Source organism: Pyrus communis, chromosome 7 (assembly GCF_963583255.1).
Source record: "Pyrus communis chromosome 7, drPyrComm1.1, whole genome shotgun sequence".
Classification (NCBI taxonomy): Eukaryota; Viridiplantae; Streptophyta; class Magnoliopsida; order Rosales; family Rosaceae; genus Pyrus; species Pyrus communis.
The window spans coordinates 2,139,307-2,265,536 of NC_084809.1; the positions used below are offsets into that span (position 1 = coordinate 2,139,307).

A 126,230-nucleotide genomic window follows, 5' to 3' on the forward strand; every position below is an offset into this window, starting at 1 on the left:
TATTATTGGATAAATGACTCCACGTAACGGTGAACACGTTTCATATAAGTTTTTCTCCTGTTTCTCTGTTACGTGAGGAGTAAGTATGATAGAGGATATCCTCAATTACACTCAAATGTTTTCTTGACTTTGGAAACTTAGCTTGCTAAATTCTCTTAATATATGTTCAATATGAGTGTTGTCAAATATATTCTGGACAATTTCTCGACTTTAGATTTAACCATGCAAGTTTTTTTATATTTGGTTTTTAAGACATTCTTACACGTAATCAAATATGTTCATCACTCCATCTCACCCGTTACATAATTTAAAGTAATGAATGAGATTGTGTGACAAAGTATTCTGTTAAACGAAAAAAAATTCTCTTAATTTTGGCGCTGGATTAAATTCCAGCCTGCCAAAACAAAAGTCATTACTTTTGGGATTATCAAGGTCGATCTTCTCCTTGCTTGTATGAAAATGGAAGAAAATTATCTCTACTAGTTAATAAAACTCTCTTTGTCAATTAAGAAAAGGTGAAAAGACAAATTAGCATTTTATCACATAAAAAAAATAATGGATAATAATGTAATTTCACTTGTTCAAACATTACTGTTTTTTATTGAAACCTCATTTACAGGTGATGTTAAAATATCTCAAATATTAAAAAAAAACAAAAAAACAAAAAACCTCTGACTCCTCCCACATTCTCTCTCTCTCTCTCTCTCCTTCTGATTTTCTAAAAAAATATGTCCATACACACAAAGTGGGTAGGCAAATACTAGTTTGATTTAAGTTAATTAAAGCTTAGGTTAGGCGAAATTCTAGAGAAGTAGTAAGGAAAGGCACATGCCTTTTTACACGAATCGGAAGTTGGAACTCGGAAAAGCGGGCCTTGCCGCGTAAAGGAGGGGCAACGAAATTATAAAACGTGAAGGTCGAAAAAGCACGCCTGTTTGCTTCATCATAAAAAAAACGACCCCACATCGCACCGTAATATACATCACCACCACCGCCATCATCACCGCCGCCAGCGGCAGCAGCTGTCAGCACCAGAGAATCATTCTTTTGGTTCTTTTGGGTTCCTGCGTTTTTTCAAATTTTCATAGAAAGAAGAGATTTCAATCTACAGGTCCACAAGAATCTCTGGTCCAATCAATATTCAGTCTTGATATTGTCGCGTGTTTTTAAAAGTACATTCAAACACAAGTGTGGGCGTTAATATGGTCCAACCAACCAAACCGCTCAATCTGAACCTGATTTGGTCTGGACATAAAAAAAAATAAAAAAAAACATGAACCATCTAAAACCAAACCGGGCTGAAATGCAAAAATCAGCTCGTTAAGCTGTGGGCAGACATTTGGTAGCGAATTGCATCGGTTTTTAGATTGAACCCTCTGCGGACCAAAACAGAAGAAAAAAGAATCAAGTAAACAAGAAATGGCCCAAACTTTCAAAAACTAGACACTGAAGTGGTTATCATTCTAAACTGCTCTAATTTTCCGAGGGGATTGAATCGGATGCAAGCAGGCGGACACACTATCTTTACCCAAACTGATCTAACTCACATGATGACTTGTTCGAGCAGCTTCCTGTGCTACGAGAATGAGATCCAAAAGATTCTAAGCGTCAGCTTGCAATATGCTTACTGAAAATCACAGACGATAAATGTTTGGAGGCATCTTGGAAGAAGTTTTGAGAGGAATTGGATTTGTAAAAATAGTATTGAAAAACTGAGAATTAACGGACATTACTGCAGATTTTATAAATCTCTCTTGCCCCCTCTCTCTCTTTCCCTCTTTCTCCCCTGATGCTATGCAGCCAATTGTCTGTCAAATTTTTGTCAAAAAACATCCTTCGAAAACTACCTCTGATCGTGGTTCTTAATCCCATCTCTTCCCAGACAATGATATGAGCTGCCAACAAATGAAAGATTAAGAGAGATCAATGACCCCGTAGCAGTAATTTAACAAGCATATAGATTATAGAGTGTAGTCCCCAAAAATAAAGATTTCACAGACAAACCACATATCAAAGCATAAATAAGTTTGGAGGCAACAGCAGCTAAGTTCCCGTATTCAGCTAAGTTCTCGCCCTGGGGATTAAAGCTCTACAATATACTTCAGGTCATTTCAACCAAAGATCCCGAGTTTCAATGGAACATTACAATATCCAATTGTATTTGTTTTGCTCTCTGAAATTTAACAAATATGCGTGAATTGTAACACATTTCATGATTCATGGTTGCCTAATTGACCTACTTTCCTCCCCAACCTAAGTAAACTTTTCCCAAACACAGTGCACAGTGACCTTAGCCCTTGGTGTGCTAATACAATTCACGGATGTGAAAAATAAGGTCAAGTTATCTCAGTTTTCAATTCAAATTTGGAATGAAGAAAAGGATTGTTGGCAACCAACCTGTCGAGCAACCTGAGCCAGTCGCCGGCTGTCCCTGGATAATTCATCTGTCGTTTGTGGCTGTTGTGCAACACATTCTTTCTCTTCCATCCTCCTCTTAGCAGTGATCTCTTCACCAGGGTTCCTTGAGGAATTCTTGCGCTTCCTCTGGAAAGTGTACTTGAGAAGTCTGCTGTTGTCCACATGACTAGGAGATCCATTTGATTGTTCTGATGCTCTCACGTCTTTTAATTCAGAACTCATCAATAATGCACTTGCATCTTTTAATTCAGATTTCATCGATGATGCATTCACATGTTCTAGTTCAGAATTCATCAATGACACTTTGACAGTTTTTAACTCGGAGTTCATTAGTGATACATCAACAGAACAAAGGTCGAGTTCAGAACTCGGGGCCTCTGAATTCTCAATACCATCACTTTCCGTCATCAACACAGGCACATCTATCAACTCCATGTCCTTGTCTGCTGCATCCTGGACAGTTCCAGATTTATTCATCCCCTTCATGCTCACCGTGACACTAGCTGACCCTGATATAGGATCCACATCATTTCTCATTAATCTCAACCCAGGATCCAGACGGGGCAATGGCTTCATCTTAGCCGCATTTTCAGTTGTGATTGGTTGATCTTCCCAAGATTTCACACCACCATAAAGTAAATACGCAAAAGTCCTGCAGCGGGACAGAACAGAAGATGGCTGATCAGTAGTCGTGAGTGAGGTTGTAATGTCATCCTTACTTTTCATTTTCCTTTTTCTTTTTCCCTTCGGAATATTCTTAACTCTGTCCATGAAATAGCAGCTACTATGCTGCAAACTTTCTTCCAACCCACTGGAAGTTCCTTTCATGTCTACATTCTTGGTCTCGATAGAGGGCAGGATGCAAGCTTCTTTTTGAGAACTATCATTTCCATTGACTGAATATACTCTACAACGAGAAGGAACAGAGGTTTGTTGGTGAGATTTCATGAGCTCACTAGGACGATATCGGCCCGAGGTTTTGGCTTTCCCAAATCCAGTCTGCCTTCTTCGTAATGTGTGCACTTTGGCATTCCTTTTGGTCTCTTCCAAAGATGGGCCATTAACTACTTCCACACTGTTGTCGCTAAAAGAGGGTGAATCACACTTTTCTTCCTCCTTGTCATTTGCTTTGATGACCAACTCATTCTTCTCATGGCAAATGCTATTGTCTACATATCCAGAAGGCAGCGGTTTATCATCAAGTAAGTTTCTTTCAAAAGCACGAATTCTCTGTGTGCATCCATTTCTGAGCAGCTCAGGCTCCTTGGGTCTCATGATTATTGAGGCAAGGTCAGAGTCAGGTGCAAAAAATTTATCCAAATCAGAAACACTTCGTTTCATTTCATTACAGCACTTATGCTCAATACCTCTATTTACTTCGATGTTCTTCAGGCCAGAAGTTGGAATAGTTTCATGTTCTGAAGCTAAAGAAGATAGTATGATGGGCTCAGGTATCGGATTGTAGGAAAATGATGCATCTTCAATCGTCATTTGTTCGTCCAAAGGCTTCACTTGGTTGTTATTTACCCTCTCCAATTCACTCCATACTTGTTTCAACTCTGATCTCAGATCAGTTATGATATCCTCCGCCTCTTGGAGCTGCGCTTCAAGCTCTTCAATCTTTCTTTGTTGGCTCAAAGAAGTTATCTCCGCTTCACTTGTCTGCGTCAATTGAAATGTCCACTAAGTAAGAGTACTTATAGTAAATACAATGAGTGAGTGATCAGTATAAATTCCATAAGATATACATAAAACTCTTGCATCACTCAATTTGCACGTGGGTATATTACATTGAGAATCTATAGAACCTTCAAGCAATACCAGACGACGCAAGTATAAACGACCAAACATCACAAGGAGTAAACCCTGCAAATTTAGACAAGGCATAATGGATGCATCACAGGAGTTTCAAAATGTGTAGATTGATTAAACATCAACAAAGAGCTTACTCCTAAACGACGACGTTGACAGTCGAACAAGTAGTTAGCACTTGGGAAATGCTATCTAGCTTTTTGGAAAATTTAATTGCTTGAACAGAAGATGCAAAGGGATTTCTTGCTTTTTGAAACGTGAAGCTTCTTCAAAGTTAAAAATACCCGAAAAAGGCTTTTTCATAGCAACGAATTGCAATTACTCTCAAATCAAAACACTCACGTTCCATGCAAATTAGATTACAAAGATTCTTCAATTGCTACCTTCCATCTCGTCAAAGTTCAGTATACCTAAAGATTAACAAAGAGCCTTCACTTTTGGAAATAGAAAACTGCTTTTACAGCACACAAAAAGACACCCAATTTCGAAATAAATGTTCACCAAAATTTCGATGTCTACACACCCAATTCGAAAGTGAAGCATCATCTAAGTTCAATAGAACAGAAAATGGCTTCTTTCGCGAAAACGAATCGCAATTACAACCTCCAGAATTCCAACACATTCACATTCCATCGAAACAAAATCACAAAGATTCAAGATTGATGATTCCATTTGGTTTTGACAAATAAAAAAAAACCCCTCTTTCCAACCAAGAACAGGAATCCGATCATCAAAACTAGTAAAAAAAAAAAAACTTTAAACTTCAAGGATGCAAAATTCAGAAGGGAAAAAAAAAAGAATAAAAAGAAAGAAGCAAACCTTGGAATCGAGCATTTGCTTTAAGCGGCAAAGCAAGCGAAGCGCCTCGTCTTTCGTAAATTGCAGATCGTGCTGGTACCGGAGAGCCTTGCGCTCCGATGCCATTACTCTCGCCGCCGCCTCTTTCGCCGTGTTCAGAATTATCTCCGCGTACGCCTTCTTCAGAGCCTCCATTTTCTGCATCATCATCATCATCACCCACAAACCAAAGTAAATCAGCACCGGATTTTACAATATAAGATGAAAATATTTGAAATTTGAGGTGGCGATGGCGGCGGCGCCGCCAGTAGTGGTGGAAGGTGGTTGGGAATTTCACCTGCGCCTCGTCGTCCATTTTCTCTTGGGGGCCAACTAACTAGTGAGAGTAGTGAAAGAGTAGGCGAGAGAGAGAGAGAGAGAGAGAGAGAGAGAGAAGGAGGGAGGTTTTCGGTTGTTACTTGTTAAGCTGTGCCTGTATTGCGTGTGCCCCTGTCAGTTAGGTCTTGGGGGTTAGTTTGGTCATTTCACCCGTTTAGGCGCGCGAGGAGGGAAAATTGTGGGGCCCACTGATGGCATAAAGCTGTTTCCGACAGTTTAATACGACGCGGGTCGCGGTTCTTCTGTAAACGCGCGGTCAAGGTCACGTCTCCGCTGGAGTGTTACTGGGCTTCTATTGGGCCTCGTTTTTGTTATTTATTGGGCTTGATGTCAAAGTATATTTTGCGCCAGGAAAGGTTCAACTCGCATTCATACGATAGGAGTCGGTTAGATATCGCCAAATTTGTTTTCGAGATCTTCGATCGAAAGAGTGTGAAATTATGAATTAGGATTATCTTACTTTAAATGTTTTTATTTCTTGAATGTTAAAAGTTAATAAAGAAATGTAAGCGCACGTATTAGTTTCGGCCAATAAAATCTTCTTCTTTTTTCCGAATATTGACACCGAGATTGAGAGTAAGTCAATTTCTTCTTATGTCGGTGATATTTTCACGATATTGTCAATATTACATAATAATTTCAATAGCTTGATATTAGTTTTTGTTTTACAAGATAATTTGGTAGAGTAATTCAATTTGTATGGATAAGAATGCAAAGGGCTAACACATTATCGATGTATACATATATGATATCAACGGTAAACGAAATAAGAATAAAATAAATGCAAGTAGTTATAATATGAAACAAATTTGACTGAAAAAAAGCACATGAAACAAAAATAAAGATATGACCAAAATAGAAGGGAAACAAATTTGACAAATGGAGCGATACTAAGATAAATTCCATCCTATCAATGAAAAAAAATTTCAATGCGTCGAGAACACGGCCTAAGACACTGAATGTCATTTGACTGAAAAAAAACACATGAAACAAAAATAAAGATATGACCAAAATAGAAGGGAAACAAATTTGACAAATGGAGAGATACTAAGATAAATTCCATCCTATCAATGAAAAAAAAATCTAAATGCATCGAGAACACGGCCTAAGACACTGAATGTCATAATATAAATTTTTTTTAAGTGTCATTCTAAACAATGTCCAAAGTATGTGCTCATATTCCGAACACATTAAAAAATAGGGAACTTTAACTAAATGTTTTCGGTACTGTTTATTTTAATGATAAACCATATTTTTACACTAAAAACTCAATCTTGATACCATTCACTTTACCCTTTATTTTATCCTTACCGTTAAAACTCAAAATTTTTAAACTTTTTTATTAGTTTTCTTGAAAAATATCTCTCAATCTACAAGCTAGTGGCAGTCAAAGTCAATGATGCATATTCCCAAACCCTGATTGGCTGGGCACTAAAGGACAAATCAATACAGAAGAATAAACACACACATTAATTAGAAACTAATTGGAAGTTAGTTAAATAATTGAAAGAAGTATCATATTCGGTTCATTATGTAGTTTAGTAGGCAGCCCCTTTTGATCAAATAATCCCTCAATTAAAGTTAATTAAATTAAACACCTGCCAACTAAACCAAGATTAAAACTTTATCAGAATTTTCAACACTCAATTTTCAGTCACACATTTCGCAGAGATTCGTCCAATTCAACCCTAAATTTTCCATGCCACTATTTACCTGGAATGTAGTGGTAAATTGGTAATTTCCGACTTTCAGACAGGGCGCAGAGAAGTCAATGGCCCTCGCTTTCTCTACAAGCCTACCTTCTTCTTCCCCACAGATTACGCGCAAATTTGACTAAAAAGTCCGGACCTTTGAGCATTTCAGACCTCAAGGAGCAGAACCCACAATCTGTTACCTGCTGAATTGGCCGGATATGGATTCCCGTACAGCCAGGATTTGGATTCCGGTGTTGTTTTTGAGCTGTGTGAGCACCCATTTCTGCTCTTACGCCGCCGTGGTCGAAGACGACTTGAGGTGCCTTCTTGGGCTGAAGCAGTCGCTGCATGATCCGCTCGAGAAGCTGGCGTCTTGGGATTTCGGGAACACCACCGTAGGAGTCGTCTGCAAGTTCGTCGGCGTCACCTGCTGGAACGATAAGGAGAATCGGATCGTCAAACTGGAGCTCCGAGAGATGGAGCTCACCGGCGCGGTTCCCAAGGAGATAGAGTACTGCGGCAGCCTCACGAGTCTGGATCTCGGCAGCAACGATATTTCCGGGTCGATTCCGCCGGATATTTGCGATTGGTTGCCCTTTTTGGTGACCCTGGATTTGTCCGGGAACGACTTCTCCGGCCCGATCCCGCCGGGCCTCCAGCACTGTAAGTATCTGAACAATCTGATCCTTTCAGATAATAGGCTTACGGGTCCGATTCCCTATGAATTCTCTAGCTTGGGTAGGCTTAAGAGGTTTTCGGTGGCGAATAATAAGTTGAAGGGAGCTATCCCCTCGTTTCTCGACGATTTTGATAAGGCGGATTTTGCCGGGAACAGCGGGCTTTGCGGCGGGCCTCTCGGGTCCAAGTGTGGTGGCTTGAGCAAAAAGAGTCTTGCTATTATAATTGCTGCCGGAGTTTTTGGCGCGGCTGCGTCTTTGCTGGCGGCTTTGGGGCTGTGGTGGTGGTACCATTTGAGGCTGAGTAAGCAGCGGAGGACGGGAGGCTTTGGTGTTGCGAGGGAAGATTGGGCTGAAAAGTTGAGGGCTCATAGGCTTACTCAAGTTTCCTTGTTTCAGAAGCCACTTGTGAAGGTTAAGTTGGCGGACTTGATGGCGGCTACCAATAATTTTAGCCCCGAAAATGAGATCATTTCGACTAGGACGGGGACTACTTACAAGGCCCTGCTGCCTGATGGGTCGGCGCTGGCCATTAAGCGGCTTAGTGCTTGTAAGCTCGCTGAGAAGCAGTTCCGGTTGGAGATGAACCGGTTAGGACAGCTTAGGCATCCGAATTTGACCCCCCTTTTGGGTTTCTGCATTGTGGAGGAGGAAAAGCTTTTGGTGTATAAGTACTTGTCGAGTGGGACTTTGCATTCGTTGTTGCACGGAAGTGGTGAGGGATTGGATTGGCCGACTAGGTTTAGGATCGGTTTGGGTGCTGCCAGGGGACTTGCTTGGCTTCACCACGGTTGCCAACCTCCGATTATGCATCAGAACATATGCTCCAATGTGATCCTCCTCGACGAGGATTTTGATGCTAGGATAATGGATTTTGGATTGGCAACGCTCACGGCTTCTGATCCTAAGGAGAGCAGTTTCGTCAACGGAGACTTGGGAGAGCTCGGTTATGTAGCTCCAGAGTATCCGAGTACTCTGGTTGCTTCACTGAAGGGGGACGTTTATGGACTTGGAATTGTGCTTCTGGAGCTGGCGACCGGGCAAAAGCCTCTCGAAGTCAGCACGGCTGATGAAGGTTATAAGGGCAATGTTGTGGATTGGGTGAATCATCTATATAATTCTGGTCGAACCAAGGATGCCATCGATAAAGCTCTCATCGGAAAAGGGCATGACGAGGAAATTTTGCAGTTTCTGAAGATTGCTAGTAGTTGTGTGATTTCTCGGCCTAAGGACAGGTGGTCTATGTACCAGGTTTACCATGCATTGAAGAGTATGAGCAAAGAACACAGTTTCAGGGAACAAGACGACGAGTTTCCATTGCTCTTTCGCAAGCCAGATACTGAATAAGGATTCAGCGTAAACTCGAATCAAAGAGGAGAGAGATGACAAATGGTTACAGAATTCCGTATTGAGGTAAGTTTTATTATAAGGTTCATATATGTAAATGGTACTATGGTACGATGTGATCTCTATTTCAATTAGCCGGTTTTTCCCTATTTTTTAGTTAGCTGTATAATACAATAAACATCCTAAGGTCCTGCATCCCACGAAACTATTTGTTATAAATCCAGTGATGTTTGCAATATGCTTTCCAGTTTTTCGCCATAGAAAGTTGGAATTAAAGATCGAAAAATGGAAGTTCCAGTGTAATATATTATATGCAAACAGTTAAATCCTTGCATTTTATCTGCTCAATCTGTTTCTTTTACTGCTTGACACAACGAAAATATTTCAGAACGTCTAAGTTTATCTGAATCGTGCTGGACTCGATAGACTACTGTGACCTTCACATTCTCGTTGTTCAGATTTAAACAAGATTTTGCGTCGCGTGCTGATTCTACTGTGTTCAACTTCTTACGACCTCCTTTGCATATTAACTGTGTTCATGATTTAAACAAGATTTTGTTTTCACTCTTAAAGACTGTTGATGATCAATTTATGTATTCGCAAAAAGAGTTGCGGATAGCTTGGAGGCCTGAACTACAACTCATAGAACTGATGCCGACCTGGGTGCTAGGCTAGAACCAAAGAAACAGTGCAGCTGGACCCATTCGATACAGACCGAGCCTCTTGTTTAGACATGCTCATTAGGAGCTGGATTCAGTGATGAAAATATCCGAAGTGGTAACGCATTACCAATTGGTATCCACTTCCGAGTTCTTATACATCACTTTAAATGCCAACTGGTACAGGAGCAACATGGGGTTTGTAGATTGATGGTTTCCGTACAATTATTTAGGTAGATCAGCATCGAGCAGGAGAAGAACCCGGCTGTACATGTTGCACACAACCGGGATATGCTAGTTCTTTCTTGTTAAGCAGCGATAGAAACTCGTAGAAAAATCGTTCATGCCCCCGAACTTACAAGGTTAGAAATAGAGGTGTTAAGTGTAGTTATACAACAGCTGGAATCACAAAACACAGTGGGAAAGAAATAGTCTGAGGCACTGAATACAGTAGTCTAATCCGATCCTTTCATACCACTAAGAATTTAAATTGTGTGCGGCAGGCAGTCCAAGTCTAATCCGTAGACTTAGGCCACTGCTACTATCACCACATTCAGCACGGCACCACCTTGATTTCAACTTTCATCATTGACAAATGGTAGCATGAGATGAGTTGGGCCATTATACTTTCTAATTGACCAATGCCATCACTACTAATTCTCGAGTGCTTGGCTAGATGTGAGTAACTGGTCGATCGACACTATATAACCGAACGACCAACCCTCACATCCAGCAACAATCCTGCAAGATTTGTCATGCATAGTGCCATTACCACTTTTGTGTATGTTTATTACAAGTACGGTTATTTAGCCGTACAAAACTGATTATATTAACGATTCTTTAATACAGGTGGATCTTACTTGCAATAGTAAATGCCCCCACCTCTATATTTGAAAGAGTGCAAACAATGTCGTTAGTTTTGTCTGTCTAAGTAGTGTTAATTTGAGTGGAATAGTTTGAGGGGAAAAAATCTTCTTTTTACTGCCTTGATTCTTTAAAGCAAAGCAAAGGGAAGGGAACGGGCACTGCACGGGAGGGGAATCTGTGTCCCATGCAACAAGCAAAAGAGACTTTGGACCCAGTCTTCCTTCTCCCTCTCTCTAATCAATCAAAATCAAACGACAAAAGGAAGCAAAAGTTAAAGCAAAATTCCACATTTTTTAGCTCCTTCGTTTTCACTTTTGCAATTCAAATCCTCTTTGGATCTCGCAGTCCGGAACCAACGAACAGAGTAATCGAGACCGTTTTTAATAGACAGAGATTCGAACTCTTGGTTTGTATGAGGTGACAAGTGGAATAGACTAATAGCCAGGAGGATCCTTGTCAGATCCTCTTTGTGAGGATCCTAAGAATCCTCCAATCACAATCATTCATCGTATATTTTGCGATCAGAAATCAATGTAAATTTTTATTTAAAATTGAATATAAACAATACCTAATATAAGATAAACGGATGTAATTGAAAGATTCTCAGATACCTTACAAAAAAAATCCGGTAAGGATCCTCTCTCCTCTGGAACCATAGGATTTGAACAAGTGACGTGGATTACACGACCCGTCGGCTCTAGCTACGAGATCCCCAGAGGTAGTCGATTATTCACTTTGCATATTCATCATCTCTTAACTTTGAATTCAACTCGATGCGTTTCTTTCTACTTTCTCTTTTTTCCCTTTTCTTTTTTAAATCATTTTTTTTTTTAATTTTCATTGGTGGGTTATGCTTTATGTTCTACCCACCTTTTTTGGATACAATCGAAGCTAAAGGAGGGGATTCGATTCGAAGCCCAAATATCAGATGCACCGATAAATATCAGATGCACCGATAAACGCTCTTAAATAAGTTAGGCCCCATGCGTTCAACTTTTTTCTTTTTAAACATGAATTTGGAAAAATTAAAATTAAAATTAAAATGAAACGGCAACATTATCACAAACACTATTCAAGGATTCTTACCTTTATTGAGAGGGAACTGCTTTACTTGGGAAACACAAACAACAAAAGCCACTTGAAGAAAGAGGAGAGAGGGGAATGATGAATGAGTCATACAAGTTACAAGCCCACTCCTCTCCAATACTCCAATACGTACAGTGCCAGATCACATGATGAGTGAGATATTCACGAGTGACATCAACATATATTGTACGGAGGACCGACAGGCTAACTCTCACATCGTGTGGAACCAGAATAGGATTTTCCTCGGGCTGTGTTCCAATTTTCTTATAGTATATCTACTTGGTCTGTTTTTTTCAATACAAAAGCAAAATCCACTCCGTAAACTTGTCTCCAAAACATTTTAAGCAAATACCATCGAGATACATTTCAAAAGTTGTTCCTATCTTTCTCAAGATTCTTGAACGTGTATAGTTTGTTTGAGATAAAGCTTTGGCTTCTTTCCATGCCCACGAACAACTTTACCGTGAGTCTGCAACAATGCTCGGAACTTGGAAATCGATCAAACTAGTGAGCTTAAGCTCATTCTTCTCCGAAAAAAATCTAGTAACTAATCACTCCACAAGTCCTAATTCCTACGGGCGGGGAAAATGATAACTAACTGAAGGGTAAAAAATGCAGAATGCAGATATATAATTAACTTATTGTACATGCCTGCTGCCAAGTTCTGATGCTTCAAAACTCCGCACGTCTAGGCTCGCGTAGGTGGTTGTCTAGTCTTCACTACTCTCCTGTATACACAAAAAAGAAAGCACTAAAAAGATGAGGCAAGCAAATGGTATGGAAATTGGGAAAACATGCCGATTATGAAGAGTTTAATACTATGCCAATGCGCTCGGTTTTGCACCAAGCCTTCCTAAGATTAAAATTAATACCCCAATTTTAATCTCGAATTCATATGGGGCAAAAAGAGTAGATCGACACTGTAAATATATTAACAAAACTATCAAAAGAAAAAGGAGAAGCTAGTTCTTTATGTTCCCTCCCACAACAAAAAGTTGTCAAGTTCTTTCTCCAAGGCCTTTATACGCGTTCCTTATAAAAATAAGAGAAAGCTTGGTATATAAAGAAGCTTTAAATAAAGAGGGAGACAATCCTCAATTTCCATATAAAATATACCAACAAACAAAGAAAGAAACAGGGATGCATTTCTTTTTACAACACCAACCCCCCCCGCCCCCCCCCCCCCCCCCCCCCCCCCTCTCCCCAAAACCAAAAATAAAAAAAAACCAATATTTCAGGATGATACCAAAGCCAGTGAGCCACTTGTAGGTAAAGAAAGTTCACGGTCGCGTCTCCGAAAACCCAGAGACCGAATATATGAAATGAAATTTATGGAAACAATATATTCTCTTTCCAATTACTGTGATTTGGCTTTTCTCTATATTGGTTTTCTTTCTTTTGGATCTTTCTGTAGGAAAGGACTTACCTACACCCAGGGATGCCATTTTAGCGTCCCAGACCAATGATACAATGCCACGAGTTTTAAATTCCTCACATTGCGTTGTATTATTGATCTGGGGTGTAGGGAAGTCTCTCTCTTCTGTCTCAGTATGCATGTCCCCTCCCTCATAATTAAGCAGCTTTTAAGTATGCAACAGTAAATTATAGTGCTACGGAGAAATATACTAGTAAAATTTGATAAAGGAAAATATAAGTACCTGTTATGAATGGGATCGGGTCCATTTGGCACTCTTCTTTTGCTCACGTAAATAAAGGTGGAATCCCAGACAACAGCATGCTTCTCTCTTCCAACCAACTTCCAATGCTTGAAGATTTCGGTGGATGAAACTGTAACAGCTGGTTTTTCGGCACTGCGGTTTACAAGAATTCCAGCAAGGAAAAACCAGAAGACACCCAAAAGCAGAAGAGCTCCAAACATAGCTCTTAAAACCTTCCTGCCACTTGCCATGTATATATCTCTCCTCAGCCCCCTCCGGCTTTAAGTTTTACCTACTGGCTTTTCCACCAAGCCTAATGGCCGGTCATTTGAAACCAAGATAAAGAATGTACCCAAAGACCAATGCTTGTGGCGAGAGTACAAAGATGAACTCTCAGAAAAGCAAGCACAAACAGAAAACAGAGAGAGAGAGAGAGAGAGAGAGAGAGAGCAAAAAGAAGAACAGAATTGAACAAATGATTAGGTGATCTTTACCTTGGCGGGTAGAGTTGTTGGTTCTATTTAAAGGCTCATACAGGAAGGTGCTCTATGAGAGGTATTTCTGTGAGTGAGAGAGAGAGAGAGAGAGAGAATAAATGGATAATAATAAACAGAAAAGTTCATTATTCCTTTTCTGTGTTGAACGGGTCCATTTATGCCCTCTTTCTCTGCTTTGGTTTGTGTATTTTCATGCAGCTAATAGGGGACCTCACTGTCCTCCTAATCCTTGCGTACTCCCAAGTTTCTAAAAGACATAGAGCCTGGAGCTACCCTATCATATAACATTCGGGACTGAGGAAGTTGGAACCCCCTCTTTACTTGTTTGTTTGTTCCCCTCCCTACCGGAAAATTCTAGGATTCAATTGCTGGACCACGTAACCTGTCCGACCCTCCCCACAACAGAGCGGGACCCCCTGTATTTGGTCCCACGCAACCCACGCTGGTTATACACCTTTGAGTCAGCTACCCTATACACTAGCTTCCCACGAGCTCCTCCCTCCCCACCTATGATGAATACTTGGCTCCAGAGAACAAGCTACCCCCTGATTTCTGAACTGAATTAAACTAAACCCTAACGCCCTCATCCACATTATATAAACGACTTCACCCAAACAACAGAAACTAAATGATATTTATAATAATAATAATACTAATAAACAGAAATGCGTCAGGCTAAAACTTTGGCTACGGTTGAGAGTTTCCTTGCTTCGTAAGGATCTCAACATATGCTTGTCTGTAATAAAGTAGAAATAATTAACAATAAAAAGTAAGGTCATATGCTACTTTTCATTCAAATAAAGACAATAGCAAATTGGATTGGCACTAAGTTTCAGATCAATGTATTCTGGACTTGATAATGTACCAGTCTTAGTCGACTAGACAATTTTCCAAATATGCCCTCAAAATGAGGTGAAATCTCCAAACAGGTTTTAAAAGTCCCACCAAAAAGAAGCTAAATGCTTTAGAACTATCAATTAAGCCATCAAGTATGCAATTACTTTAATGCAATCGATTCATTAGAGGACTATAAGGTATATCTGTCCCCTAATCAGTTGCAACACTACTCGACATCAGTCGGTCACATGAATATATGATAAACGATGTATCACAAAAGTGTACGCTACTTACTCCTTAAGCGTCTTCAAGTAAGGATGATCTCGTAACAGTTTGAACTAGTTTCATTCAAATGCATGTGGATGTGCAAAATTTGAAAGCTTATAGAGGAATAAGAGTTGAATAAAGAGATGTGAGCACATAATTAATCTACTAAGTTCAGTAACAAAGATACAAACTGGAGAGGCAAACACAAGTACATCTCTAAAATCTACTTTCTTATTAATCATAACACCAGAAGGGTATAATAGGGGATTACCCATCAGACTCGTCAATGTCGGCAACAACCATAGCATTATAAGAAATACAACCAGAGAGTGACAGTTAAAGGACGTGCCATTGCAATCCAAGTGGGGACCAGACACAAATCCTTAAACATAACACTAAGTGTCACAAATAATCGAGGAATCAGAAACATCGAAACCTGAAAAAAACCTGGTGGTGTTTTTACGAAATCTGACGATTATACCATATATGATTGAACAAATATCCATGGTCACTACTTACAGAAACTGATGTGTACTAAAGCTTGGCAGCTTGCCCGACAGACGATATAAATTTAGTGACAGATAAAGAAATGCTACCAGTAATGTTACCTATCTAATAGTATTTAATTATTAGCTTTAACTACTTTATGTTCAAAGTTCTCCATGTTACTTTCAAGGCTAGAGATATGTATTACATCAACAAATTCTTAATCCATGGCTCCATTGAAAGAACTATGGTTCAAACCAACATGTGGGGGCAACTCTTTCAATCATATGAGATATACGGTCCACCAAAAGGTCCCAACTCTTTCTTCATAAATAAGTACATGTGGAGACTATAGTTTATTAATTAACTGGGTTCCAACAACAACAATTTACCTTTTTGGGTCCCAACTTCCACTTAGCCCAATTAGTTTCTCACAGTTCTGAAGAGAGAAGGGAGAGGGGAAGTGGGGCAAACATTAGCTATGAAATATCATCAGTTCAACGAAATGCAGATAGCTCCTGATATGAAGCAGCAATGCAGATGCTATTCAAAATTTCAAACCACATCTAAATCATTCACAAAAAAGTTAATCAACTTTCAGATGTTGTGAGATGCCCACTTAATGCTAACTGCCCTTTCCACAACAAAGATTGGAGTATAAGTAGCAAAACCTGGAACATGAAACATATAATCACCAATCACAAACCTGAAAGAACTCAATTCTCTTGCCAGAAAGTAAAAGGAAAAAAAGAATACTGAACTTGACTTGAATTTTAGACATTTATCTACCCGATTCTACAAATATATCCAGTCAGAAAATGTTTGTTCTTTGTGATGCACCATATGCGAGCGAGTGTGAGTGAGCTAATCAATTTGACATACAAATGAGATTAACAAGTCACAATGAATCCAAACATCAAGCCCTCATCCCACAATGAAGACATGAACCTAGTTCAAAGTTAGTATTTCTGTCCAAAATGAGTGTACCCTACATGTCTGATACAACGCCTTACTGATTTCTACTAGTTTTCCCCCTCCCTATGCAATGTCTTTGTGCTTTCAAACTTGCAATTACAAAACTCAAAGTATTTATTAACGCCCACCATTCATCATTTGATCAAAATTCACCTCTCTTTATGAAATTTGTACTTTTACATACAGTCACCTCTATTAGGTGAACATATATTGTGCTTTCAAGGGCCCAGTTTGATTCTCTGATACTAAAACCAACAGAATCAAGTCAAAAGTATTTCCTTTACCTTAGATCTTAGAAGCATAAAACATTTAGTGGGGTCAACCAATTTGATACTAGATGCTATGCGCTCTTCTATACCTCCGTTACCGGCCTTGAATGGAGTAAGACCACACACCAATATGAATAAGATAATGCCACCATCACATCAGCCAAAAAAAAAAATAAAGGAAACCAATTTTTGAAGAATTTCTAAAGGAACTGTTATGCTACAAATCAACTACATTTTGGGAATGATAAGAGAAGACGATAGTATAGGTAGATCAAGAGTTAGGCTATGAAGCACTTGTATACATAAATCTTGCGATCAAAATGAAAAGAATTTTCATATAGTTATAAAACAAAATTTATAACTATAGCATTGGAAGATCAGGACATGACTATGTAGCACATATATATCCTGCATACATAAGAAAAGACTTCACAAATATGGCAGGTATTGATATGGACCAATTTTGGTGCCATTATTTCATGCAAAACCAAATGATAAGCTGGTCATAAGACCTAATAATTTGAGCAACTCAGATATTGGGAGTTGATAAATACTTAAGGAATAACTCTACCTACACAGTTAACTTTCCAATAAAAGAAATATATATACAAAGTTAGTTGCAGATTTCTTACATTCTTGACAAAACTCAGCTTTAACATAATAAAGTTTAACTCAATTTCAACAGTAGTTGATCATCCAGGAAACTATAATTTATCACCGAAGTCTTTGACCTGCAATATATAGGTCCAAAAATCAGAGAGATGTAACAATATGGACATATACATAATAGTAACATATATGGGACCATGTGGAAAACACAACTCATATATACTGCCCATGAAACAGCAACTTACAATGCAAGTTCATTAAAGCTGATGCAGCATGACTCAAAGTTACAAGCTCACCTTCTCGACATGGCATTAGAGAATGTGCAATTGCATCATCTGAAAAATCATCACAGTTTCAGATTTCAGTTTCCATGATCCCCCTCCCATAGATAGACTTCCTTCAAATTTCTACTGCTGCTCCTCGAAGTGACTTTTCTTTCTTCTTCTTCTTCTGGGCCCACTTGGGTCCATAAATAGCCAAGTGTGTCCTGCCAAACCGTCGATCAGTTATCTGCAGTTTCATATGAAACCATTAGCAATTAAACCCATCCCAAACATTCTACAGTTATAAGGTCCGGATAGCTATCACTATCTCACATTTCATAATGCTTTATCCATTGTAAAACTGCTGATAGTTTACATTACCTTCACAAGGCATCCACATGAATCCAGCATGTCAGTCCTTAGTGGGTACTCAACTACCTAGACCATGAATTTGGAAGATTAGTGAAGAACTGGCAAAAATATAAGCAATAACAGAAATAGAAAATCACAACTTACTATAAAGGTATCTTCTCCAACTAGATCTGAACTTGATATTTGATCCATCAGTACTGCATAGTCAACTTCCATATACGGTGGGGTAACGCTAATGTAATCAAATGGTTCTTTACCTGCAGGAAATTGATTTTATTTTGTAATGACTGGATACAAAAGGAGAATGAAAGATGGTATATATGTTGTAAGAAATATGACGATAACGAATCTAAGATTATAACAATGTTTGTGCACAATGAGGTCTCTTCTAATCAGCACTTAAACCTTTGTCTATGGTTACCACACACACACACACACAGAGCAAGATAGAAGGAGAGATTATTAGCACATACCTGCAAGTTTCTGTGCACGTTCCATGAATTTTTCAACACGAACAGTATGTATAACTGACATATTAAGAAACCCAGTCCATTCCAAATTTGGACGTAAAACATCTGAAACGACCCATGGATCCATCTCAACAAAATGTACCTGGAATTTGTAATTGTCGAAAGTGGGAAATTCATCAAGATGTAAGTTCTTGACCCAAAGACACAAAAGATATAATATGCTACGAAGTACAACAAAAACAGAAAATAAATGCATTGCAAAAGAAAAAAATTCATAGGAAAATCCACATTCAAACCCCAACTTCACCTAAAATTAGAAGACTGCCTTAGACTGTCGTAGGTCCAGATATGAATTGAGAACTCACTAAAGTACATACATAAGTCTATTGTATTAAACATTGAACAATTTTGTAGTACCAAGAGATATGAACTAATTTATGAATGGTACCTCGGAGCATCCTCGGCTAATAGCTTCAATTCCAACTGATCCAGTACCACTGTACAAGTCTAACCAACGGCCAGGCCTCAAAGATGCAGGACAACCACCAGCAGCCTAAGATTTGCAGCACAAATATTAATTTACAAGCACAAATGTTGAATACAAGCACATATGTCGTAGGCACAACACTTACTTACCTGCAGGATATCAAAGGCTGCACCTTTCACAACCTCCATCATCGGGCGCACATCCATACCTTTTGGACTTAGCAACTTCATTCTCCGCGCCTTTCCTCCAAGCACCTACATTGGCCGAAAACATTAGCCGCAATTTTAGACTGAAGAAATATTACTGTAATTGGTATTTCACTATTTCCAACTGCCAAACATGTTATTGTATACCTCCGTTTCGCTAATCAACAAGTAGCAGCTAAATGTGTTCTTAACTTGCATTAAATTAAGAAGGAAAGACACAAAATTTGGAGAAATTGAATACAGTAAGCAACTTATGGGTTGTTCGAGCGGCCTTAGGCTCCTTTGGTGTAATTTCAACGCCCCGTCCAGACTCTTTCAGCTTTTTCTTCCTCTTTCCCTAACGTTCCAATTCCCAAACGTAAATAAACATATATACATACATATATATATATATATATATATATATCACCAATCATAATCAAACAGATTAAAGGAAGAGAGAGAGAGAGAGAGAGGGTACGTTTGGAGAGGGCTCAGGAGATAAGGCTTCGTCGGGGTTGAAACCGTACTGCTCCATCAACACTCTCTTGGCCTCACTCCACGACTCTTTCTCCGACTCTGCAACCATCAACACAAAAAAAAAAAAAAAAAAAAAAAAAAAAAAAAACCTTCAAATGTCTAATAAAAACGACGAAATTTCAATCGAATGAACCGAGTCGTATAAAAACGACGAGGTTTACTGGAAGCGAGGACGACGGCAGGTGATTGCCGTCGATTGTTGCAGAAATTGATGCGAGGAAGAGTGGAAGAAGGTGAGACAAATTCCGTAGCTGTTATCTTCATTCGGAATGGAGAGAGGATCGGAGAAGATGAAACCGCCATTGCCGCCCGGAGCTCAGAGCTCCAACTCAAGCTGTAGACTGTAGAGTGAAAGCTTCTCACTTTGTTATCTTTTTCTTTCTATTGGGCTGAATACGAGCTGGGCCTATATATGTGGGCTTTTATTATCGAATCATTACAAATCAGAAAAAGGGTAGATGGGCCTACAATTTTGGTCGGCTAGCCCAACAACCAGACCCTTCCTCGAACCCGGTGCCTTGTTAACGCGTCCACACGTGTGCGAATCTATCCACCAATAACGTCACCAAACGGGATCTCGCAAACTGAGACACGTCACTATACACTAACACATAGAACACGTGGTGTCCAGCCATCACAATCACGATCACCCCGCCACGCGGCATTCCCTCAGCCGTCGATTTCATGCGTGTGAAGACCGCTTCACAGAAACTGGAAAACAATTTCATTGCGTTATAAATATCGATAGTACATCGCGTCATCGCGTGTTTTTATTAGAATAATAATTAATTTTATTTTTGAAATTATTAACATTTTAACTCGGCTGTATAATGACACGTCCGTATAGCGGTGACACTGAAAAATCACTAAACAGGACTCGCCCACCAACTCTGCCCAGTTCCGAAGCCGCAAGCGAGAGAGAAAGAGGCGTCGAATCTTGATTAATTAATTAATTAGTTAAGTATTTAATTTTTAATTAATCGATCGATCAGAGAGTGGAGGAGCAGTAGCCGAAGCACAAGCTGCCCAATCCGATTGGAGAGCGAGGGAATTTAGTTTTGGGGAAATGGGGGCTTGTGCTTCGAGGCCGAAGGGCTGCAGTTTCGGATTCAAGAAGAAGAAGAAGAATGACGGCGGCGCCCGCCGCCGGAGGCGAGTCATTCCCCGGCGCGTTTCGTCGGCCTCCGATCGCTCTCACTCCGTTCCTACACTCCAAGGTTTTTAATTTACTCTTTTGATTCGTTGGGTTTTCTTTTTTCTTTTTATTTTATTTAATTGGACGAGTTCTGACCGGCAGGAAGTATGGATGCATCGTTTTTTGATGCGAATTCGGCGATCGAGTCGGAGCGAGATGACGAATTTTACAGTGTTCATGATGGTATTTTCATTTCTCAATTTTCAGTAATTTTTTTTTCCGATTTTTTTAAATAATTGGGTAGGAATTTGGCCTGGATTTTGTAGTTAAAGCGAGTTTGTGCAAGAGTAGTTGTAGGAAGTGAATGGTGGAGTTGAAAAGTGGGTTGCTTTGTATTGGTTTGCAGATGTGATGTCATTAAACGAGTCGGAAAGTGCATCCACATTGAGTGTGTCCTCACCGAGAGGTCTTTCTCGGCTGGCACTGAAACCGCCGCCGTTGCATTCCACCTCCGCTGTGTCTGCGGAGGTGACCGTGGATGAAAGTGGCGGAGGGGACAAGATGCAGGGACTGGATCATTGTGGGATTCTTCAAAATTCTTGCTTGCCTTGTCTTCCTTCCACTTCCAATAGCCCGTTGGGCGACAAAAGAATAACCCCGGCCGCGCCAAGTTTGAGGAGGAAAGTCCTTTCCTTTAAATGGAGGGAAGGGCATTCTGCTAGTGCTGCAGCTGCAGCTGATTCCACCCCCACATTACGTGAGTTTTGACCGTATACTTGCCGTTTTGTTAGTATTGTGATGTTAAATCGTGCTACTTAACAATGTGGACTGGCAGCTGATCATAATCTTCTATGTTTATGTTAGTTTCCCCCAGATCGCTTGCGAAAAGACCACCAGCCGGTTCTACAATTCCGTACTGTCCCGTTGAGAAGAGAATTCCAGATTGTTGGTCACCTCTCGAGCCAAACACATTCAAAGTCCGGGGTAAAAATTATCTTAGGTGAGAGCTTAGTACTTTTGATAGAATTGATCGATTTCTTTTTTCTTGGAACAATCTGTCTGATTTGTGTGTGTATCAACTCTTCATTTGCTTGACAGGGATAAAAAGAAAGAAATTGCTCCAAGTTGCGCTGCATTTTATCCTTTTGCCGCTGATATTTTCTTATCTCAGAAAAAGATTGATCACATTGCTCGTTTTGTGGAACTTCCAGTTGTGAGTACCACCGGAGACGTCCCTTCTATTCTTGTTGTAAATGTTCAGGTGCCTATTCTTCAAAAATTATCCTGAACTTTGTACCTCTTATTTTGTTTCGCTTTAGATAATAATAATGTTCCATGCTAAACCTGTTGGTATTTTCATAATCTGTTCGTCCTCTAGGTTTGGAAATCCTTTTTTTCTTATGCTAAACAGTCTTCGTAATTTTTCCCTAATTCTATGTGAATCTTCTATGCTACAGATACCACTTTATCCAGCCAATTTTTTTCAAGGCGATAGTGATGGAGAAGGAATGAACTTGGTTATGTACTATAAGATTTCTGAAACTTATTCCAAAGAGCTTCCCCCTCATTTCCGAGAAAGTATCACTGTAAGCTGCATGAAACTCTAGATGTGTCCGGTTCCTGATTATCGCATAGTAGACTCAAGACTCGCTCATCGTGTTGATTTAGTATGTATAGCTTATTAATTATTTTGTGTCCTTGGTTAATTCCGTGACAGAGACTAATCAATGACGAAGTGGAGAGAGTTAGAGGATTCCCTGTCGATACAATTGCACCCTTCAGGGAAAGATTGAAAATTTTGGGCCGAGTGGCAAATTTGGAGGATCTTCATTTAAGCACAGCCGAGAAGAAGCTAATGAATGCTTACAATGAAAAACCTGTTCTTTCACGTCCTCAACATGAATTTTACTTGGTAATATTTTTGGTTTCGATTCTCCACCTACATAATTATCGGAAAACACACCATATATCCCCATTTAACTTTTCTTTCCCGTCAATCATACTCATACAGGGAGAAAACTACTTCGAGATCGATTTGGATATGCACAGATTCAGCTACATCTCTAGAAAAGGTATTGAAGCGTTTCACGAAAGAATGAAGCTGTCAGTATTGGATTTTGGTCTCACAATTCAGGTAAACAATATATTTCGTTAATCTGAGCATGGCGTATTTACCTCATACTTAAGATCGACGCCTAATCTGTGCTATGCATTGTGATTTTCAAATAGGGGAACAAGCCAGAAGACTTGCCTGAACATTTGTTATGCAGCATACGGTTGAACAAAGTTGACTACAATAATAAATCATTACCAGGAGTTTTGAATCAAAAGTCTCTGTAATCCCAACACGATTCGAGTTCCTCAAATTAATAAATAACTGAAAAACAAGTTCTACGATAAAATCTGTATTCATACTTCCGTGTCCAGTATGCTTTCGGTTTCTGTTTGCAGCTTCTTGGCAGCAAGGGGTTTGGCTATAGATCGGAGCAAGAGCCAGAATCTTCTCCTCTCCTCCTCCTCCTGCTGCTGCATCTACGGGTCTCATTCCCTCCCCTCCATTTAAATCCACTGATTGTATCTGGAAGCTGCTGCTTTTATCTGCACGCTGATGATCGATAATTTCATCTTTCCAGATGTGCAAGGTAAGAAAGTAAGAAATAAAGATTTTCATTCATAATTACCGCCGCGAGGCACTTATAAAACGAGGTTCCAACTAGGCTGCAGGAGGCCTCATACATCGCCCGAAAACAGTAGAAAACGAACATTTATGAACACTTTGAGCAGGCTTAGAACGTAAAGATGAATCTGGTGGGGAATGTGAATCAGCATCCTTTCTTTCTCGAGACCCTTCGTCTGGATTTGGATGTTCTTCCCCGTCACTTTTGTTAATCGAAACTGTGACCTTCAGAGTCGGCTTTTTCTCGACAACTTGAATCTTATCCTCCCAAATGAGGCCGGAGGAGCCCTGCCGTCGAAATGACATCGACGATCTCCGCAACGCAGTCATTGATCGATACTCTCGGCCTCTTCCCTTCCTCGGTCAATGGTCTTGTTTGGTCTCTTCCTTTACTTGGAGGATGATATTAATAGGCTTTCCTTTTTCAACTAACAAAACAGTTTCTTGTTTTGAGTTTGTGGCCACTTACTCATAATTATAGCCACAATATATTCTAGATGCAATTACATTACTATGCATTGTACCCACATTCCAGTACCACACAATAATTTCTGAACGAGTAAATAAAAAGTTGTTCATTTTGCGACTATCATCTTTCTTTAGTTTTGGTAACTTGTGAGTCCATGTTATAATATGAGTGAACAACGAGTTTATATCTTAGATTATAATATTAACAATAATCCACCCATATTAAAACTACGTGATGTTAATCTAGTACTATATAATAATCTCTCGTTCAGCGTCTCGATGGAGTTTGATTCTGTAATTGCTCTATAGTTGATATCACATGGTGCAATTGATAATATCTTATTGGTGAATTGGTTCAAGCTTGTCGTGTGATGTTACTGTGTGACCGGAAATGTAATGCACGACATATCGATTGTGAGATGAATTTTGCTGATGATCAATTGGCCAATTTGAGTCTCGCTCATCCTTTGGGTCCGGTCTATTTTGAGTAAGCTCTATCTTCTTGTAAGTAGTTATTATTGTCTTACATTTTTTAGATCTCTTGACCTCGCGACGTTATTTTGTTATTTCTCTTTTGTGTAACCAAACCTCAACCTTAAATAATTTGATATTGATTATTGTGGGCTCATCCTTGGTGGTAAGTGAAAACAGATGCAGAAGTTATGGAAGGGTATAAACCATATAGGATTAATTGGATATGAAAATTAAAGCTTTCATTATGTAGTTAACGGAACATATTAAAGCTAAGACAAGAAATTAACTACATTAATGCATATGTGAGTTATTGCCAGTATAATGGTAGTATGTTCGCCCGTTGCATCCAAGTTCGAATCCTCTTTTTCTAAATTATAATAGTTTATAGGATATCCTCATATCAAAAATAGTCTAACTAATTAATAATCGAAAGAAGCATCCAAAAGTTGAGGAAAAGCTGCCTGCATCTCACTGTCTTGATCCAAGATAGTCTCCACAAACGAACACATGGAAGTCGAAGAAGTTTGGTGATCAGGCAAGCCATAGCTCCTTTGACCTACAAAATCACATCCCTCAATTGCGTCGGAGCTGCCTTGCACTCCAAGTGTAGGGTTTTCAGAAGATGACATCACCACCCCATGCAAATCTTGTTCTTGCTTCAAATGATCAGCTGATGTAAAAGGATCGTGCAGAAGATACTCCCTCCGATTAAACGAAGAAGAGGACAGCGTAATCTGAGCCTCGTGTGATTCCCGGCACGTGTAAGTTGGTTGCGAAATTAATTGATGATCTGTGGCACGAGGAGAGGATGATGAGGAGCAAGATGAGGTTACTTCATTTAAAATGTGTGGCTGCTCAATTTGCATTCTCTCTTGAAACCGATGAGCCAAAAAGCCAAGTGTGCTAGCAGAGGAATTGTACTCTGATCCTTGTCCATTAATATTAGGGTTCATGATCACATTGGTGTATGCGGTTCCTGTGATGCAGGAAGAGTTTAATTCGGGTGCGAATGCGCTTTTCGATTGGTTGAAGAAGGACGAGAACGGATGATTCACGGCGGTGCTTGGGAGGCCGCTGATGTTTCCGCAGTCGGAGAGGATCTGAGAGTAGGGTTTGTGGGTGACAGGGTCAATTCCCATCTTGGAACGCTTCTTTTTGAGCTTGGTGTTCCAGTAGTTTTTGACATCATTGTCTGTCCTTCCTTAGTAGTCGTTTTGCAATGAGAGACAACCTGCACTACATAAGCATGGAGAGAGAGAGAGAGAGAGATAGAGTCGTTGTACTTGCACTTCTAACAGAATTAACACAGGCTGTTAAACAGTTAGTTATATATACATGTATATATATAGGGTTAGGATCCGGGAACACGCTTTTGACACACGGCTTTTTAGGGTCATTTTGTAATGTCTTTTAACGATCCAAATTATCTATCTTTTAGGTCTTCCCTCAAAGATCATGTTTACCATAAATCACCCAAATCCAAAACCACATGACCGTTGGATTAAATTTAGTGACGTAGAACTGTATTCGTCAATTTTCTTCACTACAAATGAATGTCTTAATGGTTTTGGATTCATCTAATTTTTTGTTTTGATGCAAGTGATGGTGAGACGGGGTAATGTACCTATGATTTCGAGTGCACAGAGAATAATGATCATATATAATCACTTGAGCTACAAGTCCTTTATTCCTAAAAGAATTCGTTAAAACCAAAATATCACACCAACCAAGTGAGGGGAAAATTGTACTGCTTGACTCCTTACTTAAACTACAAATCACAATATGACGTCTAGCTACAAATCACAGTATGACGTCTACAATACTATTAACTCATTAAAAACACAGAATTTCTTTTACTTGTACATTAAAAATTTTAATTTGTTGTTTTTATTGGGAAATTCACTAATTTTCTAGATCCTTTATTTACTTCTTCTCATGTTAATCTGGGTTATTTTCTTGGTTTTTATATACTTAAAGATATAATCTTGGTTATTTATGTTATATTTTACCAGTTACGTTCACATGAAAGGAGAGAAGTAAAAGAAAAATTACTCCACCTGCTTCTTATGGCCTTGTGCAGGTCAATGATGTGCTCTTCCTCTTGAGGAGTGAAGTTGTCATGCTTGAGGTCAGGCCTCGGGTAATTAGTCCACCTAAGCCTGCAACTCTTCCCACATCTGTTGAGTCCTGCAGACAAACTCATCATGCAAACACGTAAGTTTTAAGCGTTGGAAGAACTAACGAAATAGTTATCAAACAGACGCTATATAAACAATTAACGAACATAACCATAAAAATCGAACCTGTCTTTTTAGGAACCAACGTCCAATTTCCGACTCCATGTTTCGATACATATGCAAGAATTTTTGCATCCTCCGCTGCAGTCCAGAGGCCTCGCTTCACGTTCGATTTATCGCAGCAAGGCGGCCCTCCCATTTAGAGAGAGAGAGAGAGAGAGAATAATTATGTAATGGTGATGCAAGTTCCAAGCTTTGCAAGTGCAATTTAAAAAGAGGAAAGAAATTAGCAAAGAGAAGAAGGCAAGGAATGCATGCTAATAGGCTCTCAATTAATCAGAATTGCATCAACATTTTCATCTCTTAGAAGAGAAATTTTTTAGTATGCTAAGAATATGGTCTGGTACATGAAGTGTCATATTACAATTGGTTGAATTCTTTATTTCAAGTTTCCAACCAATTATATTATTACACTTGGTATACCGAACAGTATTTCCAGCACATTGAAAAATCTCTTTTTGAAAATGGTTTAACATCACATCACAAACCAACCTATGCGCTCTCTCTCTCTCTCTCTCTCTCTCTCTCTCTCTCTCACCCAGCTGGTTCAAATTGTATGAATTATTTGGTTAAAGGCACAAGCAGAATAAATAACAATGAAACAACTAGAGGGAACAAGTTGAAAGTTAGCAATTCAGAATTAAACAGTTGGACATAAGCTTTTACAGCTCGTGATGCTTCAACGGATAAGGGATAACCGTTGAAGACTCCCAAAATGCCCTTAACGTAAAAGATGAACAGTACCATGAGTATTTCGTTAAGACTTCCAAATTAAAATTTTCATCTTTGTAATAGTAAACTGCGCAACAAATGAATAATGTTCTAAAGTTTCGATCTGGGCACAGCAGCTCCGAACATATATCTCACTATGGCAGAGCTCAATGTTATGTACACCTAAGCATTTAACCACGCTCTGTAAATATTGACCTCCCCTAGGACGAACACGCCTCGCAACTCTTCCTGCAATATCCAGGAAGGCCCTGTGTGCCTATCATATAAGTCGGGTTCTTTTGACATTCACCGGCTTTAGCCCACAGGGGGCAGTTATCATTCTCGTCTGAACAACCCTTGCCAGTTGCAGACTTTAATAGCGACTTCTCGAAAGATCTCACATGAATCCACTTGGTTGCAGACCATTTCTCGCCCTCAATGACAGGGCAACTCCCGTGCAAGCTGTTTGGATCGATGGTTGCATTGGGATGGAGACTGAAGAACATCAGGGCATCACCCTTGTACGGTTTCACTGTAAGGATACATAGACATAGTAAATAAGTGGCTACAACACAGATAGAACAGTATAACAGCACATATGATGCGTATAGATTTCAAAATATAATTCACCACCCCCTCCCGCACTGTACATGGGACATGAAATGGTTAAATTGTAAGTATCGACATACCCCCATACCCACTTGTGAATCAGTTAAAAGAGAATTAAGCAGAAAATTTTAAATACATTTAGTTTACATGACCATATCATAATGTGATTACCTGAATAGCTGTCTCTAGCACAATCAGAAGCGTCATCATCCTTAATTTGAGACAGTTTCCCCTGTCAACGCATAAGAAGAAGAATGAAATTCAAGAGGTAAGGAAGGAGAAAGGAAAGGAGGGCAAACTAATTCAGTCTTGCAAGTAACCAATTACCTCCGAATTAGGAAAGACTGTTTCCCCACCCTTTTCAACATTAGAGAGATACATCAATACGGTGGCAATACGGTGGCCACCCAATTGTTGGTTAGCCTTGTCATGAAAATAATCAAAATGCGGTTCGTACTTTTGACCGTGTTCATAGTGCAGTATCTGAATGGACTCCCCATTTTCTGATTAGAAAAGAAAAGGAAGTTCAATAAAGATGAAATATGGCACTTTCTTAATAGTCCAATAAACTGTAAATCAAAGGCGCACGAGAAATTTACCAACTGGAAGAAAGGTCCATGCAGCAATCCTGGCTTCAATGTTAGCAACTACTTCATCCTAAGGTGAAACATAGAACACCAAGTAAACCGTCTGAATTCAAAAGTCAGAGAGAGCGAGACACTATAGTAACGGAACATGGTTTGCATTTTCTAATAAATGCAAAAAAAACCCATCCCAGTGGCTACGTTTACCACATAAGCTTTTGCACATGATGGGATTATCATCTAACGTAGAAGCGTAATGGGTTTGAATCTCAGGGCATGGTAAGACAGGATTAATACTTGACAGCTAAACAAAAATAGAAACTTCTCTTCTTCCGAACACAAATATACGAAGGTTTGGATCAATGATCACATTCAGACTTTTTTGATATGAAAAGTCTACAGCTTAAGTTTATTTAAATAAGATGCAAGAAGATGATCGTGTTAACGCATACACTTGCTCTGAGTTCAATTGTCTATCAACGACCGAGCAAAAAAACATAACTATTAACCCAATGAATGTTAGACGTTTCAGTTCTAATTCCACAAATTGGACAACACCAAACGCAAGTTAACCATTCCGCTGAACAAGTAGGTTCAAAACTGCGTGGAGGAACTCGTACGAGTTGAAACTACTGTTTACAGTATAGATCAATACGTAACATGGTATGTAGACGAACATTCAAAGGTACATTGAATTATAAAGAGTGAAGGAAAATAGAAACACACCACATTAGACCGAAACCATTGCGGCATTAATGAAGTAATTCAAAATCATTCGACGAAGTAAAATGACTAATTCAAGAAAGCAGAGAGATTGACAAAAAAACAGAGGACTTCACAAACCTGAGCTTTCAGAAGGAACATTCCGGAGCTCGTCCGGACTTCACTCTCTATACTCTTACCAGACTCGTTATCGGCCACCATAGACTTTTCTAGCTTATCCTTCGCCTACTCCGCGAAATTCACACAAACCAAAATTCAAATTATAACCAAATTAATACTGATTAGAGACTCTAATTAGTGAATTCTAGATGGACTAAAAACACAAAATTCAATGAAAATATAGGAAACAAAATCATTTACTATTTCAATTAGATGATCACATTCCTCCTCAGAAAGAAAACCCTTATACAAAAACGCCCTGCAGATTGTCGATCACACGAAAAATTAAGGGAAAAAAAATAATAAAATTAATGAAACAATAATAAAAAGATAAATTCAGCAGAAATTATTAGAAATGCAATTGAGAGAAAAATAAAAAACCCACCTTGGACTCCATGAGAGCTGACTGACACGAGTCGGATCGAAGGTAGCAGACGAAGCTCCCCTTCTCAATCTGATCACCGATCCCTCCCTGAAAATTCACACAATTTCCAAACAAAAATTAATTCAACGAAACTACGAAAATGTACACCAAAAAATACGTAGAGAGAGAGAGGGATAGGAATACGTTTTCTTCTCGTCGAGCGATCCCGGGACGCGGGTTCTGGAATGGGCGAGGTGAGGGAAAATGCAGAGGAAACAGAGAGAAAGTGCGAGAGAATATCCACGATCCATGAGAAAATCTAGGGTTTTGGTAAAGTTCTGTAAGAAATGTTACAGAATCGGAGGGAGACGAAGATGGAAGACTTTGTCCCTTCGTTGGGGTTTTATGCTGAAAATGTACTAAATTGGTGGGTTGTTTGGCAAATTAAATAGTTTTCTTGCAAAAAGTTAATTAATTAATTCGATTTTTTAGCTTTTTCTTCAGTTGGGACAAATAAAATGGGCGCCCACTGCACCGTTTTGGTCCGGTTTTGTTTCTGTTGTCTGCAGTCAAAGCCCCCAATTGTTATTTTCTGGAAGGTTCCGTGAGTTTGAGGTAATGTAGGGTTGTACAAAGTCAAAAGGCTAGTCCAAAGAAAGAAAAACAAATAAAGGGTCTCTAGATAAATTTCGTAGAATTGTTTGATTGGATAGCTCTCACATATAGTAGATCAGTGCAATGTTGGATCAATCCCATGTTTTGCAGCAATGTTGCACCGTCTTACTTATTAGGGTCTGAAACTTATCATGACACCAAGGTATAGGTTGTCCGCTTTAATGCTGTCTGTTTTCGGGTTCGTAACTAGTTGATTCGGCAGGTTAGTTTATTCATGTTCTTTATTAGATTTGAATTTTCATGGCCATCGTCCTGCTGTTTAATCGACCAACACTCTTTATAAGTTATGAGTTAGGCGTAGTTAGGCACTACAACTAAGTCAACTTCTCATTCATCCCAAACTCTTAATTATACTTAAAAAAAAATGACCCACGCGGAACTCTCGATTCTGTTGGTCGTATGTAATATCCAAATATTATGCAGCCCTCATCTTGGGTCTCAACGGCAATTTTATAACAAATATCTGGGCTTGCATTGTGCAACACAATGTTAAATATTGGGCCTAGAAATATTGTGGGAATTCCAACTCCCAGGGACATATTTTGCTCCTACCCAACCTCTTTATTGTTGGCCAGTTTATATTGACTGTCGGCCACACTTTTAACTTACGTATGTTTCGAAGATTAAAAAAAAATATTCTTATCGTATATTTGTACAATTATTTTTATTATATTTTTCATAAAGATGAGATTTTATGTATTGGTGGACTCTATTTTTATTAGAGATATAATACAAATGATGGTACAAATATGTAGTAAGTGTAGCATTACTCTTTAAAGATTGATTAATTTCCTGAGACTATTTTGTCTGAACTTGATGAGTTTTTAAGCACATTCTAAAAGGAGATGTCAAATATAAAACATCAAATTTAAATTTATAGGCTTATATGGCAATTTGGTATCTGCAAAACTTCTTACTCCATCGATATATTAGAATGTTTCATTTTATATTATTTTCCTTATTTATTAAAGAAAGTGGAAAGTAATAATTTCAAAGAAACGAAAAAGGTTGTATTTATTGTGGACCCTATCTTAATCAAATTAAAAATGTGTAGGAGCACCAACTTCAATTTAAGTCAGCATTTGGCTCATCAGTTGGACTGTTGGAGTCACTTTTGCTATTAAAAATATTTGTTTTTGTCCAACTGACATTTTTTTACATCTCCTTAATTTGGAGATTCTCTAGGTTCTGGCTCTAGGTTTTTTATCAGTTAACCTTTAAATGTGTTCCTAACTAACGCGATATAAAAAAACTCTTTGGTTTTAATCAGCATTTGAATTTGTGATATCTTTTTGACAAACTATGATAAAGTTCACAAACAAATGCAATAGCGACATTTGTATTGTCTTGCACGAAACCTCTAAATCAAGGCGAAAATACCAATCAAAGGAAAAATATTATTTAATGGGGCAATTAGCCTTTGGCTAATCAAAATTAACTCCCAATTGAAAACCTCTAAATCTAGGTGAAAGTACCAAACCAAAGAAAAAAATACATTTAAACTGCTACAATATATTAATTAATTAATTGCCAGGCATGAGAAATTTTTTAGTGTGCCAAGACCACGATTCGATACACTTAATGTCATAATCTGACTGTGTTTTTGGCACGCAGAAAAATATGTCACCATGCATTACCATGCATACGTTGTTATCCAATATGCATGTGATTATCTGAGATTAACTTTATGAGAAGGAACAAAAACAGAACACACACGCTAATTTATATATAATTTCTGTTTTAATTAATCACGTTATGGCTAGCAGCCCATAATTTTCTCGGCTGCAGCCGCGCGCTTAGACTTTTCCTCGACGATGCCGTCATTCCCCGCCAAAGCCCGGTACTTGTCCTTCCGCGTGAAGGTGGTGCACTCATACGACAGGCTCGCCGCGATGTTCCTCTGTATGTAATTCGCCACGTCGTGGCTCGACTTTCCGGCTCCACAAGTCAGCTCGTACGGCAGCTTGTTTAAAAACGTGACTTCGTACGCCGGGCTAGGGTTCATGAAGAAGTAGAACGGGTCCATCCCCTTCCACCCTCGGGCCGTCGTCCCGTGGAACATGCTCATGCGGTTCGACATGGCTATGGGGATGAGCTCGTTGGTCAGCTCTGCAAACAGGGCCGAGAATCGGAGCAAAAATGGTTCTCGGCACGTTGTTCCCTCGGGGCATATGACGAGGTCGCCTTGTTCTAAGAGGTCTTTAATCTGGTTCGCGTCCTTGACCCGGTTCCGTGTGAGTCGGACGGTTTTAATTGGCGAGATGAGTTCGGAGAGGCGGGAGAGAGAGTAGGTCACGGCCGGGATGGGCCGGCCCAGAGCGAGTGAGAGAAAAATCGGGTCGAGGAGAGTGCGGTGTGAGCAAATGAAAAGGACTCCGGTGCGGCCCGTTGATTTCTTGGCGGGAGGCGGTGGGGTTCCTTTGATGTACACCCGTACGCCCAACGCCCAAAACGCGTAGTATACGACGGGCATAGGAAGCAGTGAGCCAGCTGCTATTCTCAAGCAAGCTAAAGGAAAACCGACCGGGATCCAAAGAATTATGAGCAAAGCCAAAAGCGGCGATGGCTTCTGAACCAGCCTTCCGTCGTGAAATACTATCGGTTTTGGCAACTTGTCGAGGCTCACTGCCTCGACTTCCGGCGTAGCAGGAACTACATAGCTTTCCTTGCATAACTTCATGAATGGGTAGTCCGTTTCACGATCGCCAAGCCCGACATCAGGAGCTGATGAAGGCTCAGTGCCGAACGCTTTGTTAAGTGCGTTGGCCTTGCCTCCGTCGACCAGAACCCCAGGACTGAGGACCCAACCTGTGGCTCTGCTTTTGTAGGTGGCGATCTCAGTCCCAAGAACCATGTCAGCGCCCAAAAACTCCTTCAAAAACGGCTCCACCATTATCCTCGGGTTTGCTGTCAGAACGCACCGTTTCCCACACGAAGAAAAGACTCTCCACGTCTCGGGGTGCAAGTCGGCAGAATAGAACTTGGGGAGGATCGCACGCGCCACAGATTCTATGTCGGAGACTCTCATGCCGGCGAAAGTGGCGAAAACCATGACACGAATGCCGGCTAACTCCGAGACAAAGTAGTACAGCAGACCAATGAGTGGAGACGCCAGTAGTAAAAACAGAAGCCTTAGTATGCCGCCAGCCTCGAAGGCGACGAGGGCAAAGTAAGGGAAGGAGCTCCGTCCTCTTAGCAAAGTGCCGTCCATGTCCGCCACGACGGTGTGTTTTTCACGACCGATTGAAGGGCAGCGGTAGATTGCCGGGAAGGTAGGAAGAGAACCTTCCTTCATACCGGTGGCCATGGAGGGGATCGAAAGCTTTGTAAATTATACCAACTTGGCTATGGCAAAATTGTTGGTACTAATATTTTTTATTCCTAGTGTTAATTTGTTATTAGCACCTGCCTAATAGGGTTTGTTTGTGGATATATATATATATAGAGAGAGAGAGAGAGAGATAGGGTGGTTGCTTGAATGTTTTGGCTGATGTGACAAATGACAGTGTCGCTGAGAGTTCCTCAGACAAAGGGAGAATGGTGACACCATCATTGGACTCATCACCCATTTGTCTTTGTGTTAGTTGCTTTGTGTATTAGGCTTAAATGCTTAATAATGAACGAGAGAAAGAAAGATGCTAATTATTGTATTAGGGCTTAATATTATGGGCCAAATTACGGGCTTCGAGACGTTACATTATCACGTTGCATTACTTAATACTAACATGTTTATATTATAACATGAATTAGGTATAATATTAATAAAAAAATATAAATGCAGTATCATCGTGTTATCATATATATGAACAGACTATATCACGTCGGAATTTGATTTACTACCAAAATGAATTGATTTTCTAGTCATGATATTGAGTTGCTAGCCATACATGACTTAAATGACGTAGACGTTGATCTTTATTACATTTTTTTATGTTTTTATTGCGTTGTGACGAAAGAACTTGAAAATTTAAAACGAGCAACTTCTTACGTCCCGCCGATGGGCTGTCGTGTCGTGGCTTCGTACATGTACCTATATTCACACGATCATGGAAAGTTGTTGCAAGATATTTGTTTTCCTCGGCCCACCGGTCGCCCAATAACCATAACCTAAATCATTGACTTTTCAAACCTGTCACTGATAATGTGGGGGTAGGAAGTGTTGGGAGTAGTTGGGAGTTACATGACTTGTAACACATTAGCTAGAGGTTGACCCTGTGGGGCCGAATATTAGACTCTTATTTCATACTGTTAGGTTTGAGTTTGATTTATAATGCTAGTGAATCATACACGACGGTAATTAGAAGAGATTAAAATGTCTTTGTAAGTTTTTTCGGCTCCTTTAAAGATAGACTATCATAACTTCTCCACTAACTGATCCTTTAAAAATAGAATTGTGTAATGGTTCTTTAGAACGTGTTTAATATAAAATGGATAGTATGAAAATTATATCCAAAATTTATGGTGTAAGACTATTGTCCCTGTTGTGTCTCGAAATATTGCCTTAATGAATAAAGTCTTTATCTTCAACTTACTACTTTCATATTCAAACTCTTTCTTTTCTTTTTCTTTTTTTTAAATTTAAATTAGAATAATAAGATCGCTTTATTCTAATAGAAAGTTATATTTTTAGGTTTCACTAATATTTAAATACTTCATCTTATTATATTTTTTTAACATAAAAGGTATCCCGCTGCACATTGAAGCCAGATTAAATCCTCCTCCCCATACAGTCTAACTCACATGAGGCGACAATGTGTTTCAGCCCCCGAAATGAAACAGTACGCCAAAATAAAGTCGGTAATCCCAAAAAATGCACTAATAAGAGTTCAAACTCAAATTAAAGATTCCAAATCTTTGATCGTTTTTCACTAGACCAACTCTTTAAGATTATCCTATCAAATATTGTTGGTGGGAAAGAAGACTGAAAATAATGATTTGTTGTGTTAAGTTGGAGTAGAGTATGAGCAAAGGCTAATAAATGTAATTCGTGAAGAATTGAGCTCATGGATTGGGTGGTTTGGTTCGTTTCAATACCGCCGACTAGTCTAACTTTGAATGATGACCGTAAAATGTTGTATGACTTTCAAACATGTCATTTGATGATACAGAGGAGAGGTGAAGGTTACATAACTGCTTTTCTTGTTTGTTTATGGGAAAGATAGAGGAAAGAGGGGAGTTTACTAATTAATTAAGCTATAATTGTAAGTTTCGTGCGAAGATAATTGAACTTAAAATTATAGTAAAAGTGATACTTTTAGGGTATATAGATTTTCACCCACCATTTTTAGACTCTTGCCTAATTTTTGTAATGGTCATTGAAGTGAATAAATAAAACAAAAACAATGAAAAGATCAATGAGAGGTATAAAAGAAAAAGGAAAATAATGTGTGTTTATCATTTCTTGATTTTTATTACATTATAAAGATTTTTGTTATTCATAAACAAAGATGCAACGACATTCAATATGTAATGTTTATACATGCTGTGTTGCTTGTGTGTATTGCGCGTTAGTGGGAGATTACCAAAAGTTTAGAAGAAGAGAGGCTACCCTGTCTTAGGGTCAAGGTATATCACAAGCCTCTTTGTGGGCTACAGAGGGGGGCTCAATCCTTTTTTTATTGTTTTTACAGAAAACCCACCAAGTGAGATTGCTTGTAGCGAGACTCGAACCTATATCTTAGTTTATTAAAAAGAACGATTTTTACCAACTCAATTAACTCTTATTGCCAAGAAAATAGAAATTCAAAGTAACAACTGAGCCTTGTATATTTAATTGGGCTTCAAAGGAGACGTGAGGCCACAACCAAGAATGCTAAAGGGGTAAAAGTACATGTTGTTGGTAAATCATTGAGCTGAATTTGGATTGGTTTATCGCAACATTGTTCGGATACTTTTGGTGAGGATTATGAGATCTGTAAATTATGTCTGTTTATTATACATTGTGCGGTCAGTTTTTGTTAAGTACTGTTTGGGTTTAATTTTACATAAAAATATTTAAAATAATTTATAACCGCACGATGTACGATGAACGGACATGATTGATGGATTCTCAGAATCCTCCCAAAGAGGACCCGGATTCCTCCTTTTGCATTCACGTTTTAATTTTCGCTCTTGTATATAAAAATCAGAGTAATTAAAGATATACATCGTATTGTAAAATAAAACTTTGTATACACATTTCTTCGTTTTTTTTTTGGTAAACGATAAATTTTACTACGCTAGAGATGAAACCCAACCAAGCCCCAGAAAAAAAACAAAAAAAAAAAGAATAAAAGAAAAAGTAGACTTCGTCGTCCTTAATCAAACATCACAAAGATCAAATCCGCAGCCATTCCCTCCCACAGGCAACAATGCTGAGATCGACACATAAAAAGAAGGTGGTGGTGTGAACACCCGAGCTAAAACTCTATACACTTTCTGATAAAGCCGTGAAACACGGAGGAACGAAATGGTTGCAGATCAAAGCAATTGAGAAATCAAGAGTGAAAATGGTTTGACTAGAGGCATGGAGGTGGAAATACAGCGGGTAAAAAGAAGAAAGGCGATATCAGAAATGAAAACATTTCTTCATATTTTAGTGAGTATCCATTTTCACTATTTTTATTTTTTTGTAAAATCATTTTCACTATTTAGGAAAAGGACACTGATAAAGTATAATCTTGAAGAAAGGCTGGCTGCACTGGAAAAAAAAAAAAAAAAAAAAAAAAAAAGCAAAGAAGCACATGGAACAATTCAATAAAAAGCAGAATCCAACACTGATAAAAGCAGATTATATAAGAACAAAAGAGATCAAAGTGCCAGGGAGACAAAATCACGGTTCTTTTTTCCTCCCTTTTTTTGTGTTGTCTCGTTCTTAATCTTCTTTTCGAAAAGTGCATTTCCAGCCAAAGTTTCAGACATTTTACATGTCAATTCAGATTCCAGCACCAGTAGATGGAAAGAAACTTACAAGTGAACGAGAATATTCAGTAGGGCTGCCGCACTAAGGCCGTACGTACAAAAGGTAAGGTTCAAGAACAATGGGTGCGACAAAATACATGGGGACGGCTGGTTTTGTGTGAGGGCGAACGAGGCAAATAGTATGTGCCCGATGTTTTTCTCCACCACCAATAGAGTGAGAGAAACTTAATCACCTACAAATGAGATATAAATGTAACTGTAACAGTATTCTAAACCAATATAGAGTGTCATGTTTTAACTTTTTCATATGTTAATGCTTGATCCGCTTCATACGCCGCTATCGTGGCACAATTATGCTTTTTAGCATAACCCTCCCTATGCAAGGGGTTGAATGAAACAATTACGTGAAGAAAATATTTCATTGAGAACATGAATAATGTCACAAGAAAAATGCTACATTCCTTTTTTCTCATCCCATCAAAATTCATCAGAAAAATTCAAAATCTAAGTATGGACCCGACGATCGATTCGATTCGGTAGCCACCTTGTTGTTTTGAGGCACCGCGGACTTGGATGTGTGACTTAGGGTCGCAAGATCAAACGGTTTTGGAATCTCCGGTGGGCGAGTGCCGCGGATGAGAGCCCAATTTACGCTTGCAAAGAAGGGGTGCTGTTTAATTTCTGTGGCACCACGTTTAAATCCCAGTCTCTTTTGAGGGTTCTTCACAAGTAAGCCCCGGATCAAATCCTTTGCAGCGAAACTAACGTTGGATCCATCCGGAAACTTGAGAGACTGACCGACCACGTTGAACAATGTCTCCCGGTTTCCATTCCCTTTGAATGGCGTCTTCCCATGCAGCAGCTCGTACAAGAAGATACCGAAAGTCCACCAATCAACCGCGCTACCATGACCGTCACCTCTGATTATTTCTGGAGCTAAATACTCGTGTGTCCCAACGAATGACATAGAGCGCGCACTCGTTGGCTCAGCAATAAGTACAGGCAACGAATCCGAATTTCCAAAACCTACTCTTTCGGTTTTCTCCTTGGTTGATTTGGAGCTAAGAAACCGAGGCTTAAAGCAAGAGGGTTGCAAACAAGCCGGCTGAACACAAACCGGCAATTTGCACGAGGGATCAATGCATGCTGGCTGAATGCAGTATGCAGATATTCTGCAAGATGGATCGTCGCTGGACTGAACGAGAGTCGGACTCACGTAACATCTCAATGATAAATCGAAGTCGGAAAGCATGATATGGCCGTCCTCCCTCACTAGTACGTTTTCGGGTTTTAAGTCCCTGTACACCACGCCCATCATGTGGAGATACTCGAGGGCAAGAAGCACTTCTGAAGCATAAAACCTGCAAAACAAAATGCAATTTGATTTGATCAAATGTTTTTACTGTTTGATCGAGAAGTTAGCACCAAAATTAACCGAAATTGGTTATCAAATCATTGGTGGTGGTAGATAATCTTTCAAGCATTACACTGAAAGAGATTTACATAAACCGGATATTTCACTATAAATGTAACCAATACACACTAACATGTAAGAACATTAAAACACATGACATTGGTCACGGCTACGTGGCTATCGAGCCAACGGTTTCGGGATCTAGGTCCAAGCACATAAAAGGGTGTTGTGGCTATGAACATAAAAAAGATTTTTGAAAAGTGAAACAACTCGTAAGCTTGCTATACCCATAAAAGCTTCAAAAGTCAATGAATTTCTAAACATTTTGATTGCAAAACCATTTGGAAGGACAGAGCTTTTTCCCAGTGTCAAGAGTACAAGAGTTAAACTAAAAATAAATCACTTTTAAGTATAATAGTTTTTTTTGTCTGAAAAGGGACTAACGGTGGTTTCGCTACCGTAGTCTATCTTTTCCAAGGTCAAAAGGCTCTTAGAGACTAGCATTCCAGCCTTCTACTAACCTGACCACCAAGCTTCTTTCTTCTGATCATCATCGTGACAATCACACATAAATGGAATTGAATTCAGAACATGTTGAGTGGAGTATTGGTTTGAAATTAGTCCTCAACATCTAGGCCAACACATGGTTAGTTTGATATTGATGTGCTGAGAAAATAACCACTTTATTTGTTGCGTAGGATTGAAAATATTTTTGGTCTAAATCATGTTAATAAATTAGCTGTGAAAAAAAAAACCAGTTAAGCCTAATCAAAATTTAAAATTTTTTATTTTAATCACAAAAAAATTAAAATACCAAACAGGCGTTAAGAATTTTTCATTTACAAGACGATATTATAAACCATTATAATTTACAGAAAAAATAAACGTGTAACGACGAAAACACTGTCTTGACCAAAAAATTACAACGTCCTTAATATCATCAGACCTACATAATATGTTGCAAATTATGGGACAACAAGATAAACACACACCGAGAGAACGTACAAGGACAAAAGGGTAAATATCAACAGCAATCGACACTAACCTCGCTGCTTGTTCTGTAAAATGCTTCCCGGGCTGGCGCTGCCGCAGCGTATGCAGATCGCCGCCGCAGCAAAACTCCATTAACAAGCAAGAAAACTTCTCTGTCTCGAAATTCGAATAGAGGGTCGGAAGAAACGGGTGGTCCAGCAACCCCAATATGTCTCTTTCCGTCTGAGCTCTGATCAGCTTCTTCCTTCCCGCCAACATTCCTCTGTCCATTACTTTCATGGCGAAGAAGCAACCCATCCCTCTCAGCTCCGCCAAGTAGACGCTTCCGATGTCGCCGCAGCCGAGCTTCTTCAGCAGGTGGAAATGGCCGAGTCCCAAGTCTCCGTCTTTGGATTTCACTGATTGTATCGCGTCCCACCGCGCGTCGTTGCCTTTGTGCGGCTTCGACGGGCAGAAACTCCGGAAGCTGCTCTCGTTCGGGTCGGACCGGTTGGAATTTCCCAAGTGGGTTAAGCTGCTTTTGTAACTTTCGTCTTCGCAATCGGCATTTTCGGCGTTCTTGTTTGCTTCCGGAGTGCCATTACTACTGACCTTGGTGCTGTCGGACCCAGAAACGGTGCTACTACACATGCTGATGCTGAAGCTGTTTTTGAAGCTGAGATCTTGGAGGCTGCTGACGACGGATTCGCCGTCGTGGGATTCGGCGGAATGGGGCGGTTTGTCCATGGTTGAGACGTTGCGGATGAGGTGTTCGATGAAATGGCAGAGAGAAAAAACTGGGGTTAAAAATGGGGGTTGGTGGTGGGGTGGGGGATGGATGGGGGTGTGACCGAGGTGGTCAAAGGGAGGACGAGAGAGATGCGGGCGCGAAGAAGGGAGCTGAGCGTAGGGACCCAAAAGAGAGTGTATAAAAACGGTATTCAAATTTGAAATCAGAGTGTGAGTGTGGGAAGAACGGGGTGAGATAACCAATGTCCATTTTCTTACTCTCTGCCCCAGACAATGTTACAGCTTAGAGACAAAACACAACACAGAGGGAGAGAGAGAGAGGGAGAGAGAAGGAAACAGAGAATCCCTGTTTACGAGGACGACAAAAGCCTCTCAGATTTTTCTAATGAAACCAAAAGTGCAAATGTATATTTTACACCTCCTCAGCCAATACCGTTATGGCCTTCCCCCTCTGGTTTGAGTGTACGGTGCCATGTGATAAACCCACATCAGGTCTCAAGTTTGGGTCGGTAGGGTGTTCGTGATTAACTTGAAATATCGTCGTGGTGACATTCTGGTGTATAGAAATTTATCTCGTGTCGGATTATGAACAGTTTCAGTGTACTGTATCCAGAATTGAGTAGATGGTGAATAGCAGATTTGCAAAGTGCAATTGATGCAGAGGATGCAGTGTGGATACCATTGGATATTCTTGACAGCTAAATGTGGCAGGAGAAGGAGAAGGTAAGGTAAACCACCCTGGACAATAATGACTTTTCCATGTATGTGAAAAGATTTTACTAAAAAGAGGCAATTTTTTATTTTTTAAATTTGTAAAACACATTTGCAGAGACCAGAATAAGAAAGGAACTCATTATTTATTAATTTGTTCTAAAAAGGGCAAGAAATATCACCATTGTTATAACAAATAGGGTGGTGTTATTCACACACTCATTTTTACCTCTTACACACCACTCTTAATTTTCGGCTACGAATCAAATGAATTGATCGAAGAATGAAGATTAGCAAGAAATATGTAAGAAGTAAAAATAAGTGTGTAAATAGCACTACTATAACAAATATTATTTGGACTTTGGAAAGAATAAACAATGCACAAAAACTGAGAGGGTCAGGTCAGAATCCTGGGGTTGAATTTCTTGGTTACCACATTAATTGCACTGATGATTATCTGAGAGTTTTTGTATTATTTCAATTTTGAAAAGAAAATAAGTTTATATTTCACAAATCAGTCATCATCATTGTGCAACTGTTGTAAAGCTTTTGCCTTTCTCCTTTCTAAATAAAGCAAAGAAACTAAAGTGAAATTGGGTGTATATTTTTTTTTATCTATCTTTCTTTTTATGTGTCGTATCACATAAATAGAGATATAGGAAGAACAAAGACAAAGTGATATACATTGGGGTGTATATTTTTTTGTGCCTATCTTGCTCCTCATGTGCCGTATCACATGAAGAGAGATATAGGAGGAACAGAGACAATGTGATATACACTTGATTGTACCTAGAAATTTTTGCTTTGAAATGAAAGAACTTATGGTGCAACGGATGTATATCATCGTATGACTATCTCTTTCATTTGATGATAAACACAAAATATACAACTGGATTCACCGAATAATTTACCCTTTCAAAGAGTGACCTTAAAGTTGGCACTACTGACAATTACCGCTCATCCGATGTTTTACATGTGACCTATATTTGGTGATTTTTCTCTGCAAAAGTAATTAGGCATCGTATTGATTCTCATCATTTGTCAACAGAGGTCAATGTCCAAATGACAATTTAAGAACGTTGCTTAAAGGGCAACATTACTATAATCTTGTATTAATTATCTACAAAGATTGTCCCACATCAAACCTTGAAGTGCAATCCAAGAAGAAGCACCATTTAACTTTACCTATATATGTAGCTCCTAAGCAACATTGCATTCCACCTGAATATATGCATCCAAACCATGAAGTCGCCTGACTTTGTTGCTGCTTTCTTTCTGTTCCTAGTGTGGACTTTCATCTTTTTTGGTAATTTCATAGAAACAAACATGTTCGTTTAACAGTTTTGTTTGTCAGGGTAGTGATTTTCACACTCCCGTTTCTCTCGTTATGTACTCCTCCCTAAGGGAAACAATGTTGGTGGGGGGGGGGGGGGATGGAATGCGAAAATCGGTTTCCTTTGTTAAAGTAGATTCATATTTTTCAGTGTCTAAACTGTTCTTGAACTTTATTGTTACTAGTTTTGAATCAATATGTTATATTGCAGGTCATGGAACGGCACAGACAGTTGCGTTTTACATACACAACAAGTGCCCCTTCAACATATGGCCAGCAACTGCCCCCAACGCCGGAAAGGCCGTGATAGCTGATGGTGGCTTCTACCTCCCCGCTGGCAAGACTCAGCGCGTTACTGCCCCGTGGTCATGGAGCGGTCGGATTTGGGCCCGAACAGGATGCGACTTTGCTTCCAAGGGGAAGCCTGCTTGCGAAACAGGAGATTGTGACGGACGATTAGCATGCAATGGGCTAATAGGCAATCCACCAGTGACACTAGTGCAAGTTTCGGTTCAAGGCGACAAAGGCAAGCTGAATTTCTACGATGTGAGCGCGGTTGATGGATACAATCTTCCGGTCACAGTCTTATCAAACCCACTAAAATCCAATTGCACCATCGGAGGGTGTTTGAAAGATTTGAAAACTCGGTGCCCCAAAGAGCTTAAGGTTTTAAACAAGAAAGGGGAAGTTGTGGCGTGCAAAAGCGCCTGCTTGGCGTTTAATACGGATGCGTATTGTTGCCGGAAAGAGTATGGAACCCCAGAAAAATGCAAGCCGAGTGTGTACTCAAAGTTATTCAAAGATGCTTGCCCTTCGTATTACAGCTATGCTTATGATACACCACCTCCATTGGTGATCTGCAAGGCAAGTAAGTATGTGATCACATTTTGTCCTGCAGGGTGGGGTGCTGCTGGGTATACCTCCATGTAGGTTAAAGACTAGTTTGCCCCATGTTGTGGTACTTTGAAATTTGGGTGTAAAGGCTAATGTACAATTGATAATCAACACCACAAATAATGTCGTTGGAGATTTAACTGTTACATTTATTTTCGTTGGACGCTCAATTTCTCCAAATTTTAAAGGGAAAAGATCTAGGAGTAGTTTGACAACCGTCCGAACTGTTCAACTTGGTCAACCCAAACCAATTTGAGCAATTTGATTCAAATTTTACATTAAAGCAATGAAATCTTATACGAACAAACTACTCAAAATTGACTATTTGGAACTGGCTTAAACCGCACTAGACTGTCAATTTTACTTTTATTATTTTCTTAACGCTGACATTGGGTCGGTGTGGAAATTCTTCCTCACCCTTTTTTCTCACAAGCTTAATTAGTTAAATCTCAACCATTCCCGCTTAAAAAAAAGTATGAATGAGCAAGGCTCTGAGTCAATATGGGATTTGAGGGGGTTTAACCGAACCAAACCGGATTGCTCCCGGCCCACCTCTAGGTTAAACTAGCCCAAAAGATAAGTTTTTGGGTTTCATTTGTGGACCTTATACTATGTAGTATAGAGACAGGCCGTTACATTATGAATAATACGTATTAAGTGAATACAAGGCCCATTTATGTCTCACGGCCCATATCAAAATTTAGGGTTTTTACATCTCAGCCGTCACCTTATAAATATTCTCTCCTGGAGTTTCAAACCGTCGTCTTCTTCCTCTTCTTATCACTCTAGGGTTTCTCTTCAACCTCTGGGCGCGCACACACGCACACACACTCCCTCCGCCGCCCCCAACCCTTCCTCCGCCGCTCCATCTCTTTACGTCCCGATTTTAGTTTTGTGATGTGGAAATTACGAATCAGGTGATGAAGAAAATACTGCAACAATATGATGGATACGCTCCATTTTCCATGATTCCTAGTATTTAAGTCTCTGATGATTTCTTTCCACTCTTCCATTTTTTTTATTTCATGAATTTCACAAATTTAAAACCTAATTATTTTGCAAAATTAATTTTTCAATTGTGATATGATGAGGAACTTATTGGTCCGTGTTTCTGATTTAACCGTGACCGACAACCCTTAACCATCTCTGATCGCTCTTCCAATTTTACCAATTTCAATTTGTCGTTAAAAATATCCGAAAGTTTTCCAATGTTCTTCATTTTTTTTTAAATTTTATTTTCTGCTGTGATGATTTCTGAATTAATTCACATGTCAGACTTCAGAGATTTGTTTTTTCTTTTATTTTTTTTAAATCAATGAGAATGAAAATTGAAATTATCTGGGCAGATCGGATTCACAAAAAAAAATTGTTAATTTTTGTTTTTTGCATTTGTGTTGTGAATTTTTAAATCATAATTTGTATGTATAAATATAAAATTATCGATGATGACAAAATCGAAGGCTTGTTTCTCAAGAACATTCGCAGTGGCCGCCTAAGAGCTTTCGCCTTTCGCCGGGCTTGAGAGCTTATGCTGCTTTTATCCTTCCTTGGATGTCTGAGATTTACTTCCTTGCCATTTGTTTTTATTCTGTTTGATAACGATTTCGTTTTCGTTTTTTATCGTGCCAAATTTGTGAATTTTGACGTTGGCGTTTGCCGTCGGACTTATCATATTCTCCCAATTTCTCTTAGGCAATGCCCTTTTAACATTATAGCCTTATAAGAAATTATATTTTAATAAACAATATTAAGGTATATTTTATATCATTTTCACCAAAAGATCATAGGTCAAATGATTACATATAATCATTTGATAAAAAAAACATCTCCACCGAGGAGTCAAAGGATCAAATGCCAAATATAATTTATTATTTTAATTAAATTAATATGATTAATTAAATTAAATTATTATATTAAAATAAGATTTTTAAACATATTTTGAGTGCTGTTTATTGCCAAATGAATAAGCTTTTGGATTTCTTTTTATATAACCTCAATAATATTTTTGATAGGATTTTGAATGACACGTGTTGCTAACTTAAATAACTCTCCAGATTTTTTATCTTTATGTAATTTTAATAATTTTTCGAATAGAATTTTAAGTGACGTGTTGCTAAAGTGAGTAACTCTCTAGATTTCTTATCATTATTAAGCTTAATAATTTTTCCGATAGGATTTCGAGTGCCATGTGTTGAGATGTAATTGGTTGTGCAAATTTTAGATAAGATTCTTATCTACGTGGCACTTATTATCTTCAACTTTCAATGTTGTAGGAATGATGTAATGTATTTATAGGAAAAAATTAGAAATTTTCTTTTTAAATTTGTTCAAAAAAAATACTTCAAATTCCAACTGTAACATGATGGCAGCATGACGTTAGCTAGCCATTTGCATTCAAATGGACTGAGCTGGAGGGCTGACAAAATGTCAATCTTGACATTCTGGAGCTAGAGGGCTAGTTGGCTGGCTGGAAATGGCTAGCACACTGGCCTGATTTGGGAGTTTAGGCCGGATGGGGCCCATAAGCCCTTAGTTGTAGACGATTTTCGTGTCATTTCAAGCTATTTTTAACTCTATAACTTTTTGGTCAGGTCGGTTGGAGATGACCTTATAAATACATTTGGGTAATGCACAAATTTCTCTCATGAATATATTTGACAAAATTAAGAATATTAAATTCGTATCAAAATTTTTTAAAACAAAATATATAAAAGGAATTGTTATTGGCACTTCAAAAATCTCATTCTACACTTTCTATATTTGGAATGAAAAATACATTTGTGAGAAGTGTAGAATAAGATTTTTGAAGTGTCAATAATATTTTCCTATATAAAATATACTAATATAAAAACAAAAATGCCACGGTTCTTTAACAATTTAATATCTTAGTTTAAAAATAAAAATGATATGAAATATATTTTAAAAAAAATTGAGTGTTGAAGTGTGTTGTGGAGAACGGAGAATAATTTATATTGTGTTGGTCATGCCGACGTATACTGATCGGTGACAGATACTAATAGAAAACGTCAATTTGATTCGTGTGAACCAGTGAAGGTGAATCGGCAAAGAAAAAGAATAGTGGCGTGGCTCACGAGATTGCGTCGTGTGATTTTACGGAGATGTGTGATGTTGTATGGATCGATAGGCCCCTATCTTTGTTGGTCTTTGTGTTGAATAATGACGGACTTCCTTGTCCTCATTAAGTTGGGCGTGGTAGTGCTAGGGGTGACGCCTCTACTAGGTGGAGGGGTCCTTGTGTTTTATCCCTTGTCACTACTTGTTTATTGTATTGGTGCTTGCCTCTTTGTAGGCCTTTTATGAAATGGGTTTTGGGCGTTCAAAAAAAGAAAAAGAATAGTGGAGGTGATTGATGTGACAATCCAAATTTCTAATTATTACACACTCACAAATTTTTTGATATTCTATGTTTACTATTAATTAGCATGTAAAATTTTAATAATTATATTGGTCCATTTTGATTGAGGTAAATTAATAAAGTGTTTATATAAAATTATATTATTTTTAAAGATGTGTGTTTAATTGAGATTTTGAAGAATTTTGATGAATTAAAATTTATGAATTTTAAAGTAAGATGGAAAAGATAGTTAACCAATTTAATTTTTGACAGCTTGTTCTAAAAGGTAATGAAATAGGAAAAGGCATCCTTTCTAGATTCTTTCTTCTTAATCCACCAAATCAGTGGATCCATACTGTTGAAATTTGATCCAAACAAACAGGTGCCTACTTTAAAAGTTATAATAACTTTAGCTTTTAGATCAAATTTCAATGGTATGAATCTATTGATTTGGTGGATTAGGAGGAAGGGATCTAAAAATTATCCCTTTTCATGAAATAGCTTTGTAAGCTAAATTAGGGATGCCGTTACCAATTGGTAGGGCAGGTGAGATTCCTCATGTTAGGTGGGAATTAAAAAGAACAATGAATGAAATTGTTCTGTGTGGAAGTACTTGTTTAGAATATTTTTAAAATGATTGAAAATAATTTTTTGTAAAAATGTGTTTGGAGTTAATTTTTGATAAAAACGTGAGTAAATCATTCTCTCATGAAGCATTTCAAGTATTTTGGGAATAAAAAAAACATTTTGTCTAACAACATTTTCAATAATTTTAAAAGCACTTCCAAACAAATGCTTGTTTAGAGTATTTTTAAAATGACTGAAAATAATTTGTTGTAAAATATTTTTGGAATTAATTCTTGATAAAAACACAAGTAAATCATTCTTCCCGAAAGCACTTCAAGTGCTTTGAGAATCAAAAAACATTTTGTCTAACAATATTTTTTTCAATAATTTTACAAGTACCTCCAAACAAGTAATCATCAAATGCTCCTCACGCTCAAAGACCTAAAACAATTCCTTGAAAATTGAGAAGTAAATGTTATCGTATACAAAAATATTTCAGTAACCAAACTAATTTTACTTCAATTCATGATCGTAAGTAAATAATTTAACGAGAAAACCGCTTTCTATTTCATATTGACATCAATTTCCTCATGACCTATGTTAAAGCGATACTCCACGTGTTAACAAATATTTTTTTTTCTTGGTGTTTCTTTATATTGTTGTAAAATTGACGGTGCGTGCAGCGGAATAAATAAACAAGACATAAAATTTACAAAGTTCCTCTATAATCAGTGTGACTGTAGTACGTCCTCAGGACAGTAGTGATGCTTTTATTATAATCTAAAATAATAAGATTACAAATATAACTCTATCTATTCTCTTCTCTCTTTTTCCTCTCTCTGCCATGAGCCTTCCGGCTTCTCTCTTCCATTTCTTCTATATATTTATTCTCTTCGTATCTCCTTTGATTTATAGGCAATGCAGGAGCACCAAAAGCAAACAGTGGCAGCTTCTAGTGGAAGGACATGTAAAGTGGGATGAGTGGGATGTAATGGGTTGGCCTTCCCCGAATGACTCATAATATTATAACATATATATATATATATATATATTTTTATAACATATGAAGTATTCGCTTAAATATCAATACTTAAAAAGAAAATATCTTATAGTCTCGGTCATTTCAATTCCATGTATGTGAACGTACACAATATTTTGCATTGGTCAAACTTGGTAGGCGTGGAAAAAGCTAAATTCAGATAAATCAAAGGTGGCCAAATGGAAGCTGCCAGGAAATTGAGTTGATCAGAGCGTTTAGTTAGCTGGTCACACTTCTCTCTAGACAGTCCTCTGTCTTGATCACCAAGCCAAACTTCCTCATCGTCTTCTCTATATAACTTCGCCTTCATTATCAAACCTTTATCAAAGAGATTTACAGTGTGACTGTCGTATCGTTTCGTGATTTCTTCTTGAGAATACTGCTACTGTCGGACTGTCACTTGATTTCTCCTTCACCGATGTTGAAAATGGGGGATATGTGGGGGCAGCTCGGCTCGGTGATGGCGAGCATGATGTTTGCTTATGCCATGTTCAAGCAATTCTTCCCAGACAATCTCGGCGATATCCTTGAAAAATACGGTCAGAAATTAGTAGCCTATGTCTACCCCTACATCCAAATCACCTTCGACGAATACGACAGCGACTTTTACCGGCGGAGCGAGGTCTACTCCGCCATCCAGAACTACCTCAGCACGAAATCCTCGACGCTGGCGAAGCGCCTCAAGGCTCATGAGGTTAAAGGAAGCAAGGCTTTGGTTCTAGGCATGGACGACAACGAGGAGGTCACCGACGAGTTCGAGGGTGTCAAGCTCTGGTGGGCGTCCAAGAAGAGCACGACGAAAAAGGCATCCTTTTCGTTCTTTCCCGATTACGATGAGAGGAAGATGTACAAGCTGACGTTCCACCGCCGGCATAGGGACGTTATCATGGGGTCGTATCTTGACCATGTGAGGCAGGAGGGGAAGGCGATCGCGGTTAAGAACAGGCAGCGGAAGCTCTACATTAACAACACCGGAAAGGGCACCAAATGGAGCCATGTGGTGTTTGAGCATCCGGCGACATTTGAGACATTGGCGATGGATCCGAAGGAGAAACAGTCGATAATTAACGATCTTTTGAAGTTCGGAAAGGGGAAGGACTACTATAAGAAAATCGGGAAGGCTTGGAAGAGGGGTTACCTCCTTTACGGGCCACCGGGGACAGGGAAGTCCACCATGATCTCCGCCATATCGAACTTAATGAATTATGATGTCTATGATCTAGAGCTGACCGCGGTTAAGGACAACACCGAGCTGAGAAAGCTGCTGATTGACATATCCGGTAAGGCGATTATTGTGATTGAGGACATTGATTGCTCGCTTGATCTTACCGGGCAGCGAAAGAAGAAGAAAGTAGAGGAGGCCAAAGATGGTGATGAAAAGGATCAAATTCTGAAAAAGCCGGAAGAAGAAGAGAACACAACTAGCAAGGTGACTCTTTCGGGGCTGCTGAATTTTATCGATGGCATTTGGTCTGCGTGTGGAGGGGAGAGACTGATCGTGTTTACGACTAATTATGTGGATAAACTTGATCCTGCTCTGATTAGAAGAGGAAGGATGGACAAGCACATAAAACTGTCCTACTGCTGCTACGAGGCGTTCAAAGTTCTTGCTAGGAATTATTTGGATTTGGAAACGCACGAGTTGTTTGGAACCATTGAGCGCTTGTTGGGAGAGACCGACATGACACCTGCCGATGTTGCGGAGAATTTGATGCCAAAATCTGATGTGGAGGATGCTGAGTCGTGTTTGAAGAACTTGATTGAAGCGCTCGAGGCTGCTAAGGAAGCGGCGAGAGTGAAGGCGGAGGAGGTAGCAAAACAGAAGGCGGAGGAAGAAGCGAAACAGAAGGCGGAGGAAGAAGCGAAACAGAAGGCGGAGGAAGAAGGGAAATTGAAGGCGGAGGAAGAAGAAAAGGACAAGAAAGATGAATCTACCAAAGAGGAAGTGAAATGTAATGGAACATTAGCTGAAAAGGTCGAGGAAAATGGTGTCACCCCATTAATAATCTAATCTAAACAAAAAGATTAGTAATTTGAAGTTTTTTTAATGTTTTCTATTAATTCATCATTACTTATTAAGGTTTCTTAGAAGTTCTAAGACTGTACTTATCATTTATATTTTCAATTGACGAAGTTTCATCAATTAGAGTAAGTAAATCATTATGATTAAGACAATAAAATCGGACAATTGTTCAAAAAACACAAGTATTTACGTGGTTTGGCCAAATTAATTGGAGGCTCGGATGTCAAGAGCTTGACATTCTTCATCCCCTTGTGAAGGTGAAAGAATGAAAAGTATGGAGTGACTTGCAGTGTTATTAGTCACTTACCTAATTTTTTGTTTTCCATGCACCGTGGACCAACCTGTCAAACAGAGTCAACAGTGGAACAGCAGCTCCCATCTGAAATTTCTTAAAACTAGTCTTTAAAATTAAAGAAAAAGAGATTCGAACTCGACATAATAAAACACATCTGCTCTAAGTACTTATTCACCAGCCAAAGGAATGAACCAATGCCACCTTTTTATTTTTTCCACCATTCATTAGTCATGACAAAAAAAAAAAAAACCTAAACCTTCAAAAGGTTCCGAACAAAAATATGCATCCACTCTAAGTAGTCACTATTTTGTATTACCGTTCAACTTTACAGCGCAACGGAATAGACGACGGGCGGTGACCGTTTGCGTATTCACCGGCCAACGGATGAACCAAAACCCAGGGACTTAGCGAGCCACAGGACTGGCTGTGCTACAGCCCGTCCGACATTTTTTTCTTCTTCTAATATCAATTATTGGGTGGAAAAAACGAAGGATATATGATCCCACTTGTTGGGTTTTGTTGTCTTCAGTAGCTCTTGCTTTTGTTAATTTATATGTCTTTTATTGTCCTTCGTTGTTTAGGTTAGTTTTATTCTCTTCTTGAATCATACATGGTTAATTACTCTTGTCACTTGATTAACAAGTTTTGGTTAATTACCTTTGACTATTAGGATTAAGCTTTGGTAATATGTTATTTAGTAATATGGTCTTGACTGTCTAGTAGTATTCCTTTTCACAAGTTGGAAGTCTTAGGCTCAAACTTTTAAACGACAAATTAGTTACCACTTTATTATGACTGGACCATTGTATGAACTAGGGCTAGTTTGAGCTTTGGTAAACTTTATTTTTAAAAGTCTTTTCAGTATGGAAAGGAGTGTAAAAGTGATTGGTAAAACTTTTGTGTAAAAATGATATAATTGTATACAATGACAAAAATGGACATGATTGTGTGAGCAATGACCATAAGAATAGTAGCAAGGGCAATAGTTGTGATGGTGATGGTGGTGGTGGTGGTGGTAATAAATGGGTGTGGTTGTTGAGCTGCAGAGGTCACACTGGTGGTAGTGGTGACAACAACATTATTAACAACGATGATTGTGTTTATGATGGTGGCGGTGGCTTCAACGATAGTAACAGGATGTAAATGCATGCATTTTCCCTTTGCGAACTGTTATTGGCACTCCAAAAATCTCATTTTACACTCCTCATAAGTGTATTTTTCTTTCCAAATATAAAAAATTAAGAATATAAAATGAGATTTTTGAAATATCAATAACAATTCCCTGAGAAACAATTTTTCCAGCACACACGCCTTTGAATTTCTTATTGCGTCCTCTTCTTTTCCACCATTAAAAATGACTTTCTTTTTTTAATTTAAAAAAAAAATCACCTCGTATAACGGAGTTTCTCTTAAAAACAGAAAAATAAGCCAAAAAATAACTGTCCTTTGTCAAAAATGGCGGCTACCTTCGGAAGATCGCAGCAAACTTCCTCATTTTTTTCCCTTTTAGTCACTGTGTTATCGTAAACAACTAAAACTTGGCTTCCAAGAAAAGAACAAATCCTCCACTCCATATAAAACCATGTCTTTCATTGAGCAGAAACAAAATTAAATCGCTAACATTATATTTGGCTGAAGAAATTTAAAATTATTAAGAAATTTTAAAATGACGGAAATTGGAATGACGAGATTTTATTTCCTGGTATTTGTGAATTTTCTTGTTTAGTTAACTTAGAAGAACAATGGAATTGAATACGGAATATGTTATTTTTAAACTCTTAATCATAGAAATTAGGAAATGACACCTATTTACATAGAATTTAGGGGGATGTATTCAATTGAGAATTTGAGAGACTTTAATAGATTTATAAATCCATGGATTTATATAGAGTTTAATTGATTTGAAGATATTCCATATAAAATTTTGATTAAATTCCCTCAAAATCTCATGGGAAGATGTGAGATTTGTGGATGCTTAAAATACACTATGAAATCTCTCAAATTCCCTCTAATTTCTCAACTTTCTCAAATTCTTTAAAATCAATTTCTAATTGAATACACTTGCAATGTTATAAACTTCTTTAAAATCCTAATTGAATACACCCGAATTTCTAAGGATTTTAATAAACAATTTTAAAATTCTAATTGAATACACCTTGAATTTCAGAGAATCACTTAAAATCCTAATTGAATACCTCTAGATTCATTAAAAGAATTAAAATCCCTCAAAATCCCAATTGAATACACCCCCCTTAAACTTGGGAATTGGAGGTTCCAAATTCTAAATTTTTTTTCCACATGGAATTTCTAAATTTCCATATTTATAAATCCAAACAAGAGAATTGGTGCATATCAATTTATAAATTCCAAATTTATTTTCCTCATTCAAACATAGTGTAAACCTTCAAGAGATTCCGTAAACCCTTCGGCCAGAAACGAAGATGATAGGGGGAATGTGGCCTCAAATGGGCTCGGTGATAGCGAGTGGTGTTCGTTGTCACCATATTTCAACGATACCTTCCCCGCGAACTTCGGTACCATGTCGAAGGATACACTAAAAAATTAGTGGCCTTTGTCTACCCTTACATACAAATTGTTGATAATTGAAATAGAAAATGAACGAAGTTACCCGAAAAATGTAGAAGTCATGAGTGGTGAATGATTTTTGGGATGAGTTGCGGACTAAGTCGCTTTCTTTAAGACGTTTCGCGGCTCTGCCCAAAGTGTGCAAGCAGTTCACAAACATCACATCGTCCCCAGGATAAAACAGCCCAGAACCTTTTTCTTCTAATAAATTTCTTCATTGCACAGTAGAAAAACCTTCGAACTGACACCCTCTCAATATGTTGCTTTTTAAATCAATATTTGTAAAACTTTTTAAATCAATATATATATATATATATATATATATATATATATATATATATATAAGTAGACGTTGTGGGGTGTACGAACGTAAGAAATGAAGGGAGTTAATGGGGATTTATGGGGTGCATAATTGTCTGCAATCAAATGCAAAACCGTAGGGAATCAAATGCCGAAGAAAACAAAACGGACAAAATCAAAACATCCAAATCACAACGGAATAAAAATTATGTAAATAGACTTGATCTTCTTCTCTATTCAGAGAAGGAATCCCATCTTTTCAAACTTAAAAGAGATAAATTCTTATCTAATTGAAAAGTCAATGACATGTTTCAAACTTAAAAGGCTAACTCCTTATCTCATTGAAAAGCTAAAATCAATTGGCTGTTATGCATAGAATAATGATAATAAAACAAAATATTATGTATATAATATTGATAATAAAACAAAACATAAATATATAAACATATATATTATTAAATAAAAACATATTTACTCCAACACAAATCACCTTTGATGAATTCACCAATGATTTTCGCAACCAAAGCGAAATCTATTCCGCCATCCAGAGCTACCTCAGCACAAAATCTTCCACTCGGGCTAAGCGTTTAAAAGCTCATGATGTCAAGGACAGCAAAGTCTCTAGTCCTTGGCATGGACGACAATGAAGAAGTAACTGATGAATTTCAAGGCAACGAAAGCTCTACGTTAACAATCCTGCACATAATTGGTATTCCTACAGGGGGACAAAGTGGAGTCCTGCAGTGTTTGAGCACCCGGCAACATTTGAAACCCTAGCAATGGAACCAGAAAAGGAGGAAATCATCAATGACCTACCAAGTTCAGGGAGGGAAAGGAGTACTATGCGAAAATCGGGAAGGCTTGGAAGCGGGGTTATCTCCTTTACGGGCCACCAGGCACTGGAAAGTCTACCATGATTGCTGCCATGTCTAATGTAATGAATTATGATGTCTATGTGTTGAATATTTTAAAAATAATATATATATATATATATATATATATATATGGGGCTGTTTGACGGGAAGTTGGGTCATTGACCCAACAATTATATCTTGAGTTAACGACGGTGAAGGACAACACTGCGCGGAGGAAGCTACTGATTGACACACCAAGTAAGTCTATAATTGTGATTGCGGACTTTGATTGCTCGCTTGATCTTACCGGACAGCCAAAGAAGAAGAAGAAGAAGGACAAGGGTGAGGGGGACATGGAAGTAAAGGATTCAGTTCGAAAATGATGGAAGATGAAGAAAACACACCGAGCAAGGTGACCCTTTCAGGGCTGCTAAACTTTATCGATGGGATTTGGTCAGCTTGTGGAGGGGAAAGTCTGGTCATGTTTACGACTAATTATGTGGACAAACTTGATCCTGCGCTCATTAGAAGAGGAAGGATGGACAAGCACATAGAGTTGTCCTATTGCTGCCTCGAAGCATTCAAAGTGCTTGCTACAATTATTTGGATTTGGATTCACACGAGTTGTTTGAAACGATTGCACGTTTGTTGGGCGAAACCAATGTAACTCCTGCTGATGTTGCCGAGAACTTGATGCCTAAGTCTATTATACAGGATGCTGAGTCTTGTTTGAAGAACTTGATCGAAGCACTTGAGGCTGCAAAGGAGGAGGCAAGAGTGAAGGCCGAGGAAGAAGCGAAATTAAGGGCAGAAGAAGCAGAAAAATTCAAGGCAGAAAAAGAAAAGGAGAAAGACCAGTCTGCTAAAGTTGAAGAGAAATGTAATGGAACATAAGTTGCAACGCGAAGAAAACAAAGTGCTTGAATGTGTACGAAATATAGTGAAATGTTGTGCTTGTACAGCCTGATCAGTGTGTGGTTTTACTTAATGTGTAATAAGAATTATTTTATGGTGTTGTAATAAATCATGTATGGCACATAAGCGTTTTCGATCATCAAGGACATATGTAACTTGTGCTGCAACGAAATCGTTCAGAAAAAGCTTTTTATGAAGAACAATTGATCTCTACAATAAAATGTGTGTGTATATATACATATATGTCAATTAGAAAGCTCTGCGATGAGCCAAAGAAAATTTTGCACACCAGTTTCTACAGGCAGGAATTCATCACCGGAAGAAAGCATGAGTCCAAATGGTAGACTAAAGCGCCGGCCTATACGTAAAATACTAAAAAAATGAAAAGAAGAGTGAGGAAAAGGCCACGAAACAAGTCAGGTTCACCATCCATGACGCACATTGACACCATTCGGTTATAATGTAAGTTAATATAATGAATCAATGATATCATATTCGCCAACAAAATAGGTGCATGGTTTTCCTACCAAACATTCTAGTTCAGATTAACTTTGGGACCATACTAAGACGCATTTTCTTTGCCACGAGCTACAATTCAAACTGAGAGGAAAGTACCATGTGACGTTGAACTGAAAGGTGATGATGACATCATTGTTATTGACGTCATGGAACTAATAATAATTTCCATTGGCTTGTTAACCTATGGAGCAAGTAAACGAGTCCACGACTCTTCCACACTAACACACACACACCCCAACTTCTTTGCATTGAGACAATTCCACCAGTCAATGTTTGGACCATAATGTTAAATTATATTCACACAGAATAATCAATGCCGACTCACCGCAAAACCCCTTTTCCATTAAATATATTTTAATTAATCTCATGGATTATGATGTCTATGATCTTGAGTGAACACACTGAGCTGAGGAAGCTACTGATTGACTCGCCGAGTAAGTGTATAATTGTGATTGAGGACATTGATTGCTCTTTTGATCTTACCGAACAGAGAAAGAAGAAGAAGGAGAAGGACGAGGAGGACAATGAAGAAAATGATCCAGTTCCGAAAAAGAAGGAAGATGAAAAAAAACAGACCGAGCAAGGTGACTCTTTCGGGGCTGCTACACTTTATCGATGGGATTTGGCCAGCTTGTGGAGGGGAGAGACTGTTCGTGCTTACAACTATATATGTGGACACAACAGGGCACAAAAAATTCTCGTATCAAATATTCAGCGAGTTCTTGAAAACCTTCACATGTATCCTTTCTATGCTCGTGCTGCGTCAATTGGTATCAGCATGCCCTATTTTAATGGCAATCAATCGTGAAAGAAGTAAAACCCTAAACGACTTTCTTTGTAAATGAGTACCAAATATTGAAGGGAACACATTATTATAGGATTCGCCCATGGCCAACTTCATCAATTTTTCATGGAGGATATTCCTTATTTCGAAAATTATGAGTGTATTAAGATAATATTTCTCCTATAGATTGAAGATGTTGAGTTGTTCTTTAAAATTATGGATTAGGAATATTGCTAACATATCATGGAAAAAGTATAAAGAAAGCTCGTCAACAGGGCAAATCAGAAGTCAACACAGGGAGGAAGACGAAACGAACGACTATTGGTGGAAAAATTGCTTCCTTATGATTACGATTTGTATTTATCAAGGAAATATCCAAATCGCAAACAAGCTAAGCCAATTGTCGAAGCAAAGAAAGGGGCAGAATATCGAATGAAGGTGATTGGAGAGCAGAATGATGAGATCGTATTTGAGTAGTCGACAACGAATTCTGACACAGAAGTTGAATCGCCAATTCAAACTGATCTCGTGATTGAAGAGGAATCCATAATAAAAGAAGACAATCAAGTTAGCATCCATGACCGACAAGGTATTGATAAAACTCAAACTATTGTGGTTGATAAAGTTGTATGGTTTTAGAAGATAAGCCATTATCAAACACGAACATGAACTACTAAACATGTGAACCCAAACAAGAAGATGAGTCAACTACATATCAAATCTTATTACGGAATCGACTACATGTTAGAGACTATATATGATTATCTAGCTTCATGATCCGTAGTATCAGAGTCAATTTTTAGGACGAACTAGAGGTTGAGTTCCATTCAAGTGGAGGATGCTAATGTAGGTGAAGATATGGGTTAATACCGGTGAAGAAAAATAAAGAAAATAAAATGTTTCAAATTATGGAAAAGAAGAATTAAGGTTAGGATATATATATTTTTCAATTGATATAGCGACATATATGGTAGCAAGAAATATTCAGATGTCAGGAATTGGTGTATAATATGTCTTTTTGTAGAGAATCGCGAGCAAAAGAAGACTCATGAATATGTTATGAGCCTGTCATGTTTAAGGCCAAAAACGATAGTTTCAGCCTCCAAAACAACGTTTTAATGTTTGTAAAAAAGTTAAACTTTTGATTTTCCATCCAATTAATGTCTTTTATATTTCATAAGACCCCTTGAACTTCCCGAGGGTCAAATTAAATTTATTTAAGCCTTATGGATTCTGTTGTAATGGAACATTCAAGAATTAATAAAAATAAAAAATAAAAATAAAAACCCTTTGAGATTTTATCTCTAAACTAGTTGATTCCAGCCTTCCGGATCTTGGGTTTACGTTTGTATCCATTTACTACACTCGTGCCGCATTAGAGTTAGCCTTGAATTTGTGGGAAGGAGAGTGTATGTAGAAATTAGGTTCTCATCCTTCGTTTTATTACTCCATTGATTAAAATCTACTTCTTTTCAAATTTTTATCAAGGTTTTTAGGTATTAATAACATCATTAATTATTTTAATAATAATTTTGTTTTAATTTCTAAATATATTCATTTTATGTTAAAAATGTTACAATTAGTACATTTATATTTATGACTAAATTTTTTATCATATATTTTTAGTTTTAGTTTGTACCCATTTTTAATTTGTAATTTTTTTTTTTAATTTGTACCAATTTTCTTTTCAATTTTAATTTGTACCCATATATTAAATTCTTTTTGTGTCCATATTTTTTAAAGTTTATTTGTATTTGTACCCATATATATGTTTTTATTTGTACTTTTTATTTTGCTAAATGTACCCATGCTAATTATATGTACCCATTCATGTAAAACTTTTTAATCTTAAAATGTACTCATTCTTAAATATACCAATTTGTTATATGTAAAATGTACCATTTTTTTAATATAAAATCTATTCAATTTTTTTCTAATTCATTTTTAAACTTATATGGGTACATTCTTTTTTCTTTGATTTTAAAGTGTATCCATGTCAAGTTTAATCGAAGAAATTTACTAATGTTATTAAGCCTAATATATATATATATATATATTTTTTTGTGATTTTGAAGAATGTACCCATGTTTTGATACAATAATTTTTTTGGTTAATTTTGATGGATGTACCCATGTTTATATACATACACACACACATTAGTATATTTATATTTTAATATTTTAATATTTTTAATCCCACAAATTATGGTTTTTTTTAATTTAAAATCTCATTTATATAAACAACTAAAATTTCTAATATTTAATTTAAAAATATAGTAACGTACATAAAAATAAATTATTATATTAATTTCAGGGATCTCGATTAAAAATTAAAAATCAACAGGATTTCAATAAAAAAAATATTCATAGCTAAGGACCGCATCCAAAGTCTCCATTTTCCTAATGTGTAGTAAGAATCATTTTGTGTAGCACGTAAGCCTTTTCGATCATAAGGAAATAAGGAACCTGCTAAAAAGGTGAAAATAAGAGCCGCAAGGAAATCGCTCAGAAGAAATTTGTGAAGGAAGTTTCGAAGAAGCATCGTAATTAATAAACAAGTCCGGTACTTCCAACTGGAATTGCGTCATGAAAAATAAAAAAAACAATCGATTGGAAACCCGTCGCGATCTGCCATAGAAGAACTGGAGGACTACATTAATTTCCAGCCGCAACTGAAATACTTAAAAATACAGAAAAAGAACTGCCATGGAACAAGTCGGAACCTTCCTTGACACACTGACATCGGTCGGGATAATGTTTTATACTCTCCATCAAGGTTATTTATAGTAAAGCTGGTAGCCTGTCACCTTCGTTCTTGCGCCAGCACAGTTTTGTTATGGAGATGTGAGCATATTTTCGTAGTAAGAATACTGTGTTAAATTTTTAAGAAAGAAGTCGGGGAATTTATGAAGAAGCTCTTCAGGAAATAGTGTTTCTGATTCCTATATATACTGTATTGCCAGTAAGTTTCAACCTTAGTGTTAACTAGAGTAGCAAATCTTGACTACAACAAGAAATCTATGTAATTAATAGAAGAGGTATTAGTTGATTTTTTTTCCCGAACTTGTAAGGAGCTGTCAATTTTCTCCTTACCTTTAATTCTAACTGATTACCCTCCTGAGCTTTTATAATTGGGCAATAATAAAACTAAAGTCCAAGGGGAAATTAATTAATTATAAAATTCAGAAACGAATCTGCTAAAATTAAAATTCAGAAGAGAAATTGGTCAATTATAAAAGTTTTGGAGGTAACTGACTAAAATTAAAATTCAGAAAAATTTAACTCCTTACAAATTTGAGAAGTCGACAAATACCTCTTAATAGAATAGTTGTAAGCATTAAATGTAGATAAATTTGCTGCTCTTGTTAACGCATTAAAAAAGAAAAAAAAAAGAAAAACCCTGGCGCTGCCTGTAAATATATAATGGAGGACTTGAAGCCAAGAGAGAAGCAAGAAAAGAGTGAAAAGGAGGTTAATTAGCACCCATAAACAGCAATTAGCGAAACAATGTCTTCGTCTGCGTGGGCTATCTTAAGAGAATTCTGCTTTGCCTACGGTTTTCTAAGACACGTTGATATGCTCTTTCCAGTAGTACTCGGTTCCATTTACTATCCTTACATCCAAATCAAATTCAGTGAATATTCTGGAGAACATAACCTCATGCGCAGTGAAGCCTTCTCCGCTATTGAGAACTACCTGAGGTCCAAAGCTTCCGATGAAGCAAATCAGCTGCGTGGTTGCGTGACAAACAACCAGTCCCTTGTGCTTAGCATGGATGCAAATGAAAAGGTTGCTGACGAGTTTGAAGGAGCCAAAGTATGGTGGGCTTTCGGGAAAACCATTGTTATGCAAAGGAGTTCGTCGCACCATCCAGTTCCTTATGAGAGATGGTACTACAAGCTCACTTTTCATAAGACGCAGAGGGATCTCATTATCGGGCGTTATATCGAACATGTCATGAAAGAGGGCAATGCAATTAAGTTGAGAAACCGGGAAAGGAAGCTTTATACCAACAATGGGGTACGTTGGAGCCATGTTGTGTTTGAGCACCCTGCGACATTTCAGACACTAGCCATGGATCCGGTGAAGAAGCAGGAGATTATGGACGATTTAATGACATTCAGCAAAGCGGAAGAGTTTTACAAAAGCATTGGGAGGGCATGGAAGCGAGGGTACCTCCTTTATGGCCCCCCGGGAACTGGGAAGTCAACTATGATTGCCGCCATGGCGAATCATTTGGGCTACAATATTTACGATCTTGAGTTGACTTCAGTGAAGAACAACACCGAGCTGAGGAAGCTACTGCTTGAAACATCGAACAAGTCTCTTATTGTGATTGAAGACATTGATTGTTCGCTTGATCTCACTGGGCAAAGGATTAAGAAGAATGATAAAGCCAAAGAGGACAAAGATAAAGGTCATGGAAAGGAAAACGGAGGACAGGAAAAGGAAGCAAATATACTGAGCCAGGTTACTCTTTCAGGGCTTCTGAACTTCATTGACGGGCTCTGGTCAGCCTGTAAAGGAGAGAGGCTGATAGTATTCACCACCAACCATGTGGAGAAACTCGACGCTGCACTCACTCGAAAAGGACGGTTGGACAAGCACATAGAACTATCATACTGCACCTTTGAAGCATTCAAGGTGCTCGCTAGAAACTACCTTAAACTTGAATCCCACCATTTGTTCCCCACGATTTGCGAGTTGCTGGGGAAAACTAATGTGGTTCCAGCTGATGTCGCAGAGCATTTGATGCCCAAGACACTTTCTCAAAGCGCTGACATCTGCCTGCAGAACCTGGTCCAAGCTCTCAAAAAGGAGAAAGAGAACGGAAAGTTAATAGCCGAGGAAGAAAGGAAATACGGTAAATACGGAGCAATCAGCTGGAAGTGCATGACAAGCACACAAGATCATTTGATAGAAGATAAAAAGAGAGCCAAAAATTAGGATTTAAGAATCAGATCCTCTGATGCTATGTTTGTTTATGTAAGTGTGATGTTTGTGTACTATATTTTCCACCTTATATAATTTCCTCATCATCTTTTATATACAAGCGGTATGAGGATGTGAGGGAACCTAACTCTCAGAATCCCGAGTTCAATGAGCGAATGCTCGTAGCAGACCGAGCTACAAAGTTTACAAACCCTTTTTCTTGTATATGTTCTACCCTTTGTTAGTGTGTAATGAGAATCATTTAATGGAGTTGTAAAACATTTTGTGTAGCCACATAAGCGTCTTCAAGTATATGGTTTGCAGCCACTTTTTTTTTTTCTTTATCTTTTTCTCTTTTATCTACAATATAAGTACAAAAGAGTCAAAGGCGAGGCACAAAAAACTTGTGGGCAGCAAAGCAAAACAAGTTAATCTACAAAAACTCTTGTTGCTGTGAAGAACAAGGTGAAAGTAAGTAATAGTGTCTCTAATTATTGAGATTTTCTTACTGCAATACATTCCTGAATTACTTTCAGATCAAAGTATACAGTGAAAATAGGTCTCTCGTTTGAAAGTGGCCTTTCTTACTTATTTACCAATAACAGGAACTGAGAGAATGAGTTGGAGTTATTTTAGATACGGGAGAGTTAAAAGAATGAAGCGTCATTTAATTAAGAAAAGTAATTGGAAAAATGGGTAATTCAGGGGGTTAACAGATTATTTGCTGGTGCCATATCAAGAAAGTTTATATTTTAGGCTTTTCAAGTTGTTCGGATGAATGTTACTTTCATTTGGCGTGTCAATTTTGGGTCTGTAAGATATGAATTTGAAGAAAACGATGAGATCTACAAGACTCGTTGACGCCCAACGAGCCTAGCCGAAATTTAGGCTAATTGTGTCGTATAATGTGTTTAATTCGGGTTTCAATATTTTCGAAATTTTTTATTTGTTATTTGTTTAATTTATTTTTTATTTGGAGCTAGGGTTTGTTAAGACTATTTAAACAACAATTAGGGTTGTATTTTAGGATCTTTCATTCAATAAAATTCAGAAATTAAACCAGAGTTCACTTTCAATATTTGGTATTCTAGAATTCTATCCAAAGGTGACCATTCGTGATACCAAACCTGTAACTTCCGCTGTGTCACACAGTTTGATATGCATGTAATTTATTTATTTATTATTATTATTTTTTGCATTTTTTAATTAGATATTTATGCACTTGTCGCAATATGTGATTTACAAGAGGGTGCTCTTAACTATAATTGAAACTGAAAGTGAAGCAGAAAGAATGCGTACGATGGGTGTGGGCTTAAACTAGGCTCAGATATCGCCGGTGTGATGTGCGTGTGCGCCCTATTTCAAGAATTTATTTTATTTTTTTGAGAAATTTTGGCGGTATGAAGAAATTTATTGATATGAAAAAAAAAAATGTTAAACCTAGTCAGGAGAAGACATAAACCTTACCCCTCATAAAGCAAGAAAAATAAAATACAAGAAAAGTGGGGTAGGGGCATACAAGAAAAGCTTATAATTTTATCAATTAACAACAAATTGTCTGCAATTTCCATCAGATTTGGTCAATATAACTAGAAATGTGATTAGTTTCCTTGTTTTTCTTTGGCTTGCATGTATGTTGCTGTTAACTGATTGTCAACAGCAAACGAACATAACTGATTAGTTTCCTTGTTTACGGTTAGTTGTGGACTGCTTGCCCGTATTTGTAAAATACAGAACCATGCAAAAAAAGCGGAGTTTAAATGGCGACTCCAGCAGACATAATTTGAAGAAAACAGTCAGCCTGGGGGTGGGGTGGGGGTTTTTCAACCTTATTTCTTCCATTGTACACCCTGATGAATGTGGCTGTTATCTTAATAATGTAATAAGAACTTGGGTGGAAAGAGTTCATGACTACCGTAAACCCTAATACATCGTCAATCTCACACATGTTCTTGTATTGAAGGTTCAAAATACAAAACAAGGGGAAGACGTACCAATTAACGAACCTCGTAAGAAAGGATTAGAAGGTGCACAGATAGGCCTACTCGAAGTAAGTATATCAATAATTACAGGCCCTTTAAGGGAAGAGATTCTCATTTTGTTTAAAGAATGAGGATTAGTTGTGAGACCCACACCACATCGAGCTTCAATGATTTGAACTGTCGATTTTATAAGTCTCGATTCTTTGATGCATTCTTGCAAAAATTCAATTCAATCCAAAATCATTTGCCTATTTAATTGTCATGATGAAATTCCAATATTTCTTAGATCATAGTGTTCGTCAAATTTTTTGAACTCAAATTAGATGCTTCAGATATTTCCTATTTGGCTAATATTTTTACAAAAATGATCTATGGGGTGCAACTTGAAAAATAGGAGGTTTGAATTGTTGAAGTTCGACGTGGTGTGAGCCGTACCACTAAATTACTAATCCCCAATTTTTTTTCAAAAAATAGGAATATCTTCCCTTAAAGATTATGTTTAACATAGTTACTAATTGATATTTCCGTACTCGTCTAGTTATGGAACGAACATCCATCTAATATATCGCATCAGTTATGTGTGGATATCATAATCGCCAACAAAATAAGTACATGGTTTTCCTACCAAACATTTCAGTTCATGATTTATTTTGGGACCATACTAATTGGCATTTCCTTTGCCACTAAGTGCAATTCAAACCGAGAGGATATTACCATGTGATGTTGAACTGTTGAACTAAAAGATTATGATGACATCATTGTTATATGAAGTCAGGGAACTAATAATAATTTCCATTTTATAAAAAACAAAAAAAACTCCATTTTTTTAAAGATAATATTTTCCATTGGTCCACCTTAAGCTAACCTACGGAGCAAGGTAAACGATTCCACGACTCTTCCACGCAGACACACACACCCCAACTTATTTGCATTGAGACAAATCCACAGGTCAATTTTTGGACCTTAACGTTTATTGTATTCGCACAGAATAATCAACGCCGACTCACCCCAAAAACCCCTTTTCCATTTAACATATTTTAATTAATCACCACAAAATTATACAAATTTTAACATTTTCAGCAAGATCACGCAGAAGAAACCCAAGAACAAGCAAAAAGTTTTAAACTTTGAACCCCAAATCATGGTTCCGGCAACCATTTTCGCTCTCCTCGGATCCACGGTCGGCGGGTTAATGTTCGTGTGGGCAATATTCTAGCAGTTCTTTGGGAGGTTAATATGACTTTACTTACCTGAAGTTGGGTATCCATAACCCATATATAAAAGAAACTTTACTCACGCATGGAAAGACACGGCGGTTATATCCCAAATCTATCACAAAGTTAAAGTGTGATTGTCTTTGGGTACCGCCAATGTGGTCCTAGTTCTTCCCCCCTAATAACCAGCTAGCATATATATTTACCTATAATTGTGTCAAGGTTTGAGCAAGGCAATTGTTGGGCATGTCAGCCTCATGTTTAGGAAAAATCTATTAGGTTGTACATCCATTGTTTGAGAGATATCCAATCCAAAAGGAATATATATCTGTCTTGAACCATGAATATACAATCGGGCATAACTAAGATTCTAATAATCCCCTCTATTCACACAAATTTAACTAGCATGTGGTGGACACTCAGTTATTAGGGAAAAAGTGCAAATTTGAACCAGAAAGTAATCCAAAAGAAGCACAAAGCTTCGACACAAAGCACAAGCAACAACATAAGATTCCAGTAGGCCGCTTTTTCTACAGTATATTATATTCAGGATACTACAAATGAATTTTGCACTGCATGATGATCCTGCTAGGAACTTACAGCGTGTTCATGCTTTCCCGGCATTGGACAAAAAACTGATCGAAAATGTATAAAGTTAGAAAGAAATATTCCCCACATGTCATGGTTCAGTATATATTACATAAATTATACGTATGTACTAGTTAATATATTCTCCAGTTGAAAGAAAGGGAGTTTTATCTGAGGAATGTTGTATCCAGACCAGAGTGCATGATTGCTCACAGACCGTATATGTTTAATATTAAGCACAAAAATTAGCACTGGATGCCCATAACAAATGAAGCACCATCAAGGAGGGGTTGAGGTATCTATTATTTTTCTTTCAAGTTTGAAGAAATTTTGGGATCTGGCAATCATATCGCCTGTCTGTGCAGTCCCAAGACACAAAAAAATCCACCAGTCCATCCTCATGATTTGTTATGCTAACCTAGGACCGCTCTTTGGTCCTACTTCCCTCTCACATGTCCCTAATCCGGCTTCTCCTCACAAGACCCTCTTCAAAGTTCGAGTATCATATAGAGGAATGGCCGGCTGATGACTAGATCCCAAGATTAATATATGGAAAGGCCAATAGACCCAAAAAGGATGTGATTAATCTTTGACAGATACAGGTAATTAAGCAAGAAATGTGGTTAATTTCCAATTTGGTTAATCAGATCGATGTCTATGTAAAATTTGCTTAATTAATTAAAGTAGATTTGTTGAAGGCAGCATGTAAACTTGTGGCAGATTAATAGTTTCCTAACTTGAATCTTGTATTCGAAAACCAATCAGTTGATACATCAATCTGAATCTCATATATCTTATAGAGAATGCTTGCATATTTATGAACAAACATGTCAAACTGGTAACAAAGTGATAATATGCAACTTAAATCCCCAGGTTTTGTAGTAGGCTTGGAATCCTGGTGCTTGAATTTCATACAGAGCATGTCTTCGAAACACCACGCAACCCTCGAAGAGCCCACAATGTGTACGCCCCGCAACCAGAAAATACTCGAACGAAAAAGAGTCACAAATCAGTGTATTCAACGTAAATTCGAACCCCATGCCATGATGTGACAATTTGATTAGGTTTAGACCTAGGCACATTTATCACAATTTGATCTATTCGACATACAAGATTCAATGTTACATAAGTCAGTCAAAATCCATAGAAATATGTTATATGAATCTTCTCAAATCTTCTTCATATGTACCACAGTGGTAGAGAGAAGTGTTGTTTTTACACCACGGCGTGGGTTCAAATCTCGTCGACTCACTAATCTAACATTTAATCTAACAAATTTATCATTTGACAAAAATGAAAAAAAAAATCTTTTCAAATCTTCCAAAATCCATATGAAATTTATAGAAGTCAACATAATGAAAACCGTCACTTAAAAAAGTCAATTAAAATCCTCTTAAATCCTATTTAATTACACCCCTCATTTCCTAGCTATTTCTTAGACCAACTTACGGATCAAAATTGTCTCACTTTTCATGAGAACTTGAAATTTCATTGCTAAGAATCGTTTTACAAGTTAAACTCTGTGATTTGTTCTAATATATGACTAACATTATAAAAAAAAAATCTAGTCCAAGCCAGAATGACTCAGTCATTCGAAGAGTCTAACATCATTTTCATTTTCTTTTGACTGGGTATGGAGATCTATTAGGAGATATGAAGGTCTCGACGAAATTGTGTGCTTGTAACTTTTATTATTTTCCATGGAAAAATGAACCCTGTAAATTACTAGTGAGTTTCAAATTTGTGTGGTTAGACCAATTTTCCAAATTTTAAACAATATATTTGATTTTGAATAATGATTAATTCATTAGCATATGCCAATTTATCTCACTTTATATATTATGCAATCACGGGCAAAGTCCTTGAAAATTAAAAGCAAACTTCATGGAAATGTGCAGGTAATTTCCTGACATTGTTGATAAACCTAACATTCTCCGAGTACATAGAGAAATATCGGCCTAGCTTGATGGCTATAAATATGGGGGCTATCTAAGGTCGTAGAGCATTAACACATTGTATAGAGAAACAAAGAAGAGATAAAAGAGGTGGAGGGATTCTTGTCGCAGGAGAGATGGTACGAGCTGCGCTCTAGTTAACAGCATGTTCCATCCTCCTGTGACATGAACCCCTTTATTTCTTTATGTAGATGCAATAATTTCTTCATTCTATTAAAGAAAAATGCAGCATTCTCCAAATTCATTGAGAGAAAGGGAGAGAGGGAGAGATGTACCTCTAGAGAAGTGATGGAATAAAGAAAGGTTGGGGTATTTATGTTCGCAGAAGAGATGGCACTAATTGTACCGCAATTGTACCAACAGTTGTTGCCATCTCTCCTGTGACCAAAAATCTCTACACAACTTCTACAACCTTTTGATCTTTCTCTAAATGGGTATCTAACAAGAATCCAAAGAGAAAAAAAAAAGGTATATTGGTAAGTTGGCACGTACCAACTCCATCTTCAATATTTGCATCCATATATATATATATATATATATATATATTGTAGTTGTTTATTCATAGTCATGTTCTTATTAAATTTCATGATTTTTTTCTTGTCTTTGTTATTTCTCCAAATACTTTTGTCTTGCTAATTAATGTGTATGCAACAAACTAAATTAACGTTTTTTTTTTTTTTTTTTGTCGAACAAACTCAATTAACTTGCTAACAAGCCATTTGCAGTTTTCCCGTTAAGTTTGATCTCTTTTGTGACCAATTTTTAGTTCTAGTAATTATAAAACTACTTTATGTGCCATAAGGTTGCTACTTTAATTTTTCATCCTCGTTGTCCACGTTCCAATAAACTTGTCCTCCTTTCTTCGTTCTTTTTGTCATCAGTCAAATTGTCAAAAAAAAAGGTCATGTCGCAGTCCATGTGATTAAAAATGATGAAGCAAGTTGAAAGCTTGTCTCGTTTCTTCGAGGCAAATTTTATAATCCGGAAATTTCACGTGTGAAAGGAACGACTCCTCCAAATGCATGTGTTTGTAGGGAAGCTAACATATTCCGCTAACCTAACTATAAATATAGGGTGGATGTGCCTTCTGGAGCTGATCGATCTCTCCATCTAGAAGCTATCATTATCTGTGTAATTCTGCTACTAATTTACTTTCTCAATAAATAAATAAAAATACATGGTGGAATGGACTGGGAAAGCCGAAAGATATGTAGGGTTTGCTTTCCTACTTTGTTTACAGGAATTGCACCACACAACTTTCTACTCAACGACTTGTTAATGTATATATCGATGCCCAATCAATTTCTCCAACTTCCTACTTTCCATTCACACAATTATTTTTAAGAAAAACTAATGAAAATAGTTTGAAATTTTTGAGTTTTAACGATAAGGACAAAATAAAGAGTAAAGTGAATAGTACAAGAATTGATTTTTAATATAAAAATGTGGTTTTTTATTAAAGTAAACAGTACCGGAAGCTTTTCGTTAAAGTTCTCTTATTTTTATCTCTTACACAATATTTGTTAATTTATATTATTTTATCTTTTTCAATTAATTTAAATTGATTGTCAAAAATTAAAAAATGTGTGTTAAAAATAAAAAGTGGTATAGTGTGGATAGCACCATCCTGAACATAAAAACGAGAGAGTACGAGGATTGGATGGCAAGGTTTAAACTTCAAAGAGAAAACATGTATAGGAGTTGAGGACCCTTGTCAGGAGGAATGGCACTGACGCCTTGCTGCTGGCCTTTAAGCTAGTGACGATCAGATACCCTACAACTTCCGTAGACTGTAGTCTGTGTATATAAGTACATGTTAATTGGGTTCTTTTTGGTCTTCACATTTTGTGACTTCTTATTTTGCGATATTAAGGTCTGTAAACTCCATTGATTTCCAGAACCACATTCCATAACTTATATAGATCAAGCAAATATTAACGTTACAACATTTTAGCTTTTTTTTTTCAACATGATTTTTATCTTATGTTTGTAGATTAATTTTTTGACTAATATACTCTCAATTACTTAAGGTTGACTGTGTCAAGATATGATTGTTTTAGCTAGGTAATCTACTGCAGAAGCCATATATATACATTGTTAATTAAAACAGGCCTATCATGATTATCATAATCTGATGATTGATCTAACCGCACTAAAACGTGGATTAATAATAAAAGGTTCCTTCCATTTGGAGCTGTAAACATAATAAGTTGGTATGATTAGATGATGGAATTCTTGGTGATCTCATATATATTGCAGTACGAATTTATCATTCAGACTACGTCAAGAGATTACTAATCAACTAATAATACTAGTTTTGCAGATCGATTTCATCTCACAACCTGTTTTGCGTTGACAAATTTCATGAATAATTCATCAACTCATATGTATGAGCTTAGGGCTAGGTCATAAATCTAAAAATAAACATATAGGTACTGCTGAGATCATATAATGACATAGTTTATATATATATATATATTTTTTTTTTTTTTATATATGAAAAAATAAATTTATTCACCCAAGGACAACCCCTTCCTAAATATAAGTTTATATATTTGTTTCATTTTATAAAATATATTTATATCCAAAGCTGTACTAAATATGTATTGTATATTATATTTTGTGTCCTTTATCCATGACCATGAGGCTTTAATCATTGTTTGTGAGAGAGAAATTTGGAGTTTATAATGTACGAATAATAGTTATTTATAGTACCAGTTGCACTTTGTTAAAATAAAAAAGGAAAATGAAGAAATACTATACTGGCTCTTTCATGCCTATATATAAAAAGCTACATCATGAGGATTCCGGAGAAGAGATCTAGCCAGTGGATCGAAAAACCGTACTAAAAGCGAGATCGAAATATCAAAGCATCGGGACTTCTGTCGTGGGTGAGATGGCGCCGATGCCATGTAATTCGGGGCAGCGAGCTTCATCTCTCCTCGACAGAAGCCTCTAATGCTTTGATTCTACGGAAAAGAAAACCCATCTTTAATTTTTTGCAAGCTCGGAGAAAGATCAGGTAATTTAGTATTGTTTTACCCTTTTTTTCTGGATTTTGTTGTCTAATTTTATTGTATTCTAATATTTTGTTATGAACTAAACCTATTTTCTTGGATCAATGGATCATGGTAAGTGCTTATATACATGAAAGGGATCGAAAGATTAGAAAGCATATATATATATATATATATATATAATATGTATGTATGTATGTATTTGTGTGTCTGTAAAAAGAAAAGAGAGTACCGAGCAAATGTTTTCCAAGATTCAAATGCACATTGGTTTTTCCTCTCCTTTTAGCTAGATCCGGCCACCTGTGACGTCCTCTTCAACAAATGCAACGGAGAATCGCATGGCCTGGTCGGCGGGGGTTTCGCTCATTAGCTAGCTAGTGAAGGACTCAAGCACATGATTTCTTCTGAGAGGGGTTTGTATACTCCTTTGTCCAGATGAAGGCTAAAGAATGGAGAGCTAATTGAAGATCTTGTGTTCACAGGGTTCGCCGCAAGTACAGTCATTTTACATGTGATTGCAGTGTGAATTAGGACTTAAAAATCATTGTAAGCCTGCAACTGGTGTTTCTCTATTATATTTTGCTAAATATTCAAGCCAGCTTATATAGTTTGGAGATTGCAGCAAAGCCTATTTTCTCTTATTTTAATTATTATTTGAATTCAATTATTCTGGCCCAGAATATTATTGAACGTATATATATGTAGATAGATGTATGTATATGTTGTTAAAGAATTATCTTTTCTTTCCAGTGTTGTGCTCCATACACACACACACACACACACACACACACACTTTTGTTGTCCCAATGATTTCATGATATGTGTTTTTAGGGGTTTCTTTTTCTAGGGTTGGGAGCTTCTCCCTCTATCTTGGACATTAGTACCAACGGGATATTTTTTGATTTTTTTTTTGTGAGGATATAAAAAGTTGTAATTGTGTCCGTTTATTTTATATTGTATGATTAGTTTTCGTCAAATACTGTTTGTGTTTAATTTTAAATATAAAAAAAAATTTACAAATATTTCTAACTGCATGATATACGATGAACGAATACGATTCACAAAATTATCACCAAGAGAATTTGGACCCCCAAAATATATCATAATATATCGTTCACTTATTATATCATGAGTGATATATATAAACTGATATATTCTCAATTACACAATACAAAATATAATTACAAAGAGATATATCGCTGATTATACATAAAAATAAATAAATAAATAAATAAATAAAAACTCTCCCAAACAAGAACAATAAAACATATTAATACTAAAGAGACTAAATTTTTAGATAAAAGTTTGTAAATTAAATGACATGAAAGTTAATGATTAGATTATGACTTAAGTATTGATAAACGAGTTTATTTGTATTTGTGAAACTTCATTTAATTTGTAAGTTTTATCCAAAAATTTAATTTCCCAAAGATTACTCATAAAACATATGCTATTCACGTCAATTGTGCGGAAGATAATTATTGAAAGTGGGGCCACTATTTGCTTCAATGCATGCTTCTAAATTGCCTTGCATACATAGACCATATAAGCACAAAAGGTGTTTGGGATCAATAATTTTACATGAAAAAAAAATGATTGAAAACTAAATAAGAAGCTGGCTAGCATGCACAACACAGGAGTATGGATAGCCACCCGTTTGGATTATTTAGAGTTATGCAATGAATTTGGCTAGGAAAAGTATCACTCCATAGTCCTCTATAGGACATGTGGTCCAATGTTTTAGTGCACAAATGTTAGATTTTTATCTATGGGTTCTTGATTCAAAACTTACTCTTTTATTAAATAATTGTAATAATTTTGAATTCTCTTCTCTCCCTTAATGCTAATATATATATATTTTTTTTTATCCGTACTCCTCGGTGTTAGTATAGGAGAATTCAATTAGAATTCTCATGGGCTAGGTTTTATAAATTCATGTGGACTTAAGATTACTTGTATCCCAAGATAGTTAACTTGTATATATATTTGTAATATTGTGTCATCAATACATTTGAGGGAATTACAATTCTACAATAGGGTAGTTAGTAACCACATGAATCCATCACTTTATGTTCTGCTAGTTGCAGCAAACCCTAATGTTGATGTCAAGTCCCCTTCAACATTTAACACCATGCACTAGTGTTCTTAGTTACTGTCCATCAATGAGAGTGAACCAAATCTTAACAAGAAAAGAGAAATACAAGCTTTTTAGGAGTTAATACTTTTATTTCCCTTTTAGAGTTAATAATTTCCCAAAGGCACTAAGGTTAGCCCGTGATGAGGGTGGGCGTAGTGTAAAGTGATGGGTATAAGTAGCCTAAATTCAGAATCCGAAACGTTACAATGTAACAGAAAATAAAATATCTCACAGACAGCAATGGAGTTTGAAACCTTTTAGTGGACGGTAGGCCTGGTCAATGAGTAGCTATTTAGCTAAATGAATGTCCATTTTTAAGTGTTAAATATCTGTTCATTGTGGTGATGAGCACCACCATCAACATCGATCGATTTTATTCACACTTTAATGTAAAACTCATTTAATTGCAATATAATACATCACTCGGAAGGATCACACAACACGACTTGAAGAGTTATTCCACAAAAATACTTACAAAATTATAAAAGTTTAGGTAAAAAGAAAGAGAAAGAGAGATTTTCCCCCCCGATGGGAGGAAATTCTTAAGTGTAATCAGATGTATATCCGTCATATGAAATGAGAAGAGAGATATTGAGACGAGGATATGTGTTAGAATCTCTCCACGGCAGGGGAACGTCATGGATGGCCTGTGCCCAGGAGGCTCCAAAGCCTAAGGGGTCATGGGCTTCAATTCATAGGCATGACCAAATGAATTATCATCCAACAAACCAAATAATGGCAGTCGAAAAAAAAAACCCTGAACGTAACAAGACGAGCAAAACACAGTTTTTTTTATTTTTTTAATTTTTTAATTTTTGTTGTTGAAAGAAACAGCTTTAGATCCACAGGTTTGCACAGAATCAGAGACAAGTTTTCTTTGGATTTCCTCTTTCAAATATACATCTTTCCAGCAGTTCTTACACTCCCGTCATCATTTCAAGACACATTTTACTGCAGCATACGACATGCCCGGACCATGACAAGTACAGTATCCAAAAAATTTAGAACGAAAAAAATGTAAATGGGAAATGTAGGAATAATTCAAATATTTTCTAACATTGAACCCTAGAACACATCGTAGTTTTCATTACATAGATGAAGCTAACCTGCAGAAGACATTGTTGTGTTTCAAAGAGACTCTTCTACTCACTAGAGACCTTAATATTCTTATGGTGATAGTCCCAAATACGAAGAACAACTTCTCTGTGAGTAGGGAATCCTCTATATAGAGTTAGTGCTCCCCAACTTCCATCTATCGTGGAGGATGGTTATTGCACCGTTGCCTCTAATTCCGCAGTGCATGTAGTGAAACTGACACGTGCTTCAAACCACAAGCACTATGGATGAACTTCCTCAATTGTATGATATGGTTTTTCCACGTATTTAAAAAACCCCAACTAACTTATAATTTCAAATATGTTGACTCACTATTATCAATACTAGTTGAGTCCAAATAAAGGATTCCTACAGGAAATGGTGGGCAAACCTATCAATCAATGATATATACCATGGCACTATAGCATGAAGCACTACAGCTCATCGGAAGTATGTGCATACATTCAGCCATCTCCTCTTCCAACTATATCGAATACCATTTCCCTGATCATGCTGTATTCCATCGTCAATTGTGAACTAACTGAACTGGCGCGGGGAAGCACTTCAACCAGCTTAAACAACGAGTTCTTGCCATTTGCACTGTTTTGGTCGGAATTTCTCATTGGACAATAGAGAGCTGATCAAAACCTCGAGCCTTTTTGCTCCAGGGGTAGGCCTGAGGATTGTGGTACTGCCAATATCAGAGCATGGATCGGACCCATTGTCCCTTTTTCCTATGCACCAACCACCAGGAACAAGCATACCAGGACCCTTAAACAATAACTCAGAATCAATTTTGTCAAGCACTGGATCATCTTGGCGAAACTTTCTTGCAAAGGGAGCGTTGCTGTCGACCATCCTTTGCATATCTGCAAGGTTAAGGTGGTGAGGATGTTGCTTGGGAGGGTTGTCCCACGTTATAAAATCTAGGTCACCATTCACAGTTGTGTTGCGGAACTCTTGAGCATTACAGATGACAGTGTGAAAGTATCCCTCCGGGGACGCTATAAACTTTGCGTAGTACATGAGAACAGTTCGAGGTAGGTTGTCCCAGCCCCATATGCAGTATTCAACAAAAGGCTTTGAAAATGCCATCCAAGCAGAACCTATGAGAGAAAGCAAACGTTTGGTCAAATTAAACTTATGGCAACAGGAAATGGTTCTCAATGTAGAGCTTATGGATATTTTTCAAGGGATTCTGTAAGGGCAGGTAGCAGTTGGAGAGGAGCAACAGGTGGAGAATTGATGGGAAATTGGAAAATCTCACTAAAAAAAACCACATTTTTTAACTTCCAAAACCTACAAAGGCCAAGGTCAGGCTAAAAGGAACTATAAGAGTGGTGTGTAAAGAAATTAGCTAGCACCCTAGAGGACCTCTGGACTATATGTTTTCAATGTGCAGAGTACATGAAATCCCAGCGTCGTATAAGACACAATTTAACAATCACGCAACATGGAATCAGATTATGTAGCTTAATGCTTTGATGTCGTTATTAATCGTGATAATTGATCCCATGGTGAGAAAAAAAAAAAAAGAAAAAAAAGCATACTAAGTTACTTTTTTTGCCTAATAGAGAATATCGGCTATAAAAACTAGGGTCCAAATGCACATGCAACTATTATGAGTTCACGGTTTCAGAACAGCAGAACAAGAGGATATAATCCACACACACATAAAAATTGTTTGGTTCAGCAGCAAAAGACAGCAGTTCGACACACTTAGGAATGCATTTGTGAAAGTTGTTAAATAAAGGTCATTCCTTAACTGCAACTGTTATTGAGTCATCAATATGATGTTCTGTTTTATTCCTATTTGTCACTTCAGGGTAAATGAAATTGAAAAGACGTCTTCTCATGATACGAAAGATGTTTTAGGAGTTGCTTTTCAAAGAAAACAACCAGAATGGGCTGAGACATATAGCCTCATCCACTCGGAGTTGAATACTAATGTTTCCATGCAATCCCATGTTGTCAGCAGTGTAGTTTTGCACAAACACCAAAGCTGAACGAAGGTTGCTAATTATTGATTCTAATGCACTCAACACAAAAAATATGTTTCAATTGCAAATTCTAATAGCTACGGGACATCCTTTGTTCATCTCATGTTTTCTTGTGACAATTGAATTTTTTTTTTTTAAAAAAAAGCAAAGGGTGTCATAAATTTGGCAAAACCCCATTTGTCTTACTGCTTAGCCATAATTTCAATACCAATTTTCAAATCCATAGACTACTAAAAAAGTTCATTTGCTGAAAACCGAAGCAGAAAAAAGGGAGCCATTTCCGTTCCTAACAATATATATGTATAAATTTACGTACTTTATATATGTTTGGGTTTCTACTTTCTAGGTCCCATTTAGTCCTCCTATATGATTTGTCATCTAAAATTTGTACCTGTAAAAAGTTTGAAAGCTGTTGGCACACTCCTTCGCTGTGTAACCCAAAAAACATCAGTTTTCTTGGTCATATACAACCCCGGATCCACAGTTATCGGTTTCGCTCTTTGATACCTACAAACAGGCAGCATTACCAAATCAATCACACAACTTTACTCACTCAGAAAAAATAAATGAAAATAAAAACAGAAACTTCATAAATATAGACAACAAAATAAAAAAATAAAAAAAATAAAAAAAAAAGGGGGGGGGGGGGGGGCGGGAGTTATGCATGCTCTTTCCATCCAATGTTGCTCGTATGATCGATGAAATTAAGATCCAGCGGCAAGTATGAGAACGTGTGCAGCAGATCTAATCGACCAAAATAATCAAAATCCAGTGATTAATTAGTAGAAAAAAAGTCCAAAAATCCCAAATTTTAAACGAAATCAGTCCAAAAGTCTTCACATTTAACACACAAAAAGTCCAAAAATCCCAAATTTTAAACGAAACCAGTCCAAAAGTCCCAAATTTTAGACTCACTATCCTGAGTAACAAGTGGGTAGTCAGAAGCGCTGAGATTGATGAACCAATCCCAATCGCCGCCCTCCCTCAGCAAAATGGCGGCCGCGTAGTCGGGCCCCTGTAAGTGACGAGGTTGGCCTTGCTGATCATCTTCACATTCCTAAACCTGACAAAAACGGGGTGGGTAGAAGCGTAATTCTGCAGATCAATCCGCTCCTCGGGCGGCGACTCGAGGTCCAGGTGGACGACGTAGCAGTTGTGCGGGTGGTACAGGGCCTGGAGGGTCCGCTTCAGCATGTTGCCATCGCCGATGGAGCCGGAGATGAAGTAGGCGAAGCGCCGCGGCGGCGGGAGGGAGGAGACGGGAATCAGGTGGAGCTTGGATTCGATGAAGACGGAGCTGGAGATGGAGAAGGAGCGGTAGAAGGGGACCAGCGGCGTGCCGTCGGACGACGTGAGGGTGGTGAGGAAGAGGAGGAATATAACTAGAAATGTGATTAGTTTCCTTGTTTTTCTTTGGCTTGCATGTATGTTGCTGTTAACTGATTAGTTTCCTTGTTTACGGTTAGTTGTGGACTGCTTGCTCGTATCTGTAAAATACAGAAGCCATGCAAGAAAAGCGGAGTTTAAACAGCGACGCCAGCAGACATCATTTGAAGAAAACAGTCAGCCTGGGGGTGAGGTGGCGTGGGGGGTTTTCAACCTTATTTCTTCCATTGTACACCCTGATGAATGTGGCTGTTTATCTTAATAATGTAATGGGAACTTGGGTGGAAAGAGTTCATGAGTACCGTAAAACCTAATACATCGTCAATCTCACACAAGTTCTTGTATTGAAGGTTCAAAATACAAAACAAGGGGAAGACATACCAATTAATGAACCGCCTAAGCAGTGGCGTATCTAGGATTTTAAAATCGGGGATCTCAATAATAAATGTCAAAAAATTTATAAACAAAAATAACCTTAAAAAGTTAAATATAATACATTTTATTCAAAATTATACGCAAAACAACATTACAAGCTATAAAATCACGAAACAACAAATCGTCGCTTTTTCTTTGCATGCAAAGTGTATAGGAACTCATGCTTTGTAGGCCTACAAGGTCCCATTTGCAAATATGCTCTTCGAACCTCATCTTGAATATTAGAAGAATAGTCCTTCATTCGAATTATTTTTCTTGGGTCTCTCTCAAGATTATTAAAATCAATGTCACGCTCATTTTGCCTTGAGATCGAACTACCCGAACAAATAAATGGTGCTATTGGCTTTGAAAGGAAAAATCTTTCCATATTTCTTATTTCTAAACTACACATTTAACAAAAAATACAAAACATATACCAATTTAACCAATAAACAAAAATTCCATCTAAATTCCAATGATAAAATGAGTATACAAACATAAAACATATCAACAATCATATCAATAATAGACTAAAAATCTCTATCAATATCTAATATAATTTAATTGAGATTAGATTAGAATTCCAAAAAACTTACTTGAATTTTGAACCAAATAGTGGTGGAGTGGAGAATTAAAATAAGTGGAGGTATGATATTGGACTTACGTAATTATAATATGGGATTGGGTCAGGGGTGGGATTAGAAATTTAGGGTTTTGAAATGGGGGGGAAAGAGGGAACCAAATAATGGGGAATTGGGGGAAAAGCAGTGGGTAAAGAGAGAACTTTGGGGAAAGATGTGGGGCTTAGGGCTGGGCTTTAAAATTAAAACAATATTGAGTTATCAGGCATGGCAAACAACAGCTTTTGTCTCCCTCTTATTTTATTTTTTTTAAACTTAAAACAATTGGCCAAAACACTACCGTTTTGGACCAATTGTTAAAATGCCCTATTTTCTTTCTTCTCCCTGCGGTGTCTTCTTCTCCGCTGCTATCTGTAACCTGCACAGCAGCTCAGATCTTGTGTTAGAGGGGTCCCTCGGAAAATTTCTAGCAGGGATTTAGGGTCACCGAGGGGTCCTGGGACCTTCCAGGTTCCTCTGTAGATCCGTCACTGCTCCTAAGAAAGGATTAGAAGGTGCCCAAATAATCAACTAGGCCTACTCAAATTAAGTATATCAATAATTACATGCTAATCAAAATTACGGGTCATTTAAGGAAAGAGATTCTCATTTTGTTTAAAGAATAGGGATTAGTTGTGAGGCTCACACCATATCGAACTTCAATGATTTGAACCGTCAATTCTATAAGCCTCAATTATTTGATCATCCTTACAAAAATTCAATTCAATCCGAAACCACTTGCCTATTTAATTGTCACAATGAAATTCCAATATTTCTTATATTATAGTGTTCGTCAATTTTTTTGAACTCAATTAGATGCTTTAAATATTTCCTATTTGGCTAATATGTTTACAAAAATGATCTATTGAATGCAACTTGAAAAATAAGCGGTTTGAATAGTTGAAGTTTGATGTAGTGTGAGCCGTACCACTAATTCCCACAAATCTCCATTTTTTTCAAAAAATAGGAATCTCTTCCCTTAAAAGTTATGTTTAACATAGTTACTAATTGATATTTCCGTACTCGTCTAGTTATGAAACGAACATCTGTCTAATATATCGCATCAGTTATGTGTGGATATCATAATCGCCAACAAAATAAGTACATGGTTTTCCTACCAAACATTTCAGTTCATGAATTTTGGGACCATACTAATTGGCATTTCCTTTGCCACTAAGTGCAATTCAAACCGAGAGGATATTACCATGTGATGTTGAACTGTTGAACTAGGGACGCGTTTACTAATCCGTAATCAAATTGAGAGGAATTGAATTGATAAGGAATTGAAATAAGGTGGAATCAGAATCGAATTCCTGTTGAAGTTGTTTACTAAAACTGTCTGGAATCGGAGTAGGAATAATGTTGAGTCTATATAAGTTGTTTACTAATTCACTTCAATCGGAATGAAAACTCGGTTGATTACTATATTGCCCTTACATAAATAAATTATTTTCACTCTAATTAATTTAATTAAATTTATATAATTAAATTCATCTATATAAAAATATATAAATAGGTTTTATTTATTTATTAAAAGATGACATGAATGATGTTGAATCCATATAAATTGTTTACTAATTCACTTCAATCGGAATGAAAACTAGGTTGATTAATAAATTACCCTTACATAAATAAATTATTTTCATACTAATTAATTGAATTAAATTTATATAATAAAATTCATCTATATAAAAATATATAAATAGGTTTTATTTATTTATTAAAAGATGGCATAATGAGTGTCAAATGAAGGACAATGTTGGGATAATTAGAAACAAGTGAGGGGCATAATTGGTAAGTAAAATCCATTCCAGATTCCTCAGGTCACAAGGAATTGAAATACCTCCCTTATGTAGGGAGTCCAATTCCTCCAAAATTAGGACTTGGATTCCTTAATGCGTGTGGACCCCACACATATTTTGATTCCTTAAGATTACGTAAACAAAGGTGTATGCCATAATCGGAATCCAATTCCGTAAATTGATTCCGATTACGGGTAGGTAAACGTGTCATAAAAGATTATGATGACATCATTGTTATGTGAAGTCAGGGAACTAATAATAATTTCCATCTTATAAAAAACAGAAAAAATTCCATTTTTTTAAAGATAATATTTTCCATTGGTCCACCTTAAGCTAACCTACGGAGCAAGGTAAACGATTCCACGACTCTTCCACGCAGACACACACACACCCCAACTTATTTGCATTGAGACAAATCCACGGGTCAATTTTTGGACCTTAACGTTTATTGTATTCGCATAGAATAATCAACACCGACTCACCCCAAAAACCCTTTTTCCATTAAATATATTTTAATTAATCTCCACAAAATTATACAAATTTTAACATTTTCAGCAAGATCACGCAGAAGAAACCCAAGAACAGGCAAAAAGTTTCAAACTTTGAACCCCAAATCATGGTTCCGGCAACCATTTTCGCTCTCCTCGGATCCACGGTCGGCGGGTTAATGTTCGTGTGGGCAATATTCTAACAGTTCTTGGGGAGGTTAATATGACTTTACTTACAAGTTGGGTATTGCATTTCAAGTTTTGTATCCATAACCCATATATAAAAGAAACTTTACTCACACATGGAAAGACACGGCGGTTATATCCCAAATCTATCACAAAGTTAAAGTGTGATTGTCTTTGGGTACCGCCAATGTGGTCCTAGTTCTTCCCCCCTAATAACCAGCTTGCATATATATTTACCTGTAATTGTGTCAAGGTTTGAGCAAGGCAATTGTTGGGCATGTAAGCCTCATGTTTAGGAAAAATCTATCTTGTAGTCGGTTGTACATCTATTGTTTGAGAGATATCCAATCTAAAAGGAATATATGTCTGTCTCGAACCATGAATATACAATCGGACATAACTAAGATTCTAATAATCCCCTCTATTCGCACAAATTTAACTAGCATGTGGTGGACACTCAGTTATTAGGGAAAAAGTGCAAATTTGCACCAGAACGTAATCCAAAAGAAGCACAAAGCTTCGACACAAATCACAAGGAACAACATAAGATTCCAGTAGGCCGCTTTTTCTACGGTATTATATTGAGGATACTACCAATGAATTTCGCACTGCATGATGATCCTGCTAAGAATCTTACAGCATGTTCATGCTTTCCCGGCATTGGACAAAAAACTAATGTATAAAGTTAGAAAGAAATATTCCCCACATGTCATGGTTCAGTATCTATTATATAAATATACGTGCGTACTAGTTAATATATTCTCCAGTTAAAAGAAAGGGAGTTTTATCTGAGGAATGTTGTATCCAGAACAGAGTGCATGATTGCTCACAGACCGTATATGTTTAATATTGAGCACAAAAATTAGCACTGGATACCCATAACAAATGAAGCACCATCAAGGAGGGGTTGAGGTATCTATTATTTTTCTTTCAAGTTTGAAGAAATTTTGGGATCTGGCAATCATATCGCCTGTCTGTGCAGTCCCAAGACACAAAAAGATCCACCAGTCCATCCTCATGATTTGTTATGGTAACCTTGGACCGCTCTTTGGTCCTACGTACTTCCCTCTCACATGTCCCTAATCCGGCTTCTCCTCACAAGACCCTCTTCAAAGTTCGAGTGTCATATACAGGAATGGCCGGCTGATGACTAGATCCCAAGATTAATATATGGAAACACCAATAGAGGCAAAAAGGATGTGATTAATCTTTGACAGATACAGGTAATTAAGCAAGAAATGTGGTTTCCAATTTGGTTAATCAGATCGATGTCTATGTAAAATTTGCTTAATTAATTAACGTAGATTTGTTGAAGGCGGCATGTAAACTTGTGGCAGATTAATAGTTTCCTAACTTGAATCCTGTATTCGAAAACCAATCAGTTGATACATCAGTCTGAATCTCATATATCTTACAGAGAATGATTGCATATTTATGAACAAACATGTCAAACTGGAAACAAAGTGATAAGATGCAACTTAAATCCCCAGGTTTTGTAGTAGGCTTGGAATCCTGGTACTTGAATTTCATACAGAGCTTGTCTTCGAAACAACACGCAACCCTCGAAGAGCGCACAATGTGTACACTCCGCAACCAGAAAATACTCGAACGAAAAAGAGTCACAAATCAGTGTATTCAACGTAAATTCCAACCCATGCCATGATGTGACAATTTGATTAGGTTTAGACCTAGGCACATTTATCACCATTTGATTTATTCGACAGTCAAGATTCAATTCTACATAAGTCAGTCAAAATCCATAGAAATCTGTTATATGAATCTTTTCAAATCTTCATCATAAGTACCACAATGGTGGAGAGAAATGTTATGCTTACACCACCGCGTGGGTTCAAACCTTGTCGGCTCACTAATATAACATTTAATCTAACAAATTTATCATTTGACAAAAAAGAAAAAAAAAAATCTTCTCAAATCTTCCAAAATCTATATGAAATTTTTAGAAGTCAACATAATGAAAACCATCACTTAAAAAAGTCAATTAAAATCCTCTTAAATCCTATTTAATTACACCCCTCATTTCCTAGCTATTTCTTAGACCAACTTACGGATCAAAATTGTCTCACTTTTCACGAGAATTTGAAATTTCATTGCCAAGAATCGTTTTACAAGTTAAATTCTGTGATTAGTTCTAATTTATGACTAACATTATAAAACAAATCTAGTCCAAGCCAGTATGACTCAGTCATTCGAAGAGTCTAACATCATTTTCATTTTCTTATGACTGGCGATGGAGATCTATTAGGAGATATGAAGTCTCGACGAAATTGTGTGCTTGTAACTTTTATTATTTTCCATGGAAAAATGAACCCTGTAAATTACTAGTGAGTTTCAAATTTGTGTGGTTAGATCAATTTTCCAAATTTTAAACAATATATTTGATTTTGAATAATGATTAATTCATTAGCATATGCCAATTTATCTCTCTTTATATATTATGTAATCACGGGCAAAGTCCTTGCAAATTAAAAGTAAACTTCATGGAAATGTACAGGTAATTTCCTTACATTGTTGATAAACCTAACATTCTCCGAGTACTTAGAGAAACATCGGCCTAGCTTGATGGCTATAAATATGGGGGCTATCTAAGGTCGTAGAGCATTAACACATTGTATAAAGAAACAAAGAAGAGATAAAAGAGGTTGAGGGACTCTTGTCGCAGGAGAGATGGTACAAGCTGTGCTCTAGCTAACAACATGTTCCATCCTCCTGTGACATGAACCCCTTTATTTCTTTATGTAGATGCAATAATTTCTTCACTCCATTAACGAAAAATGCAGCATTCTCCAAATTCATTGAGAGAAAGAGAGAGAGAGAGAGAGGGAGAGAGGTACCTCTAGAGAAGTGACGGAATTAAGAAAGGTTGGGGGATTTATGTTCGCAGGAGAGATGGCACTAACTGTACCGCAATTGCGCCAACAGTTGTTGCCATCTCTCCTGTGACCAAAAATCTCTACACAACTTCTACACTTTTGATCTTTCTCTAAATGGCCATCTAACAAGAATCCAAAGAGAAAAAAAATGGTATATTGGTAAGTTGGCTCCATCTTCAATATTTGCATCCATATATATATATATATATATATATATTGTACTTGTTTATTCATAGTCATGATCTTATTAAATTTCATGCTTTTTTTCTTATCTTTGTTAGTTCTCTAAATACTTTTGTCTTTCTAATTAATGTGAATGCAACAAACTCAATTAACGTTTTCTTTCTTTTTTTTTTTTTTTTTTATTTGTCAAACAAACTTAATTAACTTGCTAACAAGCCATTTGCACTTTTCCCGTTAAGTTTGATCTCTTTTGTGACCAATTTTTAGTTCTAGTAATTATAAAACTACTTTATGTGCCATAAGGTTGCTACTTTAATTTTTCATCCTCGTTGTCCACGTTCCAATAAACATGTCCTCCTTTCTTCGTTCTTTTTGTCATCAGTCAAATTGTTAACAAAAAAAGGTCATGTCGCAGTCCATGTGATAAAAAATGATGAAGCAAGATGGAAGCTTGTCTCGTTTCTTTGAGGCAAATTTTCTAATCTGGAAATTTCACGTGTGAAAGGAACGACTCCTCCAAATGCATGTGTTTGCAGAGAAGCTAACATATTCTACTAACCTAGCTATAAATAGGGTGGATGTGTCTTCTGGAGCTGATCGATCTCTCCATCTAGAAGCTATCATTATCTGTGTAATTCTCCTACTAATTTACTTTCTCAGTAAATAAATAAAATATATGGTGGAATGGACGGGGAAAGCCGAAAGATATGTAGGGTTTGCTTTCCTACTTTGTTTACAGGAATTGCACCACACAACTTTCTACTCAACGACTTGTTAATGTATAAATCGATGCCCAATCAATTTCTCCAACTTGCTATTTCATTCACATAATTATTTTTATCTCTTACTCACTATTTGTTAATTTCTATTATTTGATTTTTTTCGATTAATTTGAACTGATTGTTAAAAATTGAAAGAGGTGCATGAAAAGTAAAAAAGTAATATAAAATGGATAGCACCACCCTAAATGTAAAAACGAGAGAGTACGAGGATTGGAAGGCAAGGTTTAAACTTCAAAAAGAAATTATGTATAGTAGTTGAGGACCCTTGTCAGGAAGAATGGCACTGACGCCTTGCTGCTGGCCTTTAAGTTAGTGACGATCAGATATCCTACAACTTCTGAAGGCTGTAGTCTCTGTATATAAGGATATGTTAATTGGGTTCTTTTTGGTCTTCACATTTTGCGACTTCTTATTTTGGGTAAGGCCTTAATATTAGGGTCTGTAAACTCCATTGATTTCCAGAACCACACTCCATACTTAAATAGATCAAGCAAATATTAACGTGACGACATTTTAGCTTTTTTTTTTCAACATGATTTTTATCTTATGTTTGTAGATTAATTTTTTGATTAATATACTCTCAATTACTTAAGCTTGACTTTGTCAAGATATGATTGTTTTAGTTAGGTATCTACTGCAGAAGCCATATATACATTGTTAATTAAAACAGGCCTATCATGATTATCATAATCTGATGATTGATCTAACCGCACTAAAACGTGGATTAATAATAAAAAGTTCCTTCTATTTGGAGCTGTAAATATAATAAGTTGGTATGATTAGATGATGGAATTCTTGGTGATCTCATATATATTGCAGTACTAATTTATCATTCAGACTACGTTAAGAGATTACTAATCAACTAATAATACTAGTTTTGCAGATCGATTTCATCTCACAAGTGTTTTGCGTTGACAAATTTCATGAATAATTCATCAACTCACATGTATGAGCTTAGGGCTAGGTCTACTGCTGAGATCATATGATGACTTAGTTTATATATATATTTTTATGAAAAAATAAATTTATTCACCCAAGGACAACCCCTGCCTAAATATAAGTTTATATATTTGTTTCATTTTATAATATATATTTATATCCAAAGCTGTACTAAATATGTATTATATATTATATTTTATGTCCTTTATCCATGACCATGAGGCCTTAATCATTGTTTGTGAGAGAAATTTGGAGTTTATAATGTACGAATAATAGTTATTTATAGTACCAGTTGCACTTTGTTAAAATAAAAAATGAAAATGAAGAAATACTATACTGGCTCCTTCATGCCTATATAAAAAGCTGCAGCATGAGAATTCCGGAGAAGAGATCTAGCCAGTGGATCCAAAAAACCGTACTAAAAGAGAGATCGAAATATCAAAGCGTCGGGACTTCTGTCGTGGGTGAGATGGCGCCGATGCCATGTAATTCGGGGCAGCGAGCTTCATCTCTCCTCGACAGAAGCCTTTAATGCTTTGATTCTACGGAAAGGAAACCCCATCTTTAATTTTTTGCAAGGTCGGAGAAAGATCAGGTGATGTAGTGTTGTTTTAACCTTTTTTTTCTGGATTTTGTTGTCTAATTTTATTGTATTCTAAGATTTTGTTATGAACTAAACCTATTTTCTTGGATCAATGGATCATGGTAAGTGCTTATATACATGAAGGGGATCGAAAGAACAGAAAGCATATATATGTGTGTGTGTGTGTGTGTGTGTATTTTCTGTAAAAAGAAAAGAGAGTACCTAGCAAATGTTTTCCAAGATCCAAATGCACTTTGGTTTTTCCTCTCCTTTTAGCTAGATCCGGTCAACTGTGACGTCCTCTTCTACATGGGCAACGGAGAATCGCATGGCCTGGTCGGCGGGGGTTTCGCTCATTAGCTAGCTAGTGAAGGACTCAAGCACATGATTTCTTCTGAGAAGGGTTTGTATACTCCCTTGTCCAGATGAAGGCTTTAATGGAGAGCTAATTGAAGATCTTGTGTTCACAGGGTTGGCCGCAAGTATAGTCATTTTACATGTGATTGCAGTGTTACCTAGGACTTAAAAATCATTGTAAGCCTGCAACTGGTGTTTCTCTATTATATTTTGCTAAATATTCAAGCAAGGTTATGTAGTTTGGAGATAGCAGCAAACCCTATTTTCTCTTATTTTAATTATTATTTGAATTCAATTTTTCTGGCCCAGAATATTATTGAACATGTATATATGTAGATAGATGTATGCGCATGTTGTTAAAGAATTATCTTTTCTTTCCAGTGTTGTGCTCCATAAATATATATATATATATATATATAGGAAATTGTTATTGGCATTTCAAAATTCACATTCTATACTCCAAATTTTCTATATTCAGAAAGAAAAATACATTTGTGAGGAGTATAAAATAAAATTTTTGAAGTGACAATAACATTTATATATATATTCATACATACATATACACACACTTTTATGGTCCCAATGATTTTATATATAGGACTATGTACACACTTTTGTGGTCCCAATGATTTTATATATATGCTTTTAGGGGTTTCTTTTTCTAGGGTTGGGAGCTTCTCCCTCTACCTTGGACGCCTGCTGGTGGTGGTGATGATGGTGTCAATTCATACATTCATAATCGGTGATGGTTGTGGTGTCAATTCACACATTTGTAATCAGTGATGGTGGTGATGGTGGTGTTAAATCATACATTCGTAATCAATTTAGTTTATGTTTTTTGTTTTTTGACAAGCATTTAACTGATCGGAATTGCAGTAGAAAGTATTTTCTCTTTCTCATTACAGTTGCACGGTAGAAATTTTTCTTTAGATAGGTCGTAAAGAGGTAAATCAACTATTTTATGATGCCGAAAGCTTGATTGAACGGTGTACGTACGGCAGAAAAAAAAAATGGCAGAAAATTTGATTGAATTAGATGGAGAAGCGTCAAATCAACTGACTAATGAGAGTTTATTTTTTCAGGAAAATATCACTTTCAACCTAATTCATCTAATCACTTAATTCAAACTCTTTAAATTTAATTCAACGGTTAAAGTTATTATAACTTTTAAAGAACTTCATGTTTTTAGCCGTTAGATTAAATTTTGAGAGCTAAGATTGATTGATTAGGTGATTTTGGTGAAATGGATCTGGAGAGGATCCCTTTCCTTTTTTTTTTTTTTTTTTTTTCATATATATAACATTAGTACCAACAGGATATATTTCGATTTTTTTTTTGTGAGGATTTAGAAATTTGTAATCGTGTTCATTCATTATATATTGTACAATTACTTTTCATCAAAATCCTATTTATATTTAATTTTAAATAAAAAAATTTACAAATATTTCTAACTGCACGAACAAACACGATTCACAAATTTTTGAAATTCTCACCAAGAGGATTCGAACTCCCAAAATATATCATAATATATCTTTCACTTATTATATCATGAGTGATACAGATATAAACTGATATATTCTCAATTACACAATACAACATATAATTACAAAGAGATGTATCACTAATTATACATAAAATAAAAAATATAAAAAAACAACAAACAAAATCTCCCAAACAAGAACAATAAAACATAGTAATACTAGAGAAACTAAATTTTTAAATAAAAATTTATAAATTAAATGATATGAAAGTTGATGATTAGATTATAATTTAAGCATTAATAAACGTGTTTATTTTGTATTTGTGAAACATCATTTAATTTATAAATTTTATCTACAAAATTAATTTCCCAAACAGTACTCATAAAGCATATGCTATTCACGTGAATTGTGCGGAAGATAATTATTGAAGTGGGGCCACTAGCTATTTGCTGCAATGCATGCTTCTAAATTGCTTTGCATTCATAGACCATATAAGCACAAAAGGTGTTTGGGACCATTAATTTTACATGAAAAGAAATGATTGAAAACAAAATAAGAAGCTAGCTAGCATGCACAACACAGGTGTACGGAGAGCCACACTCGTTTGGATTATTTAGAGGTATGCAATGAATTTGGCTAGGAAAAGTATCACTCCATAGTGACATGTGGTCCAATGTTTTAATGTACAAATATTAAATTTTTATCTATGTGTTCCTGATTCGAAATTTACTCTTTTATTAAATAATTGTAATAGTTTTGAACTCTCTTCTCTCCCTTAATACTAATATATATATATATATATATATATTTTTTTTTTTTTTAATCCATATTCCTCTATAGGTGTTAGTATAGGAGAATTCAATTAGAATTCTTATGGGCTAGGTTTTATAAATTCTTGTGGGCTTAAAATTACTTTTATCCCAAGACAGTTAACTTGTATATATTTGTAATATTGTATCATCAATACCTTTGAGGGAATTACAATTCTACAATAGGGTAGTAAGTAATTACATGAGTCCATCACTTTATGTTTTGCTAGTTGCAGCAAACCCTAATGTTGATGTCAAGTCCCCTTCAACCTTTAACACCATGCACTAGTGTTCTTAATTACTTTCCATCAATGAGAGTGAACCAAATCTTAACAAGAAAAGAGAAATACAAGCTCTTTAAGGAGTTACTAATTTTATTTTCCTTTTAGAGTTAATAATTTCTCAAAGGCACTAAGGTTAGCCCGTGATGAGAGTGGGCATAGTGTAAAGTGATGGGTACGAGTAGCCTAAATTTAGAATCCGAAACTTGTCAATGTAACAGAAAATAAAATCTCTCACAGGCAGCAATGGAGTTTGAAACCTTTTAGTGGACGGTAGGGCTGGTCAATGAGTAACTATTTAGCTAAATGAATGTCCATTTTTAAGTCTTAAATATGTGATCATTGTGGTGATGGGCACCACCATCAACATTGATTTTATTCACATTTTAATGTAAAACTCATTTAATTGCAATACAATGCATCATTTGGAAGGATCACACGACGCGACTTGAAGAGTTATTCTACAAAAATACTTACAAAATAATAAAAGTTTAGGTAAAATGAAAAAGAACGAGAGCTTTTCCCCCCCAGTGGGAGGAAATTCTTGAGTGTAATCATACATATATCCGCCATGTGAAATGAGACGAGAAATATTGAGACGGATGTGTTAGAATCTCTCCACGGCAAGGGAACGTCATGGATGGCCTGTGCCCAGGAGGCTCCAAAGCCTAAGGGGTCATGGGCTTCAATTCATAGGCATGACCAAATGAATTATCATCCAACAAACCAAATGATGGCAGTCGAAAAAAATAAAAAAAACCCTAAACGTAACAAGACGAGCAAAACACAGCTTTTTTTTTCTTTTTTTTTTTTGTTGAAAGAAACAGCTTTAGATCCACAGGTTTGCACAGAATCAGAGACAAGTTTTCTTTAGATTTCCTCTTTTCAAATATACATCTTTCCAGCAGTTCTTATACTCCCGTCATCATTTCAAGAGACATTTTACTGCAGCATACGACATGCCCGGACCATGACAAGTACAGTATCCAAAAATTTTAGAACGATAAAAAATGTAAATGGGATATGGTGGGCTAACCTATAAATCAATGATACATACCATGCCACTATAGCAGGAAGCACTACAGCTCATCGGAAGTATGTGCATACATTCAGCCATCTCCTCTTCCAACTATATCGAATACCATTTCCCTGATCATGCTGTATTCCATCGTCAATTGTAAACTAACTGAACTGGCGCGGGGAAGCACTTTTACCAGCTTAAACAAGCAGTTTTGAGTTCTTGTCATTTGCACTGTTTTGGTCGGAATTTCTCATTGGACAATAGAGAGCTGATCAAAACCTCGAGCCTTTTTGCTCCAGGGGTAGGCCTGAGGATTGTGGTACTGCCAATATCAGAGCATGGATCGGACCCATTGTCCCTTTTTCCTATGCACCAACCACCAGGAACAAGCATACCAGGACCCTTAAACAATAACTCAGAATCAATTTTGTCAAGCACTGGATCATCTTGGCGAAACTTTCTTGCAAAGGGAGCATTGCTGTCGACCATCCTTTGCATATCTGCAAGGTTAAGGTGGTGAGGATGTTGCTTGGGAGGGTTGTCCCACGTTATAAAATGTAGGTCACTATTCACAGTTGTGTTGCGGAACTCTTGAGCATTACAGATGACAGTGTGAAAGTATCCCTCCGGGGACGATATAAAGTTTGCATAGTACATGAGAACAGTTCGAGGTAGGTTGTCCCAGCCCCATATGCAGTAATCAACAAAAGGCTTTGAAAGTGCCATCCAAGCAGAACCTATGAGAGAAAGCAAACGTTTGGTTAAATTAAACTTATGGAAACAGGAAATGGTTCTCAATGTAGAGCTTATGGATATTTTCCAGGGATTCAGTAAGGGCAGGTAGCAGTTGGAGAGGAGCAACAGGTGAAGAATTTATGGGAAATTGGCAAATCTCACTTAAAAAAAACCAAATTTTTTAACGTCCAAAACCTACAAAGACCAAGGTCAGGCGAAAAGGAACTATAAGAGTGGTGTGTAAAGAAATTAGCTAGCACCCTAGAGGACCTCTGGACTATATGTTTTTAACGTGCAGAATACATGAAATCCCAGCGTTGTATAAGAGACAATTTAACAATCACGCAACATGGAATCAGATTATGTAGCTTAATGCTTTGATGTCGTTATTAATCGTGGTAATTGATCCCACTTTGTGAGAAGAAAAAAAAGCATACTAACTTACTTTTATGCCTAATATAGAATATCGGCAATAAAAACTAGGGTCCAAATGCACATGCAACTATTATGAGTTCACGGTTTCAGAACACAGAACAAGAGGATATAATCCACACACACATATAAGTTGTTTGGTTCAGCAGCAAAAGACAGCAGTTCGACACACTTCGGAATGCATTTGTGAAAGTTGTTAAATAAAGGTCATTCCTTAACTGCAACTGTAATTGAGTCATCAATATGATGTTCTGTTTTGTTCCTATTTTTCACTTCAGGGTAAATGAAATTGAACAGATGTCTTCTCATGATACGAAAGATGTTTTAGGAGTCGCTTCTTCAAAGAAAACAACCAGAGAGGGCTGAGACATATAGCCTCATCCACTCGGAGTTGAACTCTAATGTTTCCAAGCAATCCCATGTTGTCAGCAGTGTAGTTTTGCACAAACACCAAAGCTGAACAAAGGTTGCTAATTATTGATTCTAAAGCACTCAACACAAAAAAATATGTTTCAATTGCAAATTCTAATAGCTACAGGACATCCTTTGTTCATCTCATGTTTTCTTGTGACAATTGAATTTTTTTTTTTTTTTTTTTTTTTTTTTAAAGCAAAGGCTGTCATAAATTTGGCAAAAACCCATTTGTCTTACTGCTTAGCCACATTTTCAATACCAATTTTCAAATCCATAGACTACTAAACAAGTTCATTTGCTGAAAATCGAAACAGAAAAAGGACAGCCATTTCCATTCCTAACAATACATGTATAAATTTACGTACTTTATATATGTTTGGATTTCTACTTTCTAGGTCCCATTTGGTCCTCCTATATGATTTGTCATCTAAAATTTGTACCTGTAAAAAGTTTGAAAGCTGTTGGCACACTCCTTCGCTGTGTAACCCAAAAAACATCAGCTTTCTTGGTCATATACAACCCCGGATCCACAATTATCGGTTTCGCTCTTTGATACCTATAAACAGGCAGCATTACCAAATCAATCACACAACTTTACTCACTCAGAAAAAGAAACGAAAATAAAAACAGAAACTTTATAAAATAGACAACCCAAAAAAAAAAAGAAGGGGAGAGGTGGGGGGAGAAGTTATGCATACTCTTTCCATCCAATGTTGCTCGTATGATCGATGAAATTAAGATCCCGCGGCAAGTATGAGAACGTGTGCAGCAGATCTAATCAACCAAAATAATCAAAATCCAGTGATTAATTATTCAAATTTAACACACAAAAAAAGTCCAAAAAACCCAAATTTTAAACGAAACCAGTCCAAAAGTCTTCAAATTTAACACACAAAAAAAGTCCAAAAATCCCAAATTTTAAACGAAACCAGTGCAAAAGTCCCAAATTTTAGACTCACCATCCTGAGTAACAAGTGGGTAATCAGAAGCGCTGAGATTGATGAACCAATCCCAATCGCCGCCCTCCCTCAGCAAAATGGCGGCCGCGTGGAGGGTGTTGGCCACCATAGTCGGGCCCCTGTAAGTGACGAGGTTGGCCTTGCTGATCATCTTCACATTCCCAAACCTGACAAAAACGGGGTGGGTAGAAACGTAATTCTGCAGATCAATCCGCTCCTCGGGCGGCGACTCGAGGTCCAGGTGGACGACGTAGCGGTTGTGCGGGTGGTAGAGGGCCTGGAGGGTCCGCTTCAGCATGTTGCCATCGCCGATGGAGCCGGAGATGAAGTAGGCGAAGCGCGGCGGCGGCGGAAGGGTGGAGACGGGAATCGGGTGGAGCTTGGATTCGATGAAGACGGAGCTGGAGATGGAGAAGGAGCGGTAGAAGGGGAGCAGCGGCGTGCCGTTGGACGACGTCAGGGTGGTGAGGAAGAGGAGGAAGAGGGAGACAACGGAGCCAATCGCCAAGGGGAAGATCCATTTGAGCTCAATTGTTTGGTGGTGCCTCAGATGCGAGTAGTAGCTCTTGAGCTTCTTCATTTTTCAAAATTCACAAACTTCAGGTCCAGAATCCAAAAAAAACAAAAATATCCCACCGACCCAGATTCCAAAACGGGCTAATCCTGCTGGGTTTTCGAGATGAAGGAAGAAAGGTGGGTGCTTGTTAGCATGTGTTTTCTGTTTGGTTGGAAGGAAAGTGAGGGAAAAGGAAAGAAAATGATAGAGAAAATGATCTTTTTGCTGGAGGGTAGGAGGAGGATTTGATTAAAGAAGTGATTAGTTCGTTTAATCAGTGACTAAAGACTTGTTCTTTAATTTGTCTACTGAGCTGGGTTAATGGAGGGGATTATAGGAAGGATCGTGAAACAGCACAGAAGAAAGGTCTCCGGCGGCTAAGGGCGGACTAATTTGTCCAACCGCCGTGACAGGAGGGGCTAAATTCTAAAGGAATGTGACGGGGAAGGACTAGTAGGGTGGACTAAACGCTACAAAATTACAAATTTCAGGATCCATATATATACACATTTTCTTGGTGGATTTGAAAAGGATTTAAATTAGGAAAGAAATCTGAGCCCTCACGAGATTTATGGCTTGTTGGTTAAACGTTAATTGTTTTCAGGTGTTTTTTAAGTTGGAAAATAGTCAAAAAAACGTTGTGCCGTTTTCTAACTTTGAGTTGAACAAAAAACATGGGATTCATTGGGTGAAAGGTGAAAAACAAACTTGGAACAAAATGTGATTCCATTTTTCGGTTTTCTTGTTGTTGTTGTTTTTTTTTTTTTTTATTTGTTTATAAGTAGGATTTAAATTATTCATGTTTAAAACAAAATAAGATAATTTTCACTAAATTACGCAAAAGATTTCAAATTTAGATGAAAAGAATGTACGTTGTTCTAATTAACTAGACAAATTGGAATTTAAATTTAAGAAAATAAAAAATGCACAAGTTACATTCTTATTTTTAATCTTAATATTAACTAGGGATTAATGTTGACCCTAATACAGGGCCTTGTGCAATAAGTTACATTCTTTGCCTGGGTTGTTTTTGATCTTGTGTCGTTGTTATTGGCTGGTTTATTTATTATTTTTAAATAAGTGACGTATACAACAGTTAACTGAACTTAAAATTTCGAGTAAAATGATGAATGTGACCTGTTTTTGAAGGAAAATGTTATTGACACTCCAAAAATCTCATTCTACACTCCTTATAAGTGTATTTTTATTTCTAAATATATAAAGTTTAGAATGTAGAATAAGAATTTTGAAGTGTCAATAATAATTCCTTTTTTTAATTATAAAAATGATAAGTTCAAGTTATTACATTCAATTGCGTAAGTTGTTGTGTTTAAATTCTATGAATATTTCTGTCTCTTTGGGAAAGTGTCAAACATCGCGTCATATTGAAACCGTTTTGCACATCAACTATGACGTTTAACTTTTTAATCACAATGCTCACGTCAACAAATTAGCAACTAATCAAAGTATAAACAAAATTACCGCCAAATAAAATAGTGTATTGGTGGATCAGGTGGATTGATAAAAAATTTAATTAATATTTATTGTTTAATATGCATAAGATATAGTGGATGTTCTTCGTCATTGCAGAATGTATTGTATATAAGAATAAAATAAAATAAATTATTCTTTTATTTTCAAGAGAATATTTCATGAGTTCAGTGACCTAACTCTAACAATATTTTGAATTGGGAGATCGAGACTGCAGAATAAAACTCTAAAAAGAGTAAAATTAGTGAATCTTGTGTTTTTTTTTTTTAAATATCAATTGGTGACTTTATCGCGTCAATTCATATTTTTGAAAACCGAGAAGACTTATAAAAAATACAAGTTTGAAATTCATTCTCAATCACTGAGCCATCCCTTAATGATTAAAAATAGTGAATTTTTGGACTTTTTTTTTAAGCCAAAATAATTAAAAAAGAAGATCATGTAGAAATAGTCAAATTTTGTATTTTTTTTTTTTTTAAGAACTTTCTTTTTCTTCTTTTGAATAACCAGAACGAATAGTGAAAAGGACCCTTTCCAATGTAATAATGAATTTTTGAAGCACTTAGCATGTTGATTGCGAATTTGATAAGGCACGGCTTGACTTGGTGGTAACATCCAACTAGGACGTTAAAGTGACAATATTAAAAGCCTATCACATGCCGTTATATGTTTTAACCTATTAACATGGCATCGTGTTATTAATTTAAGAAACCATCACATTAAGTATTCTTTAATAGGTTTATGTGAGTTAATTCTCATATATAGCCTGATTCTTAAGTTAGATTCCTATAACATTAATTTTTTTTTTTTGTGATGTGAGTTTAATAGTTGTAAGACGCATAATTCGTAATAACTCACAAGACCCATATATTACACTCAATAATTGAACTCCCTCGTATTAGACTCGATTTTTCCGATGAACTATGTCTGTGTGAGTTTATTTGATTCCAATTACACGACTCAAGGTCAAATATTTTGACCAAATGCCAAAGAATTTAGCATCACAGACAGTTGCCTGTAAATTCTTCTCCAATTCGGGACCCACTGAAGCCTCAACTAGCAACTAAACTTACGAATTAATATGGCCCCCCAACGTTCTAAAAAATCCCAAATAAGTTAAAAGAGTTGTGAAAAACTAGTTGCATCATTTGTGGAAAGTAGGTTATCGTCCACCATGAATGGCTAGGAATATGTAACCTCTTTAATAGTAACACTTCTTGGTTTATTCATTTACATCTTCTTTAGACGGTGATATGCTCACGAGAGGGGAAAAGTCACCATCACTTCATATCATTCGTCTCGTAAGACCAAACTCAATCATGGACTAAATGCTATTTTTTAGGTTTTATTCCCCTTCCTCCAAATCTAACCCAATTCATGCTAAATGTGTGGATTAAAAGCTAAAAGCCAAACAAAAACTAAATTCCCCCCAGAATTTAGCCCAGAAAATGTTGTGGGCATCACTAGCGGAACCCCACCCACATGAACATATCTCTTAGGATTTAGTGAAGGGGGTTTTAACGAAAAACCCACGATATTGTTCACTTTAACGAAAAACCACATTTTTATACTAAAAAGTCAATCCTGGTACTATTCACTTTACCCTTTATTTTGTCTTTATCATTAAAACTCAAAGTTTTCAAGCCCTTTTCATTAGTTTTCCTTTTATTGAATCTAACGGCTGAGATCGAATATTATCAAATCTAACAGTAAAAAAAAGATTTAACGGTCCAAATTTAAATCTAATGGCTAAAATATTATGATAGTGTACATAATTTTTATTTAAAAAAATTACTTTAAAAGAAAAAATTAGCCTAAATTTATTTTTTAATAATCTCAAACTAAAAAATTTAGGCTAGAAAAGTTAGAGCAAAAAAATTGTTTATGGGCTAAAAATTTTAAGTTTTAGTCCAAGGGTTAGAGATGATCTAATAGACTAATATATCGCAGTTGTATGCTAAAATCTCCCCAACTGGAGGGTCGGAAAGAGCCTTGGTCCTATCCAGCAATGCAACAGAAAATGGTACGAAAAAAAGATAAAGATGTCAATGCGTCTGGTATAATGCACGTTTGAACATGTATGCTGGAAAACCCTAAATATAGAACAAGGTATCTCTTCCAAGTTACATTACTTGCAACAAAAGTACAAGCTCAGAAGCTTTTAACGATGTCGAATCTGGAAAAAAAGGGGAAACAAAGGGGGACAAGTCAGTAGAAGGAAAGAATTGAGATCGTAGGTATTTTTTCAAACGATGGTCGCTTACCAACCTCGAAATACAAGTACAACATGCAACGGGACTGCAGACAAAACTCTCTCTTTAAACATGGAGTAGTAGAAGCTGTAAACAGGACACTTCAACTTGCTTTTTCAGCGCTGTTGAAAATCCGCAATCTATAAGAACAAAAGGACTGGTTTAATGGTTCCTTCACATAAAAATTGGCGAAAACCGACTTACAATTCTGCATGCGTGTACAGATAGAACATTTCAGGTCCAAAATTTGGATACTGGTAGTTCCATTGTGTTGCGGCCTATACACATGGTCACGCGGTACAATATCTACAGAATAACCGGCAGAACAACGTATTCACAGTAACAGGGTAAATTTGTAACACATGCTATGGACTTCTAAGAAGGGTCAAGACATCATAATTCGCCTTTCATTCATCTTGTTCATGACCCGGGATGCATCGTTAAGTCTATTTGATCTTTCGTAGATGCTGGCAACAACGAGATGTAACTCCTTCTTGTTGATGTTGGGATCAGAGATCAGCCTCTCAAATAGTGACTCTACCATCTTAAAATCTTTTCTTGCACCGTAAAGACTAAGCATCTGGAAGTGAACTTCGTCGGAGAAAACACACCCTTCTTCCTGCATCTCACTGTATACAGCATCTGCCTTCTCAAATTCCCGTAACTTTCCATAAGCATTGAGAACTAGATCAATCACATTGGAAGCAGGAAAGTATCCTGCCACTCTCATCTTTTCAAACACCTCAATGCAGTTCGCGTACTTCCGGTTTCTTGAAAAAAGATCAATCATGCAACCAAAGACCGATATATCCTTCACCTCCCCAGCCTCAAAAGCTTGACGGAAAACCCATGTAGCCTCTTCTATGCGACCGGCTCTAGCAAGAATCGTAATTGCAGTCTCCCTAGGGATATTGTCTGGGCGCTTGAGCTCATGAAGTAAACGCTTAGCATGAGCAACCAAGCCTACTCTCTCATAAGCCACAATCATGGTCTGATAAAGAACCTGATCAATCTCAACCCCAGAGCTCCTCAGCTTTTGAAACAGCATTGCTGCCCGATCCAGTTTCCCAGCCTTACCCCATATAGATATAATCGTTGAGTATGTAATTGCATTTGGCTGAACCCCTCTCTGCTGCATTTCTTGCACAAGATTCGTAGCTTTTTCGTGTTCAAGTGACTTCCCATAAATCTTGATCATCGTATTGTATGTGACAACGTTCTGCTCAATATCCATTCTCTGCATCAATCGAAAAAGATGGATGGCTTCCCCGAAAAGCTCAGCATCGCCATAAACCCTCAAAAGAGTATTGTAACTAACAACATTGGGTTCAAGTCCCATTTTCCTCATGCCCCAAAACAACCTGTCAGCTTCCTTAGCCATATCAAGCTGCCCGTAAACATCAATCATGACATTGCACGTCGTGAGATCAAGCGGACACTTAACCTCGTTCATCTCAGAGAACACAGACAACGCCTCAACAAACTTTTGGTTCTCAATGTACATGCTCAAAAGCGTCGAATAACTAACTGTATCTGGCAAAACACCAACCGCCCTCATCTCCTTAATAAGGAGCCGAGCTTCCCTAAACAACCTAGCTTTCCCAAACACATTGATCATCGAATTGTAAGCCACAAGGTCCGGCATAATCCCCGACCTCTTCAACCTCGAAAAAATCGAAATTGCCTTGGAATAATCACACAACTTACGCGAAAGCTCAATCAAGTTGCTGTACAGAACAAGATCGCCGGGCACACGGTCCTGCTCCATCTTCTGGAGCCAAGAGAGCGCCGAATCAAACATACCCGCCTTCCCAAAAGAAGTAATCAGCGTCGAATAAGTGTACCTATCAGGTGCCAGCGCTCGCTGGCGCATTTCGTCGAACAGTCCGTGTGCAATCTCCCACTGCTTGGCGCGAAGCACGTTTCGTATCACAACATTGTAAGCGAACACGGAGGGAGTGTACAGAGCTTCCTCGTTAATCCAATCGAGGATAGCGAGTGACCGCTGCCAATCAGACTCCCGCGAGAGCAGCGAAACCATGAACCGAATCGACAGCTGCCGGCCTTTGTAGGCCGACATTAGAGAGTACAGTTCCAGCTCGTTCTGGGTCTGTCCGATTGATGACAAGAGCTCGTCCATGTCGACGCTGTGGTCCAAATGCGACGGACCTTGCTGGTTTCTGGGGCGGCGGTTCTGGTGGGACGGCGTGGAGGAGGGAGACGGCGCCGTTTTGAGCTGCGGGGTTCTCCTCCAGACATTTCTGGTTGGCGAAGAAGATGAGAATCCAATGGGTCGGAAACAGGTTCTGGGTTTTGGTTCGCGGTGGTTGAAGGTGAAGGGTACCGCGGTGTAATTATGGGATTTGTTGGGGGTTAAAACTGGAATAGAGAAGGAAGAAGACGCTGTGCCGAGTTGCATGATCTAAACGACGACCGTTAGTTTCTGGAGTGTTTTTGAAAAAATGAGCAAGGATGTTGTAAAATTGAATGATTTGCTTGCATCAGGATAAGCTCGAACAACCAAAAATACCCTTCTCTGTTTGTCGTCGAGTGGGGGTAGAACCGACTTTGTATATTTTTCGTATTCACATATTTCCCCTCTTCGAAGGTAATTACCAATTGAGAAGGAACTTGGTTTTATTGAAGTAGTGTGCAATCAGAATCTGCTACATTTTTTGTCACTTTTTTGACCTTTTACACATTTTTATTAATTTTTCTACATTGATCATTTTTAATTTATTCGATCTAACGGTTAAAAATTAAGGCATAGAAGTGTAAAAGGTAAAAATGACCGTGTGGATAGCACCATCCTTTTTTTATTAGTATTTATTAATGATATTTCACATTGAATTATTTTTAACAATAATTAAAGAGATATAAACTTCACTTGACATGAGAGAGCATATCAACTCTTGCCAATATAAATATTAATTATGTTGATGCACAAAATTGGATTGACTTTGGAAGTGTCAAGGTGCGACATTCACAAGATTGCTTTGGTCACCAAGTGTAGATACTATGTAAGAGATAGAGATAGGAAAGCGAATACTAGTTGTACGTGGTGCACCTTAAGTTGGGCAATGTTTTCTGATTAATGATGTACATTTTACATGATACAAATGTTCCATAATCATCATTAGTGAGTTATAATAATGAATTAAGTAAAATAATGTTATTAGGGGATGAACTGTAGGAGAATGATCATCTTTTATCGTTGAGGAGAGTTTACTGCTTTCGTTTGTGGTCGACGCGGGACTCAATGATCTTTATTCGGGTGTCCATATGTGTCACGTTGTTATTGGTATTTTGATTGTAGATGAACTCGTGTGTTTCGACAAGGGTGCCTCAGCATGAACTCTTTAGTAACTCTTCGAAAGTATAAGGTTGACAGGCATTCGATAGTTTCGGGGTTGATGAAATATGGCACAAACAAATTAATTCCAACACAAATAATTTCACACACGTTTTTAAGCTTGTACCTTACACATAGTTCGTGTAAGGTCAATTATATCACATTTGCCAATCATTCTCATCCAAACACATTTGTCAAGTTCTGTTGATTTTTTGTACGAAACCAGTTAAATTTACCCTCGTCTGTGCCATAAACTCGAGCTGGCCTGTTGTACAAAAGATTCATGGAAGTTTTTAGATGCCCTGAAATTGGAAGAATCTGCAGAAGTTAGCAAATCGATTGACTTTAGTCGACAATCTCAAACTTATAAGCAAACAACGCGGCAAGTTGACTATTTGAACGAACTCATCAACTATATATTAATATATGCCTTAAAAGGATAAAAAATACAAAACCAAACTAAACCAAATCAAACCAAATCACAAGTGCGGTTTTGTTTTTGTTATGTCTGTCCTTTCTCTGGCCCGAAAACAAGGCGGATTGGAAGGATGAGGTGGACGGTTTGGCCTTCAGTAGGTGGAGGACAGTTCTGCAAAAGTCAACAGGATCCTCTTCTGATCTTTGGAAGAGGATTTTAGAGATCCGTAAATTATGTCTATTCATCGTATATTGTACTGTTAGTTTTTATCAGGTATTATTTGTATTTAATTTTAAATAAAAATATTTAAAATAATTTCTAACTGCACGATGTACAATGAACAAATATAATTTTTGAATCCTTGAGATCCTTATAAAGAGAATCCTACAAAAATCCGGATTTGTGCAAAAGTACACTTCAACAGGTGGAAGATAGGTCGAAAAAATACACATTAAATTAAACGTGTTTTAACGGGTACATGTTAAAAATACAAAAAATTAATTTGCCACCCTTAACCTAAGAAGTACACTTCAGTAGGTGGAAGACGGTTGTGCAAAAGTCAAAAGAGTTTATTTAGACACAGAAAGGGCTAATGAGGCAAATAAATTCGATTAATGTATGACAATTTTGGCTTTGTTGAGTACTATATCTATATCGTTTGTAAGATTGGTGATATGTCAGTTTTATATATCAAGGCTGACCGAACGAGCTAAAACAAACCGCCTTGGTAATGACCTAAAAATATAAGAAATAAATATAGACATACAAAATGACCTGCTAATCACCGTAAGGCTGATACATGTAAGCCCAAAAACGATAAGAACTGGTCATAAACATGGGGCACAAGCTCCATATAGACCGATCATCGCACACAATATCATTATTAATTGTTGTGAGATTGCGGAAAAGTATATGTTAATGTATTGATGTCGAATAAATAGAGCATATGGAACCAAAATAGTCATGTGAATTCTTATTACTGAACTATCTGATTCTAAGTAAACATATCATTAATAATGTGCCAAATTTTTATTAGCAAGGAAGAAACTACACGAGAGAATAAAGAAATTACTACGAACACTTGGACAAATACTGAAATGAAGATTGTGAGACAGAAAAGCAAAAAATAAGGCACTGGTAAGGAATTTCAGACAGAGAAGTTCTTGTACACTGAGAATCACTAATGTTGATGAGGCCAAGCAGCTGGGATCCCATTCCTTCAACACTGACTTTAGCTGAAGTGGTTACAGTATATGGATGCATTGCAACTTCAGTAGGTTGGAAGACGTTATTAATTATAATTACCTCCTCTGAAAGTTTAATTTTTCCGTTGCACCTGCAAAAACTAATGCAAAGACTAGTGGAAATGCAAAAAGAACAGCTGCTACAACTCCTAGATCGTTGTAGTTATACCCGTAAATACTTTCTAAGAAAGCGCCAATTGCCTTTTGCTCTCCACGTACTACTATTTCCTTCTCCAGATCGCCGTACTGCGAAGTGAGAACACCTTTTAAGGACCAGGCTAGAGGGCAAATCCGGTAACCCCAAATCCACCATGCAGGAATTTTCTGCAAGAGGAAAGAAAATCAAAGTTAAGTTTTTTTAGGGTTTCCGTATCCACTAGTATGCGAAATTGTTTCTTGTTCAGCAAGTAAAGATAAGAGTTTGCTTACTGGTCCAGGTATGAGGAATCCTGAGAACAAATTGAACATAGTGTAGCAGAAACTTGACAATACTGAAGCCACTTGAAAAGTTGGGGTCAAAGAAACAAGCAGCATACCGAAGAAGTTGAACCAGAGCAATGTACAAAACATAGTATAGAAATACCAAAATGCTTTGTAGAGTGACCAGTGGAAATTTATAGCCGGATATGTAATCGTCGAAAATAAAGCTGCTTGTAGCGTTATATATGGAATTTCCACGATCACCTGAAAAATATAGGAGTTTTAGTAAAATTATCCAACTTTGGAATTGCTAAAATATGGTCTAGGAATGAATTTGGAGTAGGATCACCTGTGAAAACGAATATGCCCATGAAGAGTACATTCCAGCAAACCTTTCTCGGTATACAATACTGCGCTCAGTAGCTACGAATGGCAAAACGGAGGAACAGTTGCCGATTCCCATGCATTGAAGTAAAACGAACATTGCTCCTAGAATGTTGAAGAAATCTTGTTCACCATCTCTTCAGAATAAAGAAAAAAAAGCGTTTTAGATGGTAGGTATTTTAATAAATTGTTAGAATATGACTTCATAGAACCATAAGACTTATTAATTTTCATAGTTGATGGACTTACATTTTCTGTCCCTTCTGCCAAAGAAGTGCTCCAAATAACAAGGAACATGCTGCAGTAAAAATCAATCTCCCCAGGTTGTATCTCGGACTTCTCCAGTAGGTGAGATGCCGCTTCCATAAGCATGCTTTGAATTGCTCCCACCCATTTTGCGGAAAGCGAGTAGAGAAATGTAGTTCCTCTGAGCCTTGTTCTGGAATTTGGAGATCTCTAACTAGTTGGTTGTTCCTCCTGAATAGCACAAAAAGTTTGATTCAGTAAGATGATTCAACAATATAATGGATTTTTTAATGTGGATGTGTTTTGAGTAAAGCTCATATGTTGTATATGATAATGTAGTAATGCTCACTGGCATAGGTGTGAGTCTTTGTAGAGATGAGCAAAATCTATGGCAAGTTGAGCTTCTGCAGAAGAACTGGTGACCTCTAACATCCACGTTGCTGGGTTGTAATTCTCTTTGATTTTTGGAGCACCGGGAATAGCCTGTAACATAAAGCGAGAGAAAATTGAGAGTTTACATAATTGAACTATGTATCAGTCAATCAGATATGAAAACCAAGGAAAAGAGTGTTCATTTCATCAAATAACTTTACCTCAAAGTATTCGATAAGCTTACTTGAATTTTGACCCAGCTCCCCGTTGTATATTACTTGTCCTCCTCTTTTCATCAGAATAAGCTGTACAAAGAATAACCTGATATGTTATTTCCTATTTATGTACTACAAGAAAAATAACTATTTCATGTATAGAATCTCACTAGTCAATCACCTCGTCGAATGCTTCGAAGATATCAATACTTGGCTGGTGAATAGTGCATACAATTGTCCTTCTTGTGCTAACAATATTTTTCACAACTCTCATGACTATAGCAGCTGCTCTAGCATCTAAACCTGAGGTTGGTTCGTCCATAAATATTATGGATGGATTTGAAACAAGCTCTACCGCTATTGTAAGTCTTTTTCGTTGCTCTGTCGATATCCCACTACCACCAGGCGAGCCAACTAATTCGTCTTTGACTTCGTCAAGCTCTATCATTTGAAGAACTTCTTTCACAAATTGCTGAGAAATAGATGGATCAATTCAAATCATCTTGAAATCTTATAGAATCATAACTTTTGTTTTTATCTATGCATGTAAAATGAATATATTATGTTTCACATGCTACATGCCTTGTAAGTTTAAAAAATAACTTACAGATCTAGTAGGCCTATCAATCTGGACGGGCAAGCGCAACCAAGCTGAGTATGCTATTGATTCTTCGACTGTAATAAGTGGAGAGTGTACGTCACTTTGCTCACAATAACCGGATATTCTGGCATATGTTTCTTGGACTTTAGGGTACCCTCCAATTCTGATGTCTCCTTCGATGGTTCCACCAGTTTTTCTTCCTGAAAGGACATCCATCAGTGTTGTTTTTCCAGCTCCACTAACTCCCATTAAAGCTGTAAGAACTCCAGGTCTAAATGCACCGGTTACATCTTGAAGAAGCTGTAGTCTTTTTGGAGAAAAACCTTGATCTTTTAATTTCTGTTGAATAGAAACGGTTAAATCAGATCTTTTTAATTCAAATACAACATTCTTGCAGAATCAAGAACTAAAAAATAATGCGCTTACCTTTGGTGTATCAACAAAATATTGCACTTTTTCAAACGATATGCTTATGGGCTCAAAAGGTAAGACCATTCCTGAACAATTTGAGATAATTTGTAATTAATTAGCACATTTCTTAAATGATTTGAAGATCAATTGAACAGTAAGAAGTATCACAGCTATACTTATAGGTTCTGCAGAAGTTGTGTGAGTATCTACACAAGTTAATTCTTTTTCTTGGAAGGAAGCATCTAAATTTCCTTTTCCCTTAAGCTTAGAGAACCTTTCGTGAGAGATGATTTTTCGAGAACTTCCAGGAGCTGACAAAAAAGGGTCAAATTTCAATAAGATCTTCAATGGATTCATGGTTAGTTATCAAATCTTTCATATCTCAATGTCTCATTGGTAGAGACTTACATTTCAAAAAACTGAGTGCAAAGGTGAAACCAAGGTTAAAAACCATCCAAAATCCAAGTAAAGCTCCTACTGATATCCAATAAAACTTGTCATCGAAATTTAGACCACGGCTTTCTAGTGCTTGCTGGCCTATAGTGACATTGGAAGATAAAATCTGCACGTCACAACAACCAGTAAATAAGCATTGATGTAAACAAAAGTTCAGGAGGCAAAACAGCTGCCTCTACAAATTAAACTACCTTGATATGGTTTCATTATTTAAAAGTATAGTACTTCTTCCTTCACCTTTTTCCACCTTGGAGCATGGAATTCATTTATTGAAACACCTATTTCTCCAAATGTTAGAGGCGAAATCCAAAAGCCCCATTCCAACCAAGCAGGCAGAGAAGCTGCATTTTGAAATGGTTATTAGATTGACAAATTAAATGGTAGTTTTTTTTTTAAATTTCGGATGAAGTGATAGGTGAAAAATCTTACATCTCGGAATCACAAAGCCGCCAAACAGAAACATTACAATTAAAGTGAAGAGAGCGATGGTTGCTGCTACTGAAGGAGTCCGAACCAATGAGGCAATCAAACGAAACAACGATATTGATACTTGATGCATAAGGAATAAAATAAGGAGCTGCTTGCAGAACCTGTCAGGCTCAGGACTGTAACCGATGACGTAATAAGTCAAAGATGTCCAAAGAAAAGCATCCAACAATGAAAATGGAATCTTTAAAATGATAGCTGGAATGGAATACGCCCAAGCAGGATAAAAATAGAAATCTCTTTGCTTGTAGAAGACGGCAAGTCTAGAGACAGTCATTGAGAGCTCTGCAGCCCCATTGGTCATCAGTCTAATGAGAGCATAAAACAAAGAACCCATGTAGTACATTGCATGCACCTCGTCAATATCCATCCATGTGCGTAAAAACACTGTCATTGTGACCAGCGCAACGATTACAAGCTGTAGAATGAAATAATTCAAGTGGTGAGGAAGTGTGACGTAAATGAGTTAGGATTCAGATAGATCAAGGGTTATTCATTACCTGCACCGACTTGAATACATGAACAAATGAGTTACGTTTCATAAGAAGCCATTCTCTAGCCGTGCATGCTTTTAATAGTTCCCATTTTGTTAATGAGTAGAAGTTGAATGATAAAGCAATTTTGTGGTGCTCAGATTTGTCGAAAGGCTTGCAAAGTTCCTCATCTAGCTTCTTTCCAGCATGAAAGTCCTTGGACATATTTACAAACATGTCAACACTAACATAGCTATAGGGTTGGCCTTCATGGTACCAATATTTTGCTTGATCCTTTTGAGAAACCACCTGCACCAAAAATTTGTAGCTCAGATCAATCAGAATATACAATATATGGTTACATAATGTTAATTTTGTTAATCAAATGTGGATTCATACCTCTTGTAGGAAGTCAGAAATGCCTTTTCGTGGGGGGCTACGAAAACCACAGTGCTCAAAGAACTCTGCTACGTCTGTGCAAGGCCCGTGATATACAATTTTTCCTTCTGCCATTAAAATAATGTCATCGAAGAGAGAAAATGTCTCTGGTGTTGGCTGAAGTAGTGATACCAAAATGGTGGATTCTGTTACGTGTGTAAATTGCTGCAAACAAGTAACAATCTGAAAAGTAGTGGAACTGTCTAAGCCTGTTGATATCTCATCCATAAAGAAAGCTCTTGCCGGACCAATCATCATTTCCCCTGAGTAAGGAAACGATCAAGAAGCTTCAGTATATATATCTATGATAAATTCAGAATATTTGTATATATGCCAAAATTTATACTCATTTATGATAAATTCAGCAAACCAGAGCCTCATGATAATTTTGGATACTTATTCATGCATTCTCCACCACACCCCCTCCCCCCTCTTCCTCCTCCTCCTCCTCCTCCTCCTCTTCCCTTTCCACACACACAGATACTATATATATGCAGAATTTATCAGTAAGGTGCTGATGAGTAATTGACAAAACCTGTTGTCAGTCTTTTCTTTTGACCACCGGAAATCCCTCGTTGCATTGCATCGCCTACGATTGTATCAGCGCAAATATCTAACCCAAGAATCTAACAAAAGAAAAGTACGCAGCACCAAAGTTGCTGTCAGTTGGAGTAAGGTTAGAACTTTGTCTTGGAAATAAGAACTAATTACCTTCATTATATAGTCTGTTTGGAGAGAGTTTTTCAACCCTTCGATTGAAATGGCCTGTTATTCGAGTTGTCAGTACATTGCCAAAGACCGAAAGAAACGTGTATCTGAAAAATCCATACCTTCATATAAGTGTCAATGTCTGGCTCTGGGACAATTCCTGATTGCTTCTCCCTTCTGCTGACTTCTTTCATTATATCTTCAATGGCAAAAAGCTTCTATATTGTAAAGATGAAACTAGTTTTTTTATAAACTTATGATGTTGGCCATAAGATGCATAAATGGCCTACCTGCTCGGTTACCAATACCCTGACAACGCGCTGAGAAGTCGAGTGCTTCCCTCACAGTCAACTCAGAAATGTGCAGGTCATATTGGCTTATATAAGCTGATGTCTTCTGAGGAACAAACTCATTGAACTTATAACCATTGTAGGTAATTTCCCCTCGGACCTAAAAATTTATGCATGCATTTATTAATATGCTCATGTTGTTTTTCTGTACAATTTAAGGTTTGGTAAATGATTAGAGAACCTTGAGAGAGTGGTTAAGTTTTTCTGAAAGTGCCTGTAGTAAAGTGGTTTTGCCACAGCCTGGAGGGCCAAGCAATAGAGTCAGCCTGCATGAAATGTGAAGTTATTTATGTCACTGTAAAAGTCGAAGAAACAGATTAATTTGGGAATTAATTTGGCTCCTCAATAGTTGAGGAGGAGCTCCTTTCACTTTACAGCCGATTCAAGGAATTTCAGGCTTATGATCGAAACCCCGTTAATATTATAAATAACTCTATAAAGATTATTTCTACAAAAAATCAATAAAATGAGATCATTTAGTCATCAAACTATACAAAAGAAGATGGACATATTCGATACTAGCATTATGAACCGTCCATATATTTAATGCAGTTGAATGACTGAATTGCCTTAGTTTTAATGATTTTTTTATAGACATGATCTTTACATAGTGATTTATTCCAATCATAAACATGAAGTTCTTTGAAGCCAAACTCCTCTCATTAATTTTATCAAGATAAATTAGTATGCACCATTTTTCTCTCTGCAAACTTTTTTATTATTTCTTACTTCTCCTTTGCTTTGTTCAATCTAAAAGTTAAAAATAAACAGAGGTGTGCATGGAGAGAAAAATGATGTCCGAAAATCTTTTTTTTTTTTATCAGCCGCATCTGTATCAAATATTAACCTTGATGGCTTGATGATGCCACTGACACCTTTGAGAATTTCTAATTTGGATGCCTGAGGCTTGCAGCCAACTATCTGTGTCATAGCCTGCAGTTCAAACATTTGGGGATTCTTGGTGCTCTTGAAAATGCAATTGACCAAGTCCAAACCATTATATATTGACATCAAATGACAATTCCAGTTATGTTATTCAAAATCATAAACAGAATATGGATCATTTGAAGGGAAGAAGAAAAAGGACTACATAATTCAATGTAAGAAAGAACATTTTGAAACAAATATAACTATTATTTTTTATATCTGCTGTATATGAAAGTTTCTTTATATATGCCTGGCATGCATGCTGCATCACGTGCTGCAAATGCAATAGGAATACTAAGAATATTGCAGGTACTACAAACTCTGAAATATGAATTTTTTCAAGTACCCGTCAATATTATTGTTATTAATTTCAATTTTATTATTTACGTGGGACAGTATCCATGTTTAATTATATTAACTTAGCAAATTAAAACCACGATTTATTTAGTTGGAATGCAGCCGAAGAATCTGAACTTCTAGGGGAGAAATTTTGGTGTGTTCAAAATATGACCTGTTATACGAAGTGTAATAATACAATTGCTGAAGAAAAAAAATCAAGTTTCCAACCAATTGTATTGCTACATGTGTACTGGACCGTGTTACTGGCACACTGAAAAATCTCTCCTTCAAGAGGCTGGTCGCGCACGTAATGTGTAAATTATCTTAGGAACCCTAATTTCAAGAAAGATCATCCCTTAATTAGGCAGATTAGATACAAATTAATATCATAAATTTAGAATGCCGGCTGTTGACTACTCAACGCCCTCCTCTTTTTCTTTATTTAGGTTTGAGACCGACAACGTAAGATAAGCGTACACATTCGAAGTTTGGTTAGATACAAATATAGATGAATATAACACTTACAGAAAATATACTTTTGAACGCAGTCCATAGTGTGGGGAGGGGTTTTCCTTGAACTACTTCGCATTCTGCTTCTACAAACAAATTTTGGTATCGAACTTCCACTGTCGGTAATTGTAATCCCGCTCTACAAAATTGCAAAAGGTCAGTCGTCGGACACTTAATCGATAAGCCATTTTTCTATATTTTAACCTCTAGGTGATTTAATATATGCACAAAAACAAGCATGCGCCAGCTAAGGGAACAAATTGTGGACGCAAGTTTTTATTATAACAATGCTGATGGACGATTTAAAAAAAAAAAAAAAAAACATAGTTCTTGTTATGAAACTTTGACGCCAACAGCAAAAGTCTCTGGGTTTTCCGAATGAGGATCATCTCCAGATTTTTTTTGTGAGAATCTCGGATATTCTTCAATTACATTCATTCATCGTATATTATACGGTCAGAAATCATTGTAAATATTTTTATTTAAATTAAATATAAACAGTACTTAACGAAAATTGACCACACGATTTATGATGAACGAATGTGATTAAAGGATTTCCGAAATCCTCACAAAAAAGATCTAGAGAAGATCCTCATTCGTGTTTTCCATATTATCGGGATTGAGAATTCATTCATTTTGATTTTGTACCATGATTGTTTTCTATGTTGGACTGAAAAGTTCATATAAATATTATTTAAATAGTTTAAACACAGTGTAGAAGTAGTTAATAGCAATGGTGGATAGGTGGTCTTCTTCCTTAATTAACCCGCAACCTATTTTGTTCCGAATTCAAAAAACTCTCTTCCATCTCCATAATTTAAATGCATCTAGTGTAACTTATCTTATTGTTTGTAAAAATAAAATAAAAAGTAAGTTTACAAATTTAGTATTTACGTATATAGTATATATCTTAAAATATTGTTTAAATATTTTTTAACTGGATCAAGTTTATATATTTGAAAGAAAATAGGGGATAACAGGAATAACTGTTAGATGGCAGCATTGAAAAACAAAATAAGTATGGTGATGTTGATGGTGATTGGAGGAGATTTGAATTTGTACATCTTCTAACAGAAAGTTATGAAAAATACAACTATATAAATGCCTAATCAAAATTGATATAACGATAACAAGTTCAGAATTAATCGTACTTCTTATAGATTAATTCTTCACTGGAGCCTATGACAATTGATGTATACACAGATCGGTCTAATTATAATTTACCTGTCTATTCTTTCTTTGAGTTTGTGTAAGAGACGGTGGTTATCTGCCTCAATTTCCTTGAGAAGTTTGTCAATGAACACCCGGCGTTCTAGGGCCCCTAGCTTTGTTACATCGATCACCCTCTTACCTTGTTCATCAGCATGTTGATCTGCATTGCTCCTACGACAATCAAATAATGAGGTTGTAAGACGTTCAAACGTTGGCAATCTTTCGATTGCAGCCCACTGCAACTCAACTTCATCGTCGTTGTTGTCGTTGATGGATCTCACATCTGAAGTGCTTCTGAAACTTGATGCATGTTGATGGAAAGAGGAGCTTACGCTTCTTCCTATCTCCGCTGCCAAATCCATTAGGGTTTCCAACGATCCCAAGGCAATCTTGGTCTATAGGCTTAGGTTAGCAGTTGCAGCTTCACCTTCCTAGTATATAATCAAGTACGTTACAATGTAGTTGATGATGATACCGTATGAGGAAGCAATTAATATATACATAAAAGTGCGTTGACTTTAGTTAGTAATATGACAAAGTTTGTGTCGTATGCATTAATGTTGAGGTAGTATCAAAATGGCCTGAATATGTGAGCAGTGTTCCAGGAATATGGTCGGGTACATCAAGTACAAAAATTTAACTAGTTGTATTATGACTTTGGTGTACCTAGTTTTGTTCACGACACACTAAAAAATTTCTCTTAAGATATGATAATTAGAAGTAATTGTTGCACACATTTTTTTTCTTACTTTTTGCACTCTTCTTAATTTTAGTCATTATTTTTTTTTTCTTCATTTATTCAATCTAACAGCTTAAAAAAAAGGGGCGTATTCGGAATTCACTTCCTTATGGCAATATATCTATGCTTAAGGTGGCATTTATATTTTCTTTTATTCTTTATTTTATTTTATTTATAGGGAATTGTTATTAGCACTCCAAAAATCTCATTCTACACTCCAAACTTTCTATATTAGGAAAGAAAAATACACTTATGGGGAGTGTAGAATGAGATTTTTGGAGTGCCAATAACGCTTCCATATTTATATCATGTGGTTTTTATGTCCTTCTTTCTTTTATCTGTAGAAGATACTTTTTTTTTCCAGTAAAAATGGTACAAAAGATACTAAAGACAAAATTTGTGAGAAAATTAGGTCTCTAAAATGTATTATATGTAGGAAAAATGTCAGGGATATTACATTTTTGTAGTACGTTGGTGTACTATCTAACGTGGACGTGGCAAGTAATGTGTACATATCACGTCAATTAATGAATTTATTGAAAGGAAAACTAACAAAAAGTCTAAAAAAACCTTAGTTTTAATGAAAAATGACAAATAAAGGTGTAGTGAATAGTACCTGAAAAATGTAAAAATGTGGTTTTTCGTTAAAAGTGAACAGTATTGTGAGTGTTTCGTTAAAACTCCCTTTATTTAATTCTATGTTGGCATCACTTATCATATAAGATGATATACCAATATAGTTTAAAAATGTGATACGTTAAGAATAAGTCTCATATTAATGAGAGGAAGGATCTTGCATGGGCTCGTAATTAAAAGGTTGGGCTACTCCCAATATTGCCAATTGGTTTTAAGGTGAAACCTTAACTTTCTTTATGATATCAGAGCAGCTTCTCCCCCATGTGAAGCCAAACGGCTACACTATCCTGTTGTATTGTCCACGCGTTAAGCTTGGAAATTCTCACACATTAGGCTTGAAAATTCGCCACATGAGGGGGATTGTTGAGAATGAGTCTCATATTGATAGGAGGATGAATCTTAGATGAGCTTATAAGAGGTTGGACTACTTCATATATTGTTAATTAGTTTTACGGTGAAACTAACTTTCTTCACCCTTGACATTATTTACATCTCTAGATTAGAAAAAGAATCTTATTAGCTTGCTGCTAATTACATCATTAAAGTTATTACTTTATTAGTTTTACGACAGTCAACGGGGCTGGTCTAATTAAAATTCATTGTGGACCGGTGCTGCTAGCTATCAATTTTGTCACATAGATATTATTTTATCACTTGCGATTGATTACCAACTGCACTGGTTTTATAGGTTCGTAAAACATAATATATTTTCTCAATGGAAAGAAAAAATAAGACTTTCTGGCATGATCCATCAGTTGTGAACAACAAAGCAATTACTTAATTTCCTGCTTTAGGCTTTGATTGAGACAAATGAGTTTACCGTTCATTTTCATTGTAACAAGCAGGTTTTTTATTCTCTACATGATGATACCAGACAAAATACATGTTCGTCTAAATATTGACCGACATGTTTAAGATGATTAGACTGTTGCTATCATGACATGAGAAGCTAAAATAAAAAAGTAAAATAAGAATCTCTTGACTTTCTCCCGTTTTGTTTTATTAGCATACTAACCTTTAGGCATGCGCTTATGCATATGCAGAAGATATTTTCTGAATTATAATGTGTTATATGCGATTTACATATTTTAAATATATTTATATATGTAAATTGACAAAAGAAAAATTAAATATTTGAAGTAAATGAATATTTTTCGATCATGTTAGAACAAACCCCTTATAAACCAATTAAAGTCGCTGAATTAACATAATAAAATCGATTTGTATAAAATTTACATTAGGAATAGAGAAAATGATATTTAATAAAAATTGATTGAATTACATTATTATTAGTTCATTGTGAGGTTAAGCTCACTCCCTCCCTTTAGTATAGATAATATTATTTGTTAAAAAAAATCATTTGACAATTAATTAATTACATTATTATTCACGTACGAAAAACATTTTTTTATAAAGAAAAAAATGATCATTTGTTAACTAATTGAATCACATTATTATACGCGTACGAAAAACTTTTTTATAACCGACACTATGCACCTCTTAATTAAAAAATGAGAAATAATATTTAATAAACAATCACATGCAAAATGCATTTTTTGAATCACAGCGCGCTACTCGTGATTTATACATTTTAAATGTTTTTGTCATTTGTTTATTCTTTTCTTTCTTCTGTTTCATTTTTTTATTCTTTTCTCTGTTCCCACTTTTATTTATATTATATTTTATGATAGTCAAATTACCAAGTGCATTCAATTTTTCTGTTGTGATTTTTTGTGGCTGAAGGGCATTTTGGTCCAACCATGCGTGACCCCAAAATTTTGGCTGCACGTGCAATGTTGATCCCAATTATGACAAAATTATTTTAAAATAAATTTACCAAATTACCCTTTGATTATTTTATGCATTCATATTTCATGCTTTGATTTTTTTGGCCGAGGGGTATTTTCATCCAATTTTTTTGGTCAAAGCCGATGACACCAAAGTTTTCGTCCGCATATGCATTGTTTTGCACTGTTGACCAGTGTGCACTTTTCCTCCCGTTTTCTATATATAAGATAAGATGTCTAACGTAAGAGCAAGAATATCATAATTTCACTCTATGCAAAACATCATCTTACAACAATGTTAATTTTAATTTCGAAGACGAACCTCATTAGAAATTAGGTTATGAACTAACAAAAAATCCCTAAGCTAGAAAACTTGGAGGCTTGCAGATTCAAGTGAGGAAACTTCAACCAGAAGTTGCTAATGATGATTTCAAGGTATGTGGGTTGCTATGTGTTTTGACATTGATTCCAATGATGTTTATAGAATGTTGAAGTTGTAGTCGTACGTGTTGGTGCTAACAGGAATAACTAGTTGCAATTACAATGAATTACAATAGCAATGCAGTAGAGAAAAAAGGATTTGATATTGGCATTGGTCCTTTCAAATTGCGAAATGTGTTCTCACATGAAAAAGAGCTTATTGTAATTGGAAATTCAATTGGTTTATACTTTACAATGCCCATGTAGCAGGTGATTGGTATTAACACTATACTATGAATCGAAGAAGAAGAACAAAGTAATACCAAGTTGCAGAGAGAGAGAGAGAGAGAGAGAGAGATAATGAAATAAGGATTTGTATATTGCAGAATGAATTCGATACAAGTCAGAGATAGAAGCTCTCTATTTATATATGCTCTATGCTTTCTTGGTAAGTTTCTAACAAACTAATAACCACATTATAGCTTCCTACAATCCCAACTGTCTAACTAACAGATTAGCTGATGTGGATAACAACCTTGCTAATATGGATTGCTGATGTGGTATGTTGCTTATGTGTATATTAGTCAACATCCCCCCTCAATCTCAACTGGGTTTCCTAGTTTGAGATTGAAAGAATGCTTGAGAAGTGATGGACTATGCAGCCCCTTAGTTAAAATATCAGCAGTTTGGTCTTCAGTTGACAAGTATTGAACTTGGAGATCTCCTTTTTGAACTTTCTCCCTTACAAAATGATAATATGTGTCTTAAGTGCTTAATCCTGGAGTGAAACACTAGATTTGCACTTAGAGCAATGGCCGATTTGTTGTCACAATAGATCACAGGGGAATAATTCAATACTACAGCCATATCTTTTAACACACTTCTGATCCACGCTATATTAGCGGCTGTATGAGCTAAGGCCTTATACTCAGCTTCTGTAGAGCTTCTTGACACATAGTCGTGTCTTTGATTGCCAAGAAACTGGATTGCATTCAATATAGACTACATATCCAGTGACAAACCTTCTGGTATTTAAGTCTGCAGCCCAATCTGCATCACTAAATGCATTAATCCCCACTTCTGTATTAGCTGAGAATGTGATTCCATGCTGCATGGTTCCTTTTAAAAACCTTAATATCCTTTTAACTGCCCCAAAATGAACCTCAGTTGGTTTAGCCATGAATTGACATATAGTGTTCATTGCATATGCAATATCTGGCCTTGTAAAGGTTAGATATTGCAGTGATCCAACAATACTTCTATATAAAGTGGGATCTGATAATGGATATCCTTCGATGAGAAGCAAAGGATTATAAGGTTTGCATGGTGTTGGTGCTGGTTTACAGGAGTCCAGACCAGCTTTGTGAAGAAGATCTTTGACATACTTAGACTGATTAACACAAATATCTCCATTGGACTTGTAATTGATCTGTAAACCAAGAAAATATGTCAATCTGCCCATATCTTTAAGCTCAAACACTTTAGACAGTTCTGAGATTATCCATTGAACTTTATTGGAATTGGAACCAGTAATGATAATGTCATCTACATAGAGAAGTAGTATGACAATGTCATTTTCACACTTTTTGACAAATAAACTAGAATCTGATGTTGAAGATTTAATACCCATTGCAGGTAGATAGCTTGTGAACTTAGAGTTCCAAGCTCTTGGAGCCTGTTTAAGCCCATAAAGAGATTTAATCAGTTTGCAGACATGTGTTGGCTTAGTTATATCCACAAATCTTATTGCAATTCACTATGCAGGAATGCATTTTTTATATCAAGCTGTCTCAAATCTCAATGGTTAATGGCAGCGAATGCTAGGACAATTCGAACTGTGGTATGTCTCACCACTGGACTAAAGGTTTCTAAATAATCAACACCTTGCTCCTGGGAAAAACCTTGTGCCACTAGCCTTGCTTTGTACCTTGAAACTGTGCCATATGGATTCTTTTTTATTTTGTATACCCATTCGCTGCCAATAATAGACCTATCATTAGGTGGTGGTACTAATTCCCAAGTTCCTTGAGCACTAAGAGAGTCATACTCTTCTTACATTGCACTTTGCCAATGTGGCATTGTAGCAGCTTTTCTGAATGTTGATGGTTCAGCAGCATCACTGTTAACAACCAAAAAGGAAAAACCTCCACCAAAGTAAGTGTCTTTAGCTAACTGAAGTGACTGAAGTTCAGGCAATGTAGCTAAATATCCCTTATAACTCCTCTGTGGTATTGTACCACTCTTCAACATAGTGACCATTGGATGAACAGAAGCATTACTTGATTCACCAAGAGGAGATGATATGGAAGATGAAAAAGGTAGAATTACCTCAAGTTGTGTATCATTATGGACATGCAACATTTGTGATACATCATGAGATCTAGGAGTGATGGGATGAGGATTTTGGGTTGATGAAGCACCCTGTGACAGTGATAAATGTTTTGAAATAGATGCTGAATCCAATGAGTTCAATCTACCAACAGAATGAGAATTATTTTTAGATAAAGACAGTGACATATCTCTGATTTGTAGATGAAAACAGTGAACCTTTACTGAACTTGGTACTAACCATAACTCTATAGGGAAACATTGATTCATCATGAATGACATGCCTTGATAGAATCATTTCTGGAGCATATTTGACATTCAGGAGTAATGGAACTGACCATTGAAACTTGACTGTGAACTCTTGCCTTGATCAGAAAAGTTGCCATTTGATCCCCTACTATTGTTGCCAAAGTAAGGTTTTGAAGCGTTGTGTCCATAGGAATTCTTGTTAGAATTGAATGTCCTTCAATTTTGAGTATTGAAATGCCTTTGATTACTGCCAGTAAAACAAAATCCTCCTTGATAACCATTTTCCCCCACATTAGAGCTTTCACCCCCTTGATAACCATTTGCCCCCATGGTTGAACTTTCACCTTGATAACTACCATTTGCTTGATAAGAACCAGTATGACCATTACCATTATCACCATTCATATACATTGCAGACATTGAACCTGTAAGAGCTGTGACTCTGGATTCTATGGTAAGTTCAGCGCTGAGAAGCTGTGCATGGAAGTCTTTCAAAGAGATTGGTGTTTCCCTTGCCAATATCACAGTTCTGATCATATCAAATTCCTGTGATAATCCAGTCAAAACAGCAATAACCAGATCATTTTCAAATACCCTTTCTCCAGCAAAGATTAATTGATCTCTTATAGCCTTTAACTTCAACAAAAACTTGTCAATCGAATCCCATCCTTTTTGTGCGTATGGAACTCAGTCTTCAACTGATTAATCCTGGATACTGAGACAGAAGCAAAACGATCTTGTAGAGCACTCCATGCTTCCTGTGAAGTTTTACATCCAATAACATGCTCTATAGCATCATCAGATACGGTAGCAATAAGCAAACTAAGTAAAGCCATATCCTTTCTCACCCAATTCTTTTAGGCAGTAGTTATCTCTCTTATCACACTTGTCTCAGTATGAATCACATATTTAGGTGGACATGGATTATCCCCCGTAAAGAAATCCAACAAATCATAACCACGCAAGACTGATTGAAACTGAAAATTCCATTTGACAAAGTTATCATCTTGCAACTTCACAGTAAGCATTCCCAAAAGATTTTCAATCTTCACAGATTCTATAATATTCTCAGACATGGTGACAATCAACACAAGAATTCGACTTATTCTCAACAAAGTTCAAGAAACTATCAATCAAGATTTGTATACAACTTGCAATTAAGAGCAACGCACAAAACCCTCTTCGGCAATTAGCCTTTAAAAAAGAGGACATAGCAGAAAGACTTCAAGATTCAACACTCCGGCAATTGGCCTTCAAGGAGTAGAAATTATACAAACCAAGAAAAAGATGGCAATCGGCTTTTGTAAACATTCATATCTTCGAAAGACACTTCAACTGGCCATCGGCCTTGTAAAAAATAGAGAAAAGAGTAACGAAGAACTCACTGACACAAAACAGCAAACAGTTAGAGGGCACAATACTTTCTCGGCAAATAAACCACCATTAACGATCACCAAGACCACCAGATCTTGATCCTCCTTTTGCATAAAGCAGTATCCGGTCAGAAATTGTGCAGCGGAAAATGGACGATCACCACCGGCGATGATACCATATTAACACTATACTATGAATCGAAGAAGAAGAACAAAGTAATACCAAGTTGTAGAGAATAGAGAGATATTTATTACGTCTCAAATACAGTACAAAGGGTTGGGTTTAGTTATATAAATAGTTGGATTTAGCATCAAGAGCTATAAATTGCAATAATAACCAGCTACAATGCACTCATAGCCATGTGAGTTGCGCTCCTCATATATGAGAGATCTACGTTCATAAGAAAGATGTGCTTCACATATGAGGCATGCTTAACTTATGGAAACATACTTCACATAGGCATGATTCACTCAAGCACAAACATAAATTCTGTATGAGATTGACTACAATACAATCGCGTATTTAATACAATCATCATTTTAACGGTCAAATTTTTATCTTCTAATTTATATACATTCACTCGAAACAACCCAACCCGCAACTCAAAACATGGAAGCCCATACAAATTGTTGTTTCTTTATCAATAGTTACTCCGTTAGAAAAATTTAATAAGAGCTTCTTAGTAATTATAGTATCTTAAGCCTTCAGTAGTAATATTCTAAATTGTGTGCGTGTGTGAATATTAGTAGCATGTAAGAGGTAACTAGTTAGTAAATTAATACGTTCCTTTTTCGTTGATCTAAACCAAACATTTTCAAGGTCATCACTCAAATAAGAAGTGATTAGTGTGGAGCAAAAAGTAATTCTAGAGCTAACAGTGGACTTTTACCCACAAGTGACGAAGATACTCACATTAAATTGGCAAGGCCCACATTCGATTCATGCGCAATTCAACATAACTGAAGACATAAGGGGCTGACTAAAAGTCAAAGATATTAAAGAGATCTCCTTTTGTTCAAAAAAGAAAAAGAAAAAAAAGATAAGATCTCCTAATTGAAGATAAAATCAATCAAGAATCACGATCAAATCCAGTTAAGAATATTTCAAAGATAATCTCAAGATATTATTTAAATAATATCGTTGTGATAATTGTTTCCTCATCCATCATGCAGATGACTCATCTTGGCCGATCAAATGTCATGTCAGGGCAAGGGCTACACATGTGGTCGGCCTAACTCCTATAAAAACCCCATCTCCACCAACTTCTGGTAAGCTTTGGCTACGCAATTAAGCTTTAAACTTTCTCGGCATCGGTTGATGAAAAGTGTTTAATTGTTTTGTAGGTACATTTTTTTTTAAGACTGAAGATGACGAAAATTTGCTACCACAATTAGTTGTCTAGCTTTAATTCGCGTAAACTCTTCATTTGATCATCTCAAAATTAACAACTCAAATCATAAGATGAAACCGTGAAATGTGCTCAAGCACTAACCAATTAGTAAGTTGTTTAAGCACACTTTACAACTTAATCTCATCTCAATCTCATCATTCAAACAACGATAACATATCCGTCACCACATTGATGAAATATCAATAGCCACATTGTTGACATATTGACAACAAATTGACACCATATTGTTGACAAGTCGTGCGAGAATATTGACATATCCATATCGGTAAATATCAACAACGTATTAATTATACGTATTGACATCCCATATCAACACAAATCTACATATTATCAGTAATATAGATGAAATATTACATATCAATAACTCTCCCGCTCCATGAATAGTGGAGCAGGGTATCTGCTGTGAAGTGCTCATGAGGTTTATATTGCAACATGTATCATAATATGATACGATATTTCACTAAAAATGCAAACTAGCTAACTACCACCGTAGTTCTACATAGAATGCACATTTTTTGGCGTATAAAATATTGGATTGAAACTAATAAGTTACTATTTTCAATGCATGTTTAATTACGGAAGAAATAAAAAAATTACGGTCAACTTGGAGATAGGAGATCAATTGCTCTAGAAGAAAACTCATTCATTCCAATCTCTCCAAAATGAGAGGATTAGAAGAAAAAAGTTTACTTCATGTTTAATCAATCATCTCAAATATACCTTGAATTTAAAATTATTCATTTTCAATAACATCCTCTATGCAAACTGCGCATGTGATGATCTTCTTATGCAACTGACCTTTCAGACGAGAGAAGAGAAACCATCACTTTGATTTTGTTAAACAATGTTATGTGTGTTTTAATATTTTTCATGATCGCATCAATCAAAATGGCTAAAGAGATATTGTTGCCTATCACACTAATATTTAACAAAAGAAATAATAACTTTATTAATTAACACTAATAAAATTGTGAAATGTCTGATAGAACTTGGGAGTAGAAATATAGAAGGGCAGTGAAAAATTTAAGTGCATATCAATCCTCTGCAAAAATGATTGATTAAGAGCTAGCCTACATCTCTTATTCAATGAATGCGTACGTGGAAACAATTAAACAAAATTGTTGAGCTTTGAACACCAAATTTAAAAACAAATAGAAAAATTAAGGAACTCGTTCTGAAATTACTTGAATTACTTCAGTTGTTTTCTAGCTATAGCTACTTCACACTTGTTAGACTGAAGCATGCTGCCGCACTCTTGAGATCATTCTGTGAGACATGTTCGATCGATTGTGTGCCCTTGAAAGATGATTCAGCACTGCATATAATTAAATTTAATTTGTAAGCAAAATTGTAGCATAAAATCATCTAAACTACGGTACTGCAAAAAAGGAACATTGATCTAGCCAACTAGGCTAAGCGGAGGTCAGCAATTAGACAAACATATAGTAACATAAATCTCAAATTATAGAAGACAATTAATTAAACATTGCACATACCTAGACTCACAGGCTTCTTTAGATTCGATATACGATTGTCGATCATCAGCAATTGTATCAAATGGAATGTCATCATAATCATGGGGAACATCCATTTCTTGGTGAATAGGAAAGGCTTGTGAAGGAACCAAATTGGACTGAATAGCCATAAGTTGTTCGACATTGTTATCGTTATAATAGGGATGTTGAACCCTAAGAGGTTTTACCATATTATCATTTTCGTCAATATAAACCCCATTAAGTCCATTTGCAAGATACTCATTAGCCACCCAGGGCATTCCACCACTGCCACCAGAAGCATATTGATACGGATATTGATGTTGTTGATAAAGTGTCAGAGCCGCCGCATCGGTGTTCGTAGGTATGCCTAGCTGCAACTGCGATGAAGGACACGAGTAGTGCTGCGGAGAAGTAGGCATTCGATATTGACATTGATCCTTGCAAATTGCAAGATGCGTTCTCACATATCGAAGCTCTTCTTGGGCTTGCTGTAACTGGAAAGTTAATTGGTTTATGATGCCCATACATCCGGTGACTGGAAATTTGGCACACATATTGGATTCATATATGATCGATCTCATAGCCTCCTCCCTTTTCTCAGGATGAACTTGCTTTAGAATCTTCATTATGTTTGCAACGCCGTACAATCGGTGAGCGTTTTGAAACAGCTTCGGTTGATCGGGCGGAAAGTGTGGAGCAAGAGCGCAGTCCTTAGCACACTTTCGTCTTTGGTATTTGCACGCAGCACAGGCTTGGCTTGTGCCTCCTTTTATCGTCATTGTAGGGTAGAATGTACATTCATCAACCTTTTTGGTGATCATCAATTAGGGTTTAATAACTTGATCGGAGAGAGGGAGAGGAAGAGAAATATAGATGATGCAAAGACAAAAGTGATTGGAATTATAAGGCTGGAAAATTGATGGAAAGGAATAAGAATATGCGATATGGTTTGGTTTTCACCGTCAAAAACCAGATTTGATCGATTGCGATTAACGAGAGTGAGGTGGATTAGAAGACCAAGTAAAATTTGAACGTTTCTCTATTCAAAAGTAGATCTTGTTGAACTGATTTGTAAGTATCTCGGGAGTCATATTTATACACAGTTGCACGGTTAGCTTAGGCTGTTTGGTAATTTTCCACTGTATATATTTATACCTGGAAAATCACCAGTATACCCTCTTCACTTTGTTGTGATAGACGTGGGCTAACCATTGTAACTAAAGCTAGCTAGTTGTCTTGGATGAGATTATGTATGTGCCAAAATAAAGAAAAAAGAACTAAGGAGAAACACCATCCACAAATTACAACAAAAAAGGCCGTCCATGCATGGTATAAAGTAGGGTGTGGTTAAATTTTTGTGGACACAAGTAGCTTGTCCTATATTTTACCTTGCCTTTGGCAAAGAGTTAATTACCTTGATTATTTCTTTTAATTTTTCTTCGGTAAAGAGTGAAAAAAAGTAGATTGTATAAGTTTCACAGTAATTAGAAGTCTGAAATTCTAGTTTCCCTTCATTACTTTGAGTCCTGTTATTCTAAGGTCTTCAAAATGTTTAAGTCTTTGAATCTAAACTAATATAATCTCGTGGCTAATATTTATTTGGTCCTCACAAGTTCTCAAAATGGAGACCTTAGGAGAGCAGGACTGCATTACTTTTGTCTCACATTTGAAAAAACATGATGAGATAAGTACATTATAAATCAAATTGTATGTATGATCATGATAATTGAAATTGAATATTAATGAACCATTTATTTATGGAAAATGTCTCAAAATGATCCATATACAAAGAACTAAAACTCCTTCAATGTCACTTAGTATTACGGTCTAGTGGTATTCATTTCACTTATAAGTAAGACGTTTCGAACTTGAACCACATTATTGCTAGCCATTGTAAGGCTAACCGACCATTCTCCTCCTTATAGTGTAGATAATATCGTTTGTTATAAAATTAATAAATTAAAAAAAATTAAAAAACATCTTCTACAATTCTAACTCGTTCGACTCTTTATTCGACGATTTTTCTGTAAACATATATGTTCCACCTTTTATTCAATCCATAATATATATATATATATATATATATATATATATATATATATAAAGATCCTTTAACAAGAGGGATCCCCATTTTTCTCTTGACCGTTAGATTAACTTTAATGAAATTATATGGTTGAGATTAAATCACAGACCACACAATTTCATTAAAGTCAATCTAATGGTTAAGAGGGGATCCTTATTTTTTTAGAAAAATAAGGATCCCTCTTGTTAAAGAATCCGTATATATAATTAAGCATACATATCCGTCCAACTGCTTGAAGAAGTATAATCAACCTAATTAATTAAGGATATATTATAGCTTAAGTAATAATTTGAATAGGGTTTGATCATCATGTGAAGTTGAGTGCGTTCGAGAGGTGGAAAGTAAAGGACTTGGCAGCCAAGTTGTATAAACTCCATAACATCCACGCAGTATGTTTCCCGTAGACAAATGCAACGATAAAAAAACGTACTATAAAATTGTTTAGGAAGTAGAAATTGTGTGGACGGAACCAATATAAGCCAAGAGAATTACCCCACATTTATCTTCTATTATATTAACTAATCATTTTTCTTTTTTCTTTTTGGTTCTTGATTAATTAATACCTTGTTTGAAATTTCTTTTAAAATGATTGAAAATGTTTTTAAAACCAATTCTTAATAAAAATCTAAGTGGATCCTGAAAAAAGCACTTCATGTGCTTCTCGATAAAGCACATAGCACATATTTGATGCTGGTTCCTTCTAATGTTGATGTTTTTGAAAACTAAAATCAATTTCACCAAAAACTCTTTCAATCATTTTAAAAGCATTTCCAAATAATTCGTAATTAATTGATTCTAAAAAATTAATTGTTTGTAATAAAAAAAAGGGGTCTTTTGATATGGGTCCAATTTTATAAGCCTGTTTTGAATGGAATCCACTTATATTACGTAAGCATAAGTGGGGGCTAGTAAGTACAACAATCATCCATGTCAGCAATTAAAATGCACATAATTTACCAACAAAATTACAACAAGTGCCATTAGAGCCCTTAATCAGGTCTCTTGCAGATTTGTCTCTCTGTTTATTCAAAAACCTTATCCTCCCATCTTTGAAATTGGTTGGGTCCGTATCCAGCGGAAACCTTGAAACAAATCTCCTAAATCTGTATGAAGCTATGAAAGCTATAAAATTTCTCCCAGTATATGATGAAAACAGAATAGGGGAAGATCGGGTCCTGGCCTCCCGGTATACTTGGAGAACAAGTACTTTAAAATTTTTCGAATTATGCATTGGATCAGTTTTCTTTGATACCTGTTTTCCCCCTGAAGTATACCTATAGAGCACATCTCACCATATTTTTTCCCCCTGAAGTATGCATTGGATCAGTTTTCCTTTCTATTTAGGTAGTTTAAAGACTTTCAAATCTGTAGGTATACCTGTAGAACAGGTATTGTTTAAACCTGTAGAACAGGTACTTTAAAATTTTTCGAATTATGCATTGGATCAGTTTTCTTTGATACCTGTTTTCCCCCTGAAGTATACCTATAGAGCACATCTCACCATATTTTTTCACCCTGAACTATGCATTGGATCAGTTTTCCTTTCTATTTAGGTAGTTTAAAGACTTTCAAATCTGTAGGTATACCTGTAGAACAGGTATTGTTTAAACCTGTAGAACAGGTACTTTAAAATTTTTCGAATTATGCATTGGATCAGTTTTCTTTGATACCTGTTTTCCCCCTGAAGTATACCTATAGAGCACATCTCACCATATTTTTTCCCCCTGAACTATGCATTGGATCAGTTTTCCTTTCTATTTAGGTAGTTTAAAGACTTTCAAATCTGTAGGTATACCTGTAGAACAGGTATTGTTTGAACCGCCCCATCCTTTAATTGTTACTCTTTTACATTGGATATGAATTTTTAAACCGCGCCATGATGTTTGCCGGTTTTTTGTTTCCAGCAACATTATTCAAATCTTGTCGAGAGGTCTTGAAATAGAATAAAAAGAAGATTTTGTGAGTTGGTTAATAAGGCATGCTGTTTTTGATAAGAAATTCAAATTCAAAAATTGTTATCAAGAAATCTGGGAGAAAGATGAAAGACCACTAAACAATGAATTTGAATTCTGATAAAAATTTAAAACGTGGGTAATATATGGAGAACATGCCAAATCTATAAGAGGGTAAAATAGTAATAACAATGCAAAAAAATCAACCTAATCAGAAAAATTGCTGACATGGAATCCTAATCATTGGAGCTAAGTCAAAAATAACTAAAAATTGGACTAATCTTAATATTAGGCTATAAAATTGGATCTATTTCAAGTTTCCCCTAAAAAAAAAAATACTAACCACACATTTTACTATGCAGGTACTTCAACGCTAAATAATTCATTCAAATTATGCATATGTAGAGAATTCAAACTTCTCTAGTCAATTTAATTAAGCTCAAATCTGCATAATTTATCCAAATTGATGTGTTTTTTACTTCTACACGTACCGGCTTGATATAAATTTTCATTAATTTCATAATTCGATCATAACCATCCCTTTAATTGTATTGTATGCGTCTCCCTTACAGTTCCTCACGTGCTGCCTCAAACTTTTGGCTACCTTTTGCCTCTAATTCCTTCTCTTCCTATTCCGCCTTATTTTCTGATTCTTCCATTGAGCACCGCCACCGACGGCAATGCGTAAATTTGCAGCCGATTTTATTCGAGGTATAAATTAATTCAAATTTATATACCCGACGTATTTTTGCTCAATCATGCATGCATGCATAACCCTAATTATCTATATAATTAATACGTTGTGCCTAATGATTCAGATCAGTGCATGCAATAACTGTATGGATTTTCTCAAAAAAGCCAAGGTGGTACGATTTCGAAGCCACCACAACAAATACCTATTAGCCGATGACGATCAAGTGTCGGTGTGGCAGAACCGCGAGGGAACGGTGCAGAACGCGCGGTGGACGGTGGAGTTAATTAGCGATAATCCAAATGCATTGCGATTGAAGAGCTGTTTCGGGAAATACTTAACGGCGTTAAGCACGCCGTTCATTCTAGGGATCAAATGCAACAAAGTCCTGCAAACCACGCCAAAGATGTTGGATCCGATAGTGGAATGGGAGCCGGTAAGAGACGGGTTCAAGTGGAAGCTGAAGACGGCGAACGGGCAATTCTTGCGTGCAAGCGGGTGTTGCGTGCCGCCTTGGAAAGACACGATCACGCACGACAATCCGTGTAGAGGTGTGATGAGAGATTGGGTTCTGTGGGATGTGGAAGTTGTGGAGATTCGTGAACAACAACAACAAGAACAAAGGAACGTTGATAATGTTAATGATAGTGCTAGTTGTTATAGTACTACTGCAACACAAGATCCAACAGAACCGGATCCACAGTCTGTTTCGCGGTCGGAATCTTCACAAACACAGCCAGACTCTCCAGCCGGCGTTGATCTTTCTTCATCCAAAGATCATGT

The 126,230-nt window shown here is 36.8% G+C and overlaps 15 protein-coding genes, 3 non-coding genes and 2 pseudogenes across 18 annotated transcripts; 9 read left to right on the plus strand and 11 right to left on the minus strand.

Annotated features, from left to right (window-relative positions):
• Positions 1 to 1,291: 1,291 nt before the first annotated feature.
• Positions 1,292 to 5,478, minus strand: LOC137740299 (uncharacterized). Its single transcript, XM_068480159.1, has 4 exons — positions 5,366 to 5,478; positions 5,050 to 5,226; positions 2,398 to 4,080; positions 1,292 to 1,895 (listed from the first exon to the last, which is right to left on the minus strand). The coding sequence occupies exons 1-4, from the start codon at positions 5,381 to 5,383 to the stop codon at positions 1,863 to 1,865; spliced, it is 1,911 nt and encodes a 636-aa protein (XP_068336260.1). The 5' UTR covers positions 5,384 to 5,478; the 3' UTR covers positions 1,292 to 1,862.
• Positions 5,479 to 7,067: 1,589 nt separating this feature from the next.
• Positions 7,068 to 9,362, plus strand: LOC137739804 (inactive LRR receptor-like serine/threonine-protein kinase BIR2). Its single transcript, XM_068479519.1, has one exon. The coding sequence runs from the start codon at positions 7,319 to 7,321 to the stop codon at positions 9,122 to 9,124; it is 1,806 nt and encodes a 601-aa protein (XP_068335620.1). The 5' UTR covers positions 7,068 to 7,318; the 3' UTR covers positions 9,125 to 9,362.
• Positions 9,363 to 17,297: 7,935 nt separating this feature from the next.
• Positions 17,298 to 20,000, minus strand: LOC137739660 (uncharacterized). Its single transcript, XM_068479314.1, has 10 exons — positions 19,813 to 20,000; positions 19,593 to 19,690; positions 19,374 to 19,469; positions 19,076 to 19,180; positions 18,888 to 18,992; positions 18,443 to 18,581; positions 18,114 to 18,226; positions 17,979 to 18,035; positions 17,631 to 17,844; positions 17,298 to 17,456 (listed from the first exon to the last, which is right to left on the minus strand). The coding sequence occupies exons 1-9, from the start codon at positions 19,952 to 19,954 to the stop codon at positions 17,734 to 17,736; spliced, it is 966 nt and encodes a 321-aa protein (XP_068335415.1). The 5' UTR covers positions 19,955 to 20,000; the 3' UTR covers positions 17,298 to 17,456; positions 17,631 to 17,733.
• A 459-nt stretch (positions 20,001 to 20,459) lies between these two features.
• On the plus strand, positions 20,460 to 23,200 carry LOC137739100 (protein ENHANCED DISEASE RESISTANCE 2-like). The gene is made up of 9 exons (XM_068478590.1): positions 20,460 to 20,868; positions 20,949 to 21,029; positions 21,193 to 21,543; positions 21,651 to 21,786; positions 21,885 to 22,047; positions 22,244 to 22,372; positions 22,504 to 22,698; positions 22,798 to 22,920; positions 23,016 to 23,200. The coding sequence occupies exons 1-9, from the start codon at positions 20,718 to 20,720 to the stop codon at positions 23,124 to 23,126; spliced, it is 1,440 nt and encodes a 479-aa protein (XP_068334691.1). The 5' UTR covers positions 20,460 to 20,717; the 3' UTR covers positions 23,127 to 23,200.
• A 598-nt stretch (positions 23,201 to 23,798) lies between these two features.
• Positions 23,799 to 27,193, minus strand: LOC137739103 (transcription factor MYB35-like). Its single transcript, XM_068478592.1, has 2 exons — positions 26,695 to 27,193; positions 23,799 to 25,544 (listed from the first exon to the last, which is right to left on the minus strand). Exons 1-2 carry the CDS (start codon positions 26,839 to 26,841, stop codon positions 24,825 to 24,827), a joined length of 867 nt encoding a protein of 288 aa, XP_068334693.1. The 5' UTR covers positions 26,842 to 27,193; the 3' UTR covers positions 23,799 to 24,824.
• Positions 27,194 to 27,321: 128 nt separating this feature from the next.
• Positions 27,322 to 30,265, minus strand: LOC137739102 (probable prolyl 4-hydroxylase 7). The gene is made up of 8 exons (XM_068478591.1): positions 30,057 to 30,265; positions 29,874 to 29,960; positions 29,690 to 29,747; positions 29,450 to 29,554; positions 28,622 to 28,679; positions 28,350 to 28,525; positions 28,194 to 28,254; positions 27,322 to 27,945 (listed from the first exon to the last, which is right to left on the minus strand). Exons 1-8 carry the CDS (start codon positions 30,161 to 30,163, stop codon positions 27,635 to 27,637), a joined length of 963 nt encoding a protein of 320 aa, XP_068334692.1. The 5' UTR covers positions 30,164 to 30,265; the 3' UTR covers positions 27,322 to 27,634.
• A 1,809-nt stretch (positions 30,266 to 32,074) lies between these two features.
• LOC137739099 (glycerol-3-phosphate acyltransferase RAM2-like) lies at positions 32,075 to 33,914 on the minus strand. Its single transcript, XM_068478589.1, has one exon. It carries the CDS (start codon positions 33,832 to 33,834, stop codon positions 32,287 to 32,289), a length of 1,548 nt encoding a protein of 515 aa, XP_068334690.1. The 5' UTR covers positions 33,835 to 33,914; the 3' UTR covers positions 32,075 to 32,286.
• Positions 33,915 to 37,914: 4,000 nt separating this feature from the next.
• On the minus strand, positions 37,915 to 41,286 carry LOC137739214 (serine/threonine-protein kinase D6PK-like). Its single transcript, XM_068478762.1, has 2 exons — positions 39,887 to 41,286; positions 37,915 to 38,788 (listed from the first exon to the last, which is right to left on the minus strand). Exons 1-2 carry the CDS (start codon positions 40,558 to 40,560, stop codon positions 37,915 to 37,917), a joined length of 1,548 nt encoding a protein of 515 aa, XP_068334863.1. The 5' UTR covers positions 40,561 to 41,286.
• A 1,222-nt stretch (positions 41,287 to 42,508) lies between these two features.
• LOC137739215 (thaumatin-like protein) lies at positions 42,509 to 43,634 on the plus strand. Its single transcript, XM_068478763.1, has 2 exons — positions 42,509 to 42,580; positions 42,819 to 43,634. The coding sequence occupies exons 1-2, from the start codon at positions 42,517 to 42,519 to the stop codon at positions 43,535 to 43,537; spliced, it is 783 nt and encodes a 260-aa protein (XP_068334864.1). The 5' UTR covers positions 42,509 to 42,516; the 3' UTR covers positions 43,538 to 43,634.
• Positions 43,635 to 44,411: 777 nt separating this feature from the next.
• LOC137741221 (small nucleolar RNA Z199) lies at positions 44,412 to 44,497 on the plus strand. Its single transcript, XR_011069250.1, has one exon. It is a non-coding gene; the product is annotated as a small nucleolar RNA Z199 (small nucleolar RNA).
• A 240-nt stretch (positions 44,498 to 44,737) lies between these two features.
• Positions 44,738 to 44,850, plus strand: LOC137741228 (small nucleolar RNA R64/Z200 family). The gene has a single exon (XR_011069256.1). It is a non-coding gene; the product is annotated as a small nucleolar RNA R64/Z200 family (small nucleolar RNA).
• An 88-nt stretch (positions 44,851 to 44,938) lies between these two features.
• On the plus strand, positions 44,939 to 45,064 carry LOC137741198 (small nucleolar RNA SNORD14). Its single transcript, XR_011069228.1, has one exon. It is a non-coding gene; the product is annotated as a small nucleolar RNA SNORD14 (small nucleolar RNA).
• Positions 45,065 to 48,659: 3,595 nt separating this feature from the next.
• Positions 48,660 to 50,644, plus strand: LOC137739213 (AAA-ATPase At3g28580-like). Its single transcript, XM_068478761.1, has one exon. The coding sequence runs from the start codon at positions 48,881 to 48,883 to the stop codon at positions 50,471 to 50,473; it is 1,593 nt and encodes a 530-aa protein (XP_068334862.1). The 5' UTR covers positions 48,660 to 48,880; the 3' UTR covers positions 50,474 to 50,644.
• Positions 50,645 to 53,221: 2,577 nt separating this feature from the next.
• LOC137740942 (AAA-ATPase ASD, mitochondrial-like) lies at positions 53,222 to 55,589 on the plus strand (annotated as a pseudogene).
• Positions 55,590 to 60,244: 4,655 nt separating this feature from the next.
• LOC137738661 (AAA-ATPase At3g28580-like) lies at positions 60,245 to 61,748 on the plus strand. The gene has a single exon (XM_068478135.1). The coding sequence runs from the start codon at positions 60,245 to 60,247 to the stop codon at positions 61,682 to 61,684; it is 1,440 nt and encodes a 479-aa protein (XP_068334236.1). The 3' UTR covers positions 61,685 to 61,748.
• A 12,303-nt stretch (positions 61,749 to 74,051) lies between these two features.
• LOC137739287 (beta-glucuronosyltransferase GlcAT14B-like) lies at positions 74,052 to 77,204 on the minus strand (annotated as a pseudogene).
• A 12,494-nt stretch (positions 77,205 to 89,698) lies between these two features.
• On the minus strand, positions 89,699 to 93,483 carry LOC137739530 (beta-glucuronosyltransferase GlcAT14B-like). Its single transcript, XM_068479130.1, has 4 exons — positions 92,421 to 93,483; positions 92,160 to 92,235; positions 91,902 to 92,017; positions 89,699 to 90,617 (listed from the first exon to the last, which is right to left on the minus strand). The coding sequence occupies exons 1-4, from the start codon at positions 92,998 to 93,000 to the stop codon at positions 90,103 to 90,105; spliced, it is 1,287 nt and encodes a 428-aa protein (XP_068335231.1). The 5' UTR covers positions 93,001 to 93,483; the 3' UTR covers positions 89,699 to 90,102.
• Positions 93,484 to 96,642: 3,159 nt separating this feature from the next.
• On the minus strand, positions 96,643 to 99,214 carry LOC137740886 (pentatricopeptide repeat-containing protein At5g39980, chloroplastic). Its single transcript, XM_068480691.1, has one exon. The coding sequence runs from the start codon at positions 99,136 to 99,138 to the stop codon at positions 97,105 to 97,107; it is 2,034 nt and encodes a 677-aa protein (XP_068336792.1). The 5' UTR covers positions 99,139 to 99,214; the 3' UTR covers positions 96,643 to 97,104.
• Positions 99,215 to 101,790: 2,576 nt separating this feature from the next.
• LOC137740827 (pleiotropic drug resistance protein 3-like) lies at positions 101,791 to 110,643 on the minus strand. The gene is made up of 23 exons (XM_068480635.1): positions 110,294 to 110,643; positions 109,085 to 109,208; positions 108,141 to 108,226; positions 107,475 to 107,559; positions 107,234 to 107,393; positions 107,066 to 107,142; positions 106,947 to 107,000; positions 106,771 to 106,861; positions 106,197 to 106,498; positions 105,825 to 106,106; positions 105,268 to 105,742; positions 105,076 to 105,179; positions 104,791 to 104,944; positions 104,559 to 104,693; positions 104,398 to 104,468; positions 103,978 to 104,310; positions 103,552 to 103,842; positions 103,377 to 103,460; positions 103,133 to 103,266; positions 102,787 to 103,014; positions 102,503 to 102,674; positions 102,163 to 102,417; positions 101,791 to 102,057 (listed from the first exon to the last, which is right to left on the minus strand). The coding sequence occupies exons 1-23, from the start codon at positions 110,641 to 110,643 to the stop codon at positions 101,791 to 101,793; spliced, it is 4,314 nt and encodes a 1,437-aa protein (XP_068336736.1).
• A 9,797-nt stretch (positions 110,644 to 120,440) lies between these two features.
• LOC137740855 (protein ASYMMETRIC LEAVES 2-like) lies at positions 120,441 to 121,542 on the minus strand. Its single transcript, XM_068480662.1, has 2 exons — positions 120,722 to 121,542; positions 120,441 to 120,540 (listed from the first exon to the last, which is right to left on the minus strand). The coding sequence occupies exons 1-2, from the start codon at positions 121,540 to 121,542 to the stop codon at positions 120,441 to 120,443; spliced, it is 921 nt and encodes a 306-aa protein (XP_068336763.1).
• Positions 121,543 to 126,230: the final 4,688 nt, after the last annotated feature.

What these genes read in the sequence shown, in the direction of transcription:
- LOC137739100 (XM_068478590.1), top strand. Translation starts at nt 20,718, where the DNA reads ATGGGGGCTTGTGCTTCGAGGCCGAAGGGCTGCAGTTTCGGATTCAAG. An exon ending in TTCTTGTTGTAAATGTTCAG is followed by an intron (nt 22,048 to 22,243) that starts GTGCCTATTCTT and finishes TCTATGCTACAG; the next exon opens with ATACCACTTTATCCAGCCAA. An exon ending in ATTTCCGAGAAAGTATCACT is followed by an intron (nt 22,373 to 22,503) that starts GTAAGCTGCATG and finishes ATTCCGTGACAG; the next exon opens with AGACTAATCAATGACGAAGT.
- LOC137740886 (XM_068480691.1), bottom strand. Translation starts at nt 99,138, where the DNA reads ATGCAACTCGGCACAGCGTCTTCTTCCTTCTCTATTCCAGTTTTAACC.
- LOC137739102 (XM_068478591.1), bottom strand. Translation starts at nt 30,163, where the DNA reads ATGGATCGTGGATATTCTCTCGCACTTTCTCTCTGTTTCCTCTGCATT. An exon ending in TCGCTCGACGAGAAGAAAAC is followed by an intron (nt 29,961 to 30,056) that starts GTATTCCTATCC and finishes GTGAATTTTCAG; the next exon opens with GGAGGGATCGGTGATCAGAT. An exon ending in ATGGACCTTTCTTCCAGTTG is followed by an intron (nt 28,526 to 28,621) that starts GTAAATTTCTCG and finishes TTTTCTAATCAG; the next exon opens with AAAATGGGGAGTCCATTCAG.
- LOC137739530 (XM_068479130.1), bottom strand. Translation starts at nt 93,000, where the DNA reads ATGAAGAAGCTCAAGAGCTACTACTCGCATCTGAGGCACCACCAAACA. An exon ending in AGCAACATTGGATGGAAAGA is followed by an intron (nt 92,018 to 92,159) that starts GTATGCATAACT and finishes GCCTGTTTATAG; the next exon opens with GTATCAAAGAGCGAAACCGA. An exon ending in AGCTTTCAAACTTTTTACAG is followed by an intron (nt 90,618 to 91,901) that starts GTACAAATTTTA and finishes TTTCTCTCATAG; the next exon opens with GTTCTGCTTGGATGGCACTT.
- LOC137739213 (XM_068478761.1), top strand. Translation starts at nt 48,881, where the DNA reads ATGTTGAAAATGGGGGATATGTGGGGGCAGCTCGGCTCGGTGATGGCG.
- LOC137739215 (XM_068478763.1), top strand. Translation starts at nt 42,517, where the DNA reads ATGAAGTCGCCTGACTTTGTTGCTGCTTTCTTTCTGTTCCTAGTGTGG. An exon ending in GTGGACTTTCATCTTTTTTG is followed by an intron (nt 42,581 to 42,818) that starts GTAATTTCATAG and finishes GTTATATTGCAG; the next exon opens with GTCATGGAACGGCACAGACA.
- LOC137740299 (XM_068480159.1), bottom strand. An exon ending in AGCAAATGCTCGATTCCAAG is followed by an intron (nt 4,081 to 5,049) that starts GTTTGCTTCTTT and finishes CAATTGACGCAG; the next exon opens with ACAAGTGAAGCGGAGATAAC. An exon ending in TGGCTCAGGTTGCTCGACAG is followed by an intron (nt 1,896 to 2,397) that starts GTTGGTTGCCAA and finishes ATTTGTTGGCAG; the next exon opens with CTCATATCATTGTCTGGGAA.
- LOC137740827 (XM_068480635.1), bottom strand. Translation starts at nt 110,643, where the DNA reads ATGGATTTGGCAGCGGAGATAGGAAGAAGCGTAAGCTCCTCTTTCCAT. An exon ending in CTCAAAGAAAGAATAGACAG is followed by an intron (nt 109,209 to 110,293) that starts GTAAATTATAAT and finishes GCAATTTTGTAG; the next exon opens with AGCGGGATTACAATTACCGA. An exon ending in TCTTCGAAGCATTCGACGAG is followed by an intron (nt 103,461 to 103,551) that starts GTGATTGACTAG and finishes TTCTTTGTACAG; the next exon opens with CTTATTCTGATGAAAAGAGG.
- LOC137739214 (XM_068478762.1), bottom strand. Translation starts at nt 40,560, where the DNA reads ATGGACAAACCGCCCCATTCCGCCGAATCCCACGACGGCGAATCCGTC. An exon ending in TTTACAGAACAAGCAGCGAG is followed by an intron (nt 38,789 to 39,886) that starts GTTAGTGTCGAT and finishes TTTGTTTTGCAG; the next exon opens with GTTTTATGCTTCAGAAGTGC.
- LOC137739099 (XM_068478589.1), bottom strand. Translation starts at nt 33,834, where the DNA reads ATGGCCACCGGTATGAAGGAAGGTTCTCTTCCTACCTTCCCGGCAATC.
- LOC137739660 (XM_068479314.1), bottom strand. Translation starts at nt 19,954, where the DNA reads ATGGCGGTTTCATCTTCTCCGATCCTCTCTCCATTCCGAATGAAGATA. An exon ending in TGCCGTCGTCCTCGCTTCCA is followed by an intron (nt 19,691 to 19,812) that starts GTAAACCTCGTC and finishes TGATGGTTGCAG; the next exon opens with AGTCGGAGAAAGAGTCGTGG. An exon ending in CAGCCTTTGATATCCTGCAG is followed by an intron (nt 18,993 to 19,075) that starts GTAAGTAAGTGT and finishes TGCAAATCTTAG; the next exon opens with GCTGCTGGTGGTTGTCCTGC.
- LOC137739804 (XM_068479519.1), top strand. Translation starts at nt 7,319, where the DNA reads ATGGATTCCCGTACAGCCAGGATTTGGATTCCGGTGTTGTTTTTGAGC.
- LOC137739103 (XM_068478592.1), bottom strand. Translation starts at nt 26,841, where the DNA reads ATGGGAGGGCCGCCTTGCTGCGATAAATCGAACGTGAAGCGAGGCCTC. An exon ending in AGACAGGTTCGATTTTTATG is followed by an intron (nt 25,545 to 26,694) that starts GTTATGTTCGTT and finishes AAGCGTTCCAAG; the next exon opens with ATGGGAATTGACCCTGTCAC.
- LOC137740855 (XM_068480662.1), bottom strand. Translation starts at nt 121,542, where the DNA reads ATGATCACCAAAAAGGTTGATGAATGTACATTCTACCCTACAATGACG. An exon ending in AAAGAAGCCTGTGAGTCTAG is followed by an intron (nt 120,541 to 120,721) that starts GTATGTGCAATG and finishes AATTATATGCAG; the next exon opens with TGCTGAATCATCTTTCAAGG.
- LOC137738661 (XM_068478135.1), top strand. Translation starts at nt 60,245, where the DNA reads ATGTCTTCGTCTGCGTGGGCTATCTTAAGAGAATTCTGCTTTGCCTAC.